Here is a 139,245-nt window from a genome sequence, read left to right as displayed (position 1 = left end):
GGTTGCCGCAACCACTCTGGTCCATCCCACCAAAGCTTATGGTTCATCAAATCAGCTGCTGCTAATCCTCTGGAAGCAAAATCCGCTGGATTATCTTCTGTTGGAACATATTTCCAGCTACTGGCTGGAATAATTTCTTGTATTTTCGCTACTCGGTTGGCGATAAATTTTTTCCATTTTCTCGGATAATCTTGTAGCCAGGCAATTGTAACTGTAGAATCTGACCACGCAAAAACCTTCGGAGTTGGAAACCGTTCATCGCTAATAGCATTTGTCACTGCCTCAACAAGCTTAGCTCCTAGCAGAGCAGCACAAAGTTCCAACCTTGGCACACAAACTGATTTAATTGGTGCAACTCTCGTCTTTGCTGTAAGCATTTTTGTTTCAATGAAATTGTCTGTCTCCTGTCTGATGAAAACAACAGCAGCATAAGCTGTAGTAGAAGCGTCGCAAAAGACTTGCAACTGCAAATCTGATTTCGTGGCTGGCTTGAGAACCTTCCGTTGAAGACTAATTTTTTCAAGATCCTTCAGTTGTGCTCGAGGTCGCAGGTACTGCTGTAGAATTGGGTCCGATAAAGGTTGATCCCAGCTAAGTTTGTCCATCCACAACGCTTTTGGTGCCTAATGCTTTGACTATTTTATCCTTAACCTATTTGTCGGCGGACCAAATGTTGCGGTGCAACATTAATTGAATCACTTGCTTAGAAATGCTTTATTATAACGCTTTATGCTTAAGAATCTCAAGCTCAAAAAGACCAAGTGAATGTGATAATATCGTTTGAAATTATGAACATTTGGTTTCAGCACGTGGTTAATTATCATTGTTTTCCTCATCTTGCTCGGATTGCCTTGAAATTCATTGTATCAAAGGCTATTGTAAATCGTAACATTTTCCAAATTTCGTTTTGTCTTGCACAAAATATATGTTGCCCTGTGTATCTTTCTCAAGTCGAAATTATGATTTGAACTAATATTTTAGCGTGCTTTCCCCTCCCCTATAATCCTCGCATGAGTTTAATGCCGGCTTCAACTTGCTGATGTATATTGCTTCGATGCTTCGAGAGTCATTAGCTTCTCAACTGTCAGACAGTCATACAGAATTTTTCATTCAATGTCATTCGTGGTGACAAAACATTCAACAAGATGTTGACCCAACTGTGAATCTCTCTTTTGATGTTCTGATATCCTTGTGGTAACATGCCGGCTTGTTTGACCAACATAGATGAATCCGCATCCATTACATTTTACCTCATATACAACGTGTAATTTCAGGTCTCTATCGAAAGATGATTTCAGGGTGGGGAGGCATGATCTTAGTTTTGGCGTTATAAAAACCCTTTGAAAGTCATATAGTTTCTTCAAAGTGCTTGCTTTCTGAGAAAAATTGCCGCTGTATTGTAGAAAAATAGTTGGTTTATCAAGAGATCTAGTCTTGCTTTGATGATGCTCTTTTGGTGTTATTTTCAATTGATCTTTACCGCCACTTATTATCTTTTCTGAAGTCTGGTTCACTATTTTTGTAGACCATTCCTCTGGATACTGATACTTGGTCCAAAGATTTTTGTTCTTTTCAAGTGCTCAATCGATTGCCGACCAATTAGATGTTCCATTATAAACCCTGTTAACCGTCCCTTGAATCACATTTTTCTTATGATGAAGCGGTACACAGCTGCGGAAATTTAATATTATTCCCATAACAGTTGGTTTTTGATACCAATGACAGTTGATATTATTTTTGCAGCTCGCATTTACGTTAATGTCAAGAAAAGCCCTATCCCCTTCCATGTTAACTTTTTCTAACGTAAGTTAACCTTGTCTCTCACAGGGCGTTTAGGTCCCAACGATAGGATGTCAAGTACAAATTTTCAAAGTTCACCGCCATCCATTATCACAACATTACTATGAGAGCCATTCCGGAGTGCTTTATCCTGTCTCTCTGACAAATTATCAAGTTCTCCATTAAGTCTACTTTGAACCATTGCGTAATGGTTCCTCGTTTCACGCCTCTTGCTGCTAACAACGGATGACATCAGTTCTGGTCTCACCTTCTCACTAACTTTACTCCTATTTGTTTCAAGTTTTACCTTGAACAATTTAAGGCCTTTTTCCGCACCGTTTATTTCTTGTTTCAGGATTTTTAATTGAAAACTGTGCAGAGCTTGCTCAGAAAAAACTTCATTCTTAGGAGCGCGAAACCTCAAAAAATGCAGATTTATATAATTTTTAATGCATGGTTTTAAAAACTCAATTCGGCAATTGTAGCTTGTGACTTTATTTAGGGTTTTCAAGTAATCTAAATAAAGTTTGTAACATTTTAAGTTTTCAAAATGTACCTGAGCCATGCCTCAAAGAAACTCAAGGACAGGGGAAATGAAACCCGATTGTTCAAGTGCTCCTCCTCAGCCTGTGTCTGGCGCACTTTCCTTGCCTCGGCTCTTGCTTTCCTCTGCCTTCTGTCCAAGTTCTTGTCTTTTCCTTTATTGAGCAGCCTTCTTAAATTGTATTGATGACGTAATACTGTCTCCAGGATCTTTATCTCAAACACAGCTTCCTGACGCAGCTGGCGATACTTTCCTGGCTGCGTGGATTATTTCTTCTTTGAAATTAGATGCTTGGTTGCGCTTTGCACCAGTACCTCAGTTTCATCAACTCCTAAAAAAATCTTCTGTGCCTAACCTTCAACAAAAAACGATAGCGCTGCAGCGGTCTTTGTTCTTTATTAGAAACTTTATTAACTCCGGCACGCTAAAGGGTTGGCAGTTGTTTGATCAGTGACGTCAAATTGTGTCATTTATCAGACCATGCCACAATACGAAGTCTTTCCGTTTGCTCGGATAACCCTTCTAAAGGAGATTTTTTGCGTTTTTGAGCCATTTTTGGAGTTTCTGTTGAAGGAGAATCCGAGAACCAATGTCATTTTCCCTAAAAACTGTTTTTTTTTCGAATGTGGTCTATCTTGTCTCCCTGACAGCTTATCAAGTTTATCATTAAGTCTACTTTGAACCGTTGCGTAATATTTCCTCATTTCACGCCTCTTGCTGCTAACAACGGATGGCATCAGTTCTGGTCTCACCCTCTCCCTAAATTTACTCTTATTTGTTTCAAGTTTTACCTTGAACAATTTTCTGCACCGTTTATCTCTTGTTTCAGGAGTTTTATTTGAAAAATGTGCATAGCTTGTTCAGAAAAAACTTCATTCTTAGGAGCGCGAAACCTCAAAAAACTAAAATCATATAATTTTTAATGTATGGTTTTAAAAACTCAAGTCGGCGATTGTAGCTTGTGACTTTCTTTAGGGTTTTCAATTAATCTAAAAAAGGTTTGTAACATTTTAAGTTTTCAAAATATACCTGAGCCATCCTATTGTAGCAGCAACCACATACCTCAAAGAAACTCAAGGACAAGGGAAAATGAAACCAGATTGTTCAAGTGCTCCTCCTCAGTCTGTGTCTGATGCACATTCCTTGCCTTGGCTCTCGCTTTCCTCTGCCTTCTGCCCAAGTTCTTGTCTTTTCCTTTATTGTGCAGCCTTCTTAGGTTCTATTGATGGCGTAATACTGTCTCCAGGGTCTTTATTTCAAACACAGCTTCCTGACGCAGCTGGCAATACTTTCTTGGCTGCGTCCATCTTTTATTCTTCGAAATTAGATGCTTGGTTACGCCTAGCACCGGTACCTCAGTTTCATCAACATCTGAAAAATATCTTCTGTGCCTAACCGTCGACAGTAAACGATAGCGCTGCAGCGGTCCTTGTTCGTTGTTAGAAACGTTATTAACTCCGGCACGCTAAAAGGTTGGCAGTTGTTTGATCAGTGTTGTCAGGTTGTGTCATTTATCAGACCGTGCCTCAACACGAAGTCTTTCCCTTTGCTCGGATAACCCTTCTAAAGGAGATTTCTTGCGTTTTTGAGCCATTTTTGGAGTTTCTGTTGAAGACGAATCCGAGAACCAATTTCATTTTCCCTAAAAACTGTTTTATTCGATTATGGTCTATCCTGTCTCTCTGACAACTTATCAAGATCAAGTTTACCATTAAGTCTACTTTGAACCATTGCGGAATGATTTCTCTTTTTACGCTTATTGCTGCTAACAATGGATGGCATCAGTTCTGATCTCACCTTCGCCCTAAATTTCAGGAATTTAAATTGAAGACTGTGCACAGCTTGTTCAGAAAAAAACCTTGTTTTTAGGAGCGCGAAACCTCAAAAAGTCCAGATGAAACCCAATTGTTCAACAGTTCCTCCTCATCTTGTGTCTGTCGCACCTTCCTTGCTTTGGTTCTCGCTTTCCTCTGCCCTTTGCCCAAGTTCTTGCCTTTTTCTTTCTTGAGCAGCCTTCCTAAATTGTATTGATGGCAAAAAACAGGGTCTTAATATCAAATCTAGCTTCGTGATGCAGCTCGAAATACTTTTCTGGCTGCGTCCTCCTTTTTTTCGAAATTAGATGCCTGGGTACGCATAACACCGGTACCACAGATTTCATCAGCTCCTGAAAAATATCTTCTGTGAATATCCATCGACAGTAAATGATAGTGCTGGAGAGCTCTTTGTTCGTTCTCAAAGACGTCCACATGTTTTTGAATATGAGAGACTATTTACAGCGTGATGAAGCGATCTTGCAACCAAAAAGGCAGCATGTCGGTAAATCAATAAAATTCATACCCGCTAAAAAGTTTAAGACACTGATAACTACTCAAACTTTTTTGCAGTAAGCCCCTCCTTAGGCCTTGTTTTCAAACAATTGACCAATTAAATTGTGTAAAAGAAACCAATTTGTCAAATTAAAATTACTTCCAATGTTTAAAACAAACGTTTTTGAACTTAAAAGTCATCGTCAGGTTAAAATTGTTTCACAAATTGTTAGAGAATAAAATGAATTTGCTTTTACATTTATCAGAGACCACAATGAACACTTCCTTTATAGTTCCACAATGAAAACTTCCAAAAGGAAAATATACAATATTTAACTTATTTAAAACTCATATTTACATCTGCTATCAATTTCGTTAAAAATAATTCTATTCCGGCTTTTTCGATTTCGGCCATATTTTTTTTTATGTCTAGGGTAATTTCCCATTTGCCCTAGCCCCTAGTATCCCTCTTATACCACGTGGTGGAGCCACGTAGTATGTGAGATAAAATGTAATGGATGCGGATCCACCTATGTTGGGCAAACAAGCCGACATGTTACCAAAAGTATATCAGAACATCAAAAGAAGGATTCACAGGTGGGTCAACATATTGTTGAATGTTGTGGGTCCACGAATGAGATTGAATGGAAAATTCTGGATGCCTGTCGAACAGTAGAGAAGCTAATGATTATCCAAGCAATAAACAACAACAAGCTGAAGTGTGCACTAAACACATGCGATGGTTAAATGGGAAGAAATCACGCTAAGATATTAGTATGAATCTTAGTTTTGACTTGAGAAAGATAAATAGGGCAAAAAATATTTCGTACATGACAAAACCAAATTTGATAAACCTCCACAAGAGGGATAATTAGGGTAAGGGCAAATTCGCAATTACCCTAGAAATACACAAACATGGCCAAAATCGAAAATTCCCGAATATGTTTATTTTTAAAGAAATTGATAATAGATGTAAATATGAGTTGCAAATAAGCTAAATATTGTATTTAGGAAAAAATTTTTTATTGAGTTTTTTGAAATAATTCCCGAAAATGTTGCAGTTGCTGTCTCGGACAAAAGTAAAAACATATTCATTTTATCCTTTAACAATTTGTCAAACAGTTTTAACCTGACGATGAACGTAAAATTCGAAAACGATCGTTTTAATCATTGGAAGTAATTTTAATTTGAGCAACTGTTTTTTTTACACTCTAATGATGATTGTGTACCTTCTGTGTTTCTGTTGCATCGTAAGCAAGTGTTCTATACAATGATTTATATGTGTTTGTGCTTCAGATGTTCTATAAAAGCTTGCAATAAGCGGTGTTTCATCTGAGCACCACGACAAATTTTTTTCAACATCTGTCAAAAATTTTCGGCCTCCTGATCTTCCAGCGGAGCCAAACCAAAAGCAATGGTCTTTGCGGAAGCAATACTTTGTTGATGGTCTAACAGCAATTAAATTACGGAAGACGCTCATAAGTTGACATTTCTCATATCATACGCAGGACCGGGACTCTTTACAATTCTCTCGGGCGCAACTGCGTTTGACGACACAATCGATTTTCTGGATGCTCAATTTAGGAAGCCTTTGAGAATTATATACGCCTGATATTAAGTCTTTTCGTGCAAGCTGCGAGATGAGTGCATAACAGCGTTTTTGTAGCGACTACGGATTCATGTTGAGCGCTGTGTATGCACACACCTCACCCTGCAGCAAGACAAGGACACACTCCTTTGCAATGGTTTGGTATCTGGTCTTAAATCTGATGCAATACGTGTTTGAACTTTGGAATTGGCGGACTTGGGAGCTTCGCTTGAGGAATGCATTTCACTCGCTGATGCCAACGAAGTGTCTGTCAATTTCTCCCGCTCATCCAATGCCAGCTCAGACACTCCGCCCTCAACATCTCTTGCGCTCGTCTGAAAAATCGCTGCAGTCAATAAAATAACAGCTCAACCTTATAATGCTTTGAATTGTAAATTTGGATTTGTTGCTCTGGAGGAACAGGCACGTACTAAATGCCCGGCGCGACAAAGTACGTGTCAGAAATGCGGCAAACAAGATCATTGGGCAGCAGCTTTTAAGTCAACTGTTGCGACTATCGCTTCTGGTGACGACGAAGAGGTAGCTTCTGTACTATGCAGTTCAACAAATGAAGTTACAAAGTGTCCCCATGGAATCTACGAAAATATTTTGATTGGCGAAGACTGCTCTCCTCCTGTTAGAGCATTCATTAATCCCGGCTCCACTCATTCTTTAACAAGGTCTCATGTTTGAGCGATTACCAATCCAGCCAATGAAGTCAAAATTTTGTCTCGCCAACGGAGTAGAATTTCCATTTCTTGGAAATTTTAGTGATTTACTGAGCATGAATAACGTTTATTATACTGTTTCCTTCTCTGTAGTTAGTCAGTTAATTTGTTTCGCAGTCATTGGCCTTCATGTACTCTCACATTATAAAGCATTTGAATTTGGCAGAAAGGATAATCATTTGAACGTTTCTAATTGGACTGCTATTGCTGAAAGTAACGAGTTTAGACGAATGGTTATTGACCGACCGAACTTATTGTCCGACGAAGTTTATAAAGCTTAGCCCATGGCAGCGACAAATTTTGAGTGTAGGCAAAAAGAAATTTCGGATCTGCTAAAGAAAAGAATAGTTCGTCGCTCAACATTTCTATGGCAATTTCAGGTGTTTGTTGTAAAAGGCCAGAAATAATGCATGGTAATCAACTAATCTACGACAGTCAATTTACATAACAGTTTTGATGCGCATCCGTTTCCGAATATGGAAGAACTGCTGTATAACGCTTCTGAGAATCATTCTTTCTCGAACTTCGACTTAAAGAGCGCATATAATCAGGTACCATTGATGGATGAAGGTCAACAGTTCACAGCGTTTGAATTTGGGGGAAAAATTTACGAAATTAGTTGTCTTCTTTGTTGGGTATCTAAAGCATTATCTGCGTTTTAGAGAAGTTTAGACAATTTCGTTGACCGAAACAAGCTAAAAAGAACGTAGCCTTACCCTGACGATGGAAGAATTGGCGGACGATCCAAAACAGAGCATGACAAAAACGTTACAGCATTTCTTCTTGCTTCCAAAAAATGGAATATCCCTAAATATGGACAAAATTCAGTCCTGTCCAAAAAAAACTTTCCCTGCTGGGCCACATTGTCTCGTCCAGCTCTAAGCGGCCGGTACCAGAGAGACTTAGGGCTCTGAACGAGTGTCCAGTTCAAGAAACTTCGAAAGCATTGCAACGTTTTTTTTTAGAATTTTCTCGTATAATACAAAAAGAATCCCGCAATACTCCAGCAGAATTCAGCATGTAGACGTTCAGAAGCAGGAAGCTATTCGGTTGAATTATACTGTCATTTCTTGTATCAAGCTGATTCGAAGCCGATTGCTCTGGGTACGCCATTTCCTCATCATTATTTCAGAAGAGTAGACCAATAGCGTATTGTTCGCAAACATTATTGCAGTGTGAGCGTAGTTATTCTGCTGCGGAAAACGAAGCTATAGCCTTTATCTTCCAGAAAGTTTTCCATTTTACTAAGAACGTTTTTGGTTACTGTGAAGACCGATCAAAAGAGCGTCGCATTTTTGTTTTGCAGTGAAAATCAAAAATAAAGAACAAGAGGCTCCTCCGCTGGCAAATCAAATTTGCTTAATATCGCTATAGTCTTCAAGACAGACCTGGAAACAAAACTAGAGAAGCGGCCGCAAAGACGAAGAGCAAATCCTCGTTATTTTCTCTGCGCGATAAATTAGCACATCCTGAAGTGACACTACATTTTGGCACTACATCAATTTTATGAACTTACCGCTCACTCTCGAAGACGGTAAGCAAACAATCACCACATGCGACACTGGTGGCAGGTAAAATCCAAGTTCAATAGGTCGAGCAGGTCAGGTCGAATTATAAAGACTGTAAAACCACTTGATAGGATATCCATTGGTCTAGTTGATCCGAAGATTGCGTCCTTCAAGTCAAGTAACCTCTATTTGCTCGCCGTTATCGACGAATTTTGTCGATTTCCCTTTGCCTTCCCCTTTAAAGATATTACAGCAAAGACTATTTTGGATCTAGTTTGTTGCTCCCATCCCGACAAATGGTACTTCAAATTGTAGAGCGATTGTGCTCAAATCATTATCCTATTCTTTTATCAAATTTTGACCTAGATTACCAATATGCAAATTGGCGCTATTATACGATCAGCTCTTATAACGTGGCTGACTTTTCTTCGCATCTAACGCTCTCACGATCTTTCGCCCATGAATGCCACAACTTGAATCCTGATTTCTATCAACGTTCTATCCTAAAGTATTTTGCGCTCTCAACCAAAGTTTTAACAGAAAACGGAGAAAGCGCTACGAAGCTGCATTCTAATATTCATCGCAGACGATGCATTGTTCAAGTAAAATAAATACAGCTCGAAGACACCAGAAAAATTCAATTGAGTGCCTCGAAATGGAGCTAATGATTCTTATTGATATGGGCAGGCAGGTCTTGTTGAGCAGTGTACAGAAGTCTAACACAAATGATGCACTTGTTATGTTGAAAAGTTTAAATGGTAGAATTTTCTTCCCTAAAAGATGTTCTACGAAAACGAGGTGTCTTTTTAAAGCTCAGTGAAAGCAAATCTGTTCAACCAATTTTTCAATCAGTTTTTCAACCGAAAACTGAAATACGGTTAACTAACTTTGTGTGCGGCATTGAGATCAAGTCATCTGATGTTCAGTTCAGCCTTGAAAAAACTCAAAATTATCTTCTAAGTCTCCCAATTAACACGACTACTGCTTTTGATGGTACATCGCCGCCTATTTTAACTAAAGCGGTACATACATTTTCACCATTCGTCCATCTTGGTTTCACATATATTACTCGTTCACAAATTTGGCCCGAGAATTGGAAATGTGCCTATGTTACCCCTATTCACAAAAAAGGACCACGAGCGGACGTTGAAAATTATTGGCCTATTTCATTACTCCCGAGGTTATCTTTAGTTTTAGAGATTCTATTTCTGTTTATTTATCCGAAGATTAAAAATCGGCTGAATCCTAGACTACATGGATTTCGTGCAAACATTCTACAGTTACCCAATTGCACCTGTTTCTGCATGAGTTATATCTGAATTTAGACGGGAAAGTTGAGCAATTTGTTGTTTATTTAGATTTCAACAAATCTTTTGATTCTGTGGACCACTGGACGCGGCTTTCGAAAATAATTCATTTTGATTTTGACGAAGATTTTGTGAAAAATTTAATTCTTATTTATCGTCTAGACGGCAATGTGTTAACTTCGATTGTTTTTTCTCAGCAAGCCTCCCAGTTACCAGTGGTGTTGTTCCCAGGAAAGCGTGTTGGGACCACTTTCTTTTAAATTTTCATTGATGATATGATTGACGAACCCGAAGTATCAAAAATTTTCTGCTACGCTGAGGACACGAAATTGCTCTGCAATGGCGACTTCTGCTTGTTTAGTGCTCAAAATGATCTATGATCGTTGCGGTTTTTGCCTTATTGTAACTACTTGTCCTTTAATATAGCTAAAAGCGGTTTTTTACATATTTAGATTTCAACAAATCTTTTGATTCTGTGGACCACTGGACGCGGCTTTCGAAAATAATTCATTTTGATTTTGACGAAGATTTTGTGAAAAATTTAATTCTTATTTATCGTCTAGACGGCAATGTGTTAACTTCGATTGTTTTTTCTCAGCAAGCCTCCCAGTTACCAGTGGTGTTGTTCCCAGGAAAGCGTGTTGGGACCACTTTCTTTTAAATTTTCATTGATGATATGATTGACGAACCCGAAGTATCAAAAATTTTCTGCTACGCTGAGGACACGAAATTGCTCTGCAATGGCGACTTCTGCTTGTTTAGTGCTCAAAATGATCTATGATCGTTGCGGTTTTTGCCTTATTGTAACTACTTGTCCTTTAATATAGCTAAAAGCGGTTTTTTACATATTTAGATTTCAACAAATCTTTTGATTCTGTGGACCACTGGACGCGGCTTTCGAAAATAATTCATTTTGATTTTGACGAAGATTTTGTGAAAAATTTAATTCTTATTTATCGTCTAGACGGCAATGTGTTAACTTCGATTGTTTTTTCTCAGCAAGCCTCCCAGTTACCAGTGGTGTTGTTCCCAGGAAAGCGTGTTGGGACCAATTTCTTTTAAATTTTCATTGATGATATGATTGACGAACCCGAAGTATCAAAAATTTTCTGCTACGCTGAGGACACGAAATTGCTCTGCAATGGCGACTTCTGCTTGTATAGCGCTCAAAATGATCTATGATTGTTGCGGTTTTTGCCCTATTGTAACTACTTGTCCTTTTAATATAGCTAAAAGCGGTTTTTTACATATTAGTACAATATCATTGTTTGACATTCTTGGTGATGTCGAGATTCCTTTGCTTGATAATACTATGGATCTGGGAATTGAGGTATCCAAAGCGTTCAAATGGAGTCTTCATATTCAAACGAAAATAGTAACCCTCATCGGTCGTTCAATTACCTGAAGCACAGTGTTCCGTTCAACCTCTCTTTTGGAGTTAAATTCAATTTATTCAAGGCATGTGTTGTGTCGGTTCTTCTATATGGATATTCTACTTGAAACTTCGGATCTGCGGAAATTAGAACAGCTCATTATCCAAGGCCTGCAATGGTGCTTTGGTTACAATTACTGCTTCTCCCAGCTAAAATTATCCTCCCTGCCAGTATGCTATCAACTTATCGAATGTGACATACGCGTTTTTACGGAAATTAGAACAGCTCATTATCCAAGGCCTGCAATGGTGCTTTGGTTACAATTACTGCTTCTCCCAGCTAAAATTATCCTCCCTGCCAGTATGCTATCAACTTATCGAATGTGACATACGCGTTTTTACGGAAATTAGAACAGCTCATTACCCAAGGCCTGCAATGGTGCTTTGGTTACAATTACTGCTTCTCCCTGCTAAAATTATTTTCCCTGCCAGTATGCTATCAACTTATCGAACGTGACATACGCGTCAAACAATGAGAATTGCATATCTTCTGAAAAAATTTTCAAGTTGTACTCATAGGTATTAAACCTACGCACTTTTGATCGTCAACGTCTGGTACTCACACGAGCTAAGAAAAGTTATACAGAGAAAACGTTTTTTGGCAGAATTGAACTTAATATAAATGACGCCCCGGATCTGCTTAACGTCAGCATCAGTTTTTTCAAGGATACTTGCAAATCCAAAACCGCAACTCCAAAACTACTGATGGCAATGAGAAATCATAAGTTTGATTTTGAATTATCTTGCACGTGGTACCTTAGGTGTAGATGTAGTTTCTGTATAGCATGACTTTTTGTTCAATTAATGATCATTTTTTTGGCTGCTCTATGATTTATATCGTTTTTTATCTTTGGGCTGCCAATTTTATCATCATCCTTGTTTATACCCTCAGAAGGTAATTGATAGCTTATACTACTGCTGCTACTGTAGCAGAGAGCAATTTGGGTAAGGGCGGCCGCGGTTTCTGGAAAACGTCCGAGCCGCCTCAATTTTGATGTTTAAACTCAAATCAACCCATAGGATTGAATATTATGAGCTATAGTTGACGATTACCGAAACGGCCTTAAAAACAAACCAGTAGTGCTCGAGTTATAGCCTCCCTAAAATTTAATTGTTTTTTTTCTTTTCTAGCGTTTTTCTCCTTCTTTTAACAGTAAAAGACCGTTAAAATTGAACGTTATTGGATAGATTTTTATCTCTATTTTCTGAAACATGTATTTTTTTAAATTTTTGTTAAGTATTCGTTGAGATATTGAGCTATAGGAGTAGGTTGCCTTTTTTGGCCGAACAGTATGGAAAATTGAACAGGCAGTGTCTCTACGAATAACTACTTTTTTTCGAAATTTTTTTTTGTTCCTGTCTTGTATGACTACTTTCTCTCATTTTTGTTCTTATGAATGTTTGACGTAGCTTTTTCAGATGCGGCGAAAATTTCGGCCTATGAAATCGGTTTGACTAAGTCGAGTGCGTTTGGACATCCTCAGATTCGAAAAGAGGTGATTTCTGAAAAATAACCACAGAGTTCTGAGTTTTGCCATGCAAGTTCGGAATAGTACGACAACCCACCTCACAAAAAACTGGAGTTTTTTATGAAGTGAAAAAGTAGAAAAAACACTCTAAAAAAATGGCCTTCAAATATGGGTAATAGTTTTTGGATAATTTTTGGCCCAATTCTGATATTTTTTTTTAATTGATTGCAGATTCGAATTTATTTTTTTGGAAGCGCAAAGATGAAAAGTAGAAGGTGAGATGCTGGCCATGTGTAGAAAAAATTAAAAAATTTGTTTTACTGGTTTAAAAATATTATATGAAAATTAAAAAAAATGTGTTCCATTTCAATCTGGATTGTGCTAGTGTTAGAAAACTAATTTTTTCATTAACCGAAAATGCTACGTTTTAAGTCTCAAATAACAAAAAACAAATCCAGTAAAAAAAGTTATTCAAAAACAACTGCGAATTCTAAAAAAAACACAAGATATTTTTTTTATGTGTTGTCGGGAATTCCTTGATTTCGACCGTTTATTTATCCAAAGAATGATTTTTTGAAAAGAAAATCTATTGATCTCCAATTGATCAAAGTGACAATTGGTTGAGAAATCAATATATCAGTAATTTTTCTACCCAAACTTTTTTTTGCACGAAAATCCAAAATGGGTACTGGTGAGAATTTTGAAGTCAAATGAGCAAGGGTTACAGAAATGTCTATGAGAAAAACAATATAATGATTCAAATACGCCAATTCTAAAACGCTGAGGTTTTTCAATTGTTATCTGAGAGGAAGTTAAGTTATGGCATGCATCAAAACAACGCTTCTGAAGCAAAAAAAACGGCTATCACCAAAATTTGAGGTCAGTTGGACGAAAATGAGAAAAAACTATTTGAAAAATTTGATAGCAGAAAGAAGTTTTTCCAATAGTCTAAATGAATTAAACAAAATAATTTTTTAGTGTCTCTGTGTGCAGGTTGCAAAATCTATTGAAAAAACCTTTTAAAGCACGTTTCTCTGATAATCATTTTTTTAAAATGGGTACCTTGTTCGAGATGTTCATTTGGCCATTTCAAAAAAGTTTTTCACTAAAGAAGAATGAACTACAATCGTACTATTCCTTGGAACTAGTTTTTTTTTGAAGAATCCTCTCCGTATTGGCCAAAACTAAACTCGATAAAAAATAAAAAAGAACAGAAAAAAACCTAATGCGCCAGAAAACTATTCTACGACAGCAAAGGCAAAAACCAAAAACAGTTATAATGTTTTCATTTTTCTGATCAACAATATCTTTTAATATTTGCTCAAACTCTTTCAAGGCAACGAGAAACCATTTTTTGAATAAAACCAAAACAAAATTGGCAAAAAAATGCGAAAATCTGCAGAGTTGTTAAAACAACATATACAAAATTTAACCACACTTGAGGCTGATCAACTTTGTTTTTGTTAAAACTCAACGCACTATTCTGTTTCTCAGGATTTTTAAAAAATAAATATGGATCAATTACTTCCTCTAATCATTTTTGAGACAAAAAAGTATATTTTTCAATTTTGGTCAAAAAGTGGAATATGTTTAATGGTGAGGTTTTTGAACTCAAATGCGCCAGGGTTACAAAAATGTCTACAAAAAAGACCAATTAATGGTCCAAAAACGCCAATTCTAAAACGCTGAGGTCTTTCATTTGTTATCTGAGAGGAAGTTAAGTTATGGCATGCATCAAAACAACGCTTCTGAAGCAAAAAAAAACGGCTATCACCAAAATTTGAGGTCAGTTGGACGAAAATGAGAAAAAACTATTTGAAAAATTTGATAGCAGAAAGAAGTTTTTCCAATTGTCTAAATGAAATAAACAAAATAATTTTTTAGTGTCTCTGTGTGCAGGTTGCAAAATCTATTGAAAAAACCTTTTAAAGCACGTTTCTCTGATAATCATTTTTTTAAAATGGGTACCTTGTTCGAGATGTTCATTTGGCCATTTCAAAAAAGTTTTTCCTAAAGAAGAATGAACTACAATCGTACTATTCCTTGGAACTAGTTTATTTTTGAAGAATCCTCTCCATATTGGCCAAAACTAAACTCGATAAAAAATAAAGAAGAACAGAAAAAAACCTAATGCGCCAGAAAACTATTCTACGACAGCAAAAGCAAAAACCAAAAAAAATTATAATGTTTTCATTTTTCTGATCAACAATATCTTTTAATATTTGCTCAAACTCTTTCAAGGCAACGAGAAACCATTTTTTGAATAAAACCAAAACAAAATTGGCAAAAAAATGCGAAAATCTGCAGAGTTGTTAAAACAACATATACAAAATTTAACCACACTTGAGGCTGATCAACTTTGTTTTTGTTAAAACTCAACGCACTATTCTGTTTCTCAGGATTTTTTAAAAATAAATATGGATCAATTACTTCCTCTAATCATTTTTGAGACAAAAAAGTACATTTTTCAATTTTGGTCAAAAAGTGGAATATGTTTAATGGTGAGGTTTTTGAACTCAAATGCGCCATGGTTACAAAAATGTCTACAAAAAAGACCAATTAATGGTCCAAAAACGCCAATTCTAAAACGCTGAGGTCTTTCAATTGTTATCTGAGAGGAAGTTAAGTTATGGAATGCATCAAAACAACGCTTCTGAAGCAAAAAAAACGGCTATTACAAAAATTTGAGGTCAGTTGGACGAAAATGAGAAAAAACTATTTGAAAAATTTGATGGCAGAAAGAAGTTTTTCCAATTGTGTAAATGAAATAAACAAAATAATATTTTAGTGTCTCTGTGTGCAGGTTGCAAAATCTATTAAAAAAACCTTTTAAAGCACGTTTCTCTGATAATCAATTTTTTTTAAAATGGGTAACTTGTTCGAGATGTTCGTTTGGCCATTTCAAAAAAGTTCTCCCCTAAAGAAGAATGAACTACAATCGTACTATTCCTTGGAACTAGTTTATTTATGAAGAATCTTCTCCATATTGGCCAAAACTAAACTCGATAAAAAAAAACACAAAAGACCTAATGCGTCGGAAAATAATTCTACGACAGCAAAAGTAAAAAACGAAAAAAGTTATAATGTTTTCATTTTTCTGATCAAACTCTTTCAGGGCATCGAGAAACCATTTTTTGAATAAAACCAAAACAAAATCGGCAAAAAATGCCAAAATCTGCACAGTTGTTAAAACAACATATACAAAATTGAACCACACTTGAGGCTGTTTAACTTTGCTTTTGTTAAAACTAATCGCACTATTTTGTTTCTTAGGATTTTTAAAAAACAATTATGGATAAATTACTTCCTCTAATTACCTTTGAGACAAAAAAGTACATTTTTCAATTTTGGTCGGAAAGTGGAATATGGGTAATGGTGAGGTTTTTGAACTCAAATGCGCCAGGGTTACAGATATGTCTACGAAAAAGACAAGTTAATGACCCACAAAATGCCAAGTTTAAAACGCTGAGGTCCTCCAATTGTTATCAGAGAGGTAGTGAACTTGTGGAACGGATCATCAAAACAACGTTTCTGAAGCAAAAAATACAGCTATTACCAAAATTTGAGGTCAATTGGACGAAAATGAGAGGAAACTATTTGTAAAATTTGACAGCAAAAAGCAGCCTTTCTTGTTGTCTGAATAAAATAAATCGATAACGTCACTACAAATACGGAGCATTGACACTTACAAAATATTAAAAATTGCAACATAAGCTTTGCCTTAACCAACCTTAACGTTTACAGTTGAGCAAAGTTTTATCAGGACAAAAGCTAAAACAAGTCACAATTTACCCTGGAGGAGTCTCTGGTTTCTGGAAATAGGCTTTAAATGACAAATAGAAATAGCAGTGTTTATGGTGGCCAAGAAAATGGGGGACCATCCCGAATTGGAGGCCAACCTCCAGTTCGGGCGGTCCCCCATTTTTAAGAATTTTTTTTCTTTTTTTCAAGTTTTTCAATAGAATCCAACTTTTTTGTCAACAACAAGCACACTGTTGCCTACACACCAATTTGCAATTATTATTAGTTACCCAAGAAATCATTTTTACACTTTCCTGTAAAACTTAAACAAAAATGGGCAAAAGAGAACAAGAAAAAGAAATTTTAGATACAAAAGTTGGACCTTATCGCAAGAGACCTAGGTCCACAATTCTAAAATGGATCAAAAATACACACAGTGATAACTTCACTATAAATACGGAGCCATTCACTCTTACAAAAGATTAATGCTTGCAATATAAGTTTTGCCTAAATCAAACTTAACCTTTACAGTTGAGCAAAGTTTTATCAGGACAAAAGCCAAAAAAAAGTCTCAATTTATACTGGAAGAGTCTCTGGTTTCTGAAAATAGGCTTAAAATGACGAACAGAAACAGCAGTTTTTATGGCGGCCAAAAAATGGGGGACCATCCCGAATTGGAGGCCAAGCCTCCAATTCGGGCGGTCCCCTATTTTTTTGAATTTTTTTCCGTTTTCTTCCAAGTTTTTCAAGTAAAATCCAACTTTTTTTGCCAATAACAGGCATACTGTTGCCTACACACAAATTTGAAATTGTTATTAGTAACCCAGGAAATGATTTTTACACTTTGCTGCAAAACTTAAACAAAAATGGGCAAAAGAGAACAAGAAAAATAAATTTTGGACAAAAAAATTGAACCTTATCGCAAAATCCCTAGGTCAACAATTCTAAACTGGATCAAAAACACACACAGTGATATCTACTATAAATACGGAGCCATTCACGCTTACAAAAGATTAAAGCTTGCAATATAAGTTTTGCCTAAATCAAATTTAACCTTTACAGTTGAGCAAAGTTTTATCAGGACAAAAGCTAAAACAAGTCACAATTTATACTGGAAGAGTCTCTGGTTTCTGAAAATAGGCTTAAAATGACGAACAGAAATAGCAGTTTTAATGGCGGCCAAAAAGAATGTGGGACCATACCGAATTGGAGGCCAAGTCTCCCATTCGTGCGGTCCCCCATTTTTTTTGAAATTTTTTCCCTTTTTTTCAAAGTTTTTCAAGTAAAATCCATTTTTTTGCCAATAACAGGCACACTGTTGCCTACGCACAAATTTGAAATTATTACTGGTAACCCAAGAAATGATTTTTACACTTTGCTGCAAATATTAAACAATAATGGGCAAAAGAGTACAAGAAAAATAAATTTTGGACACAAAAATTGTACCTTATCGCAGGAGACCTAGGTCAACAATTCTAAAATGGATCAAAAACACACACAGTGATAAATTCACTATAAATACAGAGCCATTCACGCTTACAAAAGATTAAAGCTTGCAATATAAGCTTTGCCTAAATCAAACTTAACGTTTACATTTGAGCAAAGTTTTATCAGGACAAAAGCTTAAACAAGTCACAATTTATATTGGAAGAGTTTCTGGTTTCTGGAAATAGGCTTAAAATGACGAACAGAAATAGCAGTTTTAATGGCGGCCAAAAAAATGGGGGACCATCTCGAATTTGAGACCCAAGCCTCCAATTCGGGCGGTCCCCCATTTTTTTGAAAATTTTTTCTTTTCTTTCAAGTTTTTCAAGTAAAATCCAAATTGTCTACGCTTCTTCTGTAAAAAACACTCAATTATCTGTGAGTTCGGAAGCAATTAAATTTTGTCTTCTGATGTAAGTTTTTGTAAATTTTCTCTAATTTTCAGCAAAAAATAAGAAGCTGAGCACTGTTCTTACGCGAATGAAACGAAAAGACAACTCACCAAAAAACTTTTCTTAAAAGCAAAAAAACACAATTCAGGAGTAACGACACATTTTCAGCTTTTTCCTCAAAAAATTGCTTTATCTAGACCTATTATCGGCCATTTTTTGTGATTGGCCACAAAATTACAAAATACTACCCAAATTTTACCCTAGTCAAATAAGTCATATGACTGTGAGTGAAAATGGGTATCGGACGAAAACTCAAAATGGTCGAAAAAATAAAAGTGTAAAATGGGCACCCTCGGATCTTAATATGGGTACCTATTTCAAAGCTTAATTTGGTCATCTTAATATGGGTAAGGGTACATTCTGTGGCCAAAGTGTAATATGGCTGAAAACTGGTTCATATTACACTCCTGCTCTAGCTACTACTACTACTACTACTACTACTACTACTACTACTACTACTACTACTACTACTACTACTACTACTACTACTACTACTACTATTACTACTACTACTACTACTACTACTACTACTACTACTACTACTACTACTACTACTGTTTCAACACTTTAATTCCAAATATGAAATAAAGGCACGGTTGGCAACAAATACAAACAAAACAAGAAGAGTTATTTGTTTGGTTATTCTGTGAAGTGCTGTACGACGAAATTGTTGAAGGCATTCTTTGACCCGGTTGCTGCTTTCTCCTGTAATCTGGTGAACGATACTTTGTTTCGTACACAGTCTCCTTGGATTTGACTCATCCACGTTTTCTGTTGCCCCCCAGGAGCGCGTCTAGCATGGACGTATTGATCGGGCGGGTCCCAATCGAAGGCACTGCGGGCTAATCTTCCTGGTTCCATTCTCCGGATGTGTCCGTACCATTTTATCCGTTTGAGCATGATCATCGTAGATAGTTGGGGCATTCGTGATCTTGACATAATTTCTTCGTTCGTTGCTTTCTCCAGATATGACACACGTAGAATTCTCCGAAGACAACCACAGTGGAAACTCTCAAGTTTTCTCTCCATTAATTTCGAAAGAGTCCAAGTCTCTGAGCTGTACAGCACGGCTGATAAAACGAGTGCTTTGTACAAATTGCACTAGAGGTGCACGCTGAGCTGCTTGCTCTTCCAGAGATTTTGGAAGTTAGCAAACCGTTGTCTACCTTCTGCAAGTTTGCAATTGACTTCCTGCAGGTCTCCATGCTTGAGGCTGACATATGATCCGAGATACTTGAACGCTTCTATGTTTTCAAACTCGTTTCCGAGAACATCTTGTACTTTGCAGGAAAACACGCGTGTGGCAACTGCTTTAGGTTTGCCACAGTATCTCGATTGGTGAACTTTTCGGCCATTGACTGTTTTGAACTTTCTTTCACACTTGTAACAGGTAAGGCTCGCCTCTAGTTGCTCGAACTTTGACTTGTCGACGACATTCTTTGACAAACCGGCTTTGCAGAATCTTGTTTGGTGCACTTTGCGTCCGGTAACTGTACTGAATTGCCGCTGACAATTCTGACATCTTAAAGACTCTTGGTCAGCCACCACTGACCGACTCTCATTTTCTAGCGACTCTGAATCTGCTACCGCAGATTGTTGTTGTGAAGCTACCAACGCTGGCTTAGCCACCGCTAAGCTTTTCAATCTTAGCTTCCGGCCATCTTGTGTTTCGAACCAGCCCGCTTTCTTTTTCGTTCCTGGTTCCATTCTCTGGATGTGTCCGTACCATTTTATCCGTTTGAGCATGATCATCGTGGATAGTTGGGGCATTCGTGATCTTGACATAATTTCTTCGTTCGTTGCTTTCTCCAGATATGACACACGTAGAATTCTCCGAAGACAACCACAGTACTACTACTACTACTACTACTACTACTACTACTACTACTACTACTACTACTACTACTACTACTACTACTACTACTACTACTACTACTACTACCACTACTACTACTACTACTACTACTACTACTACTGTTTGAACACTTAAACTCCATAAAGAAATAAAGGAACAATGACAATAAGTACAAACAAGTTAATAAAATGCATATAAGTTTGAGCTTATCTGGGTTTATTTAATCCAGGAAATGCTGTTCGACAAAACTGTTGGAGCGGGATTTAGACTCTCTTTTCGCTTTCTGTCGTAAGGTGATGTAGCTCATGTTGTTCCTTGAGCAATCTTCTTCAAGTTGATCCATCCACGTCTTGCGTTGACCCCCTGGAGCTCGTTTAGCATATCGATATTTTTCTGTCGGCTCCCAGGTGAAGGCTCGGAGCGCTAGACGATCGTCATTCATCCTCAGTATATGGCCAAACCATTTCAACCGTTTAATCATGATCATTGCAGAAAGAGTCGACATACGTGATCTAGCCATTACTTCTTCATTTTTCACCCTCTCCAGATATGAAAAACATAGTATCCTTCGCAGACAACTGGTGTGAAAGCTCTCAAGTTTCCGTTGCGTTGATTTAATCATGGTCCCCTATTTTTTTTGAATTTTTTTCCGTTTTCTTCCAAGTTTTTCAAGTAAAATCCAACTTTTTTTGCCAATAACAGGCATACTGTTGCCTACACACAAATTTGAAATTGTTATTAGTAACCCAGGAAATGGTTTTTACACTTTGCTGCAAAACTTAAACAAAAATGGGCAAAAGAGAACAAGCAAAAATAAATTTTGGACAAAAAAATTGAACCTTATCGCAAAATCTCTAGGTCAACAATTCTAAACTGGATCAAAAACACACACAGTGATATCTACTATAAATACGGAGCCATTGACGAGGCCAATTTAAAATTATTATTAGTAACCCAAGAAATGATCAAAAACACACACAGTGATATCTACTATAAATACGGAGCCATTGACGAGGCCAATTTAAAATTATTATTAGTAACCCAAGAAAGGATTTTTACAGTTTCCTGCAAAACTTAAACAAAAATGGGCAAAAGAGAACAAGAAAAATAAATTTTAGATACAAAAGTTGGACCTTATTGCAAGAGACCTAGGTCCACAATTCTAAAATGGATCAAAAATACACACAGTGATAACTTCACTATAAATACCGGGCCATTCACGCTTACAAAAGATTAAAGCTTGCAATATAAATTTTGCCTAAATCAAACTTAACCTTTACAGTTGAGCAAAGTTTTATCAGGACAAAAACTAAAACAAGTCAAAATTTATACTGGAAGAGTCTCTGGTTTCTGAAAATAGGCTTAAAATGAAGAACAGAAACTGCAGTTTTTATGGCGGCCAAAGAAGTGGAGACCACACCGAATTGGAGGCCAAGCTTCCACTTCGGGCGGTCCCCCATTTTTTTTAAACTTCTTTTTTTTTCAAGTTTTTCAAGTAAAATCCAACTTTTTTGGCAATAACAAGCACACTGTTGCCTACACACAAATTTCAAATTATTATTAGTAACCCAAGAAATGATTTTTACAGTTTCCTGCAAAACTTAAACAAAAATGGTCAAAGGAGAACAAGAAAAATAAATTTTAGATACAAAAGTTGGATCTTAACGCAAGAGACCTAGGTCCACAAATATAAAATGGGTCAAAAACACACGCAGTGATAACTTCACTATAAATACGGAGCCATTCACGCTTACAAAAGATTAAAGCTTGCAATATAAGTTTTGCCTAAAGCAAACTTAACTTTTACAGTTGAGCCAAGTTTTATCAGGACAAGAGCTAAAACAAGTCACAATTTATACTGGAAGAGTCTCTAGTTTCTGAAAATAGGCTTAAAATGACGAACAGAAACAGCAGTTTTTATGGCGGCCAAAAAAATGGGGGACCATCCCGAATTGGAGGCCAAGCCTCCAATTCGGGCGGTCCCCCATTTTTTTCAAACCTCTTTTTTTTCAAGTTTTTCAATTAAAATCCGAATTTTTGCCAATAACAAGCACACTGTTGCCTACACACAATTTTAAAAATATTATTAGTAACCCAAGAAATGATTTTTACAGTTTCCTGCAAAACTTAAACAAAAATGGGCAAAAGAGAACAAGAAAAACAAATTTTAGATACAAAAGTTGGACCTTATCGCTAGAGACCTAGGTCCACAATTCTAAAATGGATCGAAAACACACACAGTGATAACTTCACTATAAATACGGAGCCATTCACGCCTACAAAAGATTAAAACTTGCACTACAAGCTTTGCCTAAATCAAACTTAACGTTTACAGATGAGCAAAGTTTCATCGGGACAAAAGCTAGGTCCACAAATATAAAATGGATCAAAAACACACGCAGTGATAACTTCACTATAAATACGGAAACATTCACGCTTACAAAAGATTGAAGCTTGCAACATAAGTTTTGCCTAAATCAAACTTAACTTTTACAGTTGAGCAAAGTTTTATCAGGACAAGAGCTAAAACAAGTCACAATTTATACTGGAAGAGTCTCTGGTTTCTGAAAATAGGCTTAAAATGACGAACAGAAACAGCAGTTTTTATGGCGGCCCAAAAATGGGGGACCATCCCGAATTGGAGGCCAAGCCTCCAATTCGGGCGGTCCCCTATTTTTTTGAATTTTTTTCCGTTTTCTTCCAAGTTTTTCAAGTAAAATCCAACTTTTTTTGCCAATAACAGGCATACTGTTGCCTACACACAAATTTGAAATTGTTATTAGTAACCCAGGAAATGATTTTTACACTTTGCTGCAAAACTTAAACAAAAATGGGCAAAAGAGAACAAGAAAAATAAATTTTGGACAAAAAAATTGAACCTTATCGCAAAATCCCTAGGTCAACAATTCTAAACTGGATCAAAAACACACACAGTGATATCTACTATAAATACGGAGCCATTGACGCTTACAAAAGATTAAAATTTGCAACAGAAGCTTTGCCTTAACCAACCTTAACGTTTACAGTTTAGCAAAGTTTTATCAGGACAAAAGCTAAAACAAGTCGCAATTTATACTGGAAGAGTTTCTGGTTTCTGGAAATAGGCTTAAAATGACGAACAGAAATAGCAGTTTTAATGGCGGCCAAAAAGAATGGGGGACCATCCCGAATTGGAGGCCAAGTCTCCCATTCGTGCGGTCCCCCATTTTTTTGAAATTTTTTCCCTTTTTTTCCAAGTTTTTCAAGTAAAATCCATTTTTTTGCCAATAACAGGCACACTGTTGCCTACACACAAATTTGAAGTTATTACTGGTAACCCAAGAAATGATTTTTACACTTTGCTGCAAATATTAAACAATGATGGGAAAAAGAGTACAAGAAAAATAAATTTTGGACACAAAAATTGTACCTTATCGCAAGAGACCTAGGTCAACAATTCTAAAATGGATCAAAAACACACACAGTGATAAATTCACTATAAATACGGAGCCATTCACGCTTACAAAAGATTAAAGCTTGCAATATAAGCTTTGCCTAAATCAAACTTAACGTTTACATTTGAGCAAAGTTTTATCAGGACAAAAGCTTAAACAAGTCACAATTTATATTGGAAGAGTTTCTGGTTTCTGGAAATAGGCTTAAAATGACGAACAGAAATAGCAGTTTTAATGGCGGCCAAAAAGATGGGGGACCATCCCGAATTTGAGGCCAAGCCTCCAATTCGGGCGGTCCCCCATTTTTTTGAAAATTTTTTCTTTTCTTTCAAGTTTTTCAAGTAAAATCCAACTTTCTTTGCCAATAACAAGCACACTGTTGTCTACGCTTCTTCTGTAAAAAACACTCAATTATCTGTGAGTTCGGAAGCAATTAAATTTTGTCTTCTGATGTAAGTTTTTGTAAATTTTCTCTAATTTTCAGCAAAAAATAAGAAGCTGAGCACTGTTCTTACGCGAATGAAACGAAAAGACAACTCACCAAAAAACTTTTTTTAAAAGCAAAAAAACACAATTCAGGAGTAACGACTCATTTTCAGCTTTTTCCTCAAAAAATTGCTTTATCTAGACCTATTATCGGCCATTTTTTGTGATTGGCCACAAAATTACAAAATACTACCCAAATTTTACCCTAGTCAAATAAGTCATATGACTGTGAGTGAAAATGGGTATCGGGCGAAAACTCAAAATGGTCGAAAAAATAAAAGTGTAAAATGGGCACCCTCGGATCTTAATATGGGTACCTAATTCAAAGCTTAATTTGGTCATCTTAATATGGGTAAGGGTACATTCTGTGGCCAAAAAGTAATATGGCTGAAAACTGGTTCATATTACACTCCTGCTACAGCTACTACTACTACTACTACTACTACTACTACTACTACTACTACTACTACTACTACTACTACTACTACTACTACTACTACTACTACTACTACTACTACTACTACTGTTTCAACACTTTAATTCCAAACATGAAATAAAGGCACGGTTGGCAACAAATACAAACAAAACAAGAAGAGTTATTTGTTTGGTTATTCTGTGAAGTGCTGTACGACGAAATTGTTGAAGGCATTCTTTGACCCGGTTGCTGCTTTCTCCTGTAATCTGGTGAACGATACTTTGTTTCGTACACAGTCTCCTTCGATTTGACTCATCCACGTTTTCTGTTGCCCCCCAGGAGCGCGTCTAGCATGGACGTATTGATCGGGCGGGTCCCAATCGAAGGCACTGCGGGCTAATCTTCCTGGTTCCATTCTCTGGATGTGTCCGTACCATTTCATCCGTTTGAGCATGATCATCGTGGATAGTTGGGGCATTCGTGATCTTGACATAATTTCTTCGTTCGTTGCTTTCTCCAGATATGTTACACGTAGAATTCTCCGAAGACAACCACACTGGAAACTCTCAAGTTTTCTCTCCATTAATTTCGAAAGAGTCCAAGTCTCTGAGCTGTACAGCACGGCTGATAAAACGAGTGCTTTGTACAAATTGCACTTGAGGTGCACGCTGAGCTGCTTGCTCTTCCAGAGATTTTGGAAGTTAGCAAACCGTTGTCTACCTTCTGCAAGTTTGCAATTGACTTCCTGCAGGTCTCCATGCTTGAGGCTGACATATGATCCGAGATACTTGAACGCTTCTATGTTTTCAAACTCGTTTCCGAGAACATCTTGTACTTTGCAGGAAAACACGCGTGTGGCAACTGCTTTAGGTGTGCCACAGTATCTCGATTGGTGAACTTTTCGGCCATTGACTGTTTTGAACTTTCTTTCACACTTGTCACAGGTAAGGCTTGCCTCTAGTTGCTCGAACTTTGACTTGTCGACGACATTCTTTGACAAACCGGCTTTGCAGAATCTTGTTTGGTGCACTTTGCGTCCGGTAACTGTACTGAATTGCCGCTGACAATTCTGACATCTTAAAGACTCTTGGTCAGCCACCACTGACAGACTCTCATTTTCTAGCGAATCTGAATCTGCTACCGCAGATTGTTGTTGTGAAGCTACCAACGCTGGCTTAGCCACCGCTAAGCTTTTCAATCTTAGCTTCCGGCCATCTTGTGTTTCGATCCAGCCCGCTTTCTTTTTCGTTCCCAGCAGCACCTCCGTGCTGATGGTTAGTCGTGACTGGCTAGATGTCTCTGCCAGTAGTCCTAGTTTGCCTTTATGTGTTCCAGTGAGTATCTCCACGTTCTGTTGGATACTAGGCACTGCAACAACAATTGGGCTGTCGCATTTTACGCCCATATTCTTTGTTTTGGCCACATTAATCTTCAGACCAGCGGCTTCCGCAAGGGCCTCGATTCGATGTACGTTTTCTTGCACCTCACTGTCTGAGACCCCCACGAGAGCAACATCATCAGCAAAATCTAAGTCAGCCACCAATCTCCCAATGTCTAATCCTCCATGCACCGAGTTAGCCAAAAAGTAGTTGATGACAAGGCCGAATAGGATTGGGGACCACATATCACCCTGCCTAACGCCCGTTCTGACATCAAATACTTTGCTTTGTTGTTTGAAGGCTGAGATACGACTAGTTGCGCCACAAACTAGAAGACCAGTGCCTCGTTAGCTCGACCATGTGAGCGGAGAGCCGCAGCACATGACCTACCCCCAGGGGACACCACGTGGAGGTGAGGTTGGATTTTGTCCCCCACTACTACTACTACTGTTTCAACACTTTAATTCCAAATATGAAATAAAGGCACGGTTGGCAACGAATACAAACAAAACAAGAAGAGTTATTTGTTTGGTTATTCTGTGAAGTGCTGTACGACGAAATTGTTGAAGGCATTCTTTGACCCGTTTGCTGCTTTCTCCTGCAATCTGGTGAACGATACTTTGTTTCGTACAAAGTCTCCTTCGATTTGACTCATCCACGTTTTCCGTTGCCCCCCAGGAGCGCGTCTAGCATGGACGTATTGATCGGGCGGGTCCCAATCGAAAGCACTGCGGGCTAATCTTCCTGGTTCCATTCTCTGGATGTGTCCGTACCATTTTATCCGTTTGAGCATGATCATCGTGGATAGTTGGGGCATTCGTGATCTTGACATAATTTCTTCGTTCGTTGCTTTCTCCAGATATGACACACGTAGAATTCTCCGAAGACAACCACAGTGGAAACTCTCAAGTTTTGTCTCCATTAATTTCGAAAGAGTCCAAGTCTCTGAGCTGTACAGCACGGCTGATAAAACGAGTGCTTTGTACAAATTGCACTTGAGGTGCACGCTGAGCTGCTTGCTCTTCCAGAGATTTTGGAAGTTAGCAAACCGTTGTCTACCTTCTGCAAGTTTGCAATTGACTTCCTGCAGGTCTCCATGCTTGAGGCTGACATATGATCCGAGATACTTGAACGCTTCTATGTTTTCAAACTCGTTTCCGAGAACATCTTGTACTTTGCAGGAAAACACGCGTGTGGCAACTGCTTTAGGTTTGCCACAGTATCTCGATTGGTGAACTTTTCGGCCATTGACTGTTTTGAACTTTCTTTCACACTTGTCACAGGTAAGGCTCGCCTCTAGTTGCTCGAACTTTGACTTGTTGACGACATTCTTTGGCAAACCGGCTTTGCAGAATCTTGTTTGGTGCACTTTGCGTCCGGTAACTGAACTGAATTGCCGCTGACAATTCCGACATCTTAAAGACTCTTGGTCAGCCACCACTGACCGACTCTCATTTTCTAGCGACTCTGAATCTGCTACCGCAGATTGTTGTTGTGAAGCTACCAACGCTGGCTTAGCCACCGCTAAGCTTTTCAATCTTAGCTTCCGGCCATCTTGTGTTTCGAACCAGCCCGCTTTCTTTTTCGTTCCCAGCAGCACCTCCGTGCTGATGGTTAGTCGTGACTGGCTAGATGTCTCTGCCAGGAGTCCTAGTTTGCCTTTATGTGTTCCAGTGAGTATCTCAGCCACCAATCTCCCAATGTCTAATCCTCCATGCACCGAGTTAGCCAAAATGTAGTTGATGACAAGGCCGAATAGGATTGGGGACCACACATCACCCTGCCTAACGCCCGTTCTGACATCAAATAAGCGTCCTTTCTCACCTTCGGCTTTGACTCGACATTTGAATCCATCATAGCTGTTTCTTATGATGTTTACTACTACTACTACTACTACTACTACTACTACTACTACTACTACTACTACTACTGTTTCAACACTTTAATTCCAAATATGAAATAAAGGCACGGTTGGCAACAAATACAAACAAAACAAGAAGAGTTATTTGTTTGGTTATTCTGTGAAGTGCTGTACGACGAAATTGTTGAAGGCATTCTTTGACCCGGTTGCTGCTTTCTCTTGCAATCTGGTGAACGATACTTTGTTTCGTACACAGTCTCCTTCGATTTGACTCATCCACGTTTTCCGTTGCCCCCCAGGAGCGCGTCTAGCATGGACGTATTGATCGGGCGGGTCCCAATCAAAGGCACTGCGGGCTAATCTTCCTGGTTTCATTCTCTGGATGTGTCCGTACCATTTTATCCGTTTGAGCATGATCATCGTGGATAGTTGGGGCATTCGTGATCTTGACATAATTTCTTCGTTCGTTGCTTTCTCCAGATATGACACACGTAGAATTCTCCGAAGACAACCACAGTGGAAACTCTCAAGTTTTCTCTCCATTAATTTCGAAAGAGTCCAAGTCTCTGAGCTGTACAGCACGGCTGATAAAACGAGTGCTTTGTACAAATTGCACTTGAGGTGCACGCTGAGCTGCTTGCTCTTCCAGAGATTTTGGAAGTTAGCAAACCGTTGTCTACCTTCTGCAAGTTTGCAACTGACTTCCTGCAGGTCTCCATGCTTGAGGCTGACATATGATCCGAGATACTTGAACGCTTCTATGTTTTCAAACTCGTTTCCGAGAACATCTTGTACTTTGCAGGAAAACACGCGTGTGGCAACTGCTTTAGGTTTGCCACAGTATCTCGATTGGTGAACTTTTCGGCCATTGACTGTTTTGAACTTTCTTTCACACTTGTCACAGGTAAGGCTCGCCTCTAGTTGCTCGAACTTTGACTTGTCGACGACATTCTTTGACAAACCGGCTTTGCAGAATCTTGTTTGGTGCACTTTGCGTCCGGTAACTGTACTGAATTGCCGCTGACAGTTCTGACATCTTAAAGACTCTTGGTCAGCCACCACTGACCGACTCTCATTTTCTAGCGACTCTGAATCTGCTACCGCAGATTGTTGTTGTGAAGCTACCAACGCTGGCTTAGCCACCGCTAAGCTTTTCAATCTTAGCTTCCGGCCATCTTGTGTTTCGAACCAGCCCGCTTTCTTTTTCGTTCCAAGCAGCACCTCCGTGCTGATGGTTAGTCGTGACTGGCTAGATGTCTCTGCCAGGAGTCCTAGTTTGCCTTTATGTGTTCCAGTGAGTATCTCCAAGTTCTGTTGGATACTAGGCACTGCAACAACATTTGGGCTGTCGCATTTTACGCCCATATTCTTTGTTTTGGCCACATTAATCTTCAGACCAGCGGCTTCCGCAAGGGCCTCGATTCGATGTAGGTTTTCTTGCACCTCACTGTCTGAGACCCCCACGAGAGCAACATCATCAGCAAAATCTAAGTCAGCCACCAATCTCCCAATGTCTAATCCTCCATACACCGAGTTAGCCAAAATGGAGTTGATGACCAGGCCGAATAGGATTGGGGACCACACATCACCCTGCCTAACGCCCGTTCTGACATCAAATAAGCGTCCTTTCTCACCTTCGGCTTTGACTCGACATTTGAATCCATCATAGCTGTTTCTTATGATGTTTATCACTTTTTGCGGAAGACCATAGTGTTTCATTATCTGGTACATCTGCTCACGATCGACAGAATCGAATGCCGCTCGAAAGTCTATGAAACAAAAGCTAATATCCAATTGAAACGCCATTGATTTCTCTATTATTTGACGCAGGGCAAAGAGTTGGTCGGCGCATCCTCTGCTTTTTCTGAAGCCGCACTGCTCTTCCCTTAAGACGCGATCCACTGAATCTTTGCATCGATTGAGAATAACGGAAGCGAACACTTTGCCTGGTACTGACAATAGAGAGATCCCTCGGTGGTTCGAACACTCTGACCTCTTTCCTTTACTCTTGTATAATGGGACAATTTCTGCTACCTTCCAGTCATCGGGCAGAACTTCCGTCGACCAACACTTATCTATGATGTCCCAGAGCCACTCGACAATACCCTTGTGTGCTTTCAACATCTCACAGGAAATGTTATCGTGTCCACTTGCCTTGCCATTCTTCAACCTGCGGACAGCTTCAAGCACTTCTTCAAATCGAATTGGGCTCAGGTCAATCGACAAGCTTTCAGCTGCTTCTTCGGGATCCAATCTCGTACTGCAACTGGATGTTGAGGGATTCAGGAGTTGACTAAAATGTTCCGTCCAGCGTTCAAGTCGTTCCTCTTTCGTCCGTAAGTTGACGCCAGTGCTTGAAACTAATTTGGTCAACTGGGGACTCCAGTTTCGGCAAATCTGCTGTGATGCCCCAAAAACCTCCTTCAAGTTGCCTCTGTCCGCAAAGCTCTGCACTTCTTGGCCTTTGCGTTCAAGCCATGCCCGTTTGTCTGCACGTAGAGCTTTTCTGACTTCCTTACAGCAGTTTGTGAACTCTAACAACGCCACCGCGCTGCTGTGTTTCTTCAACTGTAGATCAGCTCGTTTCCGGATAAGTTCCAGAGAATCTGGAGAAATCCAAGGTTTGTTCACTCGCTTGTCCGAAAGGAGGCATTTCACTGCTGCTTGGTTCAGGGCTTTTCGAAAATTGTCCCAAGACTGCTCTGTATTCTCGAAATCGCCGCTCTTATCTAGATGTAACTTGACCTCCTGCGTGAATAAGTCACGCGTTGTTTCATCTTGCAGCTTTGCAGAACTGATTCTGGGTGTGAAACATGGCTTTTTAGACAAAAGTTTCATAGATACTTCCGCAATGACCAGTTCATGATCGGTAATTGTGGTTTTCCCTCTTCTGGTCCGCACATTCGTCAGACATCCTCTGTATCTCTCTGCAAACAGAATGTGATCCAGCATCTTTTTTCGACAACTCGGATCGGGAGGGTTGTAGGTGTACCGATGCACTTGTCGATGCTGGAACCATGTACCACCTACGAGCAATTTGTGTGAAGTGCAAAATGATAACAACTTTTCCGAGTTTTCATTTTCTTCACCCATTCCAAACGGGCCTCTGCAGCTCATGGTGTCATTCAACTGGTGTCCAGGCTCTGCATTGAGGTCACCGATGACACAAATACGCTCCCTATGTTTGAAGCTGGAAACTAGGTCTGAAAGTTGACTCCAAAACAAATCCTTCTCTTGGAGACTAGCTTCATTCGTAGGTGCGTAGCAGACAACAACAGCTAGATTGGCTCTCCTCCGAGCCGCGAACTTGACGTAGCAAATACGTTCACTTAGAGCTACTTGTTCTACGATGCTGTTTATCAATGACTTCTTTACAGCAACGCCCACTCCTCCTTGTCTCGACTTTACACCAGACAACCACGAGTCAGACAGGTAGAGCTTGTGGTCTCCGAGATCAATTTCTTGCTCCTGCAATCTCGTCTCCTGCACCCCCAGAATATCCAACTTGTATTTCGCCAGATCCATTTTCAAAGCCTCTAAAGATCCGGCTTGGGTCAGTGTTCTGACGTTTACTACTACTACTACTACTACTACTACTACTACTACTACTACTACTACTACTACTACTACTACTACTACTACTACTACTACTACTACTACTACTACTACTACTACTACTACTACTACCACTACTACTACTACTACTACTACTACTACTACTACTACTACTACTACTACTACTACTACTACTACCACTACTACTACTACTACTACTACTACTACAACTACTACTACTACTACTACTACTACTACTACTACTACTACTACTACTACTACTGTTTGAACACTACTACTACTACTACTACTACTACTACTACTACTACTACTACTACTACTACTACTACTACTACTACCACTACTACTACTACTACTACTACTACTACTACTACTACTACTACTACTACTGTTTGAACACTTAAATTCCCTAAAGAAATAAAGGAACAATGACAATAAGTACAAACAAGTTAATAAAATGCATATAAGTTTGAGCTTATCTGGGTTTATTTAATCCACGAAATGCTGTTCGACAAAACTGTTGAAGCGGGATTTAGACTCTCTTTTCGCTTTCTGTCGTAAGGTGATGTAGCTCATGTTATTCCTTGAGCAATCTTCTTCAAGTTGATCCATCCACGTGTTGCGTTGACCCCCTTGAGCTTGTTTAGCATATCGATATTTTTCTGTCGGCTCCCAGGTGAAGGCTCGGAGCGCTAGACGATCGTCATTCATCCTCAGTATATGGCCAAACCATTTCAACCGTTTAATCATGATCATTGCAGAAAGTGTCGACATACGTGATCTAGCCATTACTTCTTCATTTTTCACCCTCTCCAGATATGAAAAACATAGTATCCTTCGCAGACAACTGGTGTGAAAGCTCTCAAGTTTCCGTTGCGTTGATTTATTCATGGTCCCCTATTTTTTTTTGAATTTTTTTCCGTTTTCTTCCAAGTTTTTCAAGTAAAATCCAACTTTTTTTGCCAATAACAGGCATACTGTTGCCTACACACAAATTTGAAATTGTTATTAGTAACCCAGGAAATGGTTTTTACACTTTGCTGCAAAACTTAAACAAAAATGGGCAAAAGAGAACAAGCAAAAATAAATTTTGGACAAAAAATTGAACTTTATCGCAAAATCCCTAGGTCAACAATTCTAAACTGGATCAAAAACACACACAGTGATATCTACTATAAATACGGAGCCATTGACGATGCCAATTTAAAATTATTATTAGTAACCCAAGAAATGATCAAAAACACACACAGTCATATCTACTATAAATACGGAGCCATTGACGAGGCCATTTTAAAATTATTATTAGTAACCCAAGAAATGATTTTTACAGTTTCCTGCAAAACTTAAACAAAAATGGGCAAAAGAGAGCAAGAAAAATAAATTTTAGATACAAAAGTTGGACCTTATCGCAAGAAACCTAGGTCCACAATTCTAAAATGGATCAAAAATACACACAGTGATAACTTCATTATAAATACGGGGCCATTCACGCTTACAAGAGATTAAAGCTTGCAATATAAATTTTGCCTAAATCAAACTTAACCTTTACAGTTGAGCAAAGTTTTATCAGGACAAAAGCTAAAACAAGTCACAATTTATACTGGAAGAGTCTCTGGTTTCTAAAAATAGGCTTAAAATGACGAACAGAAACAGCAGTTTTTATGGCGGCCAAAAACGTGGAGACCATCCCGAATTGGAGGCCAAGCTTCCACTTCGGGCGGTCCCCAATTTTTTTTAAACTTCCTTTTTTTTCAAGTTTTTCAAGTAAAATCCAACTTTTTTGGCAATAACAAGCACACTGTTGCCTACACACAAATTTCAAATTATTATTAGTAACCCAAGAAATGATTTTTACAGTTTCCTGCAAAACTTAAACAAAAATGGGCAAAGGAGAACAAGAAAAATAAATTTTAGATACAAAAGTTGGATCTTAACGCAAGAGACCTAGGTCCACAAATATAAAATGGATCAAAAACACACGCAGTGATAACTTCACTATAAATACGGAGCCATTCACGCTTACAAAAGATTAAGGCTTGCAATATAAGTTTTGCCTAATTCAAACTTAACTTTTACAGTTGAGCCAAGTTTTATCAGGACAAGAGCTAAAACAAGTCACAATTTATACTGGAAGAGTCTCTAGTTTCTCAAAATAGGCTTAAAATGACGAACAGAAACAGCAGTTTTTATGGCGGCCAAAAAAATGGGGGACCATCCCGAATTGGAGGCCAAGCCTCCAATTCAGTCGGTCCCCCATTTTTTTCAAACTTCTTTTTTTTCAATTTTTTCAATTAAAATCCGACTTTTTTTGCCAATAACAAGCACACTGTTGCCTACACACAATTTTAAAAATATTATTAGTAACCCAAGAAATGATTTTTACAGTTTCCTGCAAAACTTAAACAAAAATGGGCAAAAGAGAACAAGAAAAATAAATTTTAGATACAAAAGTTGGACCTTATCGCTAGAAACCTAGGTCCACAATTCTAAAATGGATCGAAAACACACACAGTGATAACTTCACTATAAATACGGAGCCATTCACGCCTACAAAAGATTAAAGCTTGCAATATAAGTTTTGCCTAAATCAAACTTAACTTTTACAGTTGAGCAAAGTTTTATCAGGACAAGAGCTAAAACAAGTCACAATTTATACTGGAAGAGTCTCTAGTTTCTGAAAATAGGCTTAAAATGACGAACAGAAACAGCAGTTTTTATGGCGGCCAAAAAAATGGGGGACCATCCCGAATTGGAGGCCAAGCCTCCAATTCGGGCGGTCCCCCATTTTTTTCAAACTTCTTTTTTTTTCAAGTTTTTCAATTAAAATCCGACTTTTTTTGCCAATAACAAGCACACTGTTGCCTACACACAATTTTAAAATTATTATTAGTAACCCAAGAAATGATTTTTACAGTTTCCTGCAAAACTTAAACAAAAATGGGCAAAAGAGAACAAGAAAAATAAATTTTAGATACAAAAGTTGGATCTTAACGCAAGAGACCTAGGTCCACAAATATAAAATGGATCAAAAACACACGCAGCGATAACTTCACTATAAATACGGAGCCATTCACGCTTACAATAGATTAAAGCTTGCAATATAAGTTTTGCCTAAATCAAACTTAACTTTTACAGTTGAGCCAAGTTTTATCAGGACAAGAGCTAAAACAAGTCACAATTTGTACTGGAAGAGTCTCTGGTTTCTGAAAATAGGCTTAAAATGACGAACAGAAATAGCAGTTTTTATGGAGGCCAAAAAAATGGGGCGCCATCCCGAATTTGAGGCCAAGCCTCCAATTCGGGCGGTCCCCCATTTTTTTGAAAATTTTTTCTTTTCTTTCAAGTTTTTCAAGTAAAATCCAACTTTCTTTGCCAATAACAAGCACACTGTTGTCTACGCTTCTTCTCTAAAAAACACTCAATTATCTGTGAGTTCGGAAGCAATTAAATTTTGTCTTCTGATGTAAGTTTTTGTAAATTTTCTCTAATTTTCAGCAAAAAATAAGAAGCTGAGCACTGTTCTTACGCGAATGAAACGAAAAGACAACTCACCAAAAAACTTTTTTTAAAAGCAAAAAAACACAATTCAGGAGTAACGACACATTTTCAGCTTTTTCCTCAAAAAATTGCTTTATCTAGACCTATTATCGGCCATTTTTTGTGATTGGCCACAAAATTACAAAATACTACCCAAATTTTACCCTAGTCAAATAAGTCATATGACTGTGAGTGAAAATGGGTATCGGGCGAAAACTCAAAATGGTCGAAAAAATAAAAGTGTAAAATGGGCACCCTCGGATCTTAATATGGGTACCTATTTCAAAGCTTAATTTGGTCATCTTAATATGGGTAAGGGTACATTCTGTGGCCAAAGTGTAATATGGCTGAAAACTGGTTCATATTACACTCCTGCTACAGCTACTACTACTACTACTACTACTACTACTACTACTACTACTACTACTACTACTACTACTACCACTACTACTACTACTACTACTACTACTACTACTACTACTACTGTTTGAACACTTAAATTCCATAAAGAAATAAAGGAACAATGACAATAAGTACAAACAAGTTAATAAAATGCATATAAGTTTGAGCTTATCTGGGTTTATTTAATCCAGGAAATGCTGTTCGACAAAACTGTTGGAGCGGGATTTAGACTCTCTTTTCGCTTTCTGTCGTAAGGTGATGTAGCTCATGTTGTTCCTTGAGCAATCTTCTTCAAGTTGATCCATCCACGTCTTGCGTTGACCCCCTGGAGCTCGTTTAGCATATAGATATTTTTCTGTCGGCTCCCAGGTGAAGGCTCGGAGCGCTAGACGATCGTCATTCATCCTCAGGATATGGCCAAACCATTTCAACCGTTTAATCATGATCATTGCAGAAAGTGTCGACATACGTGATCTAGCCAGTACTTCTTCATTTGTCAGCCTCTCCAGATATGAAAAACATAGTATCCTTCGCAGACAACTGGTGTGAAAGCTCTCAAGTTTCCGTTGCGTTGATTTATTCATGGTCCACGTTTCAGAGCTATGTAAGACCACTGATAACACGAGAGCTCTGTATAACTTGCATTTGAGGGGAATACTAAGTTGTTTGCTCTTCCAAAGCTTCTGAAAGCTCGAAAATCGCTGTCTCCCTTCCGCCAGCTTGACACTGATTTCCTTTAGGTCACCATGTTGCAAGCTCACGAAAGAACCGAGATACTTGAAAGCTTTTACATTTTCGAACTCCACTCCATCTCGATCGTGGACATTGCAGGAGAAAATGCGAGATCTTCCAGCCTTTTCTTTGCCGCAGTATTGTGACTCGTGAATTCGTCGGCCTTTCACAGTTGCGAATTTCCTAGTGCACTTCTGACAAGTGAGGCTTTTCTCTAGCCCAACAAACTTTGACGCACTGTCTTCGACCCTCTTCGAATTCTTAGACTTCCAGAATCAGCTTCATGCACTTTGCAGCCCCTTGCAGTGTCGAAGCGACGTTTACAACCTGAACATACACAACTATCGTCATCAGAGACCGCAGATGATCTGTTATTCGCCGTAGATACTGGATCAGCAACCACTGACCTCTTGTCGCTGCTAACTGTCACAAGCTCAGCCTCCGCTGAACTTTTCAGTCTCAGTTTCTCACCAGCTAGTGTCTCGAACCAGCCCGCATTCTTCTTCTTGCCCACCAGCACCTCTCTGCCAATGAGTAGTCGGGATTGGTTTTCGGCCTCAATGAGAGTCCCAAAACGGCCTTTGCGGTTTCCTGTAAGAACTTCAACGTTCATTTGAGCAATGGCTACTCTGGCTCCGGGTTTTTCGCATTTAACACCCATATTCTTTGTCTTCCCAACATTGATCATTAGGCCAACAGCTTCGGCTAAAGATTCAATTCTATGTAGATTTGCTTGAACTTCGGAATCAGAGACGCCCAATAGGGCAACATCATCGGGGAAGTCAAGAGCAGCAACACAGCGTCCAATGTCGATTCCTCCTTGAACTGAATTAGCCAACACATAGTTTATCACAAGGCCAAAGAGAATAGGCGACCATACATCACCCTGGCGAACACCAGTTTTTACGTGGAACATCTGGCCCTTCTTGCCCTCTGTCTTGACGCAGCACTTGAAGCCTTCGTAACTGTTCCGGATGACATTCACAACTTTTTGTGGGAGCCCGTAATGTTTCATTATCTTGTACATCATCTCGCGGTCCACCGAATCGAATGCAGCGCGGAAGTCAATGAAACAAAAACTGACGTCAAATTGGAAGGCCATGCATTTCTCTAGTATTTGCCTCAACGCAAACAATTGGTCAGTGCAGCCCCTGCTTTTTCGGAATCCGCATTGTTCTTCTCTGAGCACTTGATCAAGTGCATCTTTGCATCTATTCAGGATGATTGACGCAAAAACTTTTCCAGGTACTACTACTACTACTACTACTACTACCACTACTACTAGTACTACTACTACTACTACTACTACTACTACTACTACTACTACTACTACTACTACTACTACTACTACTATTACTACTACTACTACTACTACTACTACTACTACTACTACTAATACTACTACTATTACGACTACTACTACTACTACTACTACTACTACTACTACTACTACTACTACTACTACTACTACTACTACTACTACTACTACTACTACTATTACTACTACTACTACTACTACTACTACTACTACTATTACTACTACTACTACTACTACTACTACTACTACTACTACTACTACTACTACTACTGCTACTACTACTAATACTACTACTACTACTACTACTACTACTACTACTACTACTATTACTACTACTACTACTACTACTACTACTGCTACTACTATTAGGTGCCTCTCGGATTTATTTAATTTATTTGGCAATACAGGGTTTATCCGCTCAGATTGTGGAGGACAACTAGATTCTTAAATATTCAATGTTTTCTGCTAAGAGAGAGGAATCGCCAAGTCCCCTAGATCGCATTACCATCCTCAAGGTAACGGTTAAAACTAACGTTAAAATGGAGTTACCTGGAAGGCTGCAAGTTGAATTTTGGATTCCAGGAAAGTTCCACTGAACCAGTGAGAAGCCGATCTTGGGGAGAAATTTTATTCAATTGGAGGGTTACTTTGTACCATCAAAAATGAAACTCCTCTCTGGCAATTTTTGCAATTCCCGTGGAATGAAAATGGAAATTTTAATTTCCCGGATTGGCTGTTTAAAGGCAATACAGATTACATGAGGAACTTTTCACGCAGCAATTCTGATCTTCTCGTGAAAGATATAAAAAGAACAGACAAACGCCATTTGGGAAAATGTTGTCTAAGTCTATATCCCAGTGGACAGGAAAGCACTATTTCTGATCGAGACTTAGCTTTGTCTTCAGATTGTTATCCATAAACTGCACGGAATGAGCAGCAAATTTGATTTGGAAGAAACCTCAGACACGCCAAAGTCACAGAACAAAACCATTAGAGTGCAGTTGTTGAAGAACGTTGATGTTTTTACTGGCGAAAAACCCGAAGTGCCCCATAAAGTTTTTGAAGTGCGCGAAAAAGTACCCGAAAAAACTTACAATCCAATGGTACAGAATGAAGTGAAAAATAGGCGACATGGATGGCTGAGAAACAGACCGTTTTTAGATGACTACGTTGAATCTTAAAATGCAAGGGTTGAATGAATTGATAATTGAGTACTTTCTCTTGTGCCGTAATCACGTTTTCCATATAATGATTTATTTATATGTGTTTGTGTTTCAGATGTTGAATAAAAACTTAAAATAAACGCGATATATACAAACATCAGCTGAGAATGTTAAACAAAGACAGACGGCATTAGAAAACGAACAAATAATGGCGAAAGTAGATGAGTCAATCTAACAGCCTCCTTCCCTCAACCACAACTCCCATTGAATCATCACCAATTGAGCGCTGACTAAAAGCCCTTGATCCTTGATTGCAGCAGATGGAACTTCTTAGATATGATATGATTTCAGCGTAGCAGCCATCTTTTTGCGTAGAGAACTTTGAGGCCAGTTGTATTAGTGCTTTTGAAGCCGATGAGCGAGCTCCAGCAGCGCATTTGAAGACAAGTGTACAAAATGATGCTTTTCTAATATTAATTACTTTTTGTTCATATTAAAAAGATTCTTGATTCTTGTAGGCTTCGCTACTGATCTCAGGGCAAATTTTTGCTTGCGGTTTGCAAATTTTAACATCATATTTTATCATTTGCTAAACCTGGATTCCCAAATTTCGTTGTTGTTGATATCTAATCGTGCATCATCATCGGCTGTCATTGATTTGAGAGCTAAATTTTCACCTCGCAATGGTTAAACGTGAGGATTGCTGTCGACATCACGACAGTTATCAGTTAACAAATTTGCAACAGAGTTGCCAAACCTATTGTGTCTCATGTGGGTGTATCCTCCTTTCAGACAATGCAGGTCATGTGAAACAGTGAAGCTTTTCTTGCATCCATCATCTCGGTTCATCAATCAATTAGGTCTTTTCTCAGAGAGGTCTGTAAAATGCTCTGAATTGTAAAAAACAATTCCAGAACGTGGGTTTTTCTTAAACAGAAAATCTCCTTGGCTATCCAGATTTCAAATGCCGCTTAGAAACTGCAAATGAAAAAGCAGCTTCTGAAGAGATTTTCTTTTTGAAGCTTTGTTTCTTTTCTGTTTTGTTCTCGGGGCGTTTTTCAGGTCATCAGTTTCCAATTATATGATATTCTAAAGTACGTTACTAAATAAAAAAAAATAGCGCGTGCGACTGGGGGCCTAACAGATATAACCTCATTAAATTTGGGTGCTCAAAATAGAATAGATCCGTAACTTTCTATATTTCTATACTGATTTGACCGTTAAACTCTTATAATTGAATGTTCTTTTGTTCCTTAATTTAAGTAGCCTTCTTCTTTTCTTTTTGTCATTCGTGTAGGTAATTTAATTGGTTCCCTTACTTTTTTTTGTGTATTGGTCGCGCCAGAAAAGACATTTTTTTGTTGTAGGTTCTGTTATTCATTCTCTATAGTTACTAGCGTGATTCGTTCTTAATTTATTCATATATCTCTTATTAAAAACACTTAATCCCATATTAAGGTACAGATCTTAGCTTATTTCCTTGCAGTCCGCTTCACTCATTTGTGTTAGGTTCTATCTACTATTGAAGAGATGCAGTACGGCTCCATTACTTGTATCGTCTCATCTAAATTCAAACCACCGTTTTTTTCTTTTTTAGAAAGAAGAAATATAAATGTAAATAGCAAAAGCCGTGAAAGAAAGGCTGCACTAGAAGAATGGCCTCGCAAAAGGGGAAATAAATTAGTATTGACATTATAAAATTGATTGATATGAATATCCACCCTAATAAAGTGTTCTTCCAATTTGTAAATCAACCTAAACTCATCTTTTGTTGTGTCCGCTATGAAGAATTTTTAACAAAATATTCATTAAAAGCTGGTTTCTTTGCTGAATGTATAGCTCATGTGCGCAAACCATATGGTGACCGGCATTTTTTTTGCAGCCTAACACCAATTGATAAACCAGTCAATATCTGACATTCTCTTTGTGATAAAAAAATATAGGTTGATATTTTCATAAAAAATTGCCTAGTTGATGAAAAAATAAAAATCAAAAACAAAATGCAGAAAAGTCCTGAACACTTGCCCTAAAACTCACAGCGAGAAAGGAATTATGATCCACCCAATAAGCGGATCATTAATCTCCTACTATGAAACATTACAGCAGCATATTTTAAACTATATGCCAAGCACTATGAGCCGTGTCAAAGGAAAATATACCAATTAAAAATATAGCCTTCCATTTTGCAAAAAAAGACCCTTTTTTCCTCGAACGTTTGTTATTGCACCTTAGTTTGTGTCATCTTTTTTTCTCGAGATTTTTTTGCTAGTTTTTTATTAAGGCGTTTTTTAGGTTGTAGCTTCTGTCACTCTTTCCCTACACTTACTGGCGTGAGTATTTGCCAAATTACTCTTATGTGTCTGGTTAGATATACTGAATTACGTCTTATGGTACAGATTGTGGTTTATTTACTCACAGTTCGTTTCTTCTATGAATAGTTTCTATCTATTATCGATGAGATAAAGCACGGGCCACAACACCAGTATCATCGCATCTGAAATCATCACTAAAAACAAAATCGTAAGATTTCTTCTTTTCTTATTTAGAAAAACCGAAAATGATTTCCTAAAACTAGACTATCCATAAAGGAGGACTCCACTAGAGGAGTGCCAATTTAAAAGAGGAAACAGACTAGTATTTACCTTGTAAAATTACTTGAGAAAAAAGTTCACTGGAATCAATTATTCTTCTAAAAACCATATATTTAATTGTTTTCAAGTCAATTCTGTTTGCCAGTCATAACTGGCTTCATCCCTCCAGCTTTGATGAAATCTTAAAATTGAATGTTCTTCTTTTCCTTAATATAAGTAGTCTTCTTCTTTTCTTTTTGTCATTCGTGTAGGTAAGTTAATTGGTTCCCTTACTTTTTTTGTGTATTGGTCGCACCAGATAAGACATGTTTTCTTTGTTGTAGGTTCTGTTATTCATTCTCTATAGTTACTAGCGTGATTAATTCTTAAATTATTCATATATCTCTTATTAAATTTACTGAATTTGTTATTATGATACAGATCTTAGCATATTTCCTTGCAGTCCGTTTGAATCAATTGTGTTAGGTTCTATCTACTATCGAAGAGATGCAGCACGGCCCCAATACTTGTATCGTCTAATCTAAAATCAAACAAGCGTTTTCTTCTTTTTTAGAAGAAAGACATATAAATGTAAATTTGATAAGCGATGAAAGAAATGCTCCACTAGAAGAATGGCCTCGTAAATGGGGAAATAAATTAGTACTGACATTACAAAATTAATTGAGATGAATATCCACCCTAATAAAGTGTTCTTCCAATTTGTAAATCAACCTAAACTCATCTTTTGTTGTGTCCGCTATGAAGAATTTTTAACAAAATATTCATTAAAAGCTGGTTTCTTTGCTGAATGTATAGCTCATGTGCGCAAACCATGTGGTGACCGGCATTTTTTTTGCAGCCTAACACCAATTGATAAACCAGTCAATATATGACATTCTCTTTGTGATAAAAAAAATATAGGTTGATATTTTCATAAAAAACTGCCTAGTTGACGAAAAAATAAAAATCAAAAACAAAATGCAGAAAAATCCTGAACACTTGCCCTAAACCTCACACCAAGAAAAGAATTATGATCCCCCCAATATGCGGATCAATAATCTCCTACTTAGAAACAATACAGCAGCATATTTTAAACTATATGCCAAGCACTATGAGCCGTGTCAAAGGAAAATATACCAATTAAAAATATAGCCTTCCATTTTGCGAAAAAAGACCCATTTTTCTTCGAACGTTTGTTATTGCACCTTAGTTTGTGTCATCTTTATTTCTCGAGATTTTTTTGCTAGTTTTTTATTAAGGCGTTTTTTAGGTTGTAGCTTCTGTCACTCTTTCCCTACACTTACTGGCGTGAGTATTTGCCAAATTACTCTTATGTGTCTGGTTAGATATACTGAACTACGTCTTATGGTACAGATTGTAATTTGTTTGTTTATTTACTCACAGTTCGTTTCATTAATGAATAGTTTCTATCTATAATCGATGAGATACAGCACGGGCCACTACACCAGTATCATTCCATCTGAAATCGTAACTAAAATCAAAAATCGTAAATTTGCTTCTTTTCCTATTTAGAAAAACCAAAAACGATTTCCAAAAATCAGACTATCCATAAAGGAGGACTCCACTAGAGGAACGCCATTTTAAAAGAGGAAATAGACTAGTATTTACGTTATAAAATTACTTGAGATAAAAATTCACTCGAATCATTAATTCTGCTAAAAACTCCTCTGGTAGGTAGGTTAATTGGTTCCTTTACTTTTCTTTGTGTATTGGTCGCACCAGATACGACATGTTTTTTTGTTGTAGGTTCTGTTATTCTTTCTCTATAGTTACTAGCGTGATTTTTTCCTAAATTATTCATATACCCCAGTTGAGATGTCGAATTATGAAAATACCGTGGTCGACCAATATCGTGTATAAAGAGACCGTGGTCGACCAATGTTGGGTATGAAATGATTTTAGGTCGACCATAACAGTCTTGGTCGACTTTAGGTTGACCCTAATGGTCATGCTCCACTTTAGGTCGACCGATATGGTCATGGTCGACTTTAGGTCGACCGATATGGTCATGAACTACTTTAAGTCGAAGGATATGGCTCTGGTCAACCTTGGGTTTTAACTGATGCGTTTTTGCATATAATGTAGTTGCAAGTGTTAATGGTTTTGCTTCAGTTGGCAAAAACTTTTGGCCAAGGACAAAATTTCTTTTTTAAAAAATCTTTGTTCCAGCCAACATATTGTCCTTCTATTTTACCTCATTGAGATGTTTTTAGTGCATTTGATTTTATCTTTGTACATACGGAGTGCTCAACACTGGGATTTAAAGAACCCATGAACCCCTAAAAATGCACCAAATATTTGGTAAAAAAGACCTATGAAGTAGACTTTAGGTCGACCGTACTGGATATGAAAAGACCATTGGTCGACTTATGAAAAGACTTTAGGTCGACGGTATCATCTATGAACAGACTGTGGGTCGATCGTTATCCGGGTATGAAAAGACCATAGGGTCGACCAATATTGGATATGAAAATACCGTTGGCCGACTTATGAAAAGACTTTATGTCGACGTTACTGAGGGAGTCGACCGTGTATTTAAGTTAGGGAAACTACCCCCCATGTCGACTTTATAAGTCTTTTCATAAATTCGACCTCTCAACTGGGGTATCTCTGATTAAATATACTGAATTCCATTTTATGGTACAGATCTTAGCTTATTTCCTTACAGTCCGTTTCACTCACTTGTGTTAGATTCTATCTATTATCAAAGAGATGCAGCACGCGCCCCAATACTGGTATCGTCCCACCCAAAATCAAATAATTGTTTTTTTTTCTTATTTAGAAAGAAGAAATATAAATGTAAAATGGACAAGCAGTAAAAGAAAGACTCCACTAGAAGATTGGCCTCATAAAGGGGGAAATAAATTAGTATTCACATTATAAAATTACTTGAGATGAATATTCACCCTAATAAAATATTCTTCCAAAATGTATTATTATAGGTGTTCTCAAGTCTCTCCTGGATGTCAGTGGCCCTGCACCTCAAATTCAAGAAAACACAGGTGGAAAAATTTTTTATTATTAGACTTGAAAAAACCAAATGCTTTTTGAAGACCTAAAGCCGGTAGCTTCCGATACCAGACAAAGTTTACCCATTCATGGGGATGAGCTTATCCTAATTTATTTTTTTGTATGAAAACAAAGTGGAGCAAAACACAACACTCTTCAGTTATTAAACCCAACTTCAGTTAGTAAACACAACCTCAAGATATTTATAGGCTTCCTAGGTTTTTTGTGTTTGCCTTCTCTTATACATCATAAATTATATTCCCGAACGAGTCTTTGATGTCGTTTTGCCGAATGTAGTTATAACTTCGTAATGCTCAGTGGAGAGAGAACAAGGACGGACTAAAAAGAGTCTTTCCAAAGAAGTGGAGTCCATAGGTGTCTTTAATTAATTCAATACTGCACCCACCCCATCCACAAGCCATCAGAGCTTTTCCTTTTTTGTCAGCGTGAAGCTGTGGTTTTTTGGTAGAAGACAGGTAGCAAGTTCGAGGCTCTTTTTATTTTGCTTATCCAACAGCGTGGTGTTTGTCTTCAAAAAACGCGCAGAGGATCTCTTTTTGCATGCTTCCATCCTCTCAAGTCGAGAGTTGCGTTCGGTTCGATCTCATCCTGTCTGAGTTCGATGTTTGCAATATCTTCTTTCCCTAGGAGATGAATGATGCCTCGTAGTCTCATTGACTCTCTGATGTTGACTCGGACCTCCCGGTTCAGTAGTAAAAACAACGATTCAAACAAAAACGGCAGCAGAGATTTTCGGACACTTTTCACGGCCTCCAGGGAAAGACTTTGAGAGTTATTAGTTTTTCGAGCAAGAAACACGTGAATTGGCTGTGCACCTCTCTTGAAACAAGATTAGATTGAATTTTTGGCAAGATTTTTGCAGTTTTCAAAATTTCGAAAGCAGATTGAAAAATCTTCGAATGTTGCTCTAATATTGAATTTCGAATGTTGAGCTAATTCGAATATATTGAGCTAATTTACAGATATGCATATTTTGTATTGACTTCAATTTGGCTGTAAACGGTGTTATTGGATAATTGCATTTGTGAATACAACTTCACAAATTTTCCACCTCTCTCGTCATTCAATTGAAGATTCTGATTTAGAAGTCATCAGCAAACACCTACATTTCAGTCTCTTTAGCCCGGCCAGCATTCACATATAAGCCTGATCTGCCTGTTCACTGACCACATTTCAATGTTTGGTTTGATAAAAACCCACAAATTAGTTTGTTTGGTCTGGACAATACCCACAATGTTCTGGCCTTGGGTCTGTTCAGTCAGGCCAATGGTGACCAAAGTCTGATCAGTCCTGCCAAAAGTTTCCAAAGTCTGTTTGGTCTGGCAATTCCTTTTTTTGGGTGTGGTCGGACTGGGGCTGCATTGTAGGGGGCCTCAGTTTGGTTTAGCCAATAGCTGTCTTGGGTCGGGGACCTCATACTGGGAGGTTATGTAAATTAAGTTATTAGATTAATGCTTTTTGTTGGTCGTTTATAATGGTTTCCCTTTGGGACTTATGCGCATCATTTCAATCCACTAATAATTCTGTGCGCCAGAAAGCCAAAGACTATTAAATACTTAGATCATATGAATTCAACGTTTATCTGCAGTCCAACAAAACAACTCAAAGCTGTATTGGTTTTCTAATGAAATTTAAGTCCTCTAAAAGGATAATGTCGACTTCAAAATATTGTTGTTTGAAACTGCTAGCTTCAATTTGTCGTTTTTCATAAGAGTGTTTGTGCTTTCATTTTTTGTCTCGGTGGATATCAGAATGAAACATGTATGTTTATTCCAGACAATAACACAACTTTAAGAATTTCTTATGTCAAGAGTAGTCTTCAAGTAGAATCTTCGAATTTGGAAGAAAATACTGCCGAATATTTTGTGGCACCCAAATTAGCAGGGATGATGTCTACTTAAACTAGTATTTTAAAGATAGAGCAGGGCTTTGCGACAAAATTCGAATCAAGTTATTAAAATAATTGGGCCAAAAAGTTTTGCACTTTATGTAATAAATTAAAAAAACAAAGCACCATTTATATTTTTTATGTTGAGCTGCAAAAAGATGTAAACTGAATGGTTCAAAAAACAAAAAAAAATTACCTATGAAAAAAATTTGCATCTATCTTAGTAGTAAGTAAATACTGTCTCAAGAGAGGGGGGGTTATCCTACGATACTTAAACATGGGATAATAGGGTGTTATCCTAGACGGAAAGGGATTAACTTTCATTCTTTACCAGATGTGACTATTTCCAAGGCGGCAAACTTGTTTTCGGTCAAACAGCCAACTTTGTTCTAAATTTCGTTCCGATAAGAGCTGCAAGTGAACAATTTATTGAAACGTATTTTAGCACTCATAAACACAAAATTTACACGGTTAGGAATTCAAAAGGCGCAATTTACGTAGTTAAGTACAATAAGTTTATTGTCTGCGTGCAACTTAAAATGCTGGATCTTCATCATAATCGCTACTACTACTTTCACTGCAATCATTAGCTTCATAATTAAAGAATGGGTTAGGGGAGGAAGAGCTGGAGCTGGTGGTAGCATCGAAATCTACGATATCATCGCTATCAATATCGTCCTCGTTAATAATACTTGTCATTGCAAATCCCGGGTCAGGTTTTTCCCATTCATCCGGGCTTTCACTTATCGTTGTATCCGGTACAACAAAACTATTATTATGGTCCCAGTTTGGACTCGAATCTAGGAGAAGGTGAGCATAATTTTCTACATATTCGTAGTCCCACTCTACTTCATCGCTATCCCAAGAAAAATCTTCGACTCGGCAATGATCAATTTTATAGTGGCCGAATGGTAGTGTTTTATTTCCCTCGTTCAAAATGTGGCGTTTAGTATCAAAAGCAGAGAGACATATTTTATTCGTTGAAACCGTTTGTAGAACATGCTTTTCCGAAACAATCCTTGTGTTTTCAGCGCGCAGTGTACTACCAGTCACAAGTGTCTTAATGTAGTCTGCATGTCGAAGCAAATTTTGGGCTGCTCTTGTTATTCCCTTGGCGGACATTTTTCGGGTACCTATGAACAGAAAAAAGCAGTCAAATTATGACAATCATACAAGGTTAGTTGGTACTTTGTTAGTTTTTTCTTGAATCTTTAAACGTAAAATAATCACTGGTGGAAGTAATGCTGTACAGCTTTGGCTTATATACTCTTTTATATAATCCCCAGCAAATTCGTCTTTGAATTTTAAGACGACGCGCTTATTTTCTTCGCTGTACAGTTCGTGATCTTCTGGGTAATTTGAGAAGTCGACTTGATCAAGAACATTGCTCTCCTTCAGTTCACGGTAGAAATCTTCACGATTGATCCGGTATAGCAAGCTATCAGTATCACTATAAAGTAATCGACAGTCAAATGAAGATCGCATTGTTCCATAGTGAAACTGATACATGTAGTATTTCGCTAGATCAAGTATTGTGGCCCCTATTATAGTTGGTGTATCCCAATAGATCTTTCTTGGGCGGGAGGAGAGAGCTGCCATGTTCTCGCCAAACACTTTAAATGTATCAAACTCAAACTTGCTTACTATGGTCTGGGTTCGTCTTGCGTCTCTCGTAAGCTCAATTTTTATCCGTCGACGTTTCGATTCGCAGTTTTTGCCATAAACGGCGTTGTTCATTAGATTATAGAAACTCTCCTCAAATTTACTCGAAGCCGTTTGTCTCTTCTCACTGTTCAGGGTTATATAGGGTGTTAACCAATTGTTTTGAGTAAACTGTAGCACACGATGCATTTTCCTCACTACTAATCCCAAGTTAACATACAGTTTCAACAGCTTGTAATGCAGCACATAATGTTCTTTGTCAAAGAAAGTCTGCAACAGTTTTGGAACTTTTGAGGGGGGTAAGTTATGACTCTCTCGCAAATTCACTTGGTAGTCACTGAGCCAGTCATCCTCAACAATATTTTTTGATGGTGCGAGGGGGAAGTCCTGATGGTAATCGTGTAGACTTGCTGGATAATGCAAGTCGACTTCCACGAAGTAACCGACAGGGTTATCATCAGGACAGTTTAGTATCTCAGCCAGTGTAATATCAGAGTTCAGCGTAAAATCTGACTTAGGGAGTTTTTCATTTTGCATGACGCCACCGTATAGGTTATTGGCGTCCACGCAGAAGCCAAATGTCGAGGGTTGTGAAGAGTCGTAATCTGGTAAATATTTATTATTTGCTGTAAATTTTCTCATCTCGTAGACTGAACATACTCCCCCACGTACTGCTCCTTCTATCATATCGAGTTGCTCGCGTTCTGTAAGCAATTCGACCTCGGCCTTGCATATTCTCAAGGATGCTTCCTTAGCCATATTTGGCAGTGTGTAAAAGTGCATGCAATCGAGTTTGTAAGTGGAGAAACTGAGCTCTCTGTGGAATTCACAAACGCATGCGAGAAAAGCGCAATCGGTTTTCAGGTATGCATCGTGGTAGTCTTGTAGAGTTTGGCAATTCAGAGTGTTCCACATCGTCTGGGCGTGGTTCAAGTTTTCTTAAGTTATTGTTACTGCGTTTCCTTCTAAAATGTTACGCCATTCATTAAGAGGCGGTAAGGATTTTTCGCTAAACTTTTCTCGACCGCTAACATATGAATAGGGGTAATATCCTTTTTGCTGCAGGAGCTTCAATTCTGTTGAGGATATGTTAGGAAAGACAGAAGCAAGTATTCCAAAACGATCTCTTGGTTAAATGTCAACCAACTTTTCGAGAGACGAATTCATCATTTTGAATGAATCAATGAATCTCAGATTTTCTTACTTTTTGATCACTTTTCCATCATCTAGGGTTATGGTCTCCCCGAGTACTCCAAAATTCATGGAAATGTATTTTTCATCAGTAGATGGAATTACACTTACAGTGGTCGTTGGCTCACAAGATTGGAGGGCTAAACAAATGTGATGAAGATCATAATTTTGCATATTATGACCCACCACAGGGGTAAAGTTGACGTTCTTTCGTGCTCGATTGCATTTTTCATGAGCCCAGCCAAGAAATTGTCCGCTGTAGTGGCAGTGATCCAGATCAATTGATGATTGTTCATCATTATCGTCAAAGGCTTCGTTACATATCCAACATTCGCTAGCTGCACTTTTCGGATACTGGCTACGGTTACATCAGAAGAAAGAAAAGCTCGTTTGCGCTTGTATATATCCTTGGCTAGTGTGTGTAACATGTTTACAAATTTAGTAATGCAAGCTTCAGAGCTGTCCACGTGGAAGAAGATGGGTTTTGTTGAGTAGTGATCAATTACCGCAAGTGAAAACCCACAGGGCTCGTGTTTTTCAATAACTCTGGTGTATCAGTTGTTCCCGTGGGGCGTGCATCCTGCTACTGGACACAAAAAGGATTCGAAGTCAAAGTAAATGACTAATGGAACAAACCAGGTAGCGGCCAAATTTGGTATTTCGGAGTTGACAGACTGCATAAACCAAGTTGGTAATCAACAGATAATGGTAACAGTCTGCTTCGTATAAAAGCAATAGATCCATTGTGAAGTTTGAGACAAACTTTGACACTCTGAGCGGAAATAAGTCTCTACCATCATAACCAAAAACGTTGATTCGAACTTCATTTAGATTTTTGAACTGATTGATGTCTTCTAGCCCCATGGGCATATCGAAGTGTCCAGTTGGTTGATGAAGGTTGGCTTGATTGTAAGTTACGGGTGAAGTTTTGTCTGTGTTGTAGTTCCTTCCTGGTCGATCTAAGCTAATATTGTTGTGCATATGATATGCAGCAATATAGCAGTAAAGGAAGCAATTTGCGTCCTCATGGTTACGAATTTTAAATAAACCGCGGCAATTTTGTAATTTTGATGGTAATGCAATGTAAGACGAGCCAGTTATAGGTCGGTAACGGGCAAAGTTCACAATTATTTTGATAACTTTCTCAAGCACCCAACCACTACCATTAGAGGCAAATGTCGTTAGCACTATCATCATCTTCTCGACCATAGTTCAGAAGGTCTCACTGCTAAGTCCCTGACTATACTCCGGTGTCATGAGCGAATTTGCATAAATTTCAATAAGCTCATCTTCCTGATCTTCGTTTTGACTCGGCTTTCGGAGTTGAAGATGAGCACTAAATTGAACTTTTTGTGATCCTTGTGAGAGTTTTTGTTCTATAAGCGAATCGATTTGTGGTTTATGCTGGAGCTTGAACTGAGCAAGATATGTGTTGGCTTGGGTTTGTAATGGCGGCAGATGGTAGCTCTGAAGGGTACCATTAAAGGCAGTTTCGGCCGGCGCTTGAGTTGGTTGGAATTGATCGCCAAAGACAGGTAAAGAATGCAAAGAACTCATATGCTGAGCAAATAATCTGGTGTCGTTAAAACCCATATAGCAGGACCGACAACAATTTGTAAATTTTTGATGACAAGTCCTCATGTGTTGTTCCAGTTCAGAAAGTTTTCTACAAGTGAATGTACAAATATAACAGGTAAAGACTGGTAAACCTACTTCGTCGGGATGGTAGCGATGCTCATGGCGAGATTGATTTCCTCTGCTTGCAAAAGTTGCCGAACAACATTTGCAATTGAAAACCATAGTTGAAAAATTCAAGATTCAAAAGTTAACAGAGATAATGACAACTTTCGTAAACATGTAACTCAACTTCAATTGGCGAATTTATTTCTATTCCACAAGAGGTTCATATAAGACGCGTGCAATACAAATTTTCAAAATCTTCGAATTTGATTGGATAATAAGAGCGCGTCCCCGCTTTAGTCAACTACTATGAACATATCATGTTGCGTTGAACGTAAAGTAGCGCTTGACTTTACGTTTCTCACTGAACAACACTGACATGATAAAACTTGTTTGTTATTTTCGAATTATTAGTACAATATATAAAAAGATTTTTTTAAAACCAGGGGTAGTTCCTTTTAGTTATTAGTTATATTTGATGTAAGAAAGCATATCAATTGCAATTTTTTTGATTTGCTAACTTTTAGGTTTAGTCAAAGTAAACTTTTATGAATTTTTAATGATCTTTCAATCAAATATTTTAATCTTTTTCTTCATTTTCATAGATAATATGCTCCAATGACATAAGGGTAGAGGAAACATTTGTGTTTGAACCCGTTAGATGTAATATTACACTCCAGTAGCCTACATAAAAAGAAAGTTTTGATTTGATTTCCATAGAATTTTTGAATAATATTGCAAAAACATCGCTTTTTTGTACACTTTGTTAAATTTTAAGTACAAGGGATGCTTTGGACGGTTGTCATGCATAGTTTTATTACTGTCACGGTGTTTGAACAGCTAAAAAATCTACTAAAAGCAAATGAAATGTTCAATTTTTTTCGCTTAATGCTGCAAAAAAAGCGATTTTTGTAGTTTTTTTTACTGTAGATGCCGATGGGTGCGTCTGACGATGTTGGTCATCATAACCAAAAATGCTCCCCGGGCACTAAAACGTAGGAACCGAAAAGAAAAAATCCCTCATCTTTATCAGGAAAAAAGTTAGATATTCTGCCAATCATGATCAATCAATGTCATCACATGACAACCAATGACAAGCCCCCTGTTGCAAGCATATTTCGATGACAGCTGTAATGAGATGATTTTGTCTTCAGCCCCCAAAAAATAGGTTTTTTAGAAAAAACCTGGTGTATCATTATTATTTCGGGTACTTCAATTGCTAATTAATGCCAGATGTTAATGAGACGTTAATGTCCAGATGTTTTGAAAATCGATGAAGGAGCCGTTTTTCGAGCCTAACCCTCATGACCAAAAGTGACAAGCATGTACCACTGATTACAAATCCGTTTTAAAAATTGGGAATTTTTTTTCCTTAATTACTAATTAGACTAATTAGTTGCTAATTAGCTGTTAATTAATGGTTAATTATCTCATGAAGGGTTGAGTTTATTTTGACGAGCGTTATGAGCTTTTTTGTAGTACAGTGTCTGATAGTGTCAACCCAATAGTCAGTTTCATCCCAACTATCTGTTGGAGCCGACTTTTTTGGGGTCAATGGTCACCATGAAAAATCAAAAAAAAATTTTTCGTTTTTTTTCAACTTTTTTAGAAGAAATGTGGTCAATTTTTTTTATTCATATCGGTAGCCCAAAAAAAACAATTGGTGATGGCGTTCAGGTTTTGAGTTTTCGTTCCGTCGAAAAAAATTTATTAAGCAAAAAAACCGGAAAAAACTCATTTTTAAAAAAAATCCTTTCTTTTCTTCCTCCTTTTTGCTGAAAAAATGATGTTTTACTAGTTTAACTAACACCTGAAGGTATACCCAACAGGAGCGCTGATATTATATCAGCATACGAAGAACGATTTGCTAAATGAAGTTTTTGTTTGATAAGGACTTTATGCTTTTTTTGAAGCATTTGTTCAAACCTAATTTTACATTTCAATAGCTTTCTCAACAAATTTTCTCTCAACCAATCAGAAGCTTGTTTGCTTCGTGCTATATATTCAAACACGGTTGAAGATGTCCATTTTGTAAATTTTCTCCCAATTTTGTCTAACTAAACGATACTATTTTTGTGAACACGTTTGAACATGTCCATTTTTGTAAAATTCTGATTCTAAAGTCTGCTAGCTATGTAAAAAGATTAAAAGACGAGTGTCAATTAGCGAGCTATTCAGAAAAGCCAGTAACACAGCTCACCAAAGTGCAAAGGAAAAACAATTCAATATTAAATAAGTTGATAGAGGTCAAAAAAGTCCATTAGAGAGTCTTCTTGTCTTCGTTTTTTTGGTGCTGCGCACACTACTGGAGTTTCCGAGCAATTGGGTGTCTTGAAATCGGCTGAATTTGTTCGGGGTTGTGATGTCTGAAAGTTTGAATCAGATAAAATGTTGACATCAAACTGACTTGCAAAATTGTCAGAGATCTTGTTCTTCCTCTGGAAATCCTCAAAGAGTGACGGAATTGGGGTTGGAGTAAAAGTTGGGCTTGGATCCACAGCAGGAGTTGTTGGAACACTGACTGAAACACTCGGTGGCTGACTTTCCGGTGAGTATGGTGATGATTTGACACCCCACATATCACCCAAATTTTTGTAGGTTTGATATGTACCGAGTTGATTCTCGAATAAGGGCACACAATCGCAGTCGTATCTGTACAAGATACGTCTCACTTCCTCCGGCAAAGTTTCTTCAGTCGAGTGCATTTGTGGTATAGTTTTTGGTGGTAAGTGTCCTCCAGAAGTAATGATACTGGATTCAGCCGGCTCCGATTTTTCCGGTAGGGCAGCAATAGCGTTAAAAAATAGCTTCGGTATCAAACAATGCTGGTAAGTGTACCACAAATCATTTTTTTTTCTGTTGTATCAGAACGACAAAATTTTCAAACACGGTTTGGAAAACAAGAGTTGTCTCAAAAGAGATAGCACACTCCGAAAGAATTTTCACGGACATTGTTTTGAAGTTCAAGTTCGATTCAGTAGTTAACTGTTAATTAAGAGCAAAAAAAGAAATGAACACAAGTACAAAATTCTTTCCCAACATGTGTTTTGCAAGGTTCGCCTTATCTAAGACCAAACAAATGATTGGAGCATAATCACACCTAGTTGCTTAATTTATTGTATATAACATGTGGTTAGCCACACTGTGGTTCCTTTACAGAGGAATTTGGGGTCACATCTGTTTTGTACTGGTTTTATGTAAACTGTGTGTGGTCTCTGCACGATACTATCTAGGGTCACATCTGTTCTAAATCAACTTGTATGTAAAATACATGGGTCCCTACACTATTAATGGTTAACTATCTCCCACACAGAAGTGTGGGTTGTGCTGATAAATTTATTGCTTTATATACAAAACACCTGTACTGGTTATCTTTATTCGCAAGTAGGTTCTGGTGGTTTATAGAGGTATGGTCTTTATTAACTATTATCTAAAAATGAACACAAGTACAAAATTCTTTCCCAACATGTGTTTCGCAAGGTTCGCCTTATCTAAGACCAAACAAAAGATTGGAGCATACCTTTCAGTCACGCCTACTTGCATAATACAGCTCTTTGTTTATAGCATGTGGTTAGCCGCACGGTGGTTCCTTTACAGAGGAATTTGGGGTCACATCTGTTTTGTTTTAGTTTTATGTAAATTTTGTGTGGTCTCTACACTATACTATCTAGGGTCACATCTGTTCTAAATCAACTTGTAAAATACATGGGTCCCTACGCTAATAATGTTTAACTCTCTCCAACACAGAAGTGTGGGGTTGTGTTGATAAATTTATTGCTTAATATACAAAATACATGTAATTGTTATCTCTGTTCGCAAGTAGGTTCTGGTGGTTTATAAAGGTATGGTTTTAATTAACTATTATCTAAGGTCACATACGTATAAAAGTCTAAAATGAACAGTCTCAAGTACGCCGTGGGGCGTACTTGAGATTGTATTTACCAATCACTTGGATTTAATTAAAAATATGACGACACTGGTTTGATCCCAACTTGCCGCGCCTCCTAAATTCGTAGTTATTTACATTAAGAGCAAATGATAAAACAAGTTGCCTACCATGCTTTTTATTTCCTCAAAAGACACACAGTTTGGAGATTGCTATTTCAACATTTCCCAAACTGAAAAGCGTTTGGTCAGGGCAACTTTAAAAACTTACGAAAGAACCGGAACATATGTGTTTCTAAAGCTGTTCAAGAAAGCGGCCGAGGATTACGAGTTTGAACAGAGAATTTCTCTAACTCTAGAAGAGTTTGGAAATTTAGTCAAAAAAGCAGAAAAAATACGTGAAGCTGCTGCAACGCAAGATTCAAAACCACCCCCAGCAAAAAAGCAGAAATTTGATCAGTGTAGTAGAGATGGTGGAAGCAATGTTTGAGCGCTCTCCCAACTATTTCAAACAATTTCAAAAGCAGTTCAAGTTTTTAATTGCTGATGAAAAGCCAAACTTAACAGCTTCGAATAACTATGCTGTGTGTCCTCATTTTGAGTGTGAATTTTTTCAGTTACCAACTAACCATTTTCACGTTCTGATTGAGAGTGCAATCGATGTTGAGACCATGAAGCCAATCAAATTTTTTTAGTTCCCTGTCTCTTCACTACCTTCAGACTTTTATTTTCAACCTCAACGAGTCTGGAATTTAAAGGAGATACATTTTCAAAATTACAGCTTGCCGTTGACTTTAATAACAAATCTGGAGAGAAAATGGATACAGCAAATGTACGCAAGCGACTTCCACCCTTGGCAACAGCGGCAACCAAACTAACAAAATCTAAAGCGGTCACTAGTGGAATCTCAAAAACATTGGCGAGATCTACATCAATTGTACCACAGAAAACAATTCACAATTTTGTGTGTTCTACAATTTCTTCGAAAACTCAAACTGATCAATTTTGTAGTGAAACTTTAAAAAGAGTGGAATCAATTTTGAGTGGTCCTCATTCTGGTGCTTTTTATCAGATTATGGATATATTTAGAGTGGTTTTGGAAAACTAAACATTGATTCTGATTTACTATTTGTTCGTCTTGTATATGAAGAAAAATTCAGTTTTAAAAAAAATTTATTTCACAATATTAGTTTTGTTAGAGCATCATGTGAAGAGCAAAGCGAATCAATTGAAAATCACTACAATTTACAATTTGTCTATCATCAAATATTAAATGAGCAATAAAAATACAAAAGAGTCCACACAATTCTGAGTTTTGACCTTGAATTGGTTGGTTTTCAAGTAATTGGTGAAACTGTACATTATTTTTTGCAAGTCGTTGATAAATATTCTTGTAAGAAGACAAGGATCGTCCAAGGGGATCAGCAAACAGAAGATGGTCGTTCTTTTTACATATGAGGAGCCAGTGCGTGCCAGGACTTTGAGATTTTGACGCGTTTTACTATTAAAAAAGTGTTTGATTTCAATTTTGAAGGAAAATTGTCTGCTGCAAATATACCTCGAAATTTGTGCTTTAGTTTTTGACATCTCTGAATTAAACCATTATTATCATCTTCGTCCATCATCATTTTGCTAGAATATGATTTTTTGACACTCGTCGCGCAGTATCAACAAAAATTGTACTAGCTTCTTCTCCAATAATAAAAATTTCAATGTTGTTCGGTAACGCTGCTGAAAACTTCAATTCGATAGATATGGAACAGTTTGTTATCTCCGGGTGTATAAAATCATGAGAAGCTTGTTGGGTGCTAGTCAGATCAAATACCATTATAAAATGGTTGGGATAGTCTGACAGACTTATTCCATGCCCATTATCAATATAGGCCAAATCGGATATTGTATTAAAATAAAGGCGTTTGTTATCATTTGTAGATATTGGGCTATCAGCCACATGGTAAGCCGTTGCGATAAAGATATATCTGTTCCAAGTCAAATTTTTGAAAATGAAAAGGATTTTGCATATTGTTGCCCCAAAAAAGCTTCGTTCGTATTGAGACAAATTGCTGGTCTTCGGATTGGCTCTCGTGCAAAAATGTCCTCTTGCTTCCAACTATGCAGACCAGTTGAAGCCAAAAACGTCTTTGTCAAAGTTTCAAAGTAGGGATAGGCAGCAGGGCTAGTAAGCAAGTTTTTTTCAATGGCAGACACGACCTCGTCATTCAATGTCATCTTGCGAACGTACAAATTAGCTTCAACAATTTTCACCTTGTAATGTTTTGCAGCATCATCCGAAATAATAAGAAAATCGTCAATAGATCTTCTGAATGCAATACGAAGAGTTACACCACTGAGCAGATGTTTATCACATGTGAAAAGGTCTGCCGCTACTTTACCATAAAAAGTGCATTCTGCTGACTCTCTGACCGAGTTTTTTCTTCGAGCAATTTCACCTGCTTTTATTGCAGATGGATCTTCTTCGTAAGAATAGACTTGACATGCCAACCAAGTGTTCTTTGCGTCTTTGTTATGTGAGAACTCAGTTTCTATAAAACTCTTGTGTGCGTAATTCAACCCGTTGGCTGACACTGTGCAGTCAGAGAAAAGTAAATGTAGCACATTATTGCAAAAGTATGGAGCATCGGTTTTAGCAGTGTCAGCAGTAGCTGCCCCATCATATTTGAGATCAGCTCCCGAAGACCGAACAATTTTGCATTTGACTTCCAAAAAAATTTTTTGTATATCAATAAAGTTGTTTTGGTCACCAGTTACCTCGAACTCTAACATGGGTCCATCAGGACTATAAACAGGTCCCAATTTTTGACTAAAACTTCCATCGAAAGTCACCGAGCGCGCCGGCTTCTCAAACAGATCCAAAGAGCTATGGGTTGCTTCGTTTGGTAACAGTTTAGCGATCATATTTAACTTGAGAAAAGAAATCAGACCGACTTCTTTTTGGAACTTTTTGTTTTGAAATGACCAACTTTTGTTTGGTTAATCTTTTTCTTGGTGATTTTTTTGAGCGACTCCTAATCGTTTTCCTTTGTTGCCGAAATCTTGCTCCCCCTGTTTGTTTTTTAACAGTGTTGCTTATTGTTTTTTTGAGTGCTTGTTTGGGTGATTTTTTACTGCTGACAACGTCTAGCAGCTCTGGAACACTTTGCTTTAAAAGTTCTTTTCCAATACGTTTTGCAGTAGAAAGAATGAAACGTCAAGCTTGGGGCAAAGCGACCCACCCAATTCCCGCAGCTAATGCACCAAAACCACTGCCTCTTTGCCGGTAGTGGCCAGAGAAATCTGGTAAGGATTTTGCTTGGTTAGCGTAATAAGAGGTTATGCTAATTGGAAAGTGTTTTGAACTGAAGGGTTAAAATGACTTTACCGGTTCCCGAAAAGGGAACCAATTCTCCCGTTTCTGTGCGAAGCTCAATCGATATTGATTGTATGGTATTTGATAAGAGTTTTTTGTAATCTAAATTGGAAAAAACAATTCGATGAGTTGGTTCAAGCTCGCAGACACTACCGTTTTTCAGACCTTGTTTTGAATCAATGATTCGAAGCAAGGGGGCTTTTGTATCACCGACGTACTGGTACTCAATAATGTTCGTATATATAAAAATTAAGTGCTTTCCCGAGCAAAGATCAACGGGAACTTCTCCATAGTATGCTGCCGTTTCATCACTCTTCATTAGTCTGTTTGATGTTGCGCTTTTCATTTTGTACCCTATGTGTACTCCACTCCCATCTGGAATGCCCGAAAAACCAATAATGCTGGGAATTTCTTTACTGGGAAAAGTAATTCCCTCATTTTTGCCCATCAAAATTTCAAAGTTTCCAGTTTTCTTGATCTCTCTGAATGAAAAGTTTGGTAGTCCAACAGTTCGTTTGATAGTAGTTAGTATGTCAACAACTGAATTATAAGTTCCTGTCATGATAGACAATTTTTCACCGTTATACGGACGAGAGATCACATTGGCTTTGGTACCCCTTTTCTGGCTGTCTTCGTACCCTTTTAAGCTATACACTACCATGTCTCCATTTACAATATGCTCAATTTTTGCGGGGAAAAAGATCTCACTGAGAGCTACTCTCCAGTCACCACCGAGTTGAATTTCATCATTGAAAAAGTTTCGAATTGAACTGAGAGTGTTAGAGTCAAAAATTTCCATTGAAGCGGATGAAATAACATGCACAATGAATTCATCGGTGAAACGGTTTTCACTCATTTTTCTCTACACGAACAAGCTGTAACTCTAGTTGATAAAATTTAACTTCAATTTTTTCACCGTTTGCATCAATAAGTGAATACGTTGGCGGATTGAAGATTGCTAAGCTTTCTACTTCAAAAACTTCGTCGGTGAAAGATTGTTTATACCTTTTCCTGAAGGCTTCGTCTTTTTTGACAATTCTAACAAAATCTCCAACGTAAAATTTGGGTCTCTTGATTGTTTGAGCGCTCAACGAGACAAGTCGTGGAACATTTGGAGCTAGTTTGGTGACTTTATTTGGAGCTAGTTTGGTTACTAGGTTGACTTGTGAATTAATTGTTTTCACAAATTGATCCAGTTTATCTATGTAGGAGTATGTCTACTTTTCTTCAAGGTACTTGTAGATAATGTTTTTTAGTGACCGAATGTTATGCTCTGCGAATGCAGACTTTTTTTCACTAAAAGTGCTGTATAAATGAATTTCTCGTTTGTTGCATAAGGTTTTGAAGGCTCCAAGAAACTCTGTACCATCATCAGCCCACACTTTTTGTGGTTGCTTGTTTTTTATCATTTTTTTAAAGGCCGAGGCAGTTTCCGTTGCATACTTTGTTGTTAAGGGCTCCACACGAAGGTATCTGGAAAGACAGTCGACCGCAACCAATAAATATTTAACATTTCTGTTGTATTTTGCTAGTTTATCCACAAAAGCCAAGTCAACGGACCAAATTTCATTTATGTCTTTTACTATTACTTTAAGTCTGGGAAATCGTAAACGAATTGGGCGATATTTTGTAAAAGATGACTTCGTTTCCAAGTATGTCTTAACTTTACCAAATGATAATTTGCTTTGGGTTTTTAATCGCTTTGGGTTTCCAAACGATGCAGGTCCCTTCAAATACAGTTGGTCCAACGTTTTTTTCTCAGAAGAAGTAAGACCATTTTTGCTGTTTGGTCTCTCCTTCTGCCGTCTTTTTTCTTGTGCCCGTTTTTCTTTGGTTGGTAACTTGATAACCGCTTCCTGATTGTCCTCGTGGGCTTGCAAAAATTTCTTCTTCGCTTTCGGATGCTTCCAAGATCAGTTTGGCATAGGTATTCGAAACTAAATGAGGTGGAAGATCGAGAGCTAATAATGCTCGAGAATATTTTTGAATGTCAATTTTTTTTGTTGACTGCTGTGTGTTATACAAAAAAATTGACGCTTTTAAGCCAAGTGGTTGGTTATCAATATGAATGATACCACCTGGATCTTCAATGGATATTGTCGGGGATTCTAATATCTTGTTGAGAATGATTTCTGCTCTTCCGATTTTATTTTTCTCCATCACTCCCAAATCTCTCATTATTGACTGAAACGTTGTAGTTGTACTTTTTTTTGACAATAGGTTCAATTTCACTGTCATCACTCATCGGCTCCTCTTTTTCCTCATGATCTGTTTCAACATTTATGCTGGGTTCTGTCTGGACTGCTCCATCCTCTTTTTCACTTTTTTCCGGATTTTGTAACATGTTTCTTTGAATGAGAGACAATTGCGTGGCTTTCTGTTTGTAGACAGGATTGTCAGAAATTTCACTTTTTGCTGGTTGTGTTGACATGAACATTCTTTTGGGAATTAAGATAAATTCTTCAGTATACATTATCACTTCCTCAGATGAAGGTAACACGAGAGAGCAATACCTTTCAAAAGAACCGTGTTTTTAGCAAAAATCTGCCTTTTATTTTTTAAACCTGTTTGTTTAGATAAAAGTTTTTTATATGAATTTTCATGACCTTGTATTAATGTTTTCTTGACGGTAACTTTACCGTTGACAACATAAAGCAAACACTCGCAAAGAAAGTTAATAAAACTATTTGGTGCCGCCTTGATTAGTTCTTTTGACTTTATGTCCGATGTCTCTAACATTCGCCGCAACATACAAAGCTCTTTCTCTCATTACTCAAATTGGTTATAACAGTTTTAGCTGGGGGAAGGTAAAAAACGGATGGTCCTGGTGGAACAATATTGGAGCAGTAACGTAAGACGTCCGATGTTTTTGGCTCCAGATCGATCAGTACATGACTAAAGGGTTGTTTGGTTGCTAGCTCGTAGCTATCTTTCAAAAATTGCGTGCTATTAAGCTGTCAACCAATTAAACCAATCTGTTGAATGTCACGGGGTGATTTAAATAAAATGATGTGTGTTGTATTAAGATCAATAGTTCGTGACCATTTACTTTGTTGAAATAAATTGTGTTTTACGTAAATTACACTAATGTTTTTGTGACGTCCTGCTGTAGCGAATTTCGAAAACTCTTTCTCATTAAAAATCTCTTCATATGAATCGTCAAACACCAACAGACAGTTTTCGAGCTCCGATATCAAATCGAAGCTTGAAAATTTGGTAAACTGTATGTTTAATTTTGCCTCTAGTGACTTAAATTTGGGTTGTTCATGTTGGTAGAAATAAAAAATCGAGAGGAATTCTGGAGAAAAAGTGTTTTCGAGTAACATTCTGAAAATAAGCTCTGTTTTTCCACTACATGACGGACCGCAAACAGCCATAAACAACCAGTCAGTTGTTGAAATGATTTTATTCATAATTTTGGTTTGGGAAGAGCGTATCCAACTGTACAAGAAAGAAGAGAAAACCAAAATGTAGACTCTTCACATTCAAGCTGGAAAAATACAAGTTTTACCAGAGAAACTATTATGAGAAAAATTATAATAAAAACTTGTGTAAAATAAACAACTTCTAATCGTGGTATCCTTGAATTACAAAACCTCCATGATCGTCTTTCATGGTGATTATCATCAAACACTAAGTCAGTTATTGCCCCGCCTGTATCTAACTAATCCTCTGCTTTACTCATTTCAAAATAAGTTTGTTAAAAAAGAGGTAAATTTGGTTATTTCATTATATAAATTTCATAAGATACCAATTGTGAGTTTTGATTATCATTGATAAAAGTAATGGTGTAGTTCGCATTTACTCTGTCAGTTTTTTCTCTGAAAACAATTGACTGTACGTTGTTCTTTTCAATTCTTCGTCTTATTTCAGCTGGAAGGCTCTTATCGTTCAGTGACATCAGAACTGGTTCTGCACGCTTGGGCATAGGTAAAGGGGTTAGTTTCAGCTTTCGCATTTTCTCTTCCAAAGACATAGTACAATTGAAAGTACTCCAAAAGTGAAAGGTATTTCTTGAAGGCTTCTATTTCAGCTCCAGTACAGACAATTTGCTGTTTCCTCAGTACAGCTTGACCACGACTGTCAACTTTTTCCTCTTTGACAAATGTAGCTGTTAATTGATTTTCATCCGCTATACAACTGTAAACCACTAAATTTGGGGACAAGCTCACTTGAAGTAGAAACGATGCTGCTTTCTCGGACCGTCGATTCATTCGTTAGCCAAAGGTAAAAAAGTGTAGTTTTTTTGTTGCACAGTGTTGATTTCTTTGCCGCTTAGGACAGCTTAAAACATGTAAAGTACAAATTGGTGTCTCGTGAAAAAATTTCAAATTTTCAATTTTTGGACATAATAAAATCTCTAAATTGATAACGTCCTTTTTGAGAAGTTTCTGAATGGTTTCTGTTTTTTCCGTTCCCTTCGCATAAAAAGTTGCCAAGGGAAATCGAAGTGCTATGCTATCAAAAATTTGTTGCAAATAACAATATGGATAATCTCCACTCTCCCAATTCAAACCATGGAGATATTTTGACACCCAACTGTATGATCGTCTCTCACTCGAAGACAGTATATTGAATGAAGTTGGGGGTAAAAATGACACAGTATCGCAGTAATTTTTTGTCGAAACAGCTAGTTCTTTGATAATAAAACCAGACTTTTTATGTCGAAAGCCTTCAAAATCAAGAACAACTGGTCTTGATTTCAACATTCCAGCAAACTGAATAAATTGCTTTTAAAAGTCTTTACATATAGACAGAAGGCAAGTCCTGTCAAGTGACCAAGATACTCGTTTGTCACTGGACACGGTAGGACATACGAATAGCCCGGTCTTTTTTCACTATATTCAAAGACAAAACCTGAAGCGTCGTGAAGTATAGCATGCAACCTCAAAATTTTGTAAGACTTGAAATACTTGTCCATAGACGAACTATCAATACCAATCAGTCCACCATAGGGTCTCATTTTCATCGCAATATCCAAATCAAGGTCAGGATCCAAGTACTGACATGTTGCCAAGAAATAAAGAAACCTTTCACCGTATTGAAAATAATCCTTTTTCAATTCCTTGTAAATTTCGTGAAAGGCTTTCAAATCAACCGTCGCTAGGGTGTTCATGGCGGAAAAATGAGTTTCAAGGCCGCCTAATCCCCTTAATCCCTTTCCGTCTAGGATAACCCCCTATTATCCCATGTTTAAGTATCGTAGGATAACCCCCCCTCTCTTGAGACAGTATTTACTTACTACTTATATTTCATTTTCTCTTTAATTTAATGTTCAGCACTTGGTTCTTGGATCAAATATTTTGCAACCCTTTTTAAAAGCTTTGCTGAGTTTCTTGCTTTGCAAAATGTGTTGTTAGGCAGAACAGTATGGTCAACTGTTTTTTTTTCAAAATTACCAATGATGGCTTTTCGACAAGACACTCATTTTCGCTAATGTAGCCCCCCCCCCAAGATTATTGCCCACATTTGGAATATTTACATTACGATGTATGGGGGGCTGTCTTTCTTGCTAAGTCAAGTTATATTAAGGCCGGAAAGTTGGCAAAAAATCCAATGGATGCGGGATTTTTTAAAAAGCTTATGCTGCTTCACTTGCGTTATTTACCAAATAAATGAAGATTGATGTAGGAATTTTGGCCTCTCCATATTTGTTGTGCGTAATGCTACGAGCAAAAGTGGTTGTTAACAGAAAAATACGTCAAAAATCCAATCAAACAGATGATATGTCAATTTTATTTTGTAATAATAGGTTTATTGGAAAACTGTTGAAAAAAATTTTCAGTAATCAATGAACACTATTTTTTCGTACGACAGTTGTATTAACGCATGCAATAAACACGCACACTGCTGATAAGAACACATTAGACTAGTACTGTTTTGGAAAGTTGGCCTGGTTTCAATCCATTAATTAATAACTGGATACTTCAAAAAGCAGTAGTCTAATACAATCTTAGAGCAGTTCACGCTTGTTTAATAATGGACAAGAGTACAAATTACTTCTCCAAAAATTTGTCAATTTTTTCCCACCACAATCTCACCAAAAGTCAATTTTGGAAACCAACTGTGTGTATGATTGATGTTCATTTTGGTCTAAGATCTTTGAGCAGAGAGAACGAAAGAGAAGTAGAAGATAGAGGTTTAATTTATTTAGATGAACCAACTGTCCAAATAGAGAGAAGTCAATTATTTATTATCGTCTTCACAATGTACTCATACCAACAACAACAACAACAACAACAACAACAACAACAACAACAACAACAACAACAACAACCAGATCATCAACAAACACCCACTATGAGCCAGAGCACAGGTGGGCTCACTTCTAACCATTAACAATTTATTTTGCATCCCCTCAGAACCCTCAAATGTCGTGAACATGTATGGGTTGCAGTGCTGTTGTTGTAGTTTTACCCGAGTTTATGTATTATAGAAAGAAGTACCTCTGATCACACCAGACTTTTCAGGCTGTCCAGACACTGTAAATTAGGTAGAGATTGGTTCTCATCACATCAACTTAAATTTATAGGACCTGTGAAATAAAGAAGGGGTAAATTAATTGGTTCTTTCCCATTATAGCTCCGCAACGAAATTATAGCGCCATTATGGTACAATTACCATGAGGGGGTTATAGGTTATAAGAACACGAACCTAGGGGGATAATGGAATACACTCGATTCATTAATAGTACCGGAACGGTAGAAGTAAATCTTGCAAGATTTCTCTGCGTTAATAAAGACGCAATGCCCACAAAACTGTCCATTACAATTACCTACCCTAGTCGAGACCTGGAATTATGAAAAGACCTATTAATTCCAGGTGGGGGGGGGGGGGTAAATATTGAATTAAATTACATGGTCAAGGACCCTAGTTAAAGTCTAGATTAATTCTTTTCATAGTTCCATCCAAATTCTTTTCATAAACCTTCATCCAGCCAAATTCTTTTCATATACAAACCTGTGTCCATCCAAATTCTTTTCATAAACCTTCATCCAGCCAAATTCTTTTCATATACAAACCTGTGTCCATCCAAATTCTTTTCATATACAAACCTGTGTCCATCCAAATTCTTTTCATATACAAACCTGTGTCCATCCAAATTCTTTTCGTATACAAACCTGTGTCCATCCAAATTCTTTTCATAAACCATTAAATGGTGCTTTCTCGCGGTTCATGGGTACTTTTAACCTGAGTTTTGAGTACCCTGTATGTATAAATGTAGCATCAAATGCACCACAAACAAGTCTAAATAGTATGAAAAATCAGGACAATAGGTTTCGTGGATCAGATTAGGTCATACAGACCAACTCATGACCCTAGTGTGTCCTTTAAAGAAACAAATGAAAAAATTACCTGTGAAGAAGCTGCTGAAAATTATAATACAAAGCCCAACATCAAAAAAGACATATAAAACAACATCTAACAACAACACACACACATACAAACACGCACACACAAACAGACACAGTGAAAAAATCGGGGAAAGCCCATAAGGCATCGGGAACGTTTTTGGCGACAAAAACTGGTTTTCTATACCAATTTTTTAGGAACAGACATTTTTTTTTCTATACAAGCTAAACCAAAAATTGTTTTTGCACTACGACCCACACAAAAAGTGGGACTCCTACGTTGGTTTTCGTTAGCTTTCGACAACTCTAAGATCCGATTGAAGAAAAAGCGGTTTTAAAATAAAATTTTCAAATAAGCGAAAAATCCAACTAAGAGACCAACTTTTTTTCTATACAAGCTAAACCACAAATTGTTTTTGCACTACAACCCCCACAAAAAGTGGGACTCCTACGTTGGTTTTCGTTAGCTTTCGACATCTCTAAGATCCGATTGAAGAAAAAGCGGTTTTAAAATAAAATTTTCAAATAAGCGAAAAATCCAACTAAGAGACCAACTTTTTTTTCTATACAAGCTAAACCAAAAATTGTTTTTGCACTACGACCCACACAAAAAGTGGGACTCCTACGTTGGTTTTCGTTAGCTTTCGACAACTCTAAGATCCAATTGAAGAAAAAGCGGTTTTAAAATAAAATTTTCAAATAAGCGAAAAATCCAACTAAGAGACCAACTTTTTTTCTATACAAGCTAAACCAAAAATTGTTTTTGCACTAAGACCCGAACAAAAAGTGGGACTCCTACGTTGGTTTCCGTTAGCTTTCGACAACTCTAAGATCCGATTGAAGAAAAAGCGGTTTTAAAATAAAATTTTCAAATAAGCGAAAAATCCAACTAAGAGACCAACTTTTTTTCTATACAAGCTAAACCAAAAATTGTTTTTGTACTACGACCCACACAAAAAGTGGGACTCCTACGTTGGTTTTCGTTAGCTTTCGACAACTCTAAAATCCGATTGAAGAAAAAGCGGTTTTAAAATAAAATTTTCAAATAAGCGAAAAATCCAACTAAGAGACCAACTTTTTTTCTATACAAGCTAAACCAAAAATTGTTTTTGCACTACGACCCACACAAAATGTGGGACTTCTACGTTGGTTTTCGTTAGCTTTCGGCAACCCTAAGACCCGATTGAAGAAAAAGCGGTTTTAAAATAAAATTTTCAAATAAGCGAAAAATCCAACTAAGAGACCAACTTTTTTTCTATACAAGCTAAACCAAAAATTATTTTTGCACTACGACCCACACAAAAAGTGGGACTCGTACGTTGGTTTTCGTTAGCTTTCGACAACCCTAAGATCCGATTGAAGAAAAAGCGGTTTTAAAATAAAATTTTCAAATAAGCGAAAAATCCAACTAAGAGACCAACTTTTTTTCTATACAAGCTAAACCAAAAATTGTTTTTGCACTACAACCCACACAAAAAGTGGGACTCCTACGTTGGTTTTCGTTAGCTTTCAACAACTCTATGATCCGATTGAAGAAAAAGTGGTTTTAAAGTAAAATTTTCAAATAAGCGAAAAATCCAACTAAGAAACCAACTTTTTTTCTGTACAAGCTAAACCAAAAATTGTTTTTGCACTACGACCCACACAAAAAGTGGGACTCCTACGTTGGTTTTCGTTAGCTTTCGACAACTCTAAGATCCGATTAAAGAAAAAGCGGTTTTAAAATAAAATTTTCAAATAAGCGAAAAATCCAACTAAGAGACCAACTTTTTTTCTATACAAGCTAAACCAAAAATTGTTTTTGCACTACGACCCACACAAAAAATGGGACTCCTACGTTGGTTTTCGTTAGCTTTCGACAACTCTAAGATCCGATTGAAGAAAAAGCGGTTTTAAAATAAAATTTTCAAATAAGCGAAAAATCCAACTAAGAGACCAACTTTTTTTTCTATACAAGCTAAACCAAAAATTGTTTTTGCACTACGACCCACACAAAAAGTGGGACTCCTACGTTGGTTTTCGTTAGCTTTCGACAACTCTAAGATCCAATTGAAGAAAAAGCGGTTTTAAAATAAAATTTTCAAATAAGCGAAAAATCCAACTAAGAGACCAACTTTTTTTCTATACAAGCTAAACCAAAAATTGTTTTTGCACTAAGACCCGAACAAAAAGTGGGACTCCTACGTTGGTTTCCGTTAGCTTTCGACAACTCTAAGATCCGATTGAAGAAAAAGCGGTTTTAAAATAAAATTTTCAAATAAGCGAAAAATCCAACTAAGAGACCAACTTTTTTTCTATACAAGCTAAACCAAAAATTGTTTTTGCACTACGACCCACACAAAAAGTGGGACTCCTACGTTGGTTTTCGTTAGCTTTCGACAACTCTAAAATCCGATTGAAGAAAAAGCGGTTTTAAAATAAAATTTTCAAATAAGCGAAAAATCCAACTAAGAGACCAACTTTTTTTCTATACAAGCTAAACCAAAAATTGTTTTTGCACTACGACCCACACAAAATGTGGGACTTCTACGTTGGTTTTCGTTAGCTTTCGGCAACCCTAAGACCCGATTGAAGAAAAAGCGGTTTTAAAATAAAATTTTCAAATAAGCGAAAAATACAACTAAGAGACCAACTTTTTTTCTATACAAGCTAAACCAAAAATTATTTTTGCACTACGACCCACACAAAAAGTGGGACTCGTACGTTGGTTTTCGTTAGCTTTCGACAACCCTAAGATCCGATTGAAGAAAAAGCGGTTTTAAAATAAAATTTTCAAATAAGCGAAAAATCCAACTAAGAGACCAACTTTTTTTCTATACAAGCTAAACCAAAAATTGTTTTTGCACTACAACCCACACAAAAAGTGGGACTCCTACGTTGGTTTTCGTTAGCTTTCGACAACTCTATGATCCGATTGAAGAAAAAGTGGTTTTAAAGTAAAATTTTCAAATAAGCGAAAAATCCAACTAAGAAACCAACTTTTTTTCTGTACAAGCTAAACCAAAAATTGTTTTTGCACTACGACCCACACAAAAAGTGGGACTCCTACGTTGGTTTTCGTTAGCTTTCGACAACTCTAAGATCCGATTAAAGAAAAAGCGGTTTTAAAATAAAATTTTCAAATAAGCGAAAAATCCAACTAAGAGACCAACTTTTTTTCTATACAAGCTAAACCAAAAATTGTTTTTGCACTACGACCCACACAAAAAATGGGACTCCTACGTTGGTTTTCGTTAGCTTTCGACAACTCTAAGATCCGATTGAAGAAAAAGCGGTTTTAAAATAAAATTTTCAAATAAGCGAAAAATCCAATTAAGAGACCAACTTTTTTTCTATACAAGCTAAACCAAAAATTGTTTTTGCACTACGACCCACACAAAAAGTGGGACTCCTACGTTGGTTTCCGTTAGCTTTCGACAATTCTAAGATCCGATTGAAGAAAAAGCGGTTTTAAAATAAAATTTTCAAATAAGCGAAAAATCCAACTAAGAGACCAACTTTTTTTTTATACAAGCTAAACCAAAAATTGTTTTTGCACTACAACCCACACAAAAAGTGGGACTCCTACGTTGGTTTTCGTTAGCTTTCGACATCTCTAAGATCCGATTGAAGAAAAAGCGGTTTTAAAATAAAATTTTCAAATAAGCGAAAAATCCAACTAAGAGACCAACTTTTTTTTCTATACAAGCTAAACCAAAAATTGTTTTTGCACTACGACCCACACAAAAAGTGGGACTCCTACGTTGGTTTTCGTTAGCTTTCGACAACTCTAAGATCCAATTGAAGAAAAAGCGGTTTTAAAATAAAATTTTCAAATAAGCGAAAAATCCAACTAAGAGACCAACTTTTTTTCTATACAAGCTAAACCAAAAATTGTTTTTGCACTAAGACCCGAACAAAAAGTGGGACTCCTACGTTGGTTTCCGTTAGCTTTCGACAACTCTAAGATCCGATTGAAGAAAAAGCGGTTTTAAAATAAAATTTTCAAATAAGCGAAAAATCCAACTAAGAGACCAACTTTTTTTCTATACAAGCTAAACCAAAAATTGTTTTTGCACTACGACCCACACAAAAAGTGGGACTCCTACGTTGGTTTTCGTTAGCTTTCGACAACTCTAAAATCCGATTGAAGAAAAAGCGGTTTTAAAATAAAATTTTCAAATAAGCGAAAAATCCAACTAAGAGACCAACTTTTTTTCTATACAAGCTAAACCAAAAATTGTTTTTGCACTACGACCCACACAAAATGTGGGACTTCTACGTTGGTTTTCGTTAGCTTTCGGCAACCCTAAGACCCGATTGAAGAAAAAGCGGTTTTAAAATAAAATTTTTAAATAAGCGAAAAATCCAACTAAGAGACCAACTTTTTTTCTATACAAACTAAACCAAAATTTGTTTTTGCACTACGACCCACACAAAAAGTGGGACTCCTACGTTGGTTTTCGTTAGTTTTCGACAACTCTAAGATCCGATTGAAGAAAAAGCGGTTTTAAAATAAAATTTTCAAATAAGCGAAAAATCCAACTAAGAAACCAACTTTTTTTCTATACAAGCTAAACCAAAAATTGTTTTTGCACTACGACCCACACAAAAAGTGGGACTCCTACGTTGGTTTTCGTTAGCTTTCGACAACTCTAAGACCCGATTGAAGAAAAAGCGGTTTTAAAATAAAATTTTCAAATAAGCGAAAAATCCAACTAAGAGACCAACTTTTTTCTATGCAAGCTAAACCAAAAATTGTTTTTGCACTACGACCCACACAAAAAGTGGGACTACTACGTTGGTTTCCGTTAGCTTTCGACAACTCTAAGATCCGATTGAAGAAAAAGCGGTTTTAAAATAAAATTTTCAAATAAGCGAAAAATCCAACTAAGAGACCAACTTTTTTTCTATACAAGCTAAACCAAAAATTGTTTTTGCACTACGACCCACACAAAAAATGGGACTCCTACGTTGGTTTTCGTTAGCTTTCGACAACTCTAAGATCCGATTGAAGAAAAAGCGGTTTTAAAATAAAATTTTCAAATAAGCGAAAAATCCAACTAAGAGACCAACTTTTTTTCTATACAAGCTAAACCAAAAATTGTTTTTGTACTACGAGCCACACAAAAAGTGGGACTCCTACGTTGGTTTTCGTTAGCTTTCGACAACTCTAAGATCCGATTGAAGAAAAAGCGGTTTTAAAATAAAATTTTCAAATAAGCGAAAAATCCAACTAAGAAACCAACTTCTTTTCTATACAAGCTAAACCAAAAATTGTTTTTGCACTACGACCCACACAAAAAGTGGGACTCCTACGTTGGTTTTCGTTAGCTTTCGACAACTCTAAGATCCGATTGAAGAAAAAGCGGTTTTAAAATAAAATTTTCAAATAAGCGAAAAATCCAACTAAGAAACCAACTTTTTTTCTATACAAGCTAAACCAAAAATTGTTTTTGCACTACGACCCACACAAAAAGTGGGACTCCTACGTTGGTTTTTGTTAGCTTTCGACAACTCTAAGACCCGATTGAAGAAAAAGCGGTTTTAAAATAAAATTTTCAAATAAGCGAAAAATCCAACTAAGAGACCAACTTTTTTCTATGCAAGCTAAACCAAAAATTGTTTTTGCACTACGACCCACACAAAAAGTGGGACTACTACGTTGGTTTCCGTTAGCTTTCGACAACTCTAAGATCCGATTGAAGAAAAAGCGGTTTTAAAATAAAATTTTCAAATAAGCGAAAAATCCAACTAAGAGACCAACTTTTTTTCTATACAAGCTAAACCAAAAATTGTTTTTGCACTACGACCCACACAAAAAATGGGACTCCTACGTTGGTTTTCGTTAGCTTTCGACAACTCTAAGATCCGATTGAAGAAAAAGCGGTTTTAAAATAAAATTTTCAAATAAGCGAAAAATCCAACTAAGAGACCAACTTTTTTTCTATACAAGCTAAACCAAAAATTGTTTTTGTACTACGAGCCACACAAAAAGTGGGACTCCTACGTTGGTTTTCGTTAGCTTTCGACAACTCTAAGATCCGATTGAAGAAAAAGCGGTTTTAAAATAAAATTTTCAAATAAGCGAAAAATCCAACTAAGAAACCAACTTCTTTTCTATACAAGCTAAACCAAAAATTGTTTTTGCACTACGACCCACACAAAAAGTGGGACTCCTACGTTGGTTTTCGTTAGCTTTCGACAACTCTAAGATCCGATTGAAGAAAAAGCGGTTTTAAAATAAAATTTTCAAATAAGCGAAAAATCCAACTAAGAGACCAACTTTTTTTCTATACAAGCTAAACCAAAAATTGTGTTTGCACTACGACCCACACAAAAAGTGGGACTCCTACGTTGGTTTCCGTTAGCTTTCGACAACTCTAAGATCCGATTGAAGAAAAAGCGGTTTTAAAATAAAATTTTCAAATAAGCGAAAAATCCAACTAAGAGACCAACTTTTTTTCTATACAAGCTAAACCAAAAAATGTTTTTGCACTACGACCCACACAAAAAATGGGACTCCTACGTTGGTTTTCGTTAGCTTTCGACAACTCTAAGATCCGATTGAAGAAAAAGCGGTTTTAAAATAAAATTTTCAAATAAGCGAAAAATCCAACTAAGAGACCAATTTTTTTCTATACAAGCTAAACCAAAAATTGTTTTTGCACTACAACCCACACAAAAAGTGGGACTCCTACGTTGGTTTTCGTTAGCTTTCGACAACTCTAAGATCCGATTGAAGAAAAAGCGGTTTTAAAATAAAATTTTCAAATAAGCGAAAAATACAACTAAGAAACCAACTTTTTTTCTATACAAGCTAAACCAAAAATTGTTTTTGCACTACGACCCACACAAAAAGTGGGACTCCTACGTTGGTTTTTGTTAGCTTTCGACAACTCTAAGATCCGATTGAAGAAAAAGCGGTTTTAAAATAAAATTTTCAAATAAGCGAAAAATCCAACTAAGAGACCAACTTTTTTTCTATACAAGCTAAACCAAAAATTGTTTTTGCACTACGACCCACACAAAAAGTGGGACTCCTACGTTGGTTTCCGTTAGCTTTCGACAACTCTAAGATCCGATTGAAGAAAAAGCGGTTTTAAAATAAAATTTTCAAATAAGCGAAAAATCCAACTAAGAGACCAACTTTTTTTCTATTCAAGCTAAACCAAAAATTGTTTTTGCACTACGACCCACACAAAAAATGGGACTCCTACGTTGGTTTTCGTTAGCTTTCGACAACTCTAAGATCCGATTGAAGAAAAAGCGGTTTTAAAATAAAATTTTCAAATAAGCGAAAAATCCAACTAAGAAACCAACTTTTTTTCTATACAAGCTAAACCAAAAATTGTTTTTGCACTACGACCCACACAAAAAGTGGGACTCTTACGTTGGTTTTCGTTAGCTTTCGACAACTCTAAGATCCGATTGAAGAAAAAGCGGTTTTAAAATAAAATTTTCAAATAAGCGAAAAATCCAACTAAGAGACCAACTTTTCTTTCTATACAAGCTAAACCAAAAATTGTTTTTGCACTACAACCCACACAAAAAGTGGGACTCCTACGTTGGTTTCCGTTAGCTTTCAACAACTCTAAGATCCGATTGAAGAAAAAGCGGTTTTAAAATAAAATTTTCAAATAAGCGAAAAATCCAACTAAGAGACCAACTTTTTTTCTATACAAGCTAAACCAAAAATTAATTTTGCACTACGACCCACACAAAAAGTGGGACTCCTACGTTGGTTTTCGTTAGCTTTTGGACAACTCTAAGATCCGATTGAAGAAAAAGCGGTTTTAAAATAAAATTTTCAAATAAGCGAAAAATACAACTAAGAGACCAACTTTTTTTCTATACAAGCTAAACCAAAAATTGTTTTTGCACTAAGACCCACACAAAAAGTGGGACTCCTACGTTGGTTTTCGTTAGCTTTCGACAACTCTAAGATCCGATTGAAGAAAAAGCGGTTTTAAAATAAAATTTTCAAATAAGCGAAAACTCAACTAAGAGACTAACTTTTTTTCTATGCAAGCTAAACCCAAAATTGTTTTTGCACTAGAACCCACACAAAAAGTGGGACTCCTACGTTGGTTTTCGTTTGCTTTCGACAACTCTAAGATCAGTTTGAAAAAAAAGACGTTTTTAAAAAATATATTTTCAAATAAGCGAAAAACTCAACTAAGAGAATAACTTTTTTTTCTACACAAGCTAAACCAAAAATTGTTTTTGCACTACAACCCACACAAAAAGTGGGACTCCTACGTTGGTTTTCGTTAGCTTTCGACAACTCTAAGATCCGATTGAAGAAAAAGCGGTTTTAAAATAGAATTTTCAAATAAGCGAAAAATCCAACTAAGAAACCAAATTTTTTCTATACAAGCTAAACCAAAAATTGTTTTTGCACTACGACCCACACAAAAAGTGGGACTCCTACGTTGGTTTTCGTTAGCTTTCGACAACTCTAAGATCCGATTGAAGAAAAAGCGGTTTTAAAATAAAATTTTCAAATAAGCGAAAAATCCAACTAAGAGACCAACTTTTTTTCTATTCAAGCTAAACCAAAAATTGTTTTTGCAATACGACCCACACAAAAAGTGGGACTCCTACGTTGGTTTCCGTTAGCTTTCAACAACTCTAAGGTCCGATTGAAGAAAAAGCGATTTTAAAATAAAATTTTCAAATAAGCGAAAAATCCAACTAAGAGACCAACTTTTTTTCTATACAAGCTAAACCAAAAATTGTTTTTGCACTACGACCCACACAAAAAATAGGACACCTACGTTGGTTTTCGTTAGCTTTCGACAACTCTAAGATCCGATTGAAGAAAAAGCGGTTTTAAAATAAAATTTTCAAGTAAGCGAAAAATCCAACTAAGAGACCAACTTTTTTTCTATACAAGCTAAACCAAAAATTGTTTTTGCACTACAACCCACACAAAAAGTGGGACTCCTACGTTGGTTTTCGTTAGCTTTCGACAACTCTAAGATCCGATTGAAGAAAAAGCGGTTTTAAAATAAAATTTTCAAATAAGCGAAAAATCCAATTAAGAGACCAACTTTTTTTCTATACAAGCTAAACTAAAAACTGTTTTTGCACTACGACCCACACAAAAAGTGGGACTCCTACGTTGGTTTTCGTTAGCTTTCGACAACTCTAAGATCCCATTGAAGAAAAAGCGGTTTTAAAATAAAATTTTCAAATAAGCGAAAACTCAACTAAGAGACTAACTTTTTTTCTATGCAAGCTAAACCCAAAATTGTTTTTGCACTAGAACCCACACGAAAAGTGGGACTCCTACGTTGGTTTTCGTTTGCTTTCGACAACTCTAAGATCAGATTGAAAAAAAAGACGTTTTTAAAAAATATATTTTCAAATAAGCGAAGAACTCAACTAAGAGACTAACTTTCTTTTCTATACAAGCTAAACCAAAAATTGTTTTTGCACTAGGACCCACACAAAAAGTGGGACTCCTACGTTGCTTTTCGTTAGCTTTCGACAACTCTAAGATCCGATTGAAAAAAAAGACGTTTTAAAATAAAATTTTCAAATAAGCGAAAAATCCAACTAAGAGACCAACTTTTTTTCTATACAAGCTAAACCAAAAATTGTTTTTGCACTACGACCCACACAAAAAATAGGACACCTACGTTGGTTTTCGTTAGCTTTCGACAACTCTAAGATCCGATTGAAGAAAAAGCGGTTTTAAAATAAAATTTTCAAATAAGCGAAAAATCCAACTAAGAGACCAACTTTTTTTCTATACAAGCTAAACCAAAAATTGTTTTTGCACTACAACCCACACAAAAAGTGGGACTCCTACGTTGGTTTTCGTTAGCTTTCGACAACTCTAAGATCCGATTGAAGAAAAAGCGGTTTTAAAATAAAATTTTCAAATAAGCGAAAAATCCAATTAAGAGACCAACTTTTTTTCTATACAAGCTAAACTAAAAACTGTTTTTGCACTACGACCCACACAAAAAGTGGGACTCCTACGTTGGTTTTCGTTAGCTTTCGACAACTCTAAGATCCCATTGAAGAAAAAGCGGTTTTAAAATAAAATTTTCAAATAAGCGAAAACTCAACTAAGAGACTAACTTTTTTTCTATGCAAGCTAAACCCAAAATTGTTTTTGCACTAGAACCCACACAAAAAGTGGGACTCCTACGTTGGTTTTCGTTTGCTTTCGACAACTCTAAGATCAGATTGAAAAAAAAGACGTTTTTAAAAAATATATTTTCAAATAAGCGAAGAACTCAACTAAGAAACTAACTTTTTTTTCTATACAAGCTAAACCAAAAATTGTTTTTGCACTAGGACCCACACAAAAAGTGGGACTCCTACGTTGCTTTTCGTTAGCTTTCGACAACTCTAAGATCCGATTGAAAAAAAAGACGTTTTAAAATAAAATTTTCAAATAAGCGAAAAACTCAACTAAGAGACTAACTTTTTTTCTATACAAGCTAAACCAAAAATTGTTTTTGCACGAGGACCCAAACAAAAAGTTGGACTCCTACAAATTAAAAAAAACCACGATGTCCCCAATAATAGCCGCTATCGCTTCGCGGCTATTAAAAAGACGTCTTAAAATAAAATTTTCAAATGACCGATAAACCTCAATTGAGAAACTTTTTATGATTTACTACACCAATTTTTTTTGGACTAGAATGTACACAAAAATGAGACTTGTACGTTGATTAATTTTAGAAAAACAAAAATATTGAGTGCAAATTGAATTAATTATACTAAAGAAGAACAGTTAAAGTTGGCAAAGTACCAAACATATGGAAAAATCTGATCTGTTAACAATCAAAGAAACCAAAGTTTTTGCAACAACTTTAGTTTAAGTATCGCTAATCGTGCTCAAAGTGCCTCAACATTGTTACAAGAGTTAACTCGTCTTCTAAATAGATTGGAAAAAGTTTGTTCGAATTTGCTTTAGTAGGAAATCGAATAATCTTATCGCTTTCTTTCACAACGTATCCAAAAACTGGACACGGTACTGGCTGACGATTTTTCAGCAATCTGAGACGCTTTTTAATATCAAAAATTCTCAGAAATAATCCTTGAATGCCATCTTCTTCGAAAAAAAACTGACCTCGCCAACAAAAGTTTCATTTATTTCGACAGACACGAATCTATCAGCAGCTCTTCCTCTACAATAAGCAGTTGATGATAAATAAAATGTCAGAATTTTCATTCGGCAGAACAAACGCGAACTAGATTTTTGTTTCTAAATTCCTCGGAAACTTTTGACTCTACGAAACCAAAGCTATCGTTGAAAGCTTTTTCTGACCATCAGGGAAAAATTGGCCCAAATTTTCGTCTATTAGGTTTAATCCAGACAAAACTCTTCGTCTCAAGAACCTGGAAGTCATCAGTTCGCAATGATTTACAGTACCCGTCAGGGGAGCAATCAGCCAATGATTTGCGCTTTCAAACATCGATGCGGATGTTGTGAAGAGGGGGCCATAACTTTTAGCTTGCTACGCAAGGTGTCGGAGCAAATGAAAGTTTATAGATTCAAATTTGCCTGTTTTTTCGCTCATACTTAAGCAAAATTCGTTCAACAGCTCGTCGCATAATTTGATTTCTTCTGCCCTATCATATAAAACTCGAACAGCAAAGACAAGCTTATTCAAGTCATCAGCATCGCTCAATCGATCCTCCCCAAAAAAAAACTTGGGAAAAGAACCGGTGCCAAGTAGAGTAGATGAATTTTGAACTCCTTGGCTTTGAAATTGGACAACTCACTATACGGTCGAATTTTTCTCGTAAACTCCTTGGGAGCTTCAACTTTGCGTAAGATATCATTAAGTTCCGTCTTTCTGTCTGTTCGTAGTCTAACGTAATAAAAAGATAGAAGGTCTTTTGAAACACCTAACATCAGCTGATGCATGACATCAATCGGCGAAGTGAGAGGCTGATTAGGAATGACCGAGAAAATTGAACTCCGACCTTTCACCCCTTGTGTCAAAATTTCGAAATCAGAGTAGCGACCATGTTTTGCTTTTAGGCGTTCCTGACTGCCATCTTCTAAAGCACGAAGATTATCTAAGTATGAATCGAGAGATCTCAATTCAATTTTTTCATCATGCGGGTAAAAATGCGCTCCATTCTTATGATACCCTCGTTGCTTACATATGGTACAGCCATAGTATCCATTGCATTGCTTCATGTTCAAAACTTTGGATTTTCCGATTAGGTCTGATAAGAAGAAGAGGGGACAAAACTTTACTTTGATGCTTCTGTTTTGAAATCTTACTTTTTCTACCACAGCTAGTTCTGTCTTCAGATAATCAAAAATATCATTAAAGTTGGGATGACCAACTCCCACAAAGAGTGCAGCCAGAGCAATGTTTTTAAAAGATTGACGTAAAATCGGCGGTAGGTCTGCTATAGCAATAAACAGAGGCCACGCTGATGTGGCTGGAGACTTGGAAACGGATGCGCCATCACAATTTATAACAAGTATTATCTCAACAAAATTGTTGTCTATCTTCAGCTGTGGTAGTCTAATATCTGTACCTGAAATTTTGTTTTCAGCGTGACTCACTATTTTTGAAACATTCTGCTCAACAATTTCACATAAGGTGACTCGAAAGTTCAAAAAAACAATTTCTCCCTCGTCAATGATCTTTTTTGAATGCAAAAGCGTTTCAGATTCTTGTTTCAATTGTTTGAGAAGCGTTCTGGGTGCAACACAGTTCGAACCAAATAAGGCCTGATCTCTTTTCAGAAGATCAATCAAAAGTAGATCCGGTCCATTATATTGTGCCACAATCGAAAGAATTGAAGCAGCTAAGTTGCCGGATGAAACAGGTATCATTTCAGAGATTTTTTCTTCATGCTGTTGCAGAGTTGTTACTGCCTGTTGTGATGTTTCTCCACTAAAATTCCCTACGTCTTCATCTGAGTTACTTAAATTTTCATCACTAGATGCATCTTCGCGAGAGGGCAAAATTTCTTCTTCTGTCTGATCCAACTCTTCCACTTCTTTATATTGCGACAAAAACTCATAATTATCATCTGATAGCACGTTCGGCACTAAAACTTGGTTAATTTTGTCGTCTTTGAATGACTGAATGCTTAGGTTTGAACCCTCATCAAAAAACTGAATGAAACTTTGCAACTCATTTGTCGAAGACTTCTCTTCAACAACTTGAATTCTCGGCAGAGATCGTCTGAACTTTTTTATTTGCGTCAAATTTTTCTCATTGTTTTTGGCATGCAGATCAGAATGCCCACATAGACAATCGCAATTTCCTACCCCAAAAACGTCTTCGTTATAAAAAGTACAGAGCTCTTCATTAGGTGGAATTGGACGAAGAGCACGGAGCCTGACACAATGTCTTCCACGAAATCCTCCTTTCATATAATAATCACAATTAGCGCGACAAGAGTGATTTGCCCAGCGTGCTACACCAACGAGAAGTTTATCACCTTGCATTACAGACCAATTGTTTAGATCCCATCCAGCTGGTAGTTTTGCTATCAAACCGACAGCACTCATGATTTCTCCGGTTTTAATAGTGTGCCCTGTTTTATTACGCAAGCAAAAACCTCCGAAACTGTCGGGCTCTATATTTAATCCAAAGTCTTTAGCGGCAACGTAGGCATCTTCAAGGTCTTTATATATTTGTTTGAAAACTCGATTTTCTTTCAATTCCTTATCAAACCTATCTTTAGGCCACAAGTCTGTCAAAGTTTTAGGCTGATTGCTGAATTCTGAGAGAAACTTGAGCGACAAATACCCTTCAGCTTGAGCAAGGAACTCAAACAAACTCATTGACAATCAAAGATATCGAAACTGAAAACATTAAAAGTGATTAAGGGCCGACAGAATGTTCTCAACTGACAAACGAACGCTCGAACGGTCAAGCCGACATTAGAGTTGAAAATCTATTAACTAAAAGCCGCTAGCAACTAAAACGTACTAGCATCAAAAAGGCACTAGCAACTCAAGCTGAGCATGAAAAACTCAGAACTAAGTTCAAATTCTACCATAAAATCTCCGCTGTCAAACATAAGAAAATTTGAAAATTTTATACGAAATGACGCACAATCAATCGAATTTTCAGAGCTTTAACTTCCAGAAAAACTATCAGCTTACTTTCGGAGAAACCGATCATTTGTGAAAACTCAAAACCTAGACGCTCAAAACAATCGAAGACATCAATTTGTAGGATCGATTAAATAAGAAATTACAAACTTTTTTCAGATAAACTCTGGAATTGTAAATTTGAAGTTTCTCGGGATTCAGTATCACAGCACTTCAACTAATGACTAATCAACACATAGAAGCTATAATAAAATTGGAGCCCCTGTGGGCAAAACATACTTGTAGATGGGTTAAATTCCCGAGACATTCCTCTTCATAACACAAGAAATTAAACATTGAACAATATAAAAATCATTTAGTCATAAACTCGTAGAATGGAGCAGGGTATTAAATACGCCTTAATCTGACTTCACATTAGCTCATTAATTATAAAGTTATACGGGTCCAACCTCCTAGCAAACGCACAAAACATCTTTGTCCTCACAATGATAGAACTTAGTTCTTCAAGCCCAAGAAATTGATTTACGTGCCAGCAAAATATTAGCACAGTTCTGAAAGATAGCCACGGATAAACCAATTTAACAACTCGACTATACGTAAAAGCAATTTTCAGTTAAATCATAGAATAACATTTGAGAGCATTTCGCTCTAAACTGTCCGAGGACGCTCTTTATTGACTTCCTTGTTTCTTATTTTTTCTCAAAGCCTTTTTCTGGTCTTTACACTGTTGGCTGTATTGACCACGTTGACCAACTCTCGCTCTTGCGTTCAACCCTGCTTTATTAGCTGCGTTGACAGCTTCCTTTCTGGCATTTGGGTAACGGGCCCGAGGAAATTTTCTCTGTACAGCCCCTGTGAACATAACGAAATGAATTGGCATTTGTTCTTATAACAGGTTAGATTTCACCAATTTTAAACTTGAGATACGAGCAAATTACTCGTAAAGACTAATAACAAGAGCTTCGGATAAGAATAACTGAAAAACAAAGAGGAAGCTAAAAACATAAAAAAGTGATTTCTAAAATAGTAATTACTTAAAAATGTTAGAACTTTTTCTCTTGGAGCCCTGACTCTAGTGCTTTGTCGCTGCGGCATTATCATTTCTCTTGATAGGCCATCCCTGCCAAAAACCCACGTTCTCAGTGCAAGACCAAACTTGAGGGGTTGATGACCAATGTAAATTGTATCTAGGTTTCGTCCTCCTTCTCCATACTGAATTGGTGGTTCCGTCTCAATATCACAGAGAAGCTCAGCATCTTCAAATTCCATTTCATCATCCAACTCTTCCATTTCCTCAACTTGCTCTTCCATTGGATCAAACAACTTCATGGCTCTTGAGACCTGTAGTAAATGCTCTACATTATTAGAGAAGTACTAAAAACATACATGAACGATTGAATTTCGCTGAGCTTTCGCACGTTCCTACCTCTACTCTTACGTAAGAAGTTTTTCGTTTTCCCGGTTGAAATGGGCTTCACTTTTTTCAAATCTATCATTCGAAAAGATCTTACAACCTCTGCTGATTAAAAAATATATGCAAAATGAGTCTTGCTTAAGAAACTTACGGGCCAGAATAATTTGGTTTCAAAAGTACTCACAACACCACTTAATTGAAGTTTCATTTTCGTCATTTTGTTGTTACTCTCTGACACAGAAGCTTCCAGAACTTCGCTCATTTCGTGAACTTGATTTTCAATGTTGAGGCATCTCTTGGCGATGTCTTTATGCATCTGGCAACACTACAGAAAAAAAAACATGCTAGCAAAAAAGCCCAGCAAACTCGACGTTTGAAACGCGGTCTTAACCATTAACACGATCAGAGAGCGATGAAGTTGCAAAAAACATCTTGAACAGTCTCCGAAGTAATGAAATGATTTATTACACTCAACTATTGAAAGATAATCTAAGTTACGTAAAAGATTTGCTAAAATCACTATCACCAACAAAAGTAACGAGCTTCGGTATTACAAGGAAATTTTCTTTAATCTTTTACCGAAATGTAGTCAACAGATCCGAGCAAACTACTCGGAAAGAAAACAATCTAACATTTGGAACAAAGAAACACTCGAAAAAGCAACTAAAAAATGCTACGAATTGTTCAAAGTATTACCTCAACGTTGACATTGTCGTCAATGGCAATTGACTCTTCACAGTGTTCGTTGCTATAGGATGGTCCTGCTTCACAATTATCTAGTAGTCCTGCTTCACTGATTTTACTTTGTGCATTTTTTGAAGTTGATTGAACACTTGTTCCGAAAACCCTTTTTCTTGTCTCCTCGTATTCTTTTTCAAGAGAACCAAAACCTTGTTTTATGACACCATAACTCTTTGGTAGGCCCTCAGGGATCAATTCAATGACATCATTTTCAGCCGTACACAAGCGATCAATGATAGAGACATTGCCCCACATGCTGTCATCAACTTTTATAACTCTTAAATCGTCTTTCGCAAGTGATAGTACCAACCAACTATTACTTTGGTCCATTTCTTGTGCACAGCTTAATAAACAGCAAAATCTAAAAACCTCGCATTAACTTAAGAAACCGCTTGTAAAATGAAAACGAGCAGGAAGCTTTAATGGTCGTTAACGAGACGGGTTTTCTATTTTTGCAATTAATTCCCAATTTAAAAAACTAAATAAACAAAACTTATCAGATGTATCGGGAGACCTAAATCAAGGAAAGCGTAAAATTGCATTAACAAAATCAAATTAGCACCTATCTCCAACATCAGCTATCGCAATTTGGATTTGAGTATGTCACAACTGCCGACAACATCCGAAAGACTACCGCTTGAAAACTATGTTTAGATGCGTCGAGGACTTAAATCTGGGAAGGCAATTAAATTTAAGTAACCAAAACTAAATTAACAACTATCTCAGAGGGTAACAATTGCGGTTCGGATTGTCCGAGTTATGTCAAACATGCCGGCAAAGTACCAGCAGAAAGGCTAGAGCTTGAAAACTATGTTTAATGAGTCGGGGGACTTAATTCTGGGAAGGCAAACAAAATTATGCAACCAAAGCTAAAATAACAACTATCTCAGAAAAAAAATTGCGGTTCAGATCGTCCGAGTTCTGTCAAACATGCCGGCAAAGTACCAGCAGAAAGACTAGAGAATGAAAAATAGTGTTCAGGTTTTTAATCGAAATCTCAAATCTCCCCCGCTGTTGTAACTGCTCTCCTCAAATAGGCCTTCCTCTCCCGTCCAGCTTGATTAGCACTGTCTCGCGCTTTGCGATAAGCCAACCGAGGGGTTATCGGGTACTTCTGATGGACGACATCTAAAACAAAAGACTTGTGGGTGATGCGCTATCGAACTTAGAGGTAGAGTCCTTAAGGTTTAATGTTTAAATGCTTCAAGAAAAGAGGGCTGATAGACAACTGCACTACTTTTATCGACTGCCGGAAAAAGGTGGACGCCTGTTTTAAAGCATCTAGTAGCAATAATACACAAAAGATGTCGAAACTTTTCATCCAAAACACGCACGACAACGAGAATTGTTGCAGAAGTTGTTCGAGAGCATTTCGTATAAAGTAATTGTGCGTTTAGAAAACTACAAACAAAACTAGGGCTACATCAAATGTTAATCCATCAATTTACAACTGAACAAGTTGAGAACAAGGCGTGGATGCTACATATAAAACAAACCAAAAAATTTTCGGACAAGCATTGGATCAGCGTCAACTCTTCTTGTCGAGTGCTCAGCATCGATCATGTCATTCACTAAGCCATCTTCCCCAAACAGTTGACGACGCAACTCCCTGCCAAGTTTAGAAGGGTATGAATTTGCCTTTAGTTTGCTCATAAGATCCTCCCCCAAATGCTTGACGCTTTTCACTGGATGCTGCTCCAGTAAGTTTGCGTGCATGTCCTCACTTTGAAAGCCGCGAGCATGGAGCTCAAGTATTTCCTCCAGCTCCTCAGCCTAATTAATATTCAACAATTTTTGCAAAAAACATAATTCAGAGAACACAAAAACAACGCGGTTTCGGGAAACTTGTGAAAAATTGTACTTTAAATGCAAACGACTTTTTTTAATTTTACTTATGTCTCCATCTATGACTTACACTTACATGCTCATCGTATTCCTGACAGATTTTCCTTCTTTTCTTATCGCCTTTCTTCTTTAGCAACACAAAAGCACCCTTTGCCTTGCTTATCCGCTTTTCATGGCCTTCAAGAAATCGGGCAAACTCTACTCCGTCACAGTTCCCAGACATACAATTTATCTGCTCAGGCATAAAAACTGGTTCTTTTAACAAAACAGGCGTGCTAGGGCTGAGCTCGTTTTCCCCACCAACATTTGAAATTTGCGACTGTTGCGGATCAATTTCCGCCAAACCGACGTTTGATTGTGGAATTTGTGAGCCGTCGTCTTCAATTGGGCTTTCAACGTCTTCATCAAGCTCCTCGTCAATTGTCTGTGTTGGCAGCCCATGTCGTTTATTATACAGATCTTGCATTTCCTTTTTCAGCTTGGCAATTAGCTTTGAAGGCCCTTTTCGAATCAAGATCGCATCAGTGGGTACAGAACCTACAAAAATTCGGATTGGTTCCTTCTCCCTCAGGCTCAATTTATCATCCAGGTGAAGACCCATCGGCCAAGACTTGGATTCGGCTTTACAAACAAAAGGTTTATCGCCGTCGTAAGAAAACAAGAACGAAGTATTGATGTTATATTTTCTTAACTGCCTTCGGGCATCATCATCGGACCCAGAGGAAAACTGAGGCGCCTTGATGGTTCGCTGACTTCGCGGCATTTTCAGTTAACAAATCTGAAGTTTACTTCGGAAAAATTTTGTTGAGTCTAAAAAACGTAGCGCAGAGCCTTTCCGATTTTTCATTTACATAAGAGAAAAGTAACCGATAAAAGAGATAAAAGAATTAATTAGGAAGCCAACAAAGTACCAGCTAAATTCATTTCAGTCAAAGGCAATAACTATATCGAATATTCCTAGAACCATACTTTTGTGAGCGGCCAGCGCGCAGGAGAAGAAAACGCTTTTTTAGCTACAACGTCTGCAAGAAGTGGTGCCGTTTAAATGCTTGGAAGGAAAAACAATTGGAGATTCAGTAATTCCAAAATTGAGAAACTGTTCAAAACATTTCAAGTACATAAATTTGTAACACAGATTAAGAAGTCTCAGGCAAAGTTTTCATAACTTTAAAGACACCAAAATTAATACAAAAAAATACGGTAAAACTGCTTGCTCATACATCAATAAGTACTAAGAATAAATCATAGACAACAAATAACTATTTCTAATAAAATTTTTTGTTGTTTGCTTGCTACATAAGATCATTTAAAACGAAAGCCTGCAAAGTACAGGCAAAAATGAGAGAACTGCTGGAGAAAAGCAAGCAAGCTGATAATCAAATTAAGATGCCGACAAAGTACCGGCAAAAATTAACTTAGAAGCATTGAAGATCAACAATCGCAAACTAAATTTACACGTTCTAATTTACAAACTCTAATTGGTTATAATCAATTTAAGGGCGAAAAGCTACATCTTCAGCAACAACGACCTCAAACCCCATTTGGCAAATTTAAGTCTGTTGATTGATCCGAAGAGTGAACAGATATTGTAGTTGAAAAACTGGTGTCCTGTGTCAAGTCTACTGTTTCCGTTAGTTTCCTCTCAAGCTCTCTAACTCTAACTTTCAGTGCTGCTACTTCACTCTCAAGTTGGAAAACTCTAACTCTCAGTCGAGAAGTCTCTGTCGACTCAGTTTGAGTTTGAGGAAGAGATGTTTCATTTTCAGGGAGACTGTATTCTAAGCTATTGTTTCGAAAAGCGATGGTAGACTGTCTCATAATTTTGTCCTGAGAGGTTATTTAGAACAAGCTTCTTTCAGATCCAAAAATCTAAAACAGTTATCAGTTTTCGGCGATTTACTGAGCATCAATTTTCAATTCATTAAATTCATGCTTACTCAGGATTAGGAAGGCAATTACAACATAAAATGAGTACAGCTAAGTAGAGCAAAAATTTTAACAACTGGGGAATCTGAGAGCTCACTCATCAAATTACTTATTCATTATCCTAACTATTGCAAAAAAGGTGAGGCAGTAGGAGTTAATTCTGGACCTTGTACAATTACACTTCAAAGAAACATAGCCGGCAGACTGCCGGAATAGCTGCAAAAGAATAGACTTACATGCAGTATAACAGAGATAGAAACAGATACAGATCTAGATTGAAAAAATGACGCAGCTCCAAAAGTTAAGTTAAAAAACATTCAGCGATAAATTTAAGAAGCACGTTAAAATTCCTTCCACAGAAACCTTTTATTAAGGACCAATAGTACACATGAGTTCCTTTGACCTTTAACTAATTCAAATTAAACTTAATTTTTAAAGTGCAGTCATTTTATTGAATGAGGTAAGTCATTAATGATCAAAATCTTATCACGCAAATGAACTTATAACATTTGCTAGAGAGATTGAAAAGTGACGTCACGCGCGCAAGTACTTTTATTGAGTGGAAATCATTCAGAAAATTTGACTTACAGCTTTGCTGTGTGAACAAATGTAAAATGAAAAAAGCGTCAGACGACGAAAAAAACCAAGAGCACCGCAATATAGCTCCGCACAGCTTACAGCTTCGCAGCTATAAGAAGAATTCAGCAAACGGAGGTAAAACAATGGTTGTTCATACAACAAAAAGTACTAAGTATAAATCAAAGACAAGGCAAAATTATCGGTAATCAAAATTTTTAATGGTTGCTCGCTATGTTAAAGCATTTAAATTGAAAGCCTGCAAAGTACAGGCAGAAATGACAGAACTTTTGGAGAAGAGCAAACGAGCTCAAAATTAAATTAGGATGCCGGCAAAGTACCAGCAAAAATTATTCACTTAGAAGCATTGAATTTCGTTAGCACAAAGTTAGCAAATTGCAAGAGTACAAATCACAAATCTACTTTGCAAATAACAAAAAACAAACAGTATACATTATATGAGATTGTTCTCTCGAATGAGCTTCTTTAGCGCTGTAGCCATAGTTGTTTTGCCTTTGTGGCTTAGATGTATTCCATCATCATTGAAGCACTTGGGCCTGCATACCTCTTGGTGCAATTTGAAAAACCGAATGTCTCTTTGGCCTGCGATTAGTGAATTGTAGCTTTGGATTCTGTCATGTGTAACGTATAGCCTTTTCAAAACTGTGCACACTATTACATTCGGGTTTCTCGGCAGTGCTCGTAGGGCAGTAACAAAGTTGGTCAGTTGCGCTAGAACAGCACGTGGGGTTTCACCAGGATTTCCAAAGTGTGACAAGTTATTGCCTCCTGCACAGAAAATTATGTTCCTGTACGACTGCAACGTTGGCAGTAGTTCATGGAAATCAGCAATTACGCCGCCTGGCAACGAATAGACGACACAGTTATATATACATATGCCATTGAGGATAGAGTCGCCGACTAACGCCGTGGTGCTGCAGAGTTATTTACATAAGTCGCTCCGATGCGCAAATCCATTAGCAATCTTGAATAAGCATTAAAAAATGAACATAGACATCACTGCTTCATATATAATTTACCCTCTACATTTACTCTCTGAACCCCTCTACATTTTATCTCTGAACCAGGTATAGATATTAAATAGTATAGATATTATAGTACGCCCTTATTGGGTTCTGTCATAAAGCCTATCAAGTTCGCCTTGACGAGAGCTTTCCAACGATATAACTTTTGTATGGGTTATAAATATGTGTCGCGACGTGCTGCTCTGGCTGTGGTCGCACTCCGGACGTGCTCGTGCTCCTCTGGTTCCGTCCTCTGGTGTGGTCAAAGATTGACTAATCTATCGCGACGTGCTTGAAATGTGTTCCGTACAACTACAACGCATTCTATATTTGCCGCTCTCTGTCTGTTTCCTTTTGAAACTTTCTATTTCATTACACTTTCATCTTTATACATGCTTACCTCGACGAGGTACGGACGCCTGCAGTCACAGCGTCCTTGCTGTCACTTGACCTGACAGCGCACGCATTAGCATGTCACGTGACCGGAAGGACGTCGTGAACGAAAATTTCACTACCCCATGTCAGTTAGCCGCTATAAAGATGATGTAAATTAAAAAGTGGTAAAAGTAATATATTCGAGAAGCTCTACAACTGGACATATAATAGAGATATATAAAAAAAAGTTTGGTGGTGGTGGTGGGGGGGGGGAGGGCGGGGGACGTGATCGCGTTGGGACTGGGGGGCCTATGGTATGTGTCAGAAAAAGGCTTATATCTCGAAAACTACAGAACCAAATTTAAAAAATGAATATGTTTTGGAATCAGCATGAACTGAAGCAGCAACCAAGTGTAAAAAATTGTTCGGAAAGCGAATTAATCAAAACTCGATTTTTGCCAAAATTTTCACTAATATTTGGAAAATCTAAAAGTTAGGCCTTGAAACTAAACCGAAATTTTTCGACCGTTATATATTCGTAAAGAGTGTTAAATGAGCAAGAAAATTATATAACATACTTGTAAAATCGATTTGAGACAAAAGAGTTATTAAACTAAACAACTTTGAAAATTTGAAAATTTCGCAAAAATCGACCCTCATTTCGGCCTCTATATTGCCCTCGCATTCTCTTGTTTGGCATTACTTTAAAAAACAAATTATATGGTCATTGGAACCGTAAACTCTAGTTTATTATGATACCAAAAAATTGTATGTTTTTTGCTTTTAATTGGGAAAACTTAGTCGAAGTTCGACAAAAACAGCTAATTTTTGCCACTAAATCAACAGCTTTTTTGGATTTTTGGGTTAGAAATAAAACAAATCGGACAAACGTCTGTATATTTTCAAAAAGTACAATATCACAGCAACAAAATGGGCTATTATAGATTTTCTAACTCCTCTTTGTCAAGAAGTTATTAAGAAATGTTTTTAAAGAAATTTGACACTTTCTTCATTTACTCAGAGATATCTTTGAAATTTTGTATAAAAAACGAAAGATTGCTAACTAATACTACACAAAGTCAAAAGCTACTCTAGCACGGCAATAGAATAGGCTAATGTAGAGTTTTCAACTTGGCCTCTTCAAAAAGTTATTAACAAACGTTTTTCAAGAAGGTCGACATTTTCTTAATTTACCTCGAGACATTTTTGAAGTTTTGTATAAAAATCAAAATATAACTAACTACTACTACAGATATTCAAAAATTGCAATAACACAGCAATAAAATGGACCATTGTAGAGTTTTTAACACGGCTTCTTCAAAAAGTTATTAACAAACGTTTTTCACCTTAAGCCTCATCGAGAGCGGATACTTTTTTGGAAGTAATTGAAAACTTGACCAAAATGGTTTGCTCAGTCCTTTTTTTTATTTCATCCCTAATTCTGGCTGAATTGAAGCCTGCACACCAAAAATGAGCACAATTGGACTAAAATTGACGATTTGGTCACTAAAACAATGTTCGGTGATACAAAAAATTCAGATTGATTTTTGGAACTAGGTTAAAAACTTGTCCAAATTAGTTCGGTCAGTCCGAATTTTTAAATTTATCACCAGTTGTGGCTAAAGTGGAGCATACCCACCCAAAATGAGCACAATTGGACTAAAATTGACGATTTCGTGTCCAAAACAATGTTCGGTGATCGAAAGAGTTAAGCCTCATCGAGCGCGGATACTTTTTTGGAAATACTTGAAAACTTGTCCAAAATGGTTCGCTTAGTCCATTTTTTTTATTTCATCCCCAATTACGGCTAAAATGGAGCATACCCAACAAAAATGTGCACAATTGGACTAAAATTGACGATTTGGTCACCAAAACAATGTGCGGTGATAGAAAAAGTTCAGACACTTTTTTGGAACTAGGTAAAAACTTGTCGAAATTATTTCGGTCAGTCCAAATTTTTAATTTCATCACCAATTGTGGCTAAAGTGGAGCATACCCACCAAAAATGAGCACAATTGGACTAAAATTGAAGATTTCGTGTCCAAAACAATTCTCGGTGATCGAAAAAGTTAAGCCTCATCGAGCGCGGATACTTTTTTGGAAGTAGTTGAAAACTTGTCCAAAATAGTTTGCTTAGTCCATTTTTTTATTTCATCCGCAATTATGGCTAAAATGGAGCATACCTACCGAAAATGAACACAATTGTACTAAAACTGACGATTTGGTCACCAAAACAATGTTCGGTGATAGAAAAAGTTCAGACACTTTTTTGGAACTAGGCAAAAACTTGTCCAAATTAGTCCGGTCAGTCCAAATTTTTAGTTTCATCACCAAATGTGGCTAAAATGGAGCATACCCACCAAAAATGAGCACAATTGGACTAAAATTGACGATTTGGTCACCAAAACAATGTTCGGTGATAGAAAAAGTTCAGACACTTTTTTGGAACTAGATAAAAACTTGTCCAAATTAGTTCGGTCAGTCCAAATTTTTAAATTCATCACCAATTGTGGCTAAAGTGGAGCATACCTACCAAAAATGAGCAAAACTGGACTAAAATTGACGATTTCGTGTCCAAAACAATGTTCGGTGATCGAAAAAGTTAAGCCTCATCGAGCGCGGATACTTTTTTGGAAGTAATTGAAAACTTGTCCAAAATTGTTCGCTCAGTCCATTTTTTTTAATTCGTCCCCATTTATGGCTAACTTGGAGCCTGCACACCAAAAATGAGCACAATTGGACTAAAATTGACGATTTGGTCACCAAAACAATGTTCGGTGATAGAAAAAGCTCAGACACTTTTTTGGAACTAGATAAAAACTTGTCCAAATTAGTTCGGTCAGTCCAAATTTTTAAATTCATCACCAATTGTGGCTAAAGTGGAGCATACCTACCAAAAATGAGCAAAACTGGACTAAAATTGACGGTTTCGTGTCCAAAACAATGTTCGGTGATCGAAAAAGTTAAGCCTCATCGAGCGCGGATACTTTTTTGGAAGTAATTGAAAACTTGTCCAAAATTGTTCGCTCAGTCCATTTTTTTTATTTCGTCCCCATTTATGGCTAACTTGGAGCCTGCACACCAAAAATGAGCACAATTGGACTAAAATTGACGATTTCGTGTCCAAAACAATGTTCGGTGATTAAAAAAGTTAAGCCTCATCGAGCGCGGATACTTCTTTGGAAGCAGTTGAAAAGTTGCCCAAAATGGTTTGCTCAGTCCAAGTTTTTTATTTCATCACCAATTATGGCTAAATTGAAGCCTGCACACCAAAAATGAGCACAATGGGACTAAAATTGAGGATTTGGTCACCAAAACAATGTTCGGTGATAAAAAAAATTAAGATACTTTTTTGGAACTAGGTAAAAACTTGTCCAAATTAGTTCGGTCAGTCCGATTTTTTAATTTTATCACCAATTGTGGCTAAAGTGGAGTATATCCATCAAAAATGAGAACAATTGGACTAAAATTGACGATTTCATGTCCAAAACAAGATTCGGTGATCGAAAAAGTTAAGCCTCATCGAGCGCGGATACTTTTTTGGAAGTAATTGAAAACTTGCCCAAAATGGTTTGCACAGTCCATTTTTTTTATTTCATCCGCAATTATGGCTAAAATGAAGCCTGCACACCAAAAACAATTACAATTGGACTAAAATTGACGATTTGGTCACCAAAAGAATGTTCGGTGATAGAAAAAGTTCAGATACTTTTTTGGAACTAGGTAAAAACTTGTTCAAATTAGTTTGGTCAGTCCGATTTTTTAATTTTATCACCAGTTGTGGCTAAAGTGGAGCATACCTACCAAAAATGAGCAAAACTGGACTAAAATTGACGGTTTCGTGTCCAAAACAATGTTCGGTGATCGAAAAAGTTAAGCCTCATCGAGCGCGGATACTTTTTTGGAAGTAATTGAAAACTTGTCCAAAATTGTTCGCTCAGTCCATTTTTTTTATTTCGTCCCCATTTATGGCTAACTTGGAGCCTGCACACCAAAAATGAGAACAATTGGACTAAAATTGACGATTTCGTGTCCAAAACAAGGTTCGGTGATCGAAAAAGTTAAGCCTCATCGAGCGCGGATACTTTTTTGGAAGTACTTGAAAACTTGTCCAAAATGGTTCGCTCAGTCCATTTTTTTCATCCCCAATTATGGCTAAAGTGGAGCCTGCACGCCAAAAACGATTACAATTGGACTAAAATTGACGATTTCGTGTCCAAAACAAGGTTCGGTGATCGAAAAAATTAAGCCTCATCGAGCGCGGATACTTTTTTGGAAGTACTTGAAAACTTGTCCAAAATGGTTTGCTCAGTCCATTTTTTTATTTCGTCCCCAATTATGGCTAAAAGGGAGCATACCCACCAAAAATGAGCAAAATTGGTAATTTCTTATTTTTTTTTGGAATAGCGGTAAATTTAACGGTGAATTTTTGTAAGAACTGCAATTTTTAGCGCTGGAAACAACTTCTTTACCGTATAAGGGTTGAAAATAATTTCACCGCATAAAAATTTTTCTCGCCTCATTCATCGCATATACCGCGAATCTTACACTTTTTATTCAAATTCACTGCTAATCTCACGTCTTTTTGCAATTTTTAGCGGTGAAACCTTGACCCGAGTGGACCAATTTTTTAGATTGAACAAATGACATTTGTTGTAGCATGTCCTTGCTTTTTTAGTTTAATACTCTATCAACAATTATGTTTTTCATCGACAATTTAATTTCTCTATGTTTCCCAAAAAAAAGAGCTGGCAAATTCCAAAACAACTGATATTGATCCAGCCAAATTCCAGGACGTATTTTTAGTTCCAGCCAAATTCCAGGACGTATGTTTAGTTCCAGCCAAATTCCAGGACGTGTGTTTTAGTTCCAGCCAAACTCTAGGACGGTTGCTTTAGTTCCAGCCAAATTCCAGAACATCACATTGGGTCCAGACAAATTCTTTTCATACCCAATATCTGTCGAGGACAGTCTTTTCATACCCAATATCTGTCGAGGACGGTCTTTTAATAATTCCAGGTCTCGACTAGGGTGTTAATAGAGATATGCAATGGACAGTATTAATAACAAACAGATTTAGACTATGTTAGAATTCTGATTCGAGTTGAAGACTTAAACTTAGTATTATTAGAAAGTTTAACTTACCAAATTAATCTGACAGAGGTAAATTGATTCAAGTCACCAATACTGATATAAATGAATCTTCAAGAAATGGTGCTGTGAATCAATACTCGGTTCAAACTGATGATTCTAGATAACTACTATTAGAGTTAGGTTAATTGATGTAAAATCTACCCAGCATGTACTAAAGGATTATGATATCTCCGGAAGTGTGAATGAATTCTTAGAAAAGTGCAAATGCATTCCATTTATGGTTCCCTTTGCGACTGATTTGCAGAAGCAAACCATTTTGGGTAACCCTTGCGACCCCCACTATAAATCATGGTGCTAAGATTAGTTTTGTATCTTGACATATTCACACTGATAATGGGTATATATACAGCTGATTTTGAGTCCTTTTTTATCCCCAAAATCAAATCACCATCTTGATCTAATAATCAGATCTCTCCTGTAAATCTCTAAATTCTACTGTAAAATATCATTCTTGTTATTCTCTCATTTTGAGAAATTAATTTTTTCTACTTATTTAAAAACCCTTTTTATTCCGCTTGCGAAAACCATTTACCCAACAGGTTATGGGCCTAGCAATTTTCTAAGTCTGAAAACTAATTTTTAAAACAAAACTACTTTGTTGTTGACAGTCATAATCCTGTTCTGCTTATTATCTTTTCTTTTCACAACTGTTTTGCCTGCTCAAACTACGTTGGATCAAAAGACAGTGACGCTGCTGACCTACACAGGAAAGGCACAGGACTTTCCACTCTGGAGCCCAAGATTGTGGCAATCATGCAGACGAAGGGACTCTACAAATCACTACTTGGGACAGAGGAGAAACCCAACGACCCTGCAACAGAAACGGAAAAATGTGTGGTGCCATCTGTCACTGACTCTAGATGCAACAACCCTCATGCTGATGAGACATGACTGTGTGGGAGATGACAGCATCGGAGATGGAGCAGAAGCTTGGAAGCTTTTGCAAGAGAGATTTCAGAGTGTGGAGACGCCAACAGTGGCAACTTTGGTGGCACAGCTTGCTCGACTGCAGCTCGAGGATGCTGAGAATTTGGATAGCTTCATCATCAGAGGACAGGAGTTACTCACAAGGCTACAAGAAGCAGGGGAAGCAGTCTCAGACCCTCTTCAACGCCCTGCTCCTCAATGGTCTGCCAATGAGGTATAAAAGTTTTTGTTATAAAGGAAGCTTTAACCCGGCAACGAACTTCACAGAGTTGAGGAAAAGGCTGCAGAACTTCCATAAGAGCACAGCACAGAGGCACAAGGGACAAAGTGGTTCAGTGGCACTGGCAGTGAAGCATGACTTCAAGAAGGGACCCAAGAAAGGAAAACGCTTTGTGTGTGGAATCTCTAGACACTTTGCCGAGGACTGCAGGAGGAAAGAGACAGCACAGTGCAGCAAGTGTGGTGAGAAAGGTCAGATAGACAGGGAATGCAAGAGACAAAGAGATGGAGGCAAACAGGAGTCACTGGCAATGGGTCCAACATTGGCTTCACCAGACGAGGGATACTGGGCAGCTCTTACCCAGTGGAAGACAGCAGGCATGCTAGTGGACAGTGGTTGTACAGATCACATAGTGACAAACATCGATGCGTTCCTGGACTTTGTGCCCATTCAATCAGTGGTCAGAAATCCCAACGGAGAGGCTTCCTGAGTGGTAGGCAGAGGCTGTGTGAAGACCAGCATACCCTCAAACAAAGGGGAATACCAATGCAAAGTCAAAAATATTTTGTGTGTGCCGGACTATTCTTCAAACCTCCTATCAGTCTCAAGATTCACTGAGTGGGGAAATAGCTTCACTTTCGAGAAAGGAAACAGCTGCACAAAACTCCAGAATGGAACTCGGGTAAAACTAACACAAGAAAAAAATTGTTTTACTTTCCCTGCAGCGTTCTAGATTTCAAGATGAGTTCCAACAGCGTGAAACTTTACAGTGCATGGAAGTGGCACTGACGATTGGGTCATTAGAATCAAGCGGATATGGTCAGGAAAGCATCAGAGACAGTGGGGGATCTCGATGATGTATGCAATGTGTGTGCATTGGCCAAGATCACAAAGTCTCCAGAACCAAGCGTGGTAGAGACCCAAGCAGAGGAGAAGTTGGAGAGGGTGTTCACATACGTGATGAGACCTTTCAGAGTAGAGTCACTGTTAGGGTTCCGGTTCTGCATTGTGTTTGCAGACCAGTACAAGAAGTTTGTGTCTGTGGACTTGCTTAAGGCAAAGAGTGAAGCGCTGGCCAGCCTGAAGAAATTTGTTCTCAATGTGGAAACGCCCAAGAAACTGAGACAAGACAATGCGAAGGAGTTTCTCTCAGAGCAGTTCAACACATATTGCTTAGATGCAGGCATTCTACAGGAGAAGACCATACCAGAGACACCACAACAGAATGGGTTAGCTGAGAAGTGCAACAGAACACTGCTGGAGGTGGCAAGATGTTTGCTCATTGACTCAGGACATCCCAAGATGATGTGGGGACAGCATTTCTTCACGCAACAAGGATGAGGAACTTGGTTGTGAGACGAGTAGAATGCCCAGCAGAGCTGATGCGAGGTATAAAACCTAAACTTTCAAATAGTAAACTATCGATTTTTGGTTGCAGAGTCTTCATGAGGAAGCGGGACAGAGATGTCACCAAACTTGATCCAAAGGCACTGGAAGGAAAGTTTGTTGGTTACAATGAAGGAGGCAACGGATACCTGGTGTACGTAGCCAACACACGCAAGGTTGTGGCAGTTCGAGATGTGATCATCAAGGAGTCCGAAGTGGGCTCAATCCCTGACAACACAGAGACGCCCGATCTATTAGATGAGGGGTCACATCAACTGGGGTTCTGGCGCCCAGATGATGGTCATCAAGACGATGGCAACAAAGAGGAGCAGGGCACATCTACTGCAATAAAGGAGGAGTGACATTACACAGAGAGCGTGAACACTCAAGAAGTGACACTGAGACTAGATGCCTCAGATGTTGAGGAAGCAGCACTGGATGAAGAATTTACTGCAAAAAGAGGGAGTGTCAGAGACTCTGAGTCACTGGAAGACAGTGAAACGGAGGACTTCTCTCAGACAGTTGGCTTTTTTCAAGAGGCACTGGAGCAAGCGGACAGGGCAGAGCCCAGACGAGGGACACGAACAATGAATGGTCCGCAATTTTTTGGAGAAGTCAGGACCCATCTTGCTGTGACTGAGGGTAACTTTGTGGAACCCAAAACAGTCTACGAAACCAAGCAAGCTGGGACCAGTGGTACCGGGCAATGAATGACGAGGTCAAGGCACTCCAAGACAACGAGACTTGGGACCTAGTGAGACCACACACAGACAGGGACGTCATACCGGGCAAATTGGTCTACAAAGTGAAATTGGGACACAGCGGTCAAGTTGACAAATACAAAGCACGCTATGTGGCAAAAGGTTTCAATCAAGTGGAAGGAGTGGACTACTTTGAGACTTTTGCGCCTACCTTTAAGCCAGAGACATTCAGGATTCTACTTCAGCTATCAGCGAAACATGGCCATGTGATGCATCAATTTGATTTCAAGAGTGCTTTCCTACATTCACCAATCGAGGAAGAAGTGTATCTGAACAGCCACAGGAATTAGTAAAATCGGATCAGATGGGGAGAAGTCAGTATGTACACTAAATAAATCAATTTATGGTTTGAAACAGGCTGCTGACAACTGGTACAAAGAGCTTGCCAACTTCCTACTGAGACAGGGGTTCACCAGAAGCAGGAACGCTCACTGCTTGTTCGCAAGATCAGAGCTGGAGGATCACACCTTCATCTTGGTCTGGGTTGATGGCATCATAGTAGCATCAAGAAGTATGACAGTGATCTCCGATGTCAAGAAGGCACTAGAGGCAACATTTCACATGGAAGACAGAGGGAGACTACACTGGTTTCTGGGCCTTAGAATCAGACAAGAAGAAGGAAAAGTCACAGTCAACCAAAAATGCTACACAGAAACAATGCTTGAGCGGTTTCAATTGGATCAATGCAAAACCTCAAGAACTCCAGCTGATTTGAATTTAAAACTTCAGACGACACAGAACGGAGAGGAAGAAGCGGACTTCTTTATCAGGCCAAACAGACGAAGCCAGACATCAAATTCACAGTCAACATTTTTTCCAGGCACATGAACGCACCTACCAATCAACACTGGCTATGCGGAAAACGACTTCTGTGATATCTTCAAGGTTCAAAAAGTTTAAAACTTACTTACACAAAAGAGGCTAGTTATGATTTATTGGGGGAAAGTGATGCAGACTGGTGTGGAGATGTGAACGACAGAAAATCAACAACGGGCTATTACTTCAAGCTCAACGGACGTGGCGCATCACTCAGCTGGGGTGTCAAGAAGCAGGCCAAAGTTGCTCTTTCTTCATTAGAAGCAGAATATGAGGGCATGGCAGCAGCAGTTCAGGAAGCACTCTACCTGAAACAACTTCTAGAGGATTTTGGCATCCAACGGAAACGTCCAATAGCAATTGGAGAGGACAACCAAAGTTGTATCAGACTTTGCCAAAACCCCTTCATGCACATCGAGACAAAGTTTCACCTCATTCGGGACAAATCGGACGATGGGACTATTTCAATTCATTACGTTCCTACAGACAAAATGGCAGCGGACATCTTCACAAAGTCCTTACCCGTTCTGAAGTTGGAAACATTCAGAGCAGTTTTGATGGGAACAGACTCTACGCAATCAGCTCAAGTCTGAGTGGGGGTGTTAGAATTTTGATTCGAGTTGAAGACTTAAACTTAGTATTATTAGAAAGTTTAACTTACCAAATTAATCTGACAGAGGTAATTTGATTCAAGTCACCAATACTGATACAAATGAATCTTCAAGAGATGGTGCTGTGAATTAATACTTGGTTCAAACTGATGATTCTAGATAACTACTATTAGAGTTAGGTTAATTGATGTAAAATCTACCCAGCATGTACTAAAGGATTATGATATCTCCGGAAGTGTGAATGAATTCTTGGAAAAGTGCAAATGCATTCCATTTATGGTTCCCTTTGCGACTGATTTGCAGAAGCAAATCATTTTGGGTAACCCTTGCGACCCCCACTATAAATCATGTTGCTAAGGTTAGTTTTGTATCTTGACTTTTTCACACTGATAATGGATATATATACAGCTGATTTTTGAGTCCTTTTTCATCCCCGAAATCAAATCACCATCTTGATCTAATAATCAGATCTCTCCTGTAAATCTCTAAATTCTACTGTAAAATATCAATCTTGTTATTCTCTCATTTTGAGAAATTAATTTTTTCTACTTAGTTAAAAACGCTTTTTATTCCGCTTGCGAAAACCCATAACCCAACAGACTAAAAGCCAGACATATGCAGAGCAGATTCACAATGAACGATTATCCTAAAATCTGTGCCAGATTTCAGAACAAGTTTGTGTTTCATTAAGGTTAATTGACTCTCGCCAAAGTTGCTTTGAAAATCTGGCTTTCCTCTTGAACCGGAGAGAGGTTTTCGATTAATGCCAGACTATCGCAGTGACTTCATAAGATTAACGTAACCCATACACCACTTGTGAAAGTTAGGCATGAATCTCCGTTAGCTGAATTTATATCACAAAAATCAAAGATACTGATTCAAACGAAACCAAAAGTGCTCTTGAATTATTTTGTTGATGTATCAGTACAAATGTAATAAAGGAAATGTATCAAAAATTGTTTTTTTGAAGACCAAAAAGGTACCATTTGAAAATTTTTAAGTGAACAGGTCAAATCAAAAAGATATTTTAAAAAAACTATATAAAATAAGATATTTAAAAAGATAAACTCAACAACTTTTGTTTTCTTTTTTTTTTCTGACTACAGGCATTTGCTCATCGTCTGTCGTACTTTATGTAGATCTTGATTATTTGCAGTTGATTATTTGCAGCATCAGTTTTCTTGAAGTAAATAGTTGTATTTGTAAATAAACAAAAGGCAATGACTTATAAAATCTGTTTTGAATTTTTAGCGAAAGATGTATCTTGTTTTTTTTTGGGATCAAGAGGCAATCTGATCTGTTCTTCTTTACATAATTCGACTTGGCAGTTTTGTCTGTTTGTCTGTCGAGACTCATTTTTGCCTGTTTGTCTGTTGAATGACAATAAATTTCTGTTTTGGTTTACACATTATGTGTTTTTAAAGTGTGGCAACAATGAGCTGATTGTGAAAGCATTATTTTGAAAACAAATTATTTTTTTCGAGTATTTTGTGCATTTATCAATGTTTGGGATTGAAAGCTTGGAAAACTTTCTTCTATCTAACGAAACGAACAAAAATCGACTCGTAAAATTGTGTCCGTTAACTAAATTTTGTTTTTTAGGTTAAGAAAACAAAGTGTTTTTTAACAACTTTTTTATGTGTATTTTATTTAAAACTTCTAATTTTTGTCCTTCAATTCCTTACAGTGACCCACAAACATTTGAATTTAGAATTTCGGATTCCTCTAATTTTTATATAAAATACTTTAGATGCTATTAATCTCCAATGGAATAGAAACGTTTCAAAGAAATACTGGTTTTTAAATTCTTTATCAATATATTTCCATAAATTAACGATTTTCACTGGTTGGGGACGTTTTTCAAGATTGAATGCAATCAACAGTTGTTCTGAATTTTTTTGTTGGTTGAATTCAGGTTTCAATTTGGACGCTTGTGCTTCAAAAACGGATGTGTTGAAAAAAAAGATAACTATTCTAAATGTTTCTCGGCAAGATTTTTCAGTTGTTTTTTTTTTAAAAAAACTGCTAATTTATTTGTCGAAAAAGAGATGACAAATGGGGAAAGTCTTAGAAAAATGATTAAAAATTACTGAAACGATAAAAAATGTGAATCAGTGTTTCCCGTCTTCCTTTTTAATTTATGACAAGGAATCTTACAATCAATTGATTTCAGGATCTGTTGACAATTTTGCAACCAGATAAAAAGAATTTTTAACAATTTACCCAACATATTAATTGCTCTGATAACCATGCTAAGAGAAATCTAATAAAAAATTCTGCTGGATTTTTCCAAATGAACACAAACTTGATCTCAAGTATTTTTAATTGAAAATGCTTACAGATCATTAAAACATATATTAAAGCATTATAAAGCAGAAAAAGCTCAAATCTTTTAATTTCTACCACTGGCGAACAAATATTCGGTGATATTAAAAGCCCGCACCGACCATTGATTTTTTTGTTGTATCTTGTCTACAGTCCTTATTGTATCTTGTTCCCTATTTGCAATTTTGTTAACAATGGATCAATTCATTACTTTTAAATGGATAATGTTCGAACTCTGTGCACCGCGCACAGTAATGGTGATTTCATTTTTAATAGCCGCACAGCGATAGCTGGGGCTATTATTGGCCTTCTCTTGGTTTTTTACAATTCAAAGCAGTTGAATTGTATTGGGGCGCTGTCTTTTTTTTAAAGATCTGTTCACACATTTTCATGATTTTTGAAGTCAAACTGGAGTAGTGATTTTGGTCACGCCGAAACAGGAAATGGAGCGAAAAAACGAGTGGTTTTGCGGCGTGAATTTTTTTTGCTCTAATTTTAAAGTAGAGTGCGAAACTGGTGTTTGAACAAAAATTCGCTTTCTCGGTAGTGGTTTTTTGTTCACATGCGGCAATTTGACTCTCGTCTTTACTGTTTTTTTCAATTTTTTGGATAGGATTTTTTTCTAAATGGTTTTCCCAATCCATTCACAGCTCATTCTAGGCCTAGTTTTTTGTTTGAATTAAATTTTCGTTTCTCGCTAGTGGTTTTTTTGTTCACTTGCGGCATTTTGACATTGTTCTTTTTTGTTTTTTTTTTCTTATTTTTTGATCTGATTTTTTTAAATGGTTTTCTCAATTCACTCGTAGTCCATTCTAGGTCTAGTTTTTCTGTTTAGTCAATGAAAATTCTTTGAATTGTACGTCAGAACTTGTGCTGCTATGATTTATTATTTCGTCATGATTTTTGTTACGACCATATGACGTCACAGCCACTTTTTGTTCATTCGTTCATGCAATTTCAACTGAATTGCATGTGTGACGTCATTTTTCGCTCTTAGTGGAGCGAGTTTTTTGTTCATGCGCGTGATTAAATTTTTGGTCACACTTGACTTACCTCACTCTCAAAAATGACTTCCTCACTTTGAAGTTGACTTTTATTTACTTTAATTCAAAGAGATAAGGTCAAATGGGTGTGTGTCACTCTGAATGAAGGTTATTTGAGATCAGCTAATAGAAGCAGCAATAACTTATACAGATTATTAATCAAAATATAACAGATCAGCCTTCAATTAAAAGACGAATTTTTTGGGTCCGTCTTACTGTTTTTTTAGACTGCCGATCTACGAATCTATCGCGGCTATTTTCTGGCCATCTGTCAGCTGTGTTTTTAAATCGTCGACATCTTTTTTAAGACTCGAAGAGGTTTTATGCTTTCCTGTTTTTTGATAAATAGGCGAGCAAGAAAACTGGAAGTTGAGAGAGTGAATTAAATTTAATTTTTTTTCAGTGAACTAATTCGAGGAGCGGAGAAAAGGGAAAATGTTTCATTTGTTCATGCCTTCTTTGAAACAGAGCGAGATATGTAGGTGTGAAAAAATTTTTTGCTAAGCAAGCAAATTTTATTGTTCACCTGAGGATTTTTCAAGCTGTTTCTTTTTTGGTTACTGAAATTTCATTGCTGTCTAAAAAATTTCAGGTTGCTTTGAGAGCGTTACGAATGTTTTTGCTAATTAAAAACTGTTTAACGCTAATTTGAAGGATTTTCAAAGAATTTTCCGCTTTTCTTTTTGGTGATTTTTGGCACATTGTTGCTTTTCGTAGCTTTTACTTGTTGTTGAACTTATGCTTAATGCGCATGAGTAGTTTCTAATAAAAACTAAACTCAGTACCAAGTAAAAGTTTTCTTTAAATTTTGACAAAAAATTGCTAAAACTTTTTTATTTTTTAGTTTCTCGCTTAATTTAAAAATCAGATAAATTTTGTGCTTATTGTGGCTCGTCCAAGTTTGTGCGAGTAAAAGGGCTGTCTCGGTTGCATGAAATGTTGTGTTCCAACTGTGTTTGTGCTTTTGCAAATTAGAAACTTCAAATTTGGTACTTCTTTATTTGAATTATTTTTGGTTTAATTTTTTTTTCCAATTTTCAATTGAGTTAATCTTTTTTTTCTTTTTCGATACTCACTGCCATCAAAAATTACTTATCAAATACAAATTCTTTGCTACCAAGCCTTTTTTGTTTTGTATTCTTGCAAAAAAATTGCAAAAAACTGCTAAAATTTTTCTTAATTTTGTTTTTTTTTGTTCATTTCACAATTAGAGATGTTTTCATGCTTTTTTTTGGCTTGGCGATATTTGTTCGAACAATTAAGTTGTCTCAATTACTTGAAATATTGTTTCGTTTTTTGTATTTATACTTGCACAAATTGAAAAAATCATTGGGTTTTTGTTTTTTTGTTTAAACTTTTTTTAGTTGTTATTTTTTTAAAAAATTTATTTGATTAGTCGTTTCTCTTCTTGGATTCTCACTGCAATCAGAAACTAGTTATTCGACATTGGCTGCTTTTTGGTGAAGTGTTTTTCACCGCTTCACCGCTACTAGCGGAATGCGGTTAAAAAAATTGCAGCGCAACCAGGATGCGGAGAAAAAAATTTCACCGCTAAAATAGCAAATCTTACAAATATTCACCGCTAAATTCGCCGCTTATCTTAAACTCACAGGAAATATCATTGAAGTAAGTGACAGATGGCGCAATGGAATAAAAAGTTGTTGACATGAAGGAGGTGAGCGGTTCACACCTGTGTACGGCAGTGTCTTTTCTGTAAGAAATCTGGTGAATGCGGTGAAAATAGAATTTTCACCGCTAAAAGCCTCAAATCTTGCAAAAATTCACCGCGTTCAACGCTAAAAGATGCGGGCTTTTTTTCACCGCTAATCTTAGATTATTTTTTGACCAAACCTGAACTCGGGGACCTCTTCGAGTTGTTTCCGGAATTCTTCCGGCTTTGATTTTACAGGATGCAAATCACACGCCGCACGCGAAGACAAGTATTTAGGTCAACCTGTTGAAACAAAAAGCAACACTTCGAATGGTTTTAGTTTAAACATTTTTTAAACAGCCGGGTGTGCTCCGAATCGGTAAAAAAAGTATACCCCCATTCAAACTGGTTTTAATCATTCTTATTAATAAGGAAAGCAGTTAACAGGTTACTGTATTTTTTTTAATCAGAAACAGTGGCGCGAACTCAGACCATTGCTTTTAAAATTACAGTTTTTTCCACTAATAAATTCAGTGCATTTTAGTTTGCGCTTTTGGGGTGAATTAAAGAGCTTTTGAAGATGTAAGCCGATTTCAACGCCTTTATCAGTGCTGCAGTTTGTATTTCATTTCACATTTTGTCTTGAATTTAGCATACAGCGTTAAACATGGTCTCACTCTCAGCACCCCTCGTGTCACTGCAGAGACATGTGTTGACCCTGGGACAGTGACAAGTAGACGGAATCAGAGTATTTCAGACTGTATGAGCAATTGCAGACTGCAACTCAGCAGGATCAGTGTGGACAAGTCACTGAACAGTGGAAGAAACAGTGACAGGAGAAGCTATGCAGGGATTTAGTTTCCATTTTTAAGGGCCGTGAAATGAAGATAAGTCATTACGGGCAACATGATGGCGTTTTGTGTTTTTCCTATTTATCTTTTTTTTGCAAATTTCCTTGTTTTCAGACTAGCAGGATCTTGTGGTGCTGCCCTAGCGTAGTTGGTAAGAAACAAAATAACAGCTGTCAGAAGCCTCCGAAATTTGACGTCTTTCTGAATTTTTCCGCCAAATCGTTTTCAAGGTGGTTTTCTTTACTAACATCTCAAAACCCATTGGGCAGGACAACAATTTTTTCTCACAATGCAAGATCACAGTCAGGAGAGCTGACAAAGCAGACATTGACAAAAAACCAGACAACTGACAAATTTAGCAACTTGTGCCACTATGCACTATTCAGATTCATTTACTAGGAGGGATCCAGCGAACCACACTGGCAACTATTTTGAATCACTCGGCGATTCAAACAAAATTCTGTAAAAATATTTTCACTTTTAAGATTTTGGTGGATCAGACAGCAAATGGCAACAGCAAAAGTTTGAATTTTTTTGCTTGTTTTAGCAAATTATCTTCAAACCATTATAGTTCAACTTCAATTACGAATATCTCAAAACCCAGCAAACAGTGAAACAACGTTTTGGCTCATTAAAAAACTAATCCCCGTAAAGTTATCGCTCAAATGCGGGTTGTGGCATATTGAAAACGAAAGTCAACTCATTTGGAGTTGCGGGGGGGGGGGGGGTTTGATGATATGTGGCTTTATATGGACTGAATATTAATAGTTACATGGTTAGATATAGATGTGCTCCATTTTCTCCATTAACATCTGCTAAGAAAAGAAGTGACTAAAATTAAGTTATTAACAGAAATGAGATACCTAAATACAGAAACTTTTTGAAACTTTTCCCCTGTTGATAACAGAGAACAAGTCTGCATATTCACAGAGATATGAACATGGTAGTAGCAGTGATCGTACTCCAAGGAGTACCAGAAGTATCTCAGATCTCTACTCGGAATGCAAGTTCTTCTGCTGTTCTCAAATTATCACACACTATGACGTCACCAGATTCAAGGCATCTCTTTTATACTGAAAATGTTCCCCTCTTCAATTTTGAATTTGGAATCTAACTATTGCCCTAAAGGGTCGAGGTTCTTAAGGAAAGTGAGGTGAGATATGTGCTGAAGGTGTGTGATGAAGTACATGACGGTGTGAAAGAGATTTGTGCAATGGCAGTTACTGAAAGCGTATAAATCTCACAAATTTGTGCGTTTGACGTGTTCGCCGAATTTTGAAAGGGCATTTCGGTAATTAATACGCACGGGAATATATATTTCAGTGTCTTTCACCGCATTTCGTGAATATTTTCTACAGAGTCATGTATTTCATTCCGCGCCTTCAGCACACTTTTCTATTGGTCTCAAACAAAGTGTTGTAGCCATTATATTAGTCCTGCAGTTTTTAATGATATTTTTGCCTAACTAATATTCCGTCTGATGCTTCTGATACTTCCTCCTCAAAAACGAGATAAACAGGTAACGTGTGGAGGGCATTAAGTTCTCTTTGAGCTTTTCGCCTTACTAATATGATAGAATACGATTCGCAGAACCTGTTTTGCAGACATAAATTTGTGGTGTGAACGGCGGCTCTAAGAGTTCGACCCCCATCTCTCCTTCAACCCACCCACTTACGCAGGCCCAACTCTTGCCCCAATCCCTATCACTCCACCTCACTCCACCCGCATTGTCGCTCGCCTGACCCCCACCGCCCCCCCCCCCCCCCGTAGGCTCCCCCGCCACTCTCACCAGCCAACCCCCAAAAGTTTGCTGCCTAGACTCTAGCTAGCTATTCAAGAAGAAGCTAACTAGTGGCCAGTCGTTTGAGAGCGATTCGCCCGACAATATTCGTTACTAGTTATTGCAGAAAATGAATTACTCAATTTCAGTCTCGAACACGGTACTTAGAAACCATAGCCCCTCTATTTCCATAGGGTCACTTGCGCTCGGACTGACTCCTTTTGTAGTAAAAGTGCAAAAGAGAGTTATAAATTTGGTAGTAATTTTCTAACAAAATTAGGTCATTTTGTAGTAATTTGTAGTAATTTATATCAAAATTGAACAGCTTTAGCTCAAAATAGGTTTTATATCTTTTTCACAGTTTTGGCACTTCAAGATCATATTTTTGAAAAGGTGTTCAGTTGCTCTCAAACGAAGAACTTTGTGGCAGTTATATTTATCATTTGGTCTTTTTATTCAAGTTTTCGCCTATTTAAACTTTTCGTCCTCAAAAACGAGATAATGAGGTAGAACCCAGTGGTCATTAAATGGTGCAAAAGGTGGTTCTTAACCTTCAAAGATTGACCTCAGCAGTCACACCTTCGCTCCTCCCCCTAACACTCCCCTCCGTCCACCCTCCTCCACTTGGCAATCTGAACCCCATCTCGTCCAAGAGGCGTTTTGAACTCATGTAACTTTTTGTACAAAAGTTTTGATGTTAATGAACAATGTGCTGGGTTTTGATTTTATGCAGTGCCAATTTTGCGAATTGTTAGCAAAAAATGGCATCAAATAGAGTTTCAAAATTGTTAGTAATAACGTCCTTCTTGATGGACTTTTTGTATTACGCTGATGCTTGAAAACAGATTTGGTAAATTGTTTCTGCATTTATATTCAACAGAAAACAAGATAATATTATTATCAGTGTGGAATCTCCGGGGTTATAACTTTTGTTCACCTTTTATTTAGCTCAGTACTTATATCACAAATGCGCTCAAGTGCTGATTTTCATAGGTATAAGTGTATGTATTTAATGTTGAATGAATGAACTGAATTTCAAGCAATTAAATATTGAAACAAAACGGATTAATCATAATCATTTAATCTTTTGATATAAACTAACAAGAGTGGAAGTCTGGCAATACTCTCATAGTATTTTAATAAACGCCTCAAAAACAAGGAAACAGTTTACTTGAAAACAATTTCTTTGATTACACTGTTCTGAAGAATTAGGCTACATTGGAAACGGTCGAAAAGATTCTAATTTTTAAGCAAATCTTTTTGTTCAAGTGACATTGTTAACAGTTTAATTTTCTATGATTTTGGAATAACAAGCTCTACAGTTTCGGAACGTGTCTTGTAGCTATGATTACGATCCACATTCCCCATCTAATTCATCTCTACAATTTCATGAACCTTGTGGAATCACCTCAGGCTAAAATTGAGCAAATGTTTCAAGTACAACTGAGTAATGATTAAAATCTTGAATTTGAAAAAAAATATTAAACTTAAGTCAAACCGTTTTCTGAGGAAAACCATTCGAAGAATATTTTTTTGGCAATATCAATTTTTTTTATAAACGACAGGACGTGGTACGTACAAAAATCAAAGCTCCATACTCAAAGACTGGGTCGATGGTACTTCTATAAAACATAACGAGGGTTTTAATTTGCAGGACTTCCTTCTCGGGCCAAAATAGAAAAAAAATTTTCGAAGTTTCCTGCAAGCATTTTCTATGTGCTTTTCGAATGTTAAGTGAGAGTCAATAATTAATCCTAAGTATTTGAAACGATGACAGTCATCTAAAACTCAGTCTCCATGTTGTAGTCATTCGAAAATGAATGTTATCTCTTTGTTTAATTCTTAACAAGAGCGTTGTGTTAGAGAAAACATGCAAGTGACATTAGCAAATAGGTACGGTATGGATCATCTACAAGCGTCCACTAAATCAATCAAGGATAATAAAAACAACAAGAATCCTAAAACTGAATCATGAGGAACTCCTTTTTTTCCAGGCAACATCTATGAAGAAAATGTTCACACACACTGTGTTCTATCCGATACATAGGAAGCCAAAGTCTTCAATTTTCTCAAAAGAAATTCTCTGTCCATATTATGGAATTTCTTTATAGATCTAAAATAAACTGCCGCACAATTGTTTCCTTTCAATTTTTCCTTGCAGATGATTTCAACAACGCTGCCACCGCTTCGACTGTTGAGCGTTTAGATCGAAAGCCAAATTGTTTTCCATTCTGAATATTATTTTTGTCGGAAACTCACTGCTTCTCTTGAACATAAATTTTTCCCAAATGACGGTAGGATGGAGATTGGCCAATAAATGTTTACATTCGACGTTGATCCTTTTTTGTGAGGTGGAAGCACAATAGCATTATTGAAATCTATAGGATATGCCTGATTTTTGAGCGACTGACTAATTGGATCAGTAATGAAAGGTGCAAGTGTTGCAGCAAAAGTCTTCAGAACTGTATTAAATATTAGATCTACACCATGAGAAGCCGACCAAGAAAGGCGTTTATATTCTCCCATTATTTCAGTTATGTTTGTTTCCGTCAAAATTGACTGATCCATTGATTGGCCGAACTTAGGGTTTTGAGTATTTGGAATTTTCAGGAAAACTCTTTTTGCAAATGAATGCAAAGTGTTCGTTTAAGACCTCCAAAATTCCTCTGCTTTCCGACAGTTCTGCTTCATCTCTTTTTATCTTCAAATAAATTTAATTCATTACTTCATGATAACTATGACAACGTTGATCGGTTTAAAATTTTGCCCCTAAACGATTATGTTAAAAGCGCTGCAATAAAAACTGGTGACTAAACGAGCTATAATTATCTGTTCTATGACAATGTTCATTTCAATTATCAGCATGGCGTTCCATTATTGAAAAACTGGCTACTTTCTCTCTTGTTGCTATCATCCAATGGTCGAATTGCTCAGACCTATGGGGCTCCTCAATCAGGAGCCACTGATAATACGCAAGCGAGGCAACCATTGAAACTTGTAAGAGCTTAATTTACCAGACAAAACAGGTACCAACCTTTCCAAAGAGCAGTTAATTACTCTCATAATAATCATTACAATAATCAGTTGCCTTACCCTGCTAACTCTTATGCTTATAAATTCAATGGTTCTAATAGCAGTTATGGCTTTTAGTTTAAAATATCTGATCGGTTTCTGTTGTAGGTAACCGCACAATATTGTTTTTTTAAATGCTTTCTTTCTTTGTCTTAGCTCGACCAAAAATTTTCCTTTGTTTCTTATTGTTGTGCTAAATTTCCTTTGTTTTTTATTGTTGTCCTCAAGATTTTGCGCGACAGCAATAAGAACAGAGGAACAAGGGTACAATTCAAAAACGCTAAGCTTAAAAAATGTTTTGGCATTGAAAAAAAGATTTCCAATAGAAGTGCTTACTCTTTTAGTAATAAACTGCAACATACTGTACGCATTCTTCATCCCAATCTTACTGATCAGCTGTGGCGACATAGAGTTGAATCCCGGCCCACTTGTGTCGTTTGCAGAGGCTAAAACAAAATGCAATGCGGACAAAAAAACCTTAAAATTTTCCAGGCTAACTGTCGAAGCATTGTAAATAAAAGACGGGCATTAAATGAAATTGTTGGAGAACTGCCAGAGAACACTATTTTTTGTTTTACAGAGACATGGCTCACTGGCAACAATCATGATGACTTTTATAACCCTAAGAAAGACCAGTATGTGTGTTTTAGATTTGACCGAGCGAAAGAGCTCCTCTAATGCTGCTTCTACCAAAAATCTTTTCCCCAAAATTGAGAAAGGATCTAAGTAAGTTCTCAGTTGACTTTGAAAGTATATGGGCAGAAATAAAAGTAAACAACCAGAAAACTCAAAACACAATCTTACTTAATGTCACTTATTCTCCCAATAAAAACAAAACGGACATCTTTCTGGAACAATTGGCTACAAACATTGATAATGCAATAGTCAAAGGTCATAATATAATACTCATGGGTGATTACAACATTAATTATCTGAACTCAAGGGAAAAGGAGAAATTAGACTCAATTTTATTACCATACCATCTAGAAATACAAAACAAAACTGAGGCAACTCGTATTTGCAAGGCGGGCAAGACTGCAACGTTAATCGATTACTGTATTTCCGATATTTACGTCAAAAAACCATTGTGTGCGACACTCCAATTCTATCTGATCATTTTGCCCTGTGTACAATACTGAAAGAAGAAAAAAATCCAATAAAACTGGTAAAGAAGAAAAAAATCTATGACAGAAATGCATATAACAAAGAAAAATTCCTTGATGATTTGAAAAAAGCAAACTGGTTTGTCATATACCAACAAAATAATGCAAATGAAATGCTTAAATCTTTCACCGAAATTTTCAATAGAGTACTGCGAAAACACGCGCCACTAAAAAATGTGTTCATCAGAAACAACAAATCATGCTTTGCTCGTTCACAAACTTGGTTGAAAGAGAAAAACAAAGAATTACAAAAAGAGTGTGACTCTAGTTTAAAATCGAAAAATTTCAAAACCTTCTCCGAATTGAAACAGAAATTGTTCTGCTCATCTAATTGTGATTTCAATAAATTCTATCAGTCATTAGTTATGTCACCTAATAATAGCAGAAAACGTTGGAACCTTATGAATGAAATAAGAAACTCAACTAGAACCAGAAACCATATCTACAGTTTAAAAAATGTCTTCAATAATTATGTCACCGAGCCCAAAAAAATTGCAAACCTTCTTAATTACAGGTTTTCACAGCTAGGAAAGTTCATATTACAAGATGAAACTTGCGAAAATATCGAATACTTTGCGGGTAGATCAGCCAAACCTTTTTCGATTAGATGTATTACAGAATCTGAATGCTTACAGTGCATTAAGAAGCTCAAAAGAAACAAATCACAGGGACCCTCAACGCTACCCCCTGGGTCTTAAAAGATGCAGTTTCTGTAGTCAATAATCATCTATGTTTCATTATAAATGAATGCATAAACAACTCTACCTTCCCTGAGATTCTAAAAACCGCTGATGTAACACCAATTTTTAAAAAGAACGACCCCGAGGAACCAGACAATTACAGACCTATATCAATAACACCCTGAATTTCAAAAGTTATTGAAATCTTAATCAAAGAGCAACTGACAGAGTACTTACAAAAAACAAACTACTAAGTCGCTCTCAATACGGATTTTGGGAAGAAACATTCTACAACTGACCCTCTCTTTTACACTACTGAATTTATAAGACATAAAACAGATCAAAACAAAATTGTAGCTGCTGCCTTTCTAGACCTTTCAAAAGCATTTGACTCAATAAACCATGTTATCCTTTTAAAAATGCTAGGAAGATTAGGTGTTGACTCTAAAACCATAAAACTAATAGAAAGTTTCATCTCGGAGAGAAAACAAAGATTTCCGAATAATAACGTAAATTCAGATGAGATTACTCTAGAACGTGGTGTGCCTCAGGGGACAGTGCTTGGTCCTCTGTTGTTTAATATTTATATTAACAATCTGCGAGATCAAATTGATAAAAACTGCAAGGTGGGACAGCATGCAGATAATACATTACTCCTTGCTTCCGCTCCTATACAACGAGAGTGCAAAACAATTATTGAAAAAAATGTAATTTTGCAGACCAAGTATTTCACAAGTCTAAAACTACAATTGAATCCATCAAAAACTGAATTCATACTATTCAGCCGCAACAGAAATTTCAGCGAATCTGAATCAATAAAAATCGGGAACGAAATTATTACAGAGTCCAAAAGCGTCAAGTATCTTGGGGTACATATTGACAAAAATCTCAGTTTCCAAGACGAAGTGAAGCATCTTTTAAAGAAAATGGCGGGTGGAATTAAAACAATTTATACACTCCGTAATCGGATACCAACGTTTCTAATGAAAACGGTTTTGAACGCGTTTGTTATCAGCCATCTACACTATTCATTACTGTTAATTCAATCAATAGACAAAAATTTGCTTATATCGCTTGAAAAGCAACTAAATTGGGCCATTCGTGCTTGTTACTCTAGAAATAGAATGGACTCAACAAAAGATCTCAAGATAAAGAATTCTATTCTCCCTGTTGAATATTTAATCAAATTGAAAAGAACCACTTATATGTGGAAACTGAGAAACTGTCTTTTACCCGCGTATAATCCTTTAGATGTCACAACCTTGCCCACTTGGTGCATCAGACAAAACCTTAGAAGCTATGACATATTTTTTGACTCTATATGTCACACTCAAAAATTAGAACGTTCAATTATGAAAACTGCATCAAAGGATTGGAATTCACTTCCTAAAGAATTAAGGGGTCTGGAAAAGAAAAAAACTTTCCCAAAAGAATTGAAAAAGTTTTATATTAAATTTTTTTTTGATAATAAACAATATACAACTTATGGGTCGGTTAGTTGGAAATCTATCAGATTTAAAAAAGTTTACTAAACCATGACTCAAGAATCAACACTAACTGGTCGAGCTAAGAATTAATTAAATTTAATTTAATTGCACTTTTGTACTAAAATAAATAACCACACTCCAGGCAGTATTATAAAAATTGTTAAAACCTCTGTTACTTGTTATGACTGTTATGGTTAATAAAGTGTTCTTTTTTTAAATTTCTTCTGTATGGATTTTTTGTATAACGCTGGTGCTCGAAATACAATTTGGTATGTTGTTTCTGCATTTATATTTACCCATTAACAATTTAATTTTATTATCAATGCGGAAGCTTCGAGGTAAAAACTTTTGATCTTCTTTAAACTAGCTCAAACGTTTTGTGACAAATGCGCTCAAAGTGCTGATTTTCAAAGTTGTAAGAGCGTATTGAAGGTTGTGTTGAGACGGTGCTGAATTGTGATAAGAATTTTGTAAGAGATTTTCTACAATCGTTGGTTTTTGTAAATTGTGCACTTCAAGTAAAAAATGTTTGCAAAGATGAACTCATTTTTGTATCATTTTTGGCTCAATTTCAGCGCATTGAACACCACGACATAACTTTTGAACAATTGTCGCAAATATTTTTTACACATTAATCGGGCTGTTAGATAAACTATTTATATTTGTTGACATCCACTGACAAGTAGATCCGTTTGAAAAGTTATCTGCAAATTGGGACGCACAAACTATTATCAATGCTAACTTTCAGAATTTTGTTCACAAATGTAAATTGAACAGAAACTGGAAATTCAAATGTGACATTTAGCTTTGAGCTACACTTTAAAATTAAGTATTCGAAATTAGAAATGCAAGAAGATCGTAAGAACGTACGTCAAAAGTGTCCCTTTTTGAAATTTCTTAACCAGGTCGTGTAAACAATTGCTGTAAACTGCCAATATTCACGGGGTGATCTAAAAGAGATGCGATTGAAGAAAGGCCTGATGACTCTGACATTTTTGGGTGTGATTGAAATAATGGGACCAATTCTGGTTCTGTTCAAAACTCCTCACCTCTCAGATTTCATCCCCTGTACTCTGATTTTCATGGCTGGTGTTTCTGTTGTGTGGACCTGTGTTAATGTCTACTTCGCAATACAGATGAACAAATCCTTTTGTGAGTCAATTAGTGGTCTAAACAACTGCAGTGGTCAACTCACATCAGAGGAATTCCTCCTCAGTGAACACATAACTTGTCAAAGAAGATTGGCGGCTCTCATTTTAGGAATTGGATATGTTTCCTTCCTGAAATTAATTCCCATTACCTAGGTTTACGTCTAAACTTAATAATATTAGCTGCTTTGGAAGTAATTAAACAATTGCCGTCTTTACACAGAGCGAATTGTCTCTAGTATAAGAAATTGGATCGCACATTGAAGGTATAATTGCAACTCAGTTACAGGGTCTTGAAATGGTTATGGTAAAAGAACACATCACAGGTCTCATCACAGGTCATTTCGGTCGTCCGGTACTACGACAATACGGGCACTATGACTATCATCAGCCAGTCATGGATCATCTTTGCAGACGGATAAAATTTTAAAAACAAAGATGGAATGATTAGTGGCTCTGAATTTAACACTAAACTTCGAATGTCAATTCTTAACCCAAAATTAGCTTTGCTAAAACTAGCGGTTAAATTGCACTTAATTTTCGTGCGATTCAAAAACTGAGCTGACTGAATAATTAAGTTAATTTGGTTTGATTCAAAAAGGGGTTAGTAGTATGTAGTAAGCAAGAGTGGGGGGGGGGGGGGTAAAAGGATGTACCAAAGATGCAAAGATGTACCTGAAAAGAGAGTGAGAACAATAGACCTGTCATCTTATCATAATTACCCAGGGTAATTATCTTAATTAACCCAAGGGAAATGCATCCAGTTTTCCGCTCTGATGCACTTCAGCTAATCTTGTCTACTTAATCTTTTTTTCAAGGATTACGTCTTTTATGATTTTTTGGCAGTTTTTTGGAAATTTCTATATTCTTTATCTCGGTAGTTTCCGTTTCAAAAACCCAAAACTGTAAACAAATTTTTTCAGATAAAAAATGTTCTAATAAATAAACGATTAAATTTTTTTCACGACTTCAATGAAAAATACTAAAGCACAGAAAACAATCACTGAAAAGTTTTTGTTTTTTCTTTCGTATTTTCAGATTCCGAAACCCCAAACTAAAAATTTTATCGTTTGAGAATGTACGTTGCAGTACAAATTTAATTTGTACTTTTTTAAGTGGAATTCTATGATAATAATTTTAAGGTCAATTACAGAGTTTAGTTTTGGGATTTTTTATAGTTTTAGTTTCACAAATCTCAAACTAAAAAAAAAGTTTCTTCGAGAATGGTATGCTATATCAAATCTCTATATGTTGTTTTTAACAAAGCATTTGATGGCGATTTTTTTAACCAAAGAAGTTACAATTTTTGGTTTATCCGAAGTTTCAGCTTCTGAAACCTGAAACCTCAAACTATTTTTTTTGGAATTGTGTGTTACAGTACATCTTTATAGCATAATTTTTTAACGCAAAAATCCAATGTAGTTTAAAAGTCTAGAAAATAAGACGCGTTTGTATTTTTTGAAGTTTTAGATTCTGGAACCTGAAACCTAACTTTTTTCGGAATTGTGTGTTACAGTACATCTTTTATATCGTAATTTTTAACGCAGAATGCAAAGAACATAATTGCTAAGTCATGAAGAGAGGACAAGTTTGTATTCTTTTCGAAGTTTTAGATTCTGAAACCTAAAACCGAAAAGAAATTGTCAAAAAAGATCCAAGTCTTGAAAACGATACCCATTTCCTGCCAAAAAATACCCAGTTCCTGGAAAAAATACCCAATTATTACCAAAAATTAACCAATTATTGGCAAAAAAACAATTCTTGGCAAAAAATTCCCAAATTCTTGAAAAACAAACACTCCACTGTTGTGAAAATTTCCCAACTATTGCCAACAGAGCCCAGGTCTTGGTGAAAAACACCCAGTTCTTGACTCAAAATTTCCAATTATTGTCAAAAATACCCAAATGTTTCCAAAAAATATCAAACTGTTGCCAAAAAAAGACAATTCTAGCCCAAAAAATCTGTTTCTAGTCCAGAATTACGCAATTTATAGCAAAATTACCCAATTATTACCAAAATATACTTCATTTTTGCCATAAATACCTAATTCCTGCGGAAACGAACCCAGTTCCAGGAACAATATCCCAATACTTGCCACACAAAGAGACACAAATCTCGCCCGAAATACCCATTTTTACCACAAAGTAGCAAGATCTTTGAAAAAATACGCAAATTGTAACCAAAATAACAAATTATTATCTTTATCAAATATTTATGTAAAATCTATCAAAAATTAGACAACCTTGCATCATCTGTATTTCTCTAATTTCTTACTAACAATCCAATTATTTAGTGGCCTTAAAAACGTCAGCTTTTGAGATCATCTTTCGTAAAGACGAATCTTCTCAGGTGATCGATATAGGTTTAATGAGCACAAATTTGTCAGGAATTGTTTGCTATTGTAGAATTAATCGTTGAATGTTTGAGTTCAATCATAGTAATTTAACAATTACGTCCTATTATCTCCTCAATTGCGAACAATTCGGTGATCTCAATTTTTGTAAGAGGGTCACTGAACTCTTTGGAACAAATTTATTCGAGCTACGTCATATGGTTGCTACAATTAGGGACACCTAGGTATTGTATGGGGTTACTGAACTCATGTGCTCAAAAAATAATATTTAATACTTACGATATTATTCTTACTTTATCGAATCATACACAGCTCACGTGATCGAGATCGAGGTCTTACTAATAGTAATGAAATAATTACGTCACTATTGCATCATAATGATGTCATTTTTATTGTAGGGTACAAACAAAAAATCAACTCATTGTGCTTATTTTCCTTCTCTTCAACAACACAACTATAGTTAGATTTTTCATTCTTTTTTGGAGACAACTTGAATCTCATTTTCCTACAAACCTAAGTTGTCAGTTAAAAACCTTTCCGTGGACATTTTTCATCTCTATTACATCTTCCTATTTCCAATTCCAGGTAAGTCACCTCTGTTAAAAAAAATATGAAAGCAGACCAGAAGAAACGAAAAAAGGGCTATTATAATAATCGTACTCATTCGTAAATACCATATTAATTCTTCAGAGAGAAAGATTTTTGAATATCTGTAACTTCAGTTCTTTTAGGAGTTCAACCGTTTTCACCCAAAAAAGCCTGGAATAATGAATATCAAATCTGTGAAATTGAACGGAAAACTTAAGGCCCACTTCTTCTTCCCCCAATTCAATGATGATATAGCAATTATAAAGGAGAGGAAGACGTGCTTTGGCTAGATAGCTGACCCTCCATTCTAAATTCCGAGGCAGCTTCTGGTCTTCATTATTGCAATCGAGAATTTGCCTGAAGTCTCTATTCTATACAAACAGACAACTGTAGACTTTTACAAGAACCACATCGAAAACAAAACTTCACAAATCTCAGACAATATGGAACTGAGCAGATCGGTCCGTGCACAATTCTGTGATTTTGAGTTGTCTTATAGACCAATGTTTAAAAATCAATGGGGATTTTATGAGGAGGAAAGAGAACTTAAATTATTCTGGTGTGTGTCTGACGAGTATGACGATTTTCAGGAGCAGAAACCTGATCGGGATTGTGACGAGTGGGAAAATGGTTCATTGACAGAGAGTATTATCGCAAGTATAGAAGAAGAAATTGCACTTAACCCTATTTAGACAACAAAAAATCTGACAAGGCAGTCCCCTTTTCGTGTTTTTCTACCGAAACTGGACAAGATACAATGAACGAAGTAAAAGGAGCATCGACTGTTGAAAATGTTTCATTCAAGTCTGCCAGATCCATCCTTAGTACTGTAGTCAATGATTTTACAGATTACCAAGATCATATGTTATCTAATGAAGCAAGTTAAAAGATATCTGAAAAAACTTCCCTCAAATCTGAGCAACCAGCGTCTTGTACCAAAAAAAGCTGTCAAGAGAACGGCTCCTGCTGTCAATAACCCCGAGAGAGTGGGAAGTAAAAATTCAGATGGTGATGAAAACGAAGACAGAATGTGTCCTCCATCTCGCAAATTGAGACGAGCTGCTGAGTTGTATAGTAACTAAACTAGCAGGCTGAGAAGTTATTTCTTCGACAGATTATTTGTTTATATTTCCGGTATAATATCAGATCTAAAAGTAGTATTTCAGGAGATGACTAATTAACTGGTTAATTTGTAATATTCTGTTTTTACACTCAGAAAAAGCTGAACTTCATGTATGTTTTTGACTTTATACTTTGATACTATAATTTAATTGAGTTTTAGAAATGCATTTTTGAAATCAACTTTTATTCAGTTTTGAACTAAAATGTATCTCAAAAAATGCTTGTTTTTTATAATCCGTTTTTTTCAAAAGTGGCGGTTAACGACGAAAAAGGCTTGTTTTTGTAATATCTGTTTTTTTTTCAAAAACACGGTTTTTTTTGCTTCTGCAATACACTTCCGGCACCTGATACTGGATGATGCAAAGCGATTACAGTGATAATTTTAAAGCGAACTCCAGCAGCATTTTTGTCCACGAGAATGTTACAAAAAGCGTGCTGCCTTTGATAATAGAATACTGGTCTTTTTAAAGAAGAATTTCTGGCAATTTTTTTTTGATATAGATACTCATACAAATCGTTAATTATAGAGTTTACAATTTTTTCTAAAAAGTTGAAAACCTTTCGCATAATTTTTTACTGTCTTGAAAAAAAATATTCTTTTCCTATCCTATTTTTTTTAATAAGTCGTTTTTTTACAGAAGCTTTTTATTTTTCATTTTTCCATTTGTCAGTTTTTGAAGTTTTTTGATGTGAACTTTTGATTTGAATTATTTTTTTTGAAATGAACATCTATTTAAAATATTTTTTTGAAAATTGCAGTTTTTTACATAATGTTTTTAACAAAAAATGTAAATCTTGATGTTTTTTTTTATTTTTCTGTTTGACCATTTTTCAGTTTTTGAAGTTCTTTTCATGTAAAATTTTCAATTTAATTATTTATTTTAAAAAGATAATGTTCTACTAGATTATATTTTTTTCAAAAATGTTGTTTTTCAAATAAGGCTTTAAACAAAAAATGCAATTTCTGTTGTTTTTATATTTCTATCTTTCCTTTTTTAAGTTTTGAAGTTTTTTCTTGTAAATTTTTGAATTGAATTATTTTTATCGAAAAAATATTGTTATACTAAAACAATTTTTTTTCAAATGTCGTATTTTACATAATGTTCCAACCAAAAAAATATTTTTGAATTTTTTTTATTCTATATTTCCATTTTTCAGCTCATGAAGTTTTTTGCAATTTTTTTAAGCGAAATCGAGAAATGTAAAAATCACTTTTATTACAATTATTACAAAAATCAATTATCTACTACAATTATTTTTACAAATTATTACACTTATTGATAAAATCTGCGGAAATCTATAACGAATCAAGCTTTTGATGACAAAATTATTTCTTTTTTTCATTTTAAACAATTACATTTTTGTTGATATCATATTTTTCTTAAGAAATGCCGATTTACTCATCGTCTCATTACAAACATACTTCCGGGATACCGTTGTCGCCTGGTAAGACTTACTGACTTCAAGCATCGCGAGCGTGCAGCTCTGGATGTTGTTCGGATATAAAAGATCGTTGACGCGCCCAACGATATTTTTGTTCCGAACAACATCCAGAGATGCACGGTAGGGATGCTTGAATTCAGTAATATTCACCAAGCGACAACGGTGCCCCGGGGTTTACTCCGAAGTATGTTTGTCATGAGACGATGATTAAAGCGGAATTTCTTAAGAAAAAAATGATATTAATAAAATTGTAATTGTTTAAAATAAAAAAAGAAATCAATTTGTCATCAAAAGCTTGATTTGTTAAAGATTTCCGCAGATTTATCAATAAGTGTAATAATTTGGAATAAATAATTGTAGATAATTGATTTTTGTAATAATTGTAATAAATTGATTTTTTTTTCAATTTTCGAATTGGCTAAAAAAAATGCAAAAAACTTTAGGAGATAAAAAAAAGAAATATGGAAAAAGAAAAAACGTCAAACTTTACATTTTTTGTTAAAAACATTTTGCAAAAAGAAACGTTTGAAAAAAAATTGTTTTAGTATAACAATATTTTTTCAAAAAAAAATAATTCAATTAAAAATTTTACAAGAAAAAACTTCAAAAACTTAAAAAAGGAAAAATAGAAAAAAAACAACAAAAATTGAATTTTTTGTAAAAAAACCTTATGTAAAAGACGACATTTTCGAAAGAAAAAAATATTCTAGAAGAACATTATCGTTTCAAAATAAAAAATTGAATTGAAAATTTTACATGAAAAATACTTCAAAAACTGAAAAATGCAATAACAGAAATACATAAACATCAAATTTTACCTTTTTTGTTAAAAACATTATGTAAAAAACGGCATTTTTGTAAAAAACAGTTTTAGTAAAACAAGTTTTCTTAAAAAAAGTAATTCAATTAAAAATTTTACAAGAAAAAATTCAAAAACTGAAAAAAAGAAAAAAAAATCATTTTTTGCATTTTTTGTTAAAAATTTTTGTTCAAAATTGCACTTTTCGTTAAAAACCTTATGTAAAAGTTAGCATTGTTGAAAAAAAAAATTATTCTAGTAAAACATTTATTTTTCAGAAAAAAATAAATTAAATTAAAAATTTTACACTAAAAACTTCAAAAAAAGAAAAAAGGAAAAATAGAAAAATAAAAAACAACACAAGTTGCATTTTTTTTAAATCCTTATGTAAAAACCGACATTTTTGAAAGAAAAACTATTCTAGAAAAAAATTCTCTTTGTTAAAAAAATTACACTGAAAATTTTACATGGAAAAAAACTTCAAAAACTGAAAAGTGGAATAACAGAAATATAAAAAACGTCAAAATTTACATTTTTTGTTAAAAACATTATGTAAAAAACGGCATTTTTGTAAAAAGCAATGTCTTAGTAAAACAAAATTTTTTAAAAAATGTAATTCAATTAAAAATTTTACATGAAAAAATTCAAAAACTGAAAAATAGAAAAAAAAAATCATTTTTTGCATTTTTTGTTAAAAATTTTTGTTTAAAATTGCATTTTTTGTTAAAAATGTTATGTAAAAATTAGCATTTTTGAAAGAAAAATTATTCTAGTAAAACATATATTTTTCAGAAAAAAATAAATTAAATTAAAAATTTTACACTAAAAACTTCAAAAAAAGAAAAAAGGAAAAATAGAAAAATAAAAAACAACACAAGTTGCATTTTTTTAAATCCTTATGTAAAAAACGACATTTTTGAAAGAAAAACTATTCTAGAAAAAAATTCTCTTTGTTAAAAAAATTACACTGAAAATTTTACATGGAAAAAACTTCAAAAACTGAAAAAAAAGGAATAACAGAAATATAAAAAACATCAAAATTTACATTTTTTGTAAAAAAACATTATGTAAAAAACGGCATTTTTGGAAAAAAAAATGTTTTAGTAAAACAACATTTTTAAAAAAAAATAATTCAATTAAAAATTTTACATTAAAAAGTCAAAAACTGAAAAATAGAAAAATAGAAAAATAAAAAAACAACAAAAATTGCATTTTCTGTTAAAAACTTTATGTAAAAAACGGCATTTCCGAAAGAAAAATTTTTCTATTAAAACATTTTTTATTCAAAAAAAAAATATTTCAATTAAAAATTTTACATAAAAAACTTCAAAAACAGAAAAAAAAGAAAGAAAGAAAAAAAACAACACAAGTTGCATTTTTTGTTAAAAACCTTATGTAAAAAACTGCATTTTTGAATGAAAAATTATTCTGGTAAAATATTTCTTTTTTTTGAAAAATAATTAAATTAAAATTTTTACGTGAAAAAACTTCGGAAACTGAAAAATGGTCAAACAGAAAAAAAACATCAAGATTTACATTTTTTATTAAAAACATTATGTAAAAAACTGCACTTTTCAAAAAAAATATTTTAGTAGAAAAGATATTCATTTCAAAAAAAGAATAATTCAATTCAAGACTTCACATCAAAAAATTTCAAAAACTGACAAATGGAAAAATGGAAAACAAAAAAATTCTGTAAAAAAACGACATTTAAAAAAAAGGATAGTAAAAGAATATTTTTTTTTCAAAACAGTAAATAATTATGCAAAAGGTTTTCAACTTTTTAGAAAAGATTGTAAATTCTATACATAGCGATTTGTATGAGTATCTATATCTAAAAAATGTTTGCAAAAAATTCTTCTTTAAAAAGACCAGTATTCTATTATCAAAGGCAGACCACTTTTTGTAACATTCTCGTGGACAAAAATGCTGCTGGAGTTTGCTTTAAAATAATCACTGTAATCATCCATTATCAGCTTCCGGGAGTGTATTGCAGAAGCCAAGAAACCCGCTATTTTGAAAAAAGAGATAATACAAAAACAAGCTTTTTTCGTCGTTAACCGCCATTTTTGAAAAAAAAACAGATACTACAAAAGCAACTACTACATGATTTACATTTTTTGTTAAAAACATTGTGTAAAAAACTGCAATTTTCAAAAAAATATTTTAAATAGATGTTCATTTCAAAAAAAATAATTCAAATCAAAAGTTCACATCAAAAAACTTCAAAAACTGACAAATGGAAAAATGAAAAATAAAAAGCTTCTGTAAAAAAACGACTTATTAAAAAAAATAGGATAGGAAAAGAATATTTTTTTTTCAAGACAGTAAAAAATTATGCGAAAGGTTTTCAACTTTTTAGAAAAAATTGTAAACTCTATAATTAACGATTTGTATGAGTATCTATATCAAAAAAAAATTGCCAGAAATTCTTCTTTAAAAAGACCAGTATTCTATTATCAAAGGCAGCACGCTTTTTGTAACATTCTCGTGGACAAAAATGCTGCTGGAGTTCGCTTTAAAATTATCACTGTAATCGCTTTGCATCATCCAGTATCAGGTGCCGGAAGTGTATTGCAGAAGCAAAAAAAAACCGTGTTTTTGAAAAAAAACAGATATTACAAAAACAAGCCTTTTTCGTCGTTAACCGCCACTTTTGAAAAAAACGGATTATAAAAAACAAGCATTTTTTGAGATACATTTTAGTTCAAAACTGAATAAAAGTTGATTTCAAAAATGCATTTCTAAAACTCAATTAAATTATAGTATCAAAGTATAAAGTCAAAAACATACATGAAGTTCAGCTTTTTCTGAGTGTAAAAACAGAATATTACAAATTAACCAGTTAATTAGTCATCTCCTGAAATACTACTTTTAGATCTGATATTATACCGGAAATATAAACAAATAATCTGTCGAAGAAATAACTTCTCAGCCTGCTAGTTTAGTTACTATACAACTCAGCAGCTCGTCTCAATTTGCGAGATGGAGGACACATTCTGTCTTCGTTTTCATCACCATCTGAATTTTTACTTCCCACTCTCTCGGGGTTATTGACAGCAGGAGCCGTTCTCTTGACAGCTTTTTTTGGTACAAGACGCTGGTTGCTCAGATTTGAGGGAAGTTTTTTCAGATATCTTTTAACTTGCTTCATTAGATAACATATGATCTTGGTAATCTGTAAAATCATTGACTACAGTACTAAGGATGGATCTGGCAGACTTGAATGAAACATTTTCAACAGTCGATGCTCCTTTTACTTCGTTCATTGTATCTTGTCCAGTTTCGGTAGAAAAACACGAAAAGGGGACTGCCTTGTCAGATTTTTTGTTGTCTAAATAGGGTTAAGTGCAATTTCTTCTTCTATACTTGCGATAATACTCTCTGTCAATGAACCATTTTCCCACTCATCACAATCCCGATCAGGTTTCTGCTCCTGAAAATCGTCATACTCGTCAGACACACACCAGAATAATTTAAGTTCTCTTTCCTCCTCATAAAATCCCCATTGATTTTTAAACATTGGTCTATAAGACAACTCAAAATCACAGAATTGTGCACGGACCGATCTGCTCAGTTCCATATTGTCTGAGATTTGTAAAGTTTTGTTTTCGATGTGGTTCTTGTAAAAGTCTACAGTTGTCTGTTTGTATAGAATAGAGACTTCAGGCAAATTCTCGATTGCAATAATGAAGACCAGAAGCTGCCTCGGAATTGAGAACGGAGGGTCAGCTACCCAGCCAAAGCACGTCTTTCTCTCCTTTATAATTGCTACATCATCATTGAAATGGGGGAGGAAGAAGTGGGCCTTAAGTTTTGCGTTCAGTTTCACAGATTTGATATTCATTATTCCAGGCTTTTTTGGGTGAAGACGGTTGAACTCCTAAAAGAACTGAAGTTACAGATATTCAAAAATCTTTCTCTCTGAAGAATTAATATGGTATTTACGAATGAGTACGATTATTATAATAGCCCTTTTTTCGTTTCTTCTTGTCTGCTTTCATATTTTATAACAGAGGTGACTTACCTGGAATTGGAAATAGGAAGATGTAATAGAGATGAAGAATGTCCAAGAAAGGTTTATAACTGACATCTTAGGTTTGTAGAAAAAGGAGATTCAAATTGTCTACGTAAAAGAATGAAAATTCTAACTATAGGTGTGTTGTTGAAGAGAAGGAAAATAAGCACAATGAGTTGAATTTTTGTTTGTGACCTACAATAAAAATGACATCAATGTGACGCAATCCCGACTTAATTAGTACATTATTATGAGTAAGACCTCGATCTCGATCACATGAGCTGTGTATGCTTCGATAAAGTAACAATAAAATCGTAAGTAGTAAGGATTATTTTTTGTTCATATGAGTTCAGTGACCCCATACAATACCTAGGTGTCCCTAATTGTAGCAATCATATGACGTAGCTGGAATAAATTTTGTTCCAAAGAGTTCATTGACCCTCTTACAAAAAAGAGATCACCTAATTGTTCGTAATTGAGGAGATAATAAAACGTAATTGTTAAATTACTATGATTGAACTGAAACATTTAACGATTAGTTCTACAATAGCAAACAATTCGTGACAAAATGTGTTCATTAAACCTATATCGATCACCTGAGAAGATTCGTCTTTACAAAAGATGAACTCAAAAAATGATGTTTTTAAGGTCACTAAATAATTGGATTGTTATTAAGAACTTAGAGAAATACAGATGACGCAAGGTTGTCTAAATTTTGATATATTTTACTAAAAAATTTGATAAAATTTTGTTATTTTTGTGACAATTTGCGTATTTTTTGACAAGATTTCGCTTCTTTGTGGTAAAAATGGTTATTTCTGGAGAGATTTGTGTCTCTTTGTGTGGCAAGTTTTGGGATATTTTTGCTAGAGCTGGGTTTCTTTCCACAGGAAATAGGTATTTATGGCAAACATGAAGTATATTTTGGTAATAATTGGGTATTTTTGCTATGAATTGCGTAATTCTGGACTAGAAACAGATATTTTTGGGTAATAAATGTCTTTTTTGGAAACAGTTTGATATTTTTTGGAAACATTTGGGTGTTTTTGACAATAATTGGATATTTTGAGTCAAGAATTGGGTGTTTTTCACCAAGATCTGGGCTCTGTTGGTAATAGTTGTGAACTTTTCACAACAATGGAGCGATTATTTTTCAAGAATTCGGGATTTCTTTGCCCAGAATTGTTTTTTTCCGGCAATAATTGTTTAATTTTTGGCAATAATCGAGAATTTTTTCCAAGAACTGGGTATTTTTTGGCAAGAAATGGGTATCGTTTTCAAGACTTGGGTATTTTTTGACATTTTTCTTCGGTTTCAGTTTTCAGAATCTAAAAAATGGAAAAGAATACAAACTTGTCCTCTCTTCAAGACTTAGAAATTATGCCCTTCGCATTTTGCGTTAAAAATTGCGATATAAAAGATGTACTGTAACACACAATTCCAAAAAAATAGTTTGAGGTTTCAGGTTTCAGAAGCTGAAACTTCGGATAAACCAAAAATTGTAACATCTTTGGTTAAAAAAATCGCCATCAAATGCTTTGTTAAAAACAACATATAGAGAGTTCATATAGCATACCATTCTCGAAGAAACTATTTTTTAGTTTGAGGTTTGTGAACATAAAACTATGAAAAATCCCAAAACTAAACTCTGTCATTGACCTTAAAATTATCATCATAGAATTCCACTTAAAAAAGTACATAATAAATTTGTACTGCAACGTACATGCTCAAACGATAAAATTTTTAGTTTGAGGTTTCAGAATCTGAAACAACGAAAAAAACAAAAACTTTTCAGTGATTGTTTTCTGTGCATTAGTTTTTTTCATTGAATTCGTGAAAAAAAATTAATCGTTTATTTATTAGAACATTTTTTATCTGAAAAAATTTGTTTACAGTTTTGGGTTTTTGAAACGGAAACTACCGAGATAAAGAATATAGAAATTTCCAAAAAAACTGCCAAAAATCATAAAAGACGTAATCCTTGAAAAAAAAAGATTAAGTAGACAAGATTAGCTGAAGAGCATTAGAGCGGAAAACTGGATGCATTCCCCTGGGGGTAATTAAGATGATTACACTTGGTAATTATGATAAGATGACAGGTCTATTGTTCTCACTCTCTTTTTTGTGTACATCTAATGTTAATTCATAGGCACATCCTTTTACCCCCCCCCCCCACTCTTGCTTACTACATACCACTTGGGTTTTATTTTCACAACTCTTTGCGAGTCCGATTTCCGACTTTTCTGAAATTCACTTTTTGAAAAGAGAAATGCTTTCTTGAAGTTTGATAAAAAATAATGCCTCCTCAATTGTTTTGATATCTGTTCATCGCTCATTCTTCATTTCACTGAAACACTTGAATAGAGCAATTCAAAAAATTATCAATTGATCAAAAAAGCTGATTCTTTAAAAAAAATGAAACTCATCACAATTCTGGCAAATAGTGGCTTTTCTAGAGTACATATATTAACACGTAACTCTTTCTCGACCACATGTTTAAAAATTTAATTGAAGTGAGTTGAAATGAATTGGTGACGTTTTTGAATAATCTTCCCATACCAGCCGTCCAAAAATATTTGTGAACATGACTCGTTTAAGAGATTAAAAAACAGGGATGCGTAACAGAAATTATCCGGAACAATTTCTCAATAAGAGCTGTTTCTCCAGTGTTGCAGCTAAAATTCGGAATACGTTTTTGTTGTTTCATCCCTCTCAAGGCATTTTACTGCAAATTTCTCATGCGTATGATTCCCATTCTCATCTTTCCTGGGTGTTGTATACTAAATGTTCTGATTTAGTCCTATGATGGCGTGACATTACGCGTTATCTGATCCTAAAGCGATTTTAGTGCTCTACGGGGGGTTGTGAACAGCGCTAAGGAAATTGTGAAATCTATTTTCTGTCTTTCGTATGTAGATTTTACGCGGAATCTACTTACACTTCAAGGTGGACATTTTAAAACGTAGATTTGTATGTATTATAAAAAATAGTGTAATGTACAAAATTCATAATGTATGCAGAGTTCACACGCATGAAAATTGAACAAATTGCAATTGGACGAAGCTTAATCTAATAATAAAAATTAACTTCTTAGGTTAGAAATTGATAAGACTAATTTCACAAATTTATTTAGCTGGCTTTTTTTCACCTACCGTTCACAATTTATTGAATAAAATGAAGCTGTTTTTTTTCACGCTCAATTCATAATTTGTTGAATTAGTTGAAACTGGATTGTTGTTAACGCACTATTCATATTTAGTGATTAATAACCGCCCTCATCTTCTCAGCCGGCTATTATAGCGCTCCTATTTTTTACAAATCAAAGAATTTGAACTGTATTGGAGCGCTGTCTTTTTTAACGACTCGAAGTCCTTTTTGTTTCAAATCAATTTTATTGGAGTGAATTTTTAAGCGGGAAATGAAACGCGTGAAAACATTTGGCGTGATTTTTGTGCTGAAAATCAGTGAAGAGCGGAGCGAAAAGAACGTAGTTTTTGTTCATACCACTGTTTTTGTGAGAGCGAGAAATTGATGTGTGAAAAAGTTCTCGCTAAGCGAGCTAAACTTTTGTTCAGGTGCGGCTTTTAAAAGTAGTATTTTTGCAATTTTTGATAGTTATGAGGTTTGATTACAATACTGTATCTGTTTTAGGCTTGTTTTAATAGGAATTAAAGGTTTCAATTAGATCACTTGAGTTTAATTTGGATGTTTTTGTCCAATTTTGCTGATTTTTAGTCGAAATTTGAAGATTTTCTGCCTGTTTTTTTTTGTTTTACTGCTTTAAGTGGGATTTGAATACAAATTTGTCACTTAAAGATTTTTTAGATAATAATTGAGTAAAGTTTTGTAGGTATAAAACATTTCTTTCTTAGAAAAAATGACATAAAAATTGAGAAATGTTAAACCATTTTTCTTATTTTTTTTTGCAATTTTTCTTTTTTTTTATCTTGACCATTTTTCATCTTGCCTTTTATGACATGCTCAAATTTTGCGAGCTCTTCATTGTTCTATTTGCAAATGAAATTTATGCGGTTTCATGTTTCCATTTACTGCTAAAAAATATCAAAGTTTTTCTAGTTCTTTTTATAGTTACTTTTTTTGTTCAAAGTTTTTGAATGCCGTTTCTATTCTTACATAATTTTTATGGCATTTGCGGAGGTTTAGTTTTCACAATAGTTGTTCCAGTTGTTCAGTCATAAGTATGGGCAACTTTCAGTTTCGAGTCGTTTCCGGAATTCCGGAAGATCTGTTCACACATTTCCATGATTTTTGATTTCCGACTTTTCTGAAATTCAATTTTTTGAAACGAGAAATGCTTTCTTGCAGTTTGATAAAAATAATGCCTCCTCAATTCGTCTGATATCTGTTCATCGCTCATTCTTCATTTCACTAAAACACTTGAATAGAGCAATTCAAAAAATTATCAATTGATCAAAATAGCTGATTCATTAAAAAAAACGAAATTAATCACAATTCATGGCATATAGCTGCTTTTATAGAGTACATACATATATTAACACGTTGTAACTCTTTCGTGACCACATGATTAAAAATTAAATTGAAGTGAATTGAAATGAATTGATGACGTTATTGAATAATATTACCTTAGCAGTCGTCCAAAATTATTTGTGAACATGGCTCGTTTAAGAGTTTCAAAAACAGGGATGCGAAACAGAAACTATCTGGAATAATTTCTCAATAAGAGCTGTTTGTCCAGTGTTGCAGCTAAATTTCGGAATACGTTTTTGTTGTTTCAATCCTCTCAAGGCATTTTACTGCGAACCTCTCAAAAGTGGATGTTGCCCATACTTATGACTGAACAACTGGAACAACTATTGTGAAAACTAAACCTCCACAAATGCCATAAAAAATATGGAAGAATAGAAACGGCATTCGAAAACTTTGAACAAAAAAAATTAACTATAAAAAGAACTAGAAAAACTTTAATATTTTCTTAACAATAAACGGAAACATGAAACCGCATAAATTTCATTTGCAATTAGAACAATGAAAAGCTCGCAAAATTTGGGCATGTCATAAAAGGCAAGATGAAATATAGTCATGATTAAAAAAAGAGAACAATTGCAAAAAAATAAGAAAAATGGTTTAAAATTTCTCAATTTTTATGTCATTTTTCCAAGAAAGAAATGTTTTATACCTACGAAACTTTACTCAATTAGTATCTGAAAAATCTTTAAGTAACAAGTTTGTTTTCTTGATTTGAAAAAATAGGAGCGTTATAATAGCTGGCTGAGAGGATGAGGACGGTTATTAATCACTAAATATTTTTAAAAATATAAACTGTTTTTTAAACTCTACAACGAGCCATGTTCACAAAAATTTTTGGACGCCTGGTATGGTAAGATTATTCAATAACGTCATCAGCTCATTTCAATTCACTTCAATTTAATTTTTAAACCTGTGATCGAGAAAGAATTGCAACGTGTTAATATATGTACTTACTCTATAAAAGCAGCTATTTGCCATGAATTGTGATGAGTTTCATTTTTTTAATGAATCAGCTATTTTGATCAATTGATAATTTTTTGAATTGCTCTATTCAAGTGTTTTAGTGAAATGAAGAATGAGCGATGAACAGATATCAGAACAATTGAGGAGGTATTATTTTTTATCAAACTGCAAGAAAGCATTTTTCGTTTCAAAAAAGTGAATTTCAGAAAAGTCGGAAATCAAAAATCATGAAAATGTGTGAACAGATCTTCCGGAATTCCGGAAACGACTCGAAAGTGAAAGTTGCCCATACTTATGACTGAACAACTGGAACAACTATTTTGAAAATTAAACCTCCACAAATGCCATAAAAATTACGGAAGAATAGAAACGGCATTCAAAAACTTTGAACAAAAAAACTAACTATATAAAGAACAAGAAAAATATTAATATTTTTTTAACAGTAAACGAAAAAATGAAACCGCATAAATTTCATTTGCAATCAGAACAATGAAAAGCTTGCAAAATTTGGGCATGTCATAAAAGGCGAGATGAAAAATATTTAAGATTAAAAAAAAGAAAAATTGCAAAAAAATAAGAAAAATGGTTTAAAATTTTTCAATTTTTATGTCATTTTTTCTAAGAAAGAAATGTTTTATACCTACAAAACTTTACACAATTAGTATGTGAAAAATCTTTAAGTAACAAGTTTGTATTCAAATCCCACTTAAAGCAGCAAAACAAAAAAAAACAGGCAGAAAATCTTTAAATTTCGACTAAAAATTAGCAAAATTGGACAAAAACATCCAAATTAAACTTAAGTGATCTAATTGAAACCTTTAATTCCTATCAAAACAAGCCAAAAACAAATACAGTATTGTAATCAAACCTCATAACCATCAAAAATTGCAGAAATACTACTTTTAAAAGCCGCACGTGAACAAAAGTTTAGCTCGCTTAGCGAGAATTTCTTCACACATCAATTTCTCGCTCTCACAAAAACAGCGGTATGAATAAAAAGTACGTTTTTTTTCGCTCCGCTCTTCACTGATTTTAAGCACAAAAAACACGCCAAATTTTTTCACGCGTTTCATTTCCCGCTTCAAAATCCACTCCAATAAAATTGATTTAAAACAAAAAGGACTTCGAGTCGTTAAAAAAGACAGCGCCCATTACAGTTCAAATTCTTTGATTTGTAAAAAATAGGAGCGCTATAATAGCCGGCTGAGATAATGAGGGCGGTTATTAATCACCAAATATGAATAGTGCGTTAACAACAATCCAGTTTCAACTAATTCAACAAATTATGAATTGAGCGTGAAAAAAAACAGCTTCATTTTATTCAATAAATTGTGAACGGTAGGTTAAAAAAAGCCAGCTAAATAAATTTGTGAAATTAGTCTTATCAATTTCTAACCTAAGAGGTTAATTTTTGTTATTAGATTAAGCTTCGTCCAATTGCAATTTGTTAAATTTTCATGCGCGTGAACTCTGCATACATTATGAATTTTTTACATTTTACTATTTTTTATAATACATACAAATCTACGTTTTAAGTTGTCCACCTTAAAGTGTAAGTAGATTCCGCGTAAAATCTACATACGAAAGACAGAAAATAGATTTTACAATTTCCTTAGCGCTGTTCACAACTCCCCGTAGAGCACTAAAATCGCTTTAGGATCAGATAACGCGTAATGTCACGCCATCGTAGGACTAAATCAGAACTTTTAGTATACAACACCCAGGAAAGATGAGAATTGGATACATAAGCATTAGAGTTTCGCAGTAAAATGCCTTGAGAGGGTTGAAACAACAACTCTCATCTTTCTTGGGTGTTATATACTAAAGGTTCTGATTTAGTCCTATGATGGCGTGACATTACGCGTTATCTGATCCTAAAGCGATTTTAGTGCTCTACGGGGGGTTGTGAACAGCGCTAAGGAAATTGTGAAATCTATTTTCTATCTTTTGTACGTAGATTTCACGCGGAATCTCCTTACACTTTGAGCTGGATATTTTAAAACGTAGATTTGTATGTACTTTAAAAAATTAGTGAAGTGTAAAAAATTCAGAATGTATTCAGAGTTCACGCGCATGAAAATTGAACAAATTGCAAATGGACGAAGCTTAATCTAATAACAAAAATTAACTTCTTAGGTTAGAAGTTGATAAGACTAATTTCACAAATTTATTTAGCTGGCTTTTTTTCACCTACCGTTCACAATTTATTGAATAAAATGAAGCTGTTGTTTTTTCACGCTCAATTCATAGTTTGTTGAATTAGTTAAAACTGGATTCTTGTTGACCCACTATTCATATTTAGTGATTAATAACCGCCCTCATCTTCTTAATCGGCTATTATAGCGCTCCTAATATTTACAAATCAAGAATGCAAACTTGTTACTTAAAGATTTTTCGGATACTAATTGAGTAAATTTTTGTAGGTATAAAACATTTTTTTCTTAGAAAAAATGACATAAAAATTGAGAAATTTCAAGCTTTTTCATGCCCAAATTTTGCAAGCTTTTCATTGTTCTAATTGCAAATGAAATTTATGCGGTTTCAAAATATTAATGTTTTTCTAGTTCTTTATATAATTAGTTTTTGTGGTCAAAGTTTTTGAATGCCATTTCTATTCCTCCATAATTTTTATGGCATTTGTGGAGGTTTAGTTTTCACAATAGTTGTTCCAGTTGTTCAGTCATAAGTACGGGCAACTTTCACTTTCGGGTCGTTTCCGGAATTCCGGAAGATCTGTCTACACATTTTCATGATTTTTGAAGTCAAGTTGGAGTAGTTATTTTGGTCACGCCGAAACAGAAAGTGGAGCAAAAAAACAAGTGCTTTTGCGCCGTTGTTTGCTCTAATTCAAAAGTAGTGAGAAAATGTTGTTTGAACAAAAACTCGCTTTCTCCTTACTGACTTTTTTTTTACATACTTTAATTTCACTTTGATTTTCACTGTTTTTTCGGTTTTTTAGATAGATTTTTTTTCTAAATGGTTTTTCCAATGTATTCATATTTCATTCTAGGCCTTGTTTTTTGTTTGAACAAAATTTTCATTTCTCGCTAGTGTTTTTTTTTGTTCTCATCCGGTATTTAGACTTTTTTTGTTTTTTTGATCTGATTTTTTAGAAATGGTTTTCTCAATTCACTCATAGTCCATTCTAGGTCTGGTTTTTCTGTTTAGTCAGTGAAAATTCTTCGAATTGTACGTCAGGGCTTGTGCTGCTATGTTTTTTACTTCGTCTAACAGATTTTTGTTGTCATACCCTGACTTCTTGGAATTGACTTTTTCAATGACTTCGGTGACTTCCACTGCTTAGCAGTTAAAGTTTGTGTTCGTGACGTCATTTCTGCTTTTAGGTCAATTGCGTGACTTACCTAACTCCAAAAAATTACTTCTGAACTCACTTTTGGAACTTTAAATTTTTTGAACATTTACTAATTAAAGGTCAATAGTGTGCATCTTAGAAGTGCCAAACCTACATGCCCTAATTCCTGAGTGATAGGGTCTTGAGTTTTAATATTGAATATTTATTTTGAAAACGCTCCATTAGGGCTTTTTCCTTGTAGAACAAATGTGTCTCATAAAATTGACTCCAAAAAATGACTTCTGCACTCACTTTTGGAACTTTAATTTTTATGAACATTTATGTTTTACCCAATCCATTTATAGTTCCTTCTAGGCCTAGTTTTTTTGTTTGAACCAAGTTTCTTTTTCTTGCTAGTGCTTTTTGTTCACATGCGGCATTTTGAAATTGACTTTCCAGTTTTTTTTCATTCGATTTTTTTAATATTGATATTCCCACTTTACTCATAGTCCGTTCTCGGTCCAGTTTGTTGTAGAGTCAATGAAATTTCTTTGAATTGTATGTCAGGACTTGTCCTGCTAAGTTTTTTTACTTCGTCAAACGAAAAAATGTTTCGCTTTAACTCATTTTGCCGCTTTTTCTACATTTTACGTGAAATCTTTTTGAATTTTCTAGGCTAGTTTCTCTCTTCTCTCATTCTGCTAAAAGTGATTTTAAACATCAGTTGCTCAGCAACGCAGTTCAAATTTAACAGAGTCAGTATAAAAAAATGAAGTCGGAAAGAGAAACGGGATAAACGCATAAAGCCCAATTTTAGATGCCTGCTATTTAAACGTCGTTTCTTAAAGTCTTTGTTACCATCTCTAATGTTTATTGGTATTGATAGTAGCCCATGTAGCATCTCTCTAAGAAACAGAAGTATGTTCAACTACGAAATGCCATCAAAATAAATCGGACCTAAAAAAATATTTTTGTACAAAAATCTTTTTTCTCCAATATCTTCTATTCTTTCAATCCCAATCATGCTTATTGGAATCACCTGCGGCTATTTTCCGGCAATCTGCCGGGTATTTTTATTCTTGGGTGTGGTTTTGAAGTTTAATTATTATAACGTAGTAAAATATGCTTATCCCTTCCACACATTGAAGGTAAATAAAAATAACGGAATTTTATAGAAAATGAATAGTTATTTGCGGAGTCAGATGAGTTAAATAACAGTAGATGTATGCGAAATTAATCAAATAAGTGGCTTTCAAAGTTTGCGAAGCTAATCGGATTGATTTGAATTGTTTTTATTTTGTGAATTCTATTAATATCTTCACATCAGTGTCTCATGATATATGTGATATTGCGGACTGAAGGATATTTGTGAAAAACTCATTCAATCACTTTTCATTTATTGAGCAGTGGAGGCATGATGTATCAAAATGATTGTGGAAAATTCAAATTTTTTGAATTAATCGATATTCGAAATAATCGAATTTATCGAAAATTTTTTTTAGTTCATTCTGGAAAAGCTGCGCCATAGTTATCAAAAAAGTCCATTTCTTATTGCCACTCAACAGTTAAGGGCAAATTGTGAAAAAAAGGTTAAGTAGGATATTCAATGAACTGTTATTGTCGTGCTGGCAGTAGCCTGATTTAATTTGCAGTGAAAACAGTTTTATGGAGAACATCTATGAAAAGAGGAAAGAAAGATACAACTGAAAATTTGAAGTATTGATTCAATTGCGGAGCCAGATGAGTTAAGTAACTGTGATAATATTTGTAGACATTTGTGAAAATAAACAAAAAGTTCTTACTCCAAGCTTACGAAGCTCATCAGAGTTTAGAGTGTAATTCATTCTTCTTGTGATTTCTAGTATTGTTGTCACATCAAAAAGATTGTGAAAGTGTAGTCATGACAAGTATGTTGTTGCGCGCTTCCCCGAGTTGTTTGTTACGTTTATTTCATTGATTATTAAACACTGAAAATGATTCTTTCCTACAATCTTTTGTTTAATTTTTTAACTTTTTAAATTTCAAACTATGAAGCATAAATTTCCTCCTAATATGATTATAATTTTTTTTTCAAAATATAACAGCTTTCTTCTCAGTTTCGAAATATAACAGCTTTCTTTAAATCGAGAATTATTTTTCCTTCATTCTGGAAAAGCTGCACCATAGTTATCAAAAATTGCAATTGTTATTGCTACTCAATAATTGAGATAAATTGTGAGAAAATCATCAAGAAGGATATTCAATGCACTGTTATTGTTGTGCTGGCAGCGACCTGATGTTTTTTGCAGTGAGAACAGTGTTATGAGGACCATCTTCGAAACGTGGAATGCAAAAGACAACTAAAAACCTAAATTAAAAATTCAGTTGCGCAGTCAGATGAGCTAAGTAACTGTCATTCTTTCTTCTTGTGATTTCTTGTAATGTTTTCCCGTCAAAAATGTTTACAGTGTAGTTATGACAATTATGTTGTTCCGAACTTCCCCATTTTCTTTGTTACGTTTGATTGGTTGATTCTGAAACATTGGAAATATTTTTTTCCTACAAAATTTCATATAACTTTTTTATTTTTTCAAACCCTTTTTAAACTATGAAGGATAATTTTCCTCCCAATATGATTATATTTTTTTTCAAAAATTAACAGTTTTCACTGGAATAGAAAAAAGGGAAAGTTAATTGCAATTATATTAAACGTGAAGTTTCATCACAAAATGTAATGAAAATTACACTTCAGACAAAAATAACTTTGTGATTGAGTCACCCATCTTGAGATTAAAAATAACAACAAAACTGTCATTTTTAAAGAATTTTTTAAGAACGTTTAACTGTTTTTTATCGAATTTTTCCGATAGCTTTTGAAATACTCCAAAGAAAAGTTTACCCTATAACTCTATCACACTTGTTTCACTGATCATAAAAATGATCACAGCGAACTGTATTATTATCCGATTTTTTAGACATATCAACTTTGATTGTATCTAGATGCACTATAAATCCTTTAAACGACACAAATAATAACATCAACAAAAACAAATTTTAATAAAAGATTTCAACAACTTCACTAAACAAAATTGCGAAAGTTTCAACTACTATTAATCACGAACAAAGAAAGTGCAAAAGTCAAACAAATTTACCATCTATCGTCTAGGATCTTCTAGGACCAAATATTAATCACATCTCAACATTAAGCTGCTCAAATATGTCACTTCAAAATTCTCATTCACAACAGCCTTGTATTTTTTTCGGTTGTTTCAATTAATTTTGAGATTAGAAACAATAAACCATCTCGTGTTTTCGTTGGCGATCCAAATTTAACCCAACAACTGTTGAGGAAGGCAAAAAATATTATTTCCATTGATTTGCCCTTCATGCATAAAAATATGTGGCTGTTCTCCTTGTATTGAATTAATTTTGTGCGCTTTTTCTATTTCAAAGAATAGATGTGAGATTATTTTTGTTTTGGTAACAGAAAAACAAGCAATTTCGCCTACTCCGATAACAATTAACTCTTTTAACTATTAATATAACTTAATTGGAAGCGACGAATAATACTGTACGTAATAATTTTTTAAGAAGAATTTGGCTCATAGTGAATGTAAAATGTTTGTAAGGAAACATTGATGTGAGGAATTGGAGGCATCTGGACCTTCTGGTGTGTGTATGGAAGTTATGGCATTGGACTGACAGTGGGAACAGTTATGTACTTGATTGGTGTAGCGGCTGGCATTCTCTGCAAATGCATGGGAGTGATGATAAAAGTGACGTCATTAGTGATGGCATTTGTGTTGAGACTGATTCCTGCATGTTTTAAAATAGAGTTTGTACAAGCTCTGTATCATATTGTGTTGGGGTTAGTGTGTGGAGTGGCACACACTCTTTCCGGTTTAGCAAGTGCTCTGTCAATAGCCCTATGAAACCAAGATCATCATTAATTATATTGTGAGTCACGGCTAGCTTTTTAAATGTGGAATTAAACATTAGCGAAAGAATGTACTTTTTGTCTTTCATTTTTATCTAAGGAAGAAGCTACAACTTATCTTATCTAAGGAAGAAGCTACAACTTATCTTATCTAAGGAAGAAGCTACAACGTCATCTTCCAAAAAATCAAATCTTGCAAGAATGTTGCTAGCATCGAATTCCATCGTTACAAGGGAAGGCTTTCAATAAAAATTGCTTTCAGAGCTGAGCGAAAAACGTTATTGATTGCTCTTGAACGAAGTTCATAGCAATTATTAATAGCCGCCCTCATCTTCTCAGTCCGCTATTATTGCGCTCCTATTTTTTTTACAATTGAAAGAATTTGAATTGTATTGGGGCGCTGTGTTTTTTTTAAGATGTGTTCACACATTTTTCAATGACTTCGATCTTTCAAAACGGGATAAACAGGTAAAGCCCAGCAGGCATTAAGTTTCATTAGAGACCCAAAGTGGGTTTATGTAGTCCTTCAAGTGCTTAGAGTGGTGCAGCTGCTGGGATGGCCTTAATTGAAGGTTAAAAGGTCGTTTTTAAGAGTTTTTGGTTTCAAAATGCTGCAATTTTTTATGTTTTTTTTTGTGATTTTTTGAGTTTTTTGTTTGATTAGTCTTAGGTTGAAGTTTTTAAAAGTTGATGAAGGCCTTTTGCGAGACAAATTTACTTTTGTGACCATTTTATGAGCTATATGTTTTGGTACTACAAAGACAAACACGCAAAAAGATACTAATTTTTGCAATTTTTTTTTTCTAATTTTTCGAAAATTTTTGTCATTTTTTATTTTTATCCTGCTTCAGGGGCCAAGGAATCTCCATTTGAAGTTTGATAATAGGTCACTGCATAGTTTCTAGTAACAACGGATTGGTTTTCAACATTTTAATGTCTCAAATTTTAGCCTTTTTGATAAGGTTTTCTAAAGTTTTTGTCAGTTTTTTGTACTTGTCCATTCTTAAGTACCAAAAAACATATTCCATGGTCTGATGAAAGTTACTGCATGGTTGTTAGTTTCAAAGGATTTGTTTTCAACAATTTAACCTTTCGGATGTTAGAAATTTCATGATAAAATTTGCAATTTTTTTTTAAGTTTTTCCAAAACAGTTGTCTTTTAGTCTGTTTTTCTCACCTCAGTAGCCAACTCACCTCATCCAGTGTTTAGTAGTGTTTTATTAAATAGTTGCTAGTGGGCAAGTGAATGATTTTCTACTTTTTATTTGAAAGAATTTCTCTTTTTTGAATTTTGAAATTTTTTCTAAAAATTATTGCCTACCGGTATTTGAGCCAATGAACTTTTGAAGGCTTAGAATTGGGCTCCGGGACGAAGTCTAATAGCCTCTAGAGACACAGAAACGATTCTGAAGATTTCAATGTCAAGATTTTCCGCAATATTTTCTCAAAATTTGCAATTGATTTCTTTTTTTTTTGAATTTTTTGGTCTTTTTTCGAGTTTATCGATCTTCAAGGGCCAATGAATTTTTTTCAGCTATTGCATATATAATACTGGACCAATTTCAGAAATAAAAATTAGTTTTGAACAAATTTTTTAAATAGGTATATTTAAAGAGATCAACTTTTGCCTTAGGTGTAAAAGCTTCAAGAGTTTTAGCAATGAGTAACTTTTTGTTTAGTTTTTTTGATTGTTTTAGTTTCTCAGTTTTTGGAGATGATTTTGTTTTTGCTGACAATGTTCACGTCATTTGCTGGTCAGGTAGAGTACTTCTAAGTTTTTCATTCAATTCATTGAATTGTTTTTCAAGACTTGTCCTGCTATGTTTTTTTTACTTCGTGGAACTTTTCGCTTTACCATCTTACCTCATTTTGCCGCTTTTTCAACATTTTGCGTGATATCTTTTTGACTTCTCTAGGCTAGTTTCTCTCTTCTCTCATTCTGCTAAAAGTGAATTTGAACATCAGTTGCTCAGCAAAGCAATTCAAAATGAACAGAGTCAGAATAAAAAATTGAAGTCAGAAATAGAAACGGGATAAACCCATAAAGCCCAATTTTAGATTGCCCGCTATTTGAACGTCGTTCCTATAAATCTTAGTTACCATCTCTGATGCTTATTGGTATTTATAGTAGCCCCTGTAGCCTCTCTCTAAGAAACAGAAGTACGTTATGTTCAACTACGAAATGCCATCAAAATAAATCGGACTTAAAAAATGTTTTTGTACAAAAATCTTATTTTTTCAATATCTTCTATTCATTCAATCCCAATCATGCTTATTGGAATCAACGGCGGCTATTTTCCGGCAATATGCCGGGTATGTTTGACACTTCGAAAAAATTCTCAATAACTATCTTTAATTTGTTCTTAATTTTCTTTATCTATTTTTCTCAATCCCGAGGGGCGCCAAGGGTAAATAATTTCCAGCCATATGCCGGGTATGTTTATAAGTTGGTCCTTTGATTACAAATTTAGGGGTCTCATAGCCCAGTGGGTATCGTACCATTACCATTACTTTACCATTTGTAATCGGAACCTTGGCCAGTGAGTACAGAAGCTATTTTCTGAAAGAATGGTTTTGATTTTTTTCTGTATCTGTTGATCCTTTTGTCAATTTTCCCAGGTTGAACAAATAATTGATCTTTTGATCTCTGAAGATCTTTTGAAGTTTCTAATGTAATTAAATTGAAGCCGATAAAAATGAATAACAATTATAAACAACAAATTTATTAACATAGCAGTCAAATTATAGACAAGCATCGCTGACCAAAAGTGTAATCGAAAACAGTTCTGACGGTAAGCTACATAATTTGACAACCTAGTAATTTATAACGGTCTGAAAGTGTTATAATTTGTTCTTCGCCTCTAATGGACAGTATGTTGCAAAAATGCGTACTGATTTCATTTGTTTTTTTGTTTTTGTCATTGAGCTTCTTTGAGGACAGTTTTCTTCGTTTTCTAATGGGTGGATAGTTCTGTCTATTTTCCATTTTTTTAATACACCGACTTTTTTGTTTGTTTTAAGCACAAATTGGCATTTGAAATGAACCAAATTTAAAGCTGTCACTCGGAGTTTATTGATGACTTTGTTTTCTTTATGTATTTGTTACCTTACAGAATCCGTAACAATTCTAATTATACAAAGTTTATTCGCAAGTTTTAGTTAATAGCCAATTCTTTTTCAAATTCTAATGCTAGAGCCATAATTACTTATTGTTCCAAACTTTTTTCAAAATTGGGGGAATATATATGCGAGGATCGCAAAAAGTCAAATTTTCACTTTTCATTTTTGCATCCTAGAGAAAAAAGAAGACAACTTTTTGTATCCCTCAGGATATAGTTTCCATTTTTATTTAAAATAATATTAGAAATTTGAAAAAAAATTGGAACTCGGGATTTTTCGAAGGAAAGAAAGAAAAAGAGTGCGGGGGAGGTGGGTGTCAGAGCGCATTGAAAATTAAGATAGAAACAAACGAAAAACATAGTAGTAGTTTTAGTTAGGTTAAATGGAGATTTTTAAAAAACGCTGCATAGATTCAACCCTAAAAATTCACAAACTAAACTATACTTCCGAAAAAGAAAGAATAGTTTCTTTTCTTTCTCAAAATTTTGTTTCAAAAACATTTTCCTACGTTTTTCTTTTTTCTACCGGTTGAAAGCTATTTTACGAATCGTTTTTGTTCTCTGTATCAAAGTATGTTTTGAGAAATGGAAGATTTCAAGCATTTTAGAACTCTCAACTTAACAAAAAATCAACTTTGAAAATGTGAAACTGAAGGAATAAAAATGAGTTTTTTTCCATTTTCTTAAGTTGTTTTCGCAAAACTGTTTTCTTTTTACCAGTATGGCCATTTTTATAAACCAGTAAATTATTTTCAAAACCTTGGAAGCTTAAAAAATGAGTATCATGAAATGAGCATCAAATCAACCCAATTCATTATTGACAGACAGAAGGAAATCCTTTCTGACATTTTTATTGTTGTCCTTTATAATATGAGAAAAGATATTTCGAACTAATCCTCGATAGTATGTTGAAAAAATGATGAAAGTGAAAGGTCAAGTGTTAATGGATGGTCAGATTGAAA

At 35.8% G+C, this 139,245-nt stretch overlaps 1 protein-coding gene across 2 annotated transcripts; it reads left to right on the top strand.

Moving 5' to 3' along the window:
• Window positions 1-63,834: 63,834 nt before the first annotated feature.
• On the top strand, window positions 63,835-135,234 carry LOC142335042 (uncharacterized). 2 transcript variants are annotated; one of them, XM_075383369.1, is made up of 5 exons: window positions 63,835-64,110; window positions 102,633-102,830; window positions 103,739-103,890; window positions 111,985-112,281; window positions 134,881-135,234. In XM_075383369.1, the coding sequence occupies exons 1-5, from the start codon at window positions 63,867-63,869 to the stop codon at window positions 135,157-135,159; spliced, it is 1,170 nt and encodes a 389-aa protein (XP_075239484.1). In that variant the 5' UTR covers window positions 63,835-63,866; the 3' UTR covers window positions 135,160-135,234. The 2 variants fall into 2 exon arrangements, with proteins under 2 accessions (XP_075239484.1, XP_075239483.1); XM_075383368.1 differs by having other exon boundaries at window positions 103,736-103,890.
• The last annotated feature ends 4,011 nt before the right edge of the window (window positions 135,235-139,245 follow it).

This window comes from Convolutriloba macropyga, chromosome 2 (genome assembly GCF_964194025.1).
Source record: "Convolutriloba macropyga chromosome 2, txConMacr16.3, whole genome shotgun sequence".
Lineage (NCBI taxonomy): Eukaryota > Metazoa > Xenacoelomorpha > Acoela > Convolutidae > Convolutriloba > Convolutriloba macropyga.
The sequence above is the reverse complement of the archived record's forward strand: the minus strand, read 5'-3'. Positions and strand labels throughout refer to the sequence as shown.

Bases quoted from the DNA above. Each gene is read 5' to 3' on its own strand.
- LOC142335042 (XM_075383368.1), top strand. From the start codon at position 63,867: ATGATTGATGTTCATTTTGGTCTAAGATCTTTGAGCAGAGAGAACGAA. The intron at 64,111-102,632 runs GTGGGCTCACTT...TCTTGAATTTAG, and splicing joins CACTATGAGCCAGAGCACAG to CATACAGCGTTAAACATGGT. The intron at 112,282-134,880 runs TATGTTTCCTTC...TGAGGAATTGGA, and splicing joins CTCTCATTTTAGGAATTGGA to GGCATCTGGACCTTCTGGTG.